The 143,282-nt window shown below is 46.0% G+C and overlaps 3 protein-coding genes and 1 long non-coding RNA gene across 4 annotated transcripts; 3 read left to right on the top strand and 1 right to left on the bottom strand.

Annotated features, from left to right (window-relative positions):
* Nucleotides 1–52,860: 52,860 nt before the first annotated feature.
* On the top strand, nt 52,861–80,576 carry MMP2 (matrix metallopeptidase 2). The gene is made up of 13 exons (XM_047790483.1): nt 52,861–53,358; nt 56,008–56,234; nt 57,071–57,219; nt 58,856–58,984; nt 59,222–59,395; nt 62,555–62,728; nt 63,543–63,716; nt 66,125–66,280; nt 67,687–67,822; nt 70,685–70,821; nt 72,069–72,228; nt 77,710–77,819; nt 79,680–80,576. The coding sequence occupies exons 1-13, from the start codon at nt 53,203–53,205 to the stop codon at nt 79,781–79,783; spliced, it is 1,986 nt and encodes a 661-aa protein (XP_047646439.1). The 5' UTR covers nt 52,861–53,202; the 3' UTR covers nt 79,784–80,576.
* Nucleotides 80,577–81,079: 503 nt separating this feature from the next.
* Nucleotides 81,080–138,169, top strand: LPCAT2 (lysophosphatidylcholine acyltransferase 2). Its single transcript, XM_047790076.1, has 14 exons — nt 81,080–83,278; nt 89,687–89,826; nt 91,448–91,665; nt 93,502–93,614; nt 94,648–94,708; nt 95,854–95,912; nt 97,524–97,558; nt 100,939–100,993; nt 106,741–106,823; nt 110,594–110,719; nt 112,986–113,139; nt 130,790–130,888; nt 134,681–134,816; nt 137,845–138,169. Exons 1-14 carry the CDS (start codon nt 83,108–83,110, stop codon nt 138,027–138,029), a joined length of 1,635 nt encoding a protein of 544 aa, XP_047646032.1. The 5' UTR covers nt 81,080–83,107; the 3' UTR covers nt 138,030–138,169.
* On the top strand, nt 123,052–124,178 carry CAPNS2 (calpain small subunit 2). Its single transcript, XM_047790077.1, has one exon. It carries the CDS (start codon nt 123,261–123,263, stop codon nt 123,999–124,001), a length of 741 nt encoding a protein of 246 aa, XP_047646033.1. The 5' UTR covers nt 123,052–123,260; the 3' UTR covers nt 124,002–124,178.
* On the bottom strand, nt 135,124–142,247 carry LOC125132602 (uncharacterized). Its single transcript, XR_007136281.1, has 3 exons — nt 142,033–142,247; nt 141,621–141,815; nt 135,124–135,577 (listed from the first exon to the last, which is right to left on the bottom strand). It is a non-coding gene; the product is annotated as an uncharacterized LOC125132602 (long non-coding RNA).
* Between the last annotated feature and the right edge of the window lie 1,035 nt (nt 142,248–143,282).

Below are 143,282 nucleotides of genomic sequence, written 5' to 3'. Positions count from 1 at the left end.
ACCCAATGAATGTTCACCTTTCCCTGACAATAAAAGCAAATGAAAATGTAATAATCCAGAAAATGACCGCTATTAAGAAAAGTTCATCAGTGTGACTTTGAAATGTCTGTGTCCATTGATACCTTTCTTTTTCACCTGGTTGTGTGACTAGAAGCCCCACGAGGGTAGGAACTTGGTTCTGGTCGTTGTTGTGTTTCCAGTGCCTAAAACAACACCTAGCACTCTGTAGGCATTGACCAAATTTGTTGGGCAAATGAACAGTAGTACTAATTGAGACCCAGGTTGAAGGTAGCAAGTCCTGGGTTCAAATCCTGAAACTGCCTCTTTTTGTTTTTGAATCTTGATTCCTCCACTGGTTGGCTGATTGGAGGCTGATCGCTTGCAGCCCCTGAGACTCACCACAGCAGCGACTGCTCTGATGGTCCCCAGGGCAGGGATGTCTCCAGGACAGGGAGCCAGGAGAGGCAGGCAGAGGAGAGGAGAGGCTGAGGCGCCTGGCCTCGAATTCATTAGTGGTGTGAAGGGTATTGTCATTCCCTGCTCCAGGTTCTGCTGAAGTACAGAAGCCTCTCAATCAGGCAGTGCGGTGGGAGGGTGCTTGCAGGCGGATTTGCGTTTGAGTGTTTTAAACAAAGAGCCCTCTCCCCAGACTTGCACAGGGGCCATAATTGGGGAAACACAGCAATGGTTTCAAGTTGGCTGATATATTCCATTCTTACCGTCCCCTTTCAAGGGTGTCTTTGAGGCGTCTCTTTCTGGATTGTTCTGGGGAAGTCTTGTGTGAATAGATAATCATGGTCCCTGCACAGCGCTGCCCAGCGCAACTCTTTCGCATGCTTTGCAGCCCCTGCAAACCCGGCAAAGCATCCTCCCTAATCAGTCTTAGGTGGAAAGGCCAGTTTTATTATTATTATGTGAGAGCCATACTCTAGGAAACTGATCCATTCAAGGGAAGGAGGCAGCTACTGGCCATTAAAGGGAAAGAAATAATTGCTTTTTAATACATTATTTATCGCCAGCTCAATGTTAACATCTTTCTTGTGGCACTCAGAACCTCAGCCACACTGAAGGGGGCTCTTATTTACTCGCCACTGTATAAAGGTAGATAAGAAAAGTACATTGGAGTTCCCATCGTGGAGCAGCAGAAACCAATCCGACTAGGAACCATGAGGTTGCGGGTTCGATTCCTGGCCTAGCTCAGTGGGTTAAGGATCTGGCATTGCCATGAGCTGTGGTGTAGGTTGCAGCTGAGGCTTGGATCCCGCGTTGCTGTGGCTGTGAGGTAGGCTGGCAGCTGCAGCTCCGATTCAACCCCTAGCCTGGGAACCTCCATATGCTGTGAGTGCGGCCCTAAAAAGCAAAAAAAAAAAAAAAAAAAAAAAAAAAAAAGAGAGAGAGAGAAAGAAAAAAGGAAAGAAAGAAAGAAAAGAAAAGTGTATTACTATAAGGGCCAAAACAGGGATTACTTGAGACATTTTTACTCTGTCATAGACATTTTCTGTACTGCTCTGATTGGAACATTTTTCACTCCTGGGTCCAGTCATCTCGCCGGTAGTAGGAAATAACCTCTTTCTGTGCTCAAAGGTAAGTTCTCACGAAACAGCATTTCCATTCTAATATGTTCAGAGGGTGTGGTTTTGAACACCAGCCTGCATGTTTATCCATTGAGGGTTGGTGACTTCTTGGCTTGGGGTTGGGGTCTGGAAGGGTGTGACACTGGCTTCACTGACCTTCTTCAATGGGACTGAAAACTCTCCACGCCTTCCTTGGGAGAAGGAAGAAAAGTGAGTGGGAGGCCTGATGCTGGCTGCTCAGGCTTTGTGTCCTTGAAGTAATATCATACCCCTGCCGTGCTGTTTTCAAAACCCCTTTGTGTTGGACCATTCATATGATCCTTACAACCACAGGCAGGGCAAGATGGTGATTGTCCCACTTCACAGATGAGGAGACAGAGGCCCCCTCTGACCAAGAATCCCACGCTTACAAAAGACCAGGGCTTTTTCCATTTACCGTGGCAGCTGGTGGGCAACACTGTGCCCCACTGGCCAGGGACATTACTCACAGAGTTACCTGAAAAGGACACTTGTTTGTTTGTTTTTGTTTTTTGCTTTTTTAGGGCTGCACCCAAGGCATATGGAAGTTCTCAGGCTAGGGGTCAAATTGGAGCTACAGCAGGGGGCCACAGCCACAACAACGCCAGATCGAGCCTCAGCTGCGACCTACACCACAGCTCACGGCAACACCGGATCCTCAACCCACTGAGCGAGGCAGGAACTCCAAAAGAATCGTCTTGTCCATGCAAATATTTATACGGTAGTTGCAGGTGTCCTGGGCAGAGGATGGTTAAAACTGAAAGGAAAATTAAAAAGCATCTAATACAGCAGCCACCATCTTCATGCAGGAACCAACACTGGCCCCAAACTTTTTGGACCTGTAGCGTTTTGTTTTGCTTACGAAACCTTTTTTTGGCTACACCCATGGCATATGGAGTTCCCAGGCCTGGGATCGAATCCAAGCCTCAGCTGCGACCCACTTCACAGCTGCTACACCACCAGATCCTTCACCCACTGCGCAAAGGATCAAACCTGTGCCTCAGCAATAACCCAAGCCACTGCAGAGACAATGCTGATCCTTAACCCACTGCGCCACAGAGGAAACTCCTATTTATAACAATTTTAACCAGTTGCCAACACTTAAGCATCAAAAGAATTCACATTAAAATGTAAATTTCTCTTTCTCTTGGGAAGTCAGTCTGGCTATACTGGTCCCCTGCCCCATGGCCACAGTTGAGAGGGGCTGAGTGACAGGTGTCCCTTTGGGTGGACCTGAGAACTCCAAGTCACCAATCTCCCCACTGGTCCCTGTAGTTTCACACTCAGCCCATTTCAGTCACTAAGATTACCTACCTGGGTTCTACAAACATTTAAAATTTTTTTAATTTTTTTAAATTTAATTCATTTATTTAATCATGCATGTGGAAAATACTTCAAATCACACCAAGAGCATTTGGAAGTGAAAAGGAACCCTCCATCCCACTCTGCCCTGCTGGCTTCCATGACAACCACAGTTACCAGTCCCTTCTCTTTCTAGGGATACAATATGCCAGGCAAGCTTATTTCATCATCACCTTTCAAAAAACACAATTGTGCTAACATTTTGTTGCTTGACATAATGATCTATTTCAGGCACCATACGTTACCTATATAAAGAGAACTGTCGCCTTCTTTTCAAAGGCTGCATAACATTGCTTTGTACAGATGCACCACAGTTTATATAACCAGTTCCCTAAGGATGGACATTTAGGTTGTTCCCGATTCTTTGCATCACAAACAGTGCTAATAGGAATATCCTTGTGCATGCTTATCTGACCAAATGTGTGGGCACATCTGGAAGAAAGATTCTTAATGGTGGAACTGCTGGAGCAGAGAGGAAGTGCCTTTAAAATTGTAATATTGTCAGAGTTCCTGCTGCGGCACAATGCGATTGGCAGCATCTTGGGAGCGCTAGGATGCAGGTTCAATCCCTGGCCGGGCACAGTGGGGTAAGGATCTGGCGTTGCTGTAGCTGTGACTTTCATCGAAACTGCGACTGGGATCTAATCCCAGGCCCAGGAACTCTATGTGCTGCAGGGCAGCCAAAAAGGAAAATAAATAAATAAATAAATAAATAAATTTTAAAAAAGGAATTAAAAATGATGATATTGTCAAAATGACCCTGCAAGAAGATGTACCAGTTGGTAGCCCCAATAATGGTAAATAAGAAGGCCTTCTAGGGTCCTTGATTTCACCTAATCCATTTGATAGGTGAGGAAACTGAGGCCCAGAGAGAGAAAGTGATGTGGTTTGTAAATCTAAGCACCCAGACCTGAATTGATCCTGGACGTGGGATGCTGTTCGCAGCCCCTCCACAGGCCTCAGCTGTTCTGCTATCCGTCTCCAGCCTCCCCGTTGTAGGAAACTAAACTAAGGGGCCCTGGGATTAGCTCTGGGGTTTGGCAACTAGACCCGGGCCAACTCTGGGGGAGCAGATGTTCTGCTAACAAATAATTCCATCATGACTGGCACATGCTGTCACCTTGGTGGGCTGGCTCAGCAGCAAAGGCCAAAGAGTAAATGGACCATGGAAGCTGAATTACCAGCCCAGCCCTTGGTGGTTTTTAAATTATAGATTTTTAAACAAAGCTAAATATAGAGCAATTAAGAAATGGCTCCACGTTCTACCCCGAAGAACAAAACAGCTGAGCTGGAGCTAACACAGCACATGCATATGCATGTGAAATGGGAGATGAACAGAGGGAGCTGCCTAGAGTAAAATCCAAACTCTTTCCCTCGGTGTCTCCAGCGTAGCCCACACATTCCTGCCCCAGGGCCTTTGTACACACTGTTCTCACCACATGATATGGTCCCCTCCCTTTCCATTCTTTGTTAACTCTTTCTCTTTCTTATGAGGAGACCTCCTTAGATTCTCCCCCCAGTTCCCATCTCAGCCTCATTTTGTCTCTCCTCATGGCTTTTATGATAAATGGCTGGAGTCTTTTTCTTTTTTCTTTTTTTTCTTTTCAGGGCTGCAGCTGCAGCATATGGAAGTGCCCAGGCTAGGGGTCAAGTTGGAACTGCAGCTGCCGGCCTACACCACAGCCACAGCAACACTGGATCCAAGCTGCATCTGCAGACTACGCCACAGCTCATGGCAATCAATACTGGATCCTTAAACCACTGGTTGAGGCCAGGAATTGAACCTGCATCCTCATGGATACTAGTTGGGTTCTTAACACACTGAGCTATAGTGAGAACTCCCTTTTTTATCATTTATTTATTTTGAGCAGTCTGATTTCCCTACTAGAGCCCGAAGGCTTGTTTTCTTCATCTGCACCATTATGATAATATTTCCACCCCGCCTGTTGCTATGGCAACTGAGACACTAAAGTCCAATCACCCTCACGGGTGTCCCCTCCATCAGCTCCATAGGCTGGATGGCTAGTCTGTGGCACAAAATTTACATCTGCATATTTAATAGAGCAGTTCCCTAAGGAGGGTACATGGACTACAAGAGCATTTAAGATAATGCTAGGTGGGCCATGGAGAAACTTTTAAAATATCTTTTTATTATAACTGCCCCCTTACTGTCACCCTGGTCCAAAGTGCCTTCATTTCTGGGATTTTTGCATAATTTCTGTCTCCTCATTGGTATCCCTACCTACCTATCCTGGTTTCTTATGGTCATTTTTTTTTTTTTTTTGCACTGGGATTTATTTATTTATTTGTTTCAATAAAATTTTATTTTTTTATTGTTATTTCCCCAACACAATTTTTTTTCACTGTACACCATGGAGACCCAGTTACACATACATGCGTACAAACTTTTTTCTCCTACTTTCATGCTACAGTCAATTCTTACATCTTTACAAGTATAAATAACGTATGTATGAGGTTACTCGCTAGGATATATTTTGTTACGGTAAAATATTGACAACAACTGAAATGCCCATCCACAGAAGACTGGTTGAATAAATTATTGTATATCCATGCAACGGAATACTATGCAACCACAAAAAAGAATGCGAGAGATCTCTTTTAACTAATATGGAGTGACTTCCAGTAAATATTAAGCAACAAAGCAAGGGACTAACACAAGTATAAATAACCTTGAGAACATTATGCTAAGTGAAATAAGCCAGCCATAAAAAGAGAAATACTGCATGATTCCACTCATGTGAGGTACATAAAGTAGGAAAATTCATGGAAGAATACGTATGTTGGCTGCCAAAGGCTGGAGGGAGAGGGAAATGAATGGATATGGGATTTTAGTTTGTAAGATGAAAAAGTTCTAAAGCTCTGTTTCACATAAATGTGAATATATTTAATACTTAAGGCAGTTAAGATCAGAAGTTTTGCACTATGTATTCTTACCACAATTTAAAAAAAAATATTAATATAGGAGTTCCCATCGTGGCTCAGTGGAAACGAATCTGACTAGGAACCATGAGGTTGCAGGTTCGATCCCTGGCCTTGCTCAGTGGGTTAAAGATCTGGCATTGCTGGGAGCTGTGGTGTAGGTCACAGACGCATCTTGGATCCTGTGTTACTGTGGCTGTGGTATAGGCCAGCCGCTACAGCTCTGATTGGACCCCTAGCCTGGGAATCTCTATAGGCCATGTGTGCAGCTCTAAAAAGCAATAATAATAATAATAATAATAATAATGTATATAGTATGTTATCTTTTGTGTATGAAACATGAGCAAATAACATATATAGTACTTGCTCGATTTTATAAAATGAAATTCAGAAAAGATAAACCAGAAATAAATGAAAATGATTCCCTTTGTCGTGGGCTGGAATAGGGCAAAAGAGAGGGAGACTTCACTGAATATATCCTTTTAAATAAAGCTCTGATGTTTGAACCTTGTGTATTTTTTTATTTTTTTATTTTTTTGCTTTTTAGGGCTTCACTGTGGCATATGGAGGTTCCCAGACTAGGGGTCTAATCAGAGCTACAGCTGCCAGCCTTCGACACAGCCTCAGCAGTGCAGGATCCAAGCTACATCTGTGACCTACACCACAGCTCATGGCAACGCCGGATCCTTGACCCACTGAGCAAGGCCAGGGATTGAACCCGCAACCTCATGGTTCCTAGTCGGATTCATTTCTGCTGCACCATCATGGGAACTCTGTAAACCTTGTGAATATTTTTTAAAGAAAAAAATTAAATTGAAAAGAGTCTAGAAAGCAAACCCTAACACTGAAATCAAAGAGAAATGAATGAACTGAACTATATATCAGAATGATAACATACCCACACATGCACAAAAAAATTCTTCTAGCAACTTTTGAACATAATATTCTGACTGTTCACATGTAGTAGGATATAGTCTAAGAACAAAAAAAAAAGTATAAAGAAATCTTGAGATTTACTTAAAGCATCTTTTTTTTTTTTCCAACAGGAATATCTATGTAGTAAATCTAAAACTATTTTGTGTGTGTATCATGTGATAAGGCACATGAGTAAATATATCAGTATTGTGGGGACCCAGTGTTCCCACTGTGAGAAAGGGCAAATGTATATAAGGAATGAGGGAGATTGAAGAAGGGATTTGAGGAATTGAATTGAAGGTATCACATTAATCTAAGAGAGATGAAATTGGAGAGAAATCACATGAGGTCAAAATTATTTGGAACTCTCCTCCCTAAATATGGTTTCCAGCAGACACATTCCATGCACACCTGATACTTGGACTTTAGAAGAGTCCTTGATTCTTTTGAGTGTGACTTTTCCTTTACCCTTAGAACTATTCCACACCCTTCTCTGATGGTCAGTTTTAGGTATCAACGTGGCTAAGCTATAGTCTCCAGTTATTTAATCAAAAACTAATCTCAGTGCTACTATGAAGGAATTTTGCAAATGTGATTAAGGTCCCTAATCAGTTGACTTTTGGTAGGGAGATTATACTAGATAATCTAGGTGAGCCTGATTCAACAAATCAAATGAAAGACCTTAAGTGCAGGATGGAGGCTTTCTAGAAGAGAAGAAATTCTGCCTGTGGATAACAGCTTCAGTCAATGCTTGAGAGTTCCAACCTGCCCTTCCTGACAGCCTAGGTTACAAATTCAGGACTTGCCTAGCCAGGCAATTCCTTGCAATAAACCTGTTTAGACATAGCCATAGACATGACATAGCTATGGATATGGATATATAATTTCTACGGGTTCTGGTTCCTTGATTGAATGCTGACTGATACACTTTCTAATGGACTTCTTTTGTTTCTCCTTTAATTTGGTTTCTGTTACTTATCGTCAAGTAATAGAGCCCCACGTACACTATAGTGCTGAGAATTTTCCCACCATTCCTCCCCTATAAACTTCTCAGCATGGAGAAGGTCACCCACCACCCTACCCTTCATCAGACATGGGTTCTGTGTTGACCAAGGCCTCTTCCTTTCAGATTTGGGGAGCCCCACAAGATTTGATGAATAAATAACTATTAGCAACAGCCTGAAAGGACTGCCAGTTCTGGGGGTTCCTCCCTCAGTGCTCTGCTAATCAGACTCAGGATTTGTCAGAGGCCCTGAAATATTCATGAACAACTGCTTCCGTGATTGTAACAGCTGCACAAATAGAGATGAGGCCCACAGGGGAAGCAGGAAGGCAGGGGTCCTGGGGTTTTCATGTCATCTTCTCACTTATTCTCAATCCCATCCGACAAAGAAAGAATTGGAGAAATCCCAAGGAACTCTGATAGCCAGACAGTGCCAGGCTTCAGTTAGGAAGCTGCAGGAGCCCAAGGGCCAGAGCATCAGTAGCCCATGGACGCTCTCTTAAAATGCAGGTTGCTGGGCCCCACTGCAGATACCTGATTCAGTAGGTCTGGGGTGGGGCCCTGGCTTGTTGCCAAATTCCCAGGGGGTGCTGATGCTATAGGTCTAGTGACCTTATTACTCTACCATATTAAAGCAATGAATCAAAAAGAGAAAAATGTGGACATTTGATGCTTACCTATCTAATGAAAGGCAGCCTGAGTCTCGTTTTTATCTGGGTCTCTTTGAATTGCAGGGTTTGCACTGAACTGCTAGAGCTGCCAGGCCATTCTGGGATGTGGTCAGAGGCCCCTAGTCATCAGCTTGAGTGCTGTTCTGAGAGAGATCCATCTCACTGTCCCTAGACAGCAGTCACCCCTCCAGGACTCATTTCCACTCTTTTCTACCTGAACATCTTAGTAAATGATTTAAAATCTCTGTCCCCAGTTTCCTCATCTATGAAATGGGGAAAACAATAGTCACCACTTTGTTGCCTGTTGTAAGGACATCGTGAACTAATGAGGACAAAGGGGTGGCTCAGAGCCAGCAGTTATATCAGTCAGGTTCCTGGCAGGAAGAGAATTCACCTTGGAGAGTTTCAAATGAGTAAGCTGCCATGAAGGAACCACTCACAAATGTGTGGGCAGGTGTGGGAACCAAGGGGGGCTCTTGAGGCACTTAAAGAGTGGCAATAAAGAAAAACCTCCGTCCCCTAGAGCGGAAAGACAAGGAGAGGAAGTTATGCTCCTGGAGGCCAGAGAGGGCTGGGCTTGGAGGAGGTGCACCCTGGCAGATGTCGAAGCCGTGGAAGGGGGAAGCCATGGCCAGAGATGCTGCACCAGTGCAGGGAGGGAGCAAGGAAGAAAGATTTCTGTCTCCTCCTGCCCTGAGATCTCCTGCTAAGCTTCCAATTGGCTGGAGGCAGCAGTCAATAAAACCTAAAGATGCAGTGCACGAAAGTCCACCTCCTGGATCAGAGAGCAGGGAGAGAAGGACAGAAAAAGGATGGAACACGGCAGTACCAAATGGAGTCTCAAGAACACGGTGATCAAAAAAAAAAAAAAATGTTCCCATTGGCTCAGTGGAAACAAATCCAACTAGTATCCATGAGGATGAGGGTTCAATTCCTGGCCTCGCTTAGGGGATCAGTGATCCTTCACTGTAGTGAGCTGTGGTGTAGGTTGCAGACGCAGCCTGGCTCCGAAGTTACTGTGGCTGTGGCTGGCAGCTGTAGCTCTGATTTGACTTCTAGCCTGGGAACTTCCATATGCCACAGGTGCGGCCCTAAATGCAAAAAGAAAAAAACCCCAAACAAACAAACAAAAAAACCACAGTGCTCGATAAATGTGTACAGGAACACACATCCTAGCTTCCAATGTCAATTTATGCCCATAGTACATTTTTTATTCCCCAAATTTTCCCAGTTGGGGAGAAAATTGTATGGTCACCCTAGTTATTAGCCATTATCAGAGTATGTGAGAATCTGATCTTCAGTGGAAGAGAGTTCCTAAGAAATAATTTTGGCCCTTTGGACAGAATATGCCCAAACTAATGTTCACTGATACAAGTGAGGTATTACATAGGTGTATTCAACTGGTGAACAAATATATAGAGAAAGATGTGCATTTGTGATTTACAGAAAGTACTTTTCTGCATTTTTATTACACATCAATAAATAAGTTTTTAAAATATCTAAGCCACACCACTTTTGGAGCCAAGAGCACAGAAAATGGCTATTTCACTAGAGCATTCTGGAATGCTCTGTAGAAAAACCCATGGAGTTCCCATTGTGGCTCAGTGGTAATGATCCTGACTAGTAACCATGAGGATTCAGGTTCCATCCCTGGCCTTGCTCAGAGGGTTAAGGATCCAGCATTGCCGTGAACTCTGGTGTAGGTTGCAGATGTGGCTCAGATGCAGTGTTGCTGTGGCTGTGGCGTAGGTCGGCAGCTGTAGCTCCAATTCCACCTCTAGTCTGGGAACCTCCATATGCCACGGGTGCGGCCCTAAAAAGCCAAAAAAGAAAAGAAATAAAGGAAGGAAAGTAGGGAGGAAGAGAGAGAAAGAGAGAGAGAAAGAAAGAAAGAGAGAGAGAGAAAGAGAGAAAGGAAGAAAGAAAGGCTCTAACCAAGGAAGTGGGACAGCAAGTCCACCAGGCTCAAGTACAAGAAATATCACAAGGATCGGGTGAGGGGCCGGGACAGAGGTAAGTCTCTTCTGTCTCCAAAGAATCGACTACACACTCCTACCCCCTTGCTTTATCTGTTTAGCAAACTCACCCCGCATCTTGCCTCCTCTTTGCGCCTGACACCTAGCAGGATCTTTGAAATTTATTTTCTCCTTTTAGCCTGCTGTATTTTTAATGTCTGAGTGAAAGAACAAAGGAAGGCGAACACCAGACAAGATCGTTTCATTCCTCCAACGAGCTGTTGTGTAGCCCGGCTCAAGCTCAGCCAACATAAATGTTTTAAAATTCCGCCTTTGCACGGAACAAGTGCCGGTCTAGTCATCAACTCCAAAGTCAGGCCCCTGTTTCTGCCTTTCATTTGGTGACATAAAAGGCCCCCGCATCAATCATTAACAACCTATTAACACAAGCCGCCCAGAGAAGTTTTCCTGGTCCGGTCAGCCGCAATGGAAGAAATTCCTATCGCCCAGTAGCTGGCCATCCGCGTGATGCAGGCTGTTTTCAACTTTGAAAAGGGCCTGCTGATTCCTCTTTCATCTCTCTCCGAGTAACAGATACCTGGTAGGCCTGCTTTCCTTCTCCCCCACTGCAAAATTATCCACCTGCCTCCTCGGCTTGTGGCGTTAAGAGATGCTTGCACCAACACTGACAACAATGATTATGTGCAAGGGGCGAGCCGGGCTGTTTGGCCGTCCGCTCAGCATGCGGGCCAGAATCGGGTCCATTGCATCCATGTGTGTCAGGGCGAGGAGGGTCTTGAAGGGTCCTGAGAAAGCCGTCATCTGCCTGGTGTTTCTGACTCTTAGATTGTTTCTGACTTTTAGGTTTTGATTTGAAGCAAAACCAATCAACATGAACCTGGTTTTTTAAAAAACCCGTGTGGCTTGGACAAGACACATCCTAGAATCTTGCAGACCCAGAGAATTAAAGTCTAGTCTTGATTGTGACACTGACTCCCCAACACCTCCCTGGCACTGAGAAAGTCTCTCTTCTGTGCCGTGCTGATTTCTTTGCCTAGAAACGAGGGGGCTGATCTCCTCTGACTCTAGAAAGCCTGCCCCAAAAGTCCTCACCTCAGCTCAGATGCTGACCTGAATATCTTGCTCCTTCCATGCTTCTGCTTCCCGATCTTGCAAAAAAAGAGAACACGACTTGCCTTTCCTCCTTCCGAAAGGATGGTCAAGGATGCAGCAGCAATTTAAAGGATTTTGGAGGAGGAAGGGAACCTTAGTGCTGTGTTACTTCATGCAGGTGCTGGGTAGGGTCCCTCTCAGCATCTTGGGCCTGGGCGTAACAGCACTTACCTTGGGCCTTTCTTTCTGTGCAACTCTGAGTTTCTTAAGAGAAAGATCACACTGTCCCCCCCTGCTACCTATCCCAGGAGCTGACACCAAGTATTTGTGGACTCATCGTATTTGTGGACTAAACAGCAGGAGGAATCTGTGAATACTTAAGAACAATGGGAAGCAGATGAATTAGCCCATTTAAATTAAGCCATGAGGTGGATGGACCTGGAGAATATTTTGCTTAGTGAAATAAGGCAGACAAAGGCAAATATTGTATGATATCACTTATACGTGGAATCTAAAAAAGAAAGCAAACGAATGTGTGTGCAAAACAGAAACAGACTCACAGATATAGAAAACAAACTCACGGTTGCCAGTGGGGAGAAGGGAGGGGAGGGGCAAGGTAGAGATATGAAATTAAGAGATACTAACTACCATGTATACAATGGATAGGCCACAAGGATGTATGGTCCAGCACAGGGAATCATAGCCATTATCTTACAATAACTTTTTTTGGCCAAACCCATGGCATATGGGAGTTCCCAGCCTCACACCATAGCAGTAACCAGAGCCACAGAAGTGATACACCAGATCCTTAACCCACTGAGCCACCAGGGAACTCCTTGTAATAACTTTTAACAGAGAGTAATCTGTAAAAATACAGACTCGCTATGCTATACACAGAAACTAATATAATATTATAAATCAACTATACTTCATTCTAAAAATAATTAACTGAATTCTAAAAATTAAGCCATGAGAAGGAAGAAATGGGAAACTTGGGGGAGGGAACAGGGAGTGGATTACTATATACACCACCAGCTGATTCGTCAGTCTCATTTTATCTCAGCAGTCAAGTATTCATTCTTTTTTCTGCTTTAAAAAAAAAAAAGTTTAACTACCAAGGTACTGCTAAAGTCACTATCATAAGAGTGATACTTTAAACTCTAAGCCAAGGAGACAGGATTGGACAGGTGCCAGCATTCCAGTTTGAGAACTAGACTGTCTACTTCTGCACCCAACCCACCTTCAACATGATCTCTATTCCCACCCTCAGCCCTTTCCTTCTCAGTCGACTCACATGATAACCGCTCCTTTGGAAGGTAAGGACTCTGTCTTCATTCATTTATTCATTTGGCAAGTATTGAGGGCCCATAATATCTCAGGTACTTTTCTGGATCCAGGAGCTAGAAAAGTAAATAAGTTAGGAATATCAGTCAGGAGAGGCTGGATCACGTTGCAAAAACAAGCAAGCTGGCCACTTGGAACCGGAAAACTGTGAATTGACTTCTCTTTCCAGCAACATGTTCCTTACCAGTCAGCAGGGGGCACTGGTCTCCCGATTCCTCCAAGACCCAGGCTGGACAGGAGCATCTGCATTTCTGTAGGAAAGGGGAAGAGATGTAGCAAATAAGAAACGCTCATGAGAGCACTCGCTCTTTAAGCTTTTATCTGGAAGTAGCATGTGTCACTTCTGCTCACGTGTCATTGTCATGCCTGGCTTTAAGGGGGGCCTAGCAATGCAATCCTACTATGTGTTGGAAAAAGAAAGAACTTGAGCGTTTGTAATCAACACTAATAACTACCCCAACACAGTTTCTGCCCTCCTGCTCATGAGAGGCTCTGTGGCTTAACCTATAAATACTGGAGTCTGACAAGCGCTGGGTCCGGCAGGAGGCCACCCAGAGTCATGGGATGATGGGGAAGAGTCTGGCCACGTCTCTGTAGCTACAGCAGAGACGTAATCTTTACTTTCCCTGCTGTTTTAACAGAGATCTTTAAAAGCAACTGGGATAAAATCTGTAAAAGTGGGTGAAAGTGAAAGGGAGTATTATTTTGATAATGCAAGCAAAATCTTTAAATATTTTCTCTGTCTACTTTATTTTCCAGCATATTTTCCCTGTTAACTCAAGGAAGCAAAGCTAAGTTTTCTATTCTAAGATCGAAGCAATTAGAAATTCTGAAAACCCACCTGGGCTATCTACTCTTTGTTTAAGGACGATCTCATGAGCGTTTCTTATTTGCTAGGCACCTTGCTAGGACAACGCAGTGAGCTCAGCCAACTGTTCCATGATTTGCTCCTTGAGGACGAAGAGAAGACACAGACCTTAATCAAACATACATGCCCATAGCTCTATGATGATGCACCATGACAAGTGCCATGCAGGCGAAGAATAGTTTCCTGTAAACTCTATCAAGGAAATAGAAGACAATCTCGCCAATGTACAAGTTCCTGGGAAGATGATTTTCATCTACCAGGGCAGGTTCTGGAAGTCCAAGGAAAGGGACAAGAATGCAGAGGCATTCAGACTGTGTCGTGTTGGATAATGTCCTTCCAAAATCCACGTCCATCCACAACCTCAGAAAGGTAAACTTAATGGGAAAATAAGGGCTGTGCAGATGCCATTAGTTAAGGACCGCAAGATGAAATCAGCTGGTGCCCTTTATAAGAAGAAGAGACCCAAAGAGACCCACAGAGAAGGTCATGTGAAGACGGAGGCAGAGACAGCAGAGATGCTGCCATAAGCCAAGGAACATCTGGGGCCATCCAAAATTGGCAGCAGCAAGGAAGAACCCTCTCCTAAAGCCTGCAGAGGGATGGGAGTTCCCATTGTGGTTCAGCAGGTTAGAGACCTGAATAGTATCCATGAGGATGAGGGTTCGATTCCTGGCCTCCCTCAGAGGGTTAAGGATCCAGCATTCCATAAGCTGCATCGCAGGTTGCAGATATGGCTCAGATCCTGCGTTACTGTCACTGTGGCACAGACCGGCAGCTGCAGCTCCGATTGGACCCCTAGCCTGGGAACCTCCATATGCCACGAGGGCAGCCCTAAAAAGCAAAATAATAGTAATAATTAATTAATTGTAAAAAAGAAAAGACTGCAGAGGGAGCATGACCCCACTGACACCTTGATTTTGTACTTCTAGCCTCCAGAGCAGGGAGAGCATACATTTCTGTTGGGTTAAGCCACCCAGTCTGTGGCTATTTGTTATAGCAGCTCTAGGAAGCCAATAAATAAACAGTATTTCAACATTTAACACTTTATATCAGCCTCAATCCAGTCCAGACTCCTCCTGTCCCTGATACTGAATACTGAATAACTGGGAAACTGGAGCCCAGGATTAATAACGGGATGCAGATAAAATTGGACCTCAAAGTCAGTCCCACTTTCCTTCCCTGACACTCCCTGTCTGAGGGCAAATGAGAAGGAAGTGGAGGGCTGGGCGGGGAGGGGGGGGGTCCCTTCTCTGTCCCCTGCTGTGCCCACCCCTCTGGTCTCTCTGTGCTTGCCAGGCACCCCAGGCCACCCTGCCTCGTTCCACTGCCGGAACCTTTGCCAAAACCCATATTTAGCTGTTGAAAGTTCCTTGCCTGGGTGCCTCTGAAGTTAATGATGGAATCTTTGAAAATGACATTAGAAGCAAAACATAAACAGCAGAAGACATGAAACCACCTTGAGTCCATCTGTTCAAGCCCGATCCACCTCAGAGCTCCCGTTTCCCATGTAAAACAGAAGATATGATTTATAATTTATATCTCGCCGGTACAGCCCTGATTGAAGCAAACCACTTTGATGAAATGTTGGTTTCATGCTAGTGGAACACCATTCCAAATCAGAGAATATTTAGAACTCTAACTCCTCTGCTGCCACTTTGAAGTGGAAAGATTTGTATTTTATATGCTTTTCTAAAAAAAAAAAAAAAGAAAGAAAGAAAGAAAGAGAAAAAAGAAAAATATATACATTTCAACATGCATGTGGTGGAAATATGAAAACATTTACGTGTGAAGCAGCACCAAAATGTAATTACTGCTTTAAGCATTGAAAATATTTATAGGCTCATATCTTGTTTTGAAGACCTGGTTCCAATAATTCTCAGAAAACTGCAAAATTCATACTTTGTTTTCTTGGCACTAACTTATTTATTTGAAATCTACAACACGTGAAGAACGAAATCAAAGAGCGTCAACTTTCCATCACCTCCACTAATGACCTAATAAAGTTTTTCTGAGCAGACGTATGTGTGTACATGTATATGACTTTACTTGAGAAAGGGAGAGACAGAATCAGAAAGAGAGACAGAAGTGGAAAGGAAAATAGATTGAAACTGGGAAGACAACTCCTACTATTCTTACGGGAACGACTAGAAAATACCTGTGACGCTATAACCAAAATATCAATCAATCAAGCTAAACCTCTTAATTATTTTCCCCCAGTGACAAAACTAGCCAGTTAGTTGACACTGTAAGTAATAATCATGTATTGGTTCACTGGTGTTGATTGATGCCCTCTGTGCCAAGTACCACTCCAGGGGCTGAAGATGAGCTAAGCAATGGCTCCTACCCTCATAGGCTTCCTTCCAATGAAGGGTCAGAAAATAAATAACTATATAACCTGTCCTTATAAAATGAACATTTAGAAAGCAGAGAACAAGTTCAAAATAGGGAGAGGAATGGGTAAGCCATTTTTGATTGGGAAGACTCTTCCAGAGAGACATGAGCATTTGAGTAGTTACCTGAATTAACTGAGGGAGACAGTCGTGCAAAGACCAGGGGCTAAAGCATTCCTTAGAGAAGGATGAATGGGGTGAAGAGGAGGTGACGAGGATGAGGTCGGGGAGAGGGGCAGAGCAGAGCCAGAGCCCATGGGGTAGGACCGAGACATCGTATAGACTTCATTCTGCATCAAACCCAGAAAGGGTGAGGTTAGCTACTTCGGGTCCATTTAACAACCACAGGCTAAGTGTCTATGATGGACAAGGCTCTGAAGAGGCTGGAGACCACGGGAGAAGGAAAGACAAATTCATAATGATTGTTGACTAAGGGAGCTTAAGATAAACATCATAAGGATGGTACACAAAGAGGTCTGTCTTTGACATGAACTGGATATATGGGCAGCTAGAAATGGGAGAAAAACCTGGGTAAATTCATCCATTCAATCCATCAGTATTAACAGAGTGCCAAGACTATGCGCTTAGTGAGAATATATGAACAACACCAATGACCTCATGGATCTCAGAGTCCATGAGTTGTACATAAATACAGTCCTGGCTGCAGGGAGGATTGAGCAAGGGAGGCTCATGGTGGGCTTGCCAAGTGTTATCAGAGAGATACCGCTGGAAAAGGCATACCTGACTAGGAGCTGGAGGATGATTAGGTGTTACTTGGGGGAGGGGGATGGTGATGAGGAGCTCTCCAGCTGGAGAGAAAGGCAAGCACAAAGACCCTGTGGTTCAAGGACTTGGAAGGAGAGTTTTAGAAGGAGTCATGGGAAGCTTGGCCTGAGATGAGGCTAGAAGAGGGTGGTGCCGGGGTCCAGCCATGGTGAATGCTGCAGCCCACAGGAAAGACGTGGGTCTGTGTGTGGTTGTTTTTTGTTGTGGTGGTTTTTTTTAGGGACACACCTACAGCACATGGAGATTCCCAAGCTAGGGAGTCAAACCGGAGCTGCAGCTGCTGCCTATGCCACAGTCATAGCAACCCGGGACCTGAGACACGTCTGCGACCTACACCACAGCTCATGGCATCGCTGGATCATTAACCCACTGAGTGAGGCCAGGGATGGAGCCTGTGTCCTCATGGCTGCTTGTCAGATTTGGTTCCAATGAGCCACAATGGGAACTCTCTGGTCTGTGTTTTAAGAGCAATAGTAACTCTTGAGGTGATGGCAAGGCTAAATAGGATTTGCATAATGAAAAATTCACTCTGATTGGAGTATGGAGTATTGATCAGAGGAGAGAAATGAGTGAGTTTAGGGGAGTTTTCATCATGGCACAGCAGAAACAAATCCAACTAGGAAACATAAGGTTGAGGGTTTGATCCCTGGCTTCGCTCAGCAGTCAAGGATCCAGCATTGCCATGAGCTGTGGTGTGGGTCAAAGATGCTGCTCAGATCTGGCATTGCTGTGGCTGTGGTGTAGGCCAGCAGCTACAGCTCCAATTAAACCCCTAGCCTGGGAACATCCATATGCCACGGTGGGGCCTTAAAAAAAGACCAAAAATAAAAAAGTGAGTTTAGGGAGATCAGATAGGGGTTCCTGCAGAAGTCTAGGCAAGGAGAGAAGCTGGTGGTGGTGGTGGTGACAGTAGATACAGAGAGGAAGGAAAGTGAGCAGGTTCAAGAGAGAAATTGAGGGGGTTATGCATGACAGGTCTCAGGTTTATGACGGATATGGCCACATGGTTGGCCTGCCAATGAATTGTGACGAGAGGTGACATGTGAAAAGTGGCAAATCCAGGTAGAAGCTTTAAGAGCCAGTTAATATGTGGTTGCCCACACTCTCTCTTTTCCTTTGAATGACATTTGTCATTAGTGGAAATGGTGGCCTCTTATACATCCTGGGTGCCTTGTCCAGAGGAACAAAGGCGCAGAGCCCCAAGTGACCCACTGGACATGTAACATGAGTCAGAAATAAACTTCTGACATCCTAAGCCTCTGCAATCAGGGGATTGTTTGTTATTGCAGTTTAATCTACCCTATCTCGCCCCAAAACCAAAATGGCATGACTGGGATGCAATCGAGAGGAACTGGGATGGAAATGACAACTATCCTGACATCTCTCCAGAGCTTATTTTCAGGCTGTTTAAAAGCACAACTCAGCACTCCAAGGAAGTCCCCTGCCCCTCGTCCCCTCCAAATTCAATCGGATGTGATTCCATGTGACACAAAGGAAAGCGAATCTATCTTTAGCAAATGTGGCCTTTAATGGTAGCAGAGGGCTTTGATGATGAAAAGTTATCTTGCAAGTGCTAAACATTATTATTCTGCATCAGATGTGAGTATGCACTTTAAAAGGGGGGGGTTCAATTAAACTGCCTTGCTATTGTTTTATGATATGACCATCAAACATTTTCAAAGGGTCAAGTCATGACAGGAATATTTAACTCCTAGTGAGAGCAGAGAGGAATTGGGAGGAACCAGAGGATGATTCCAGAACTGAAAGATCCGGTAGTAGTTTAGCAGTGGGATTCGTGGGCAAGTGTGTCCACATAAGCGAATGATGGAGTCACTGTACTCATTTAAAGAGGCCAAGAGTACAGATAAGAGTTTCCTGGTGGCTCAGTGGGTTGGGATCCAGTGTTGTCACTGCTGTGGCTCGGGTCATTACCATGGCACAGGTTCAGTCCCTGGCCCCAGAGCTTTTGCATGCCACAGGCACAGCCAAAAAAAGAGTATAGAGCCTGCAAGGAGATTGGTCGGATGGAGCCAAAGCCTCGGCAATCATACATGGACGAGTGAGCCTGAGCGAGCCCATCTCAGACTTATGGATAGAAGGATGGATGGATGTAGACACACACACCCACAGCCACTGGTGTTTCAGTGTCTCAGATAAAAGAGTCCAGGGGCTAGGAAGCTGAGCTGGAAGGCTAGGAAACTGTCCAGCTTGGCTCCATGACCCCTACTTCATGTTGGCTTTTGGATTATTATAATTATTCAGTGTTGGGCATCTTCATTGCAAAAGGAATGGAAAAGAATGAAGAGGCAAAGACAACATGGAGAAGAAGAAAGCATGCTTGCAATTGTTGGGTGGTTGGGATGGTGGCAGCAGGGAAACATCTTCTGGTGTAACACTGAGTCCTGACCTAAGGTTCTGCTGTTACAAGGGGTGCAGGCCAAGTGTCAGGGGCAGAGTGGAAGGAGGTCACTGTTTCTATCATTAAAGGTACAAAGAAGGAGTTCCCATCATGGCTCAGTGGAAACGAATCTGACTAGCATCCACTAGGATGCAAGTTCAACCCCTGGCCTCGCTCAGTGGGTTAAGGATCTGGCATTGCTGTGAGCTGTAGTGTAGGTCGCAGACATGGCTCGGATCTGACATTGCTGTGGCTGTGGTATAGGCCAGCTGCTACAGCTCCGATTTGATCCCTAGCCTGGGAACCTCCATATGCCACAGGTACGGCCCTAAAGGACAAAACAAACAAACAAAAAGACCACACAGGTTCAGGAAGGCTGGCTGGCTCCAGACAGCAGCAGGTCAAAGGTTAAAGCATACACCAGACTGTTCCTGGGATTGCCTCCTGGTACTTACCCATCCCCCACCACAACCACCACCCTGCCTCCCCCCCCCACCCCGGGATAAACCGTTCTACCAATTCAGAGAAAGAGATAATTTTACTAGAATAATAATCAGCACTATTACCCGCAGTGCACACAGCTCAAGCCTCTGCAGATGCAAGGCCAAGACCGCTGAGCAGATGAATGTCCTCAGGGGCCGACGGAGGGCGCACCCAGGGAGGGAGCACATAAAAGGCTTTGCCAGTTCCTCGAAGCCCACTGCTTGCCTTTTCGAATGACAGGTAGGGACAAGCCGGTCCCTCCAGAGACTGACAGCCTCCATTGGCCCATTACCTGAAACTGGGGACCCATTACCCTGGGGATGGAACAAGACATTATAAAGGCAACGAAATGCTCACCTCCATAGCCCAATGCCAACGTGTAAGCCTTTGTGCATGGATAACTTAGCTCTTTGAGCTGGGGTCAAAATCTTCAGTCATATTTTCTCCAGAGGCTATGGGTTACTCAGTAAGTCAGCTTTGCTGATTCACATACAAAGGCTAAGATGTACGGTGGGGGCCCCAACCTGGGGTGGGGAGAGGACAATGACACACAAAGCGCATTCCTGGAGACAGGCAGCCATTGAATTTGATCTTAATATTCTAGTCCATGAGCCAGCAGTTTCACTAGAGCCTGTGTTTTTTTTTTTTTTTTTTTTAAGACAGGAAAACCCCATACGCATTCTTTCAATTTCTAAAGGGAAATTTGACTCGCACTGTAGAACAAAGGATGAAGAAATAGAAGTAAAAGAAAATCAAAGAAAAAGTGATTTGGATTCAAGGGGATCAGATGTTTCATTTATTGCAGGTTGGAGACCTTCAATCAGTCAAATGAAAGGAACATTTGTATTAAAATACCTATGAGGCAGAGAGAAAGCCTTGATCGGGCACAGGAGAGTTAAGTTACAGCAATCTTGCTGAGAGATATGAACCCACCTTCGAGGCTATCTGTTCCCAATATTGAAGGTTTTCTGTGTTACAAACCTGAGATGAAAGGTACTTGTTTTGACGTCTGGGTCTGGAAGCCAGACGCTGAAATTAGCCGCCTTCTCCAAGTGTGTGTTGCAGGGACGGGGAGCCCAGGATGGGGCGAGAATGTAGCTGCTTTATTAAAATGAAAAGCTGCTGAATGCAACGCTGAGGGCCCAAGTGACCCGTGCAGGCAGGGTGTGGATGAGATTTATTAAAACACCTTCTACCCGATGGGAAGGGGCAGGGAGGGGGTGCCAGGCCTGGAATCAGGGAACCTGGGACAGAGGCTCTCCTCTGCCCTGAGGATGGTCACTCCATGGTGACTGTGATTTGGCCTCTTTTGTTCTCAGTGGCAGGCATCTAGAAGGTGTTCCGTTGATAGATGTCAAACAGATGCATGCATGAATAAATGCATGTGACGTGGGTTAAACCCTTCTCCTTTTTGAGTGTAAGTCTTGTAAAACGAGAAGGTTGCACTAGCTGAGGATTTCTCCAGGGGGAGGGGTACGATGAGGCTTGGGTACCACATGGATGATGCTTGGGTACCACATGCCTGGGTACCACATGCCTGGGTACCACATGGATGACAAGCATGAACATGGCAGTAAATCATACTGAGGCACAGAGGGGAGAAGGTGTAACTTTGGAGCTCTCTTTCAAGCTTTCTGATTCCCTCCAAGAGAAACTCCCCAGTCCAAAGCTAATATGTTTTTAGCACCTGCCGGATGTCCCTAGACCGCCCTTCATAATAAGACAGGAGGACTCAGACTCCCAGACCTCCACAGGCAATAGTATCCAGCTCAATCTAATAATGTGATTGCTTTCTTCTGTCCCTAGTTTTACAGTCACCTGTTTGTGGCAAGTGATGGTAGCTTTTCCTTTACAAGAACTGATTTTTTTTTAAGGTTTCTCTGTCAGACAAATGTAGCTAAGTAAACCTGGGTTAATGTAAAGAAGTGATCATTCAGGAGGGAGGCGGGTGAGGCACACATCTTGATAGTTTGAGAAATACTGTCCCAACTGACCTCCAAGGTTCCTTGTAGAAACACTGACCATCTGAACTACGCCCTCTGGTTTGTAGAGAACAATGCAGCCGTGTCCAGCCCAGAGCAGCTGTAGCCTGAGCTTTAGGATGATGGGTCCATTCATTCATCTCTTCTTTCAATAAATATTTATTGAGAGCATACTGTGTGTGTTCATTGCTTTTCTAGGTACTGGGGAGAGAGCAAGGGAAAAATAGACCAAAAAATCCCCCCACCCCCAAAAACAAAAACAAAGCCCTGCCCTCATGGAGTTTCTGTTCTAGAGGTTTGAGGCAGGGCAGGGATCAGGTGAAGCAAATGAGGCACTGGGATACAAAATTTAAGGAAGGACCCACTGCCCCCTGTCAGGGTCCTGTACACCCTGGCCCTGGCTTGAGAATAGCGCCCCCTCCTGACCATAGCTTGACATCGTTGTCATCATTATGGCTCAAGGATTCTGCCTCCAGCGTCTCTGCTGTTTGGTCTTGGGGTGGGGGCCCTGAATCAGTATTTTGCCCGTTCTCCAGATGAGTCCATGCACAGCATCACTGAGAATCACTGAGTAATGGACCCAGAGCAAGAAACCTTTAAAATGTACAGTCCTGCAGGAAGAACAGACTTGGGGTTGCCAAGGGAGACGGGGGAGGGAGTGGGATGGATGGGGAGTTTGGGGTTAGTTGATGCAAACTATTACCTTTAGAATGGATGAGCAATGAGGTCCTACTGGAGAGCACAGGGAATTACATCCAGTCTCCTGGGATAGACAAACGTGGAAGATAATATAAGAAAGGGAGTGTGTGTTGTGTGTGTGTGTGTGTGTGTGTGTGTGTGTGTGAATGACTGGGTCACTTTGCTCCACAGCAGACATCGGCACAACATTGTAAATCAACTATACTTTAATTAAACATTTTTGAAATAAAATATAATGTATGGTCTGGCATCTTTCAAAGGCCTCTCCTGATAAACAAACCAGTAAATGAATGTCAACATGTTGGCACTTACCATAGTGACAAAAATAGCTCCTTTTGGATAAGCAATGAGGTCCTGCTGTATAGCACAGGGAACTGTATCCAATCACTTGTGCTGGAACATGATGGAAGATAATGTGAGAAAAAAGAATGTATACATATGCATAACTGGGTCAATCTGCTGTACAGTGGAAATTCACAGACATTGTAAATCAACTATAATAAATAAAGTTTTTAATAGCTCCTTTCCTCCGTGTACTTGCTAGGAATCAGGGGCTCTTCTGACCTCTTTACACTTCTTGCCTCATTCAATCTTCACCACCACCTACAGAAGGAATGACTAGCATCATCGCCCCATTTTGCAGATGAAAAAGCAAAGGCAGAGAGCATTGAAGGAACTTGCCCAAGGTCTTCCGGAAAGCCATGTTCCTAAACCACTGTGTCCTGCTACCTCCATGGGAGGGGCCTTGATGCCAGGCTCCTTGGGCATAGGCGTCATGGTGAAAGCAAGGGAAGCGAGAGTTCCTGTCGTGGCTCAGTGGAAATGAATCTGACTAGAATCCATGAGGACCCAGGTTCGATCCCTGGCCTCACTCAGTGTGTTAAGGATCTGGCATTGCCGTGAGCTGTGGTGTAGGTCCCAGACACAGCTCGGATCCTGCGTTGCTGTGGCTGTGGTGTAGGCCGGCAGCTATAGCTCCGATTCAACCCCTACCCTGGGAACCTCCATATGCCATGTGTGCAGCCCTAAAATGTTTGAAAGAAAGAAAGAGAGAGAGAGAGAAAAGAAAGCAAGAAAGAAAGCAAGAAAGAAAGCAAGAAAGAAAGCAAGAAAGAAAGCAAGAAAGAAAGCAAGAAAGAAAGCAAGAAAGAAAGCAAGAAAGAAAGCAAAGAAAGAAAGAAAGAAAGAAAGAAAGAAAGAAAGAAAGAAAGAAAGAAAGAAAGAAAGGCGGACGAAAGAAAGGGAGGGAAGCAGGGGGTCACTTGCATATTAGGGATAGCGCATAGGAACAGTCACTACTTCCACCAAAAAATACGTTCTCATGCTCTCCAAACACAAGGCCCACTTGAGCTTCATTGTGCATCCACATTTGTTAATGCCATGACTATATAGCAATGTTCCTCTCTGCAGGAGAAAATGACATCGCAAACACTACTATGTGGCCACTAGCTTCCCACCCTAGTGTTGGGAGAATCTTGGGGAATGGTGAGGAGTGTGGAAAATTGGAAAGAGGAGCCTGTCCAACATCTCTGATCTTCTGACTTATCAAAAGAAACAAAAAATTCAGGCTTAGTTCGAAATCTGCCAATTTCTACTTCTCTATAACTGCATGGGGCAGGTGGGTGTTTTGTAAGCTATGAAAATGAAGTCACCTGGAAAAGGTCAAAGCTGGAGAAAAGTCCCTGGGGATCCAGCCTGAGATCACTGTGTGATCTGGGACAAGTGCCTGGGTTTCTCTGTGCTTTGCATCTGAAGCTATAAGCAGGATATAAAAAAGATCACGTATTCAACTTTTGGTGACAATTTCTAAACACTGTGCCAGATGGCGGATTTAAAGATTAAATCAATGTGCTCATGATTGAGAGAGAGATGGGGATGGTGAATTCTAGGTCCATGGGATGAGGACTGCAGTGCAATCAGAACCTGAGAGTTCTGCCTGGAAGAGACACTGTTTTCGCCAGGCCTGGAAGGCTAAGTGAGGCTCCTAAACAGCAAGGGCAGAAAGCAAAGGACTTTCCCTGATACCAAAGTGCCCTGTCTGCCAACACAGCATGAATCTTTCATGAGTGCAAACATCACACATGCGCACCCATAAGTAGTTTGGAGATGGTGCAAACTGTTACTGCAACCCCCAAAGTGCATCTCTGTTTTATGCAGGAATTACTTACCAAACTGTAAAACCAGACTCGTCCCAGTTTTCCTCTGAGCTGCACCCCCTCTTTGGTCTCACTGGAGTCCAGGAGCCCAGGTTGGGCATGTTGGGGTCACTTTCAACTCTCTCCTCTACCTCCATCCTGAGATGTACCCTCCCATCATGGGGGGCTGGTCCTCACTCGCTACCCGTGGTCAGGCCGCCTCCATTCAGTTCAGCCGCTGTCTCCCATGTGGCCACGCGTGCTATTGCTTTCTCTCTGCTTTTCTGGTCTCTCTTTTGGTCAGGCCACTGCTCTTTCCAAAACCCAGATCTGACCGCATCATTCTGTGGCTTTAAATCTCCAGTGACTGCACTGGCCTCAGGACCAAGTATAGAATGGCATCCACAGCCCATGCATCCTCTTCCTTTCTCACCATCTCTTGGTTCACAAGCCCCTAAAACAGAGGCCCACATGGGACCTTATATTCCTGCCCCCCAAACACTCCCTTCCCAGAACTCGCACTTTGCGACCTCAGGGCCTGCCGCAGGCTCTTCTCTTTCCTCCAGTGACTTACCTGAGTGTTTAGCAGCAGAGTGACAGCCATGCCCTCCTCCAAGCACTCCCTCTTCTAGAAGCTGTCTCTGGGTATCACCCCCATACTCTCCTCCAGCCCCCCTGCCCCAACCCCCTGCCCCAGGGCACAGCCAGCTGGAGACAGAGCTGGAGAGTTAAGACAGGCAAAGTAGGAGGGGTCTTGAAAGTCAGGGAGGGAAAAGCCTTTCCGAAAAGTCAGTTTTACAAAAGCCTCAACCCAGAAAGTCATCTGTGCCAAAGCCTCAATTCTCAAAAAACCCTTTCAGTCAGCAATGGAGACACACCCGCAGGAAAAAAAAAAAAAAGAGAGAGAGAGAGCAAGAGAGACGAAGAGAAAGCAATTTCACACATTGGAAAAAGGCCGGGGGCAGAAGACATGAAAGCCACGAGTTGGCAGTAGGTGCTGCAAGGTTGAGCAGGAAACCCAGATCAAATGGGAGGTTGGGACGTTTCTGGGAAGCATGTGGGCTCCAGCTCCACGTGGCTGAAGCTTGCTTCTGAGGAGCGGGGCGGCCAGTCTTCCAAAGGGCTCAGCCACGTGTCCCCAGGCCTCGTTCACAGCCACAAAGGGAGAGGGGACTGGGCAAAGCCAGCTGTGGGCTGAGGCAGGGAGGCCTGCTGGGTTAAGATGGAGCCTGCTCATGGCCGTGCCCTGGTTAGTCACCAGGGAAGAGAGTAACTTCCAGCTCAGGTGTCTCCATTCCTGCCTTCAACATCCACTCTCCTTATAAAGCAAAGTCTCAAACTCTAACGGCTAGGCCAGGCAGGGGACAAGAGAGAATAATGTCACCCAGTAGGGACCAGGAGAAGCAGTCCGAGACAGGCAGGCTGAATTCCAGCCAATTGTTGCCACATCTGCTGATTTTCCTGGAGATGTCAGATATTGGGATTTCCATGGGAAAACTTGTTATTAAAATGTTGACTCTGTTTTGCTAAATGCTGTACGATGCTGCAAAAGAAAGAAGGCCTCTGGGGTCTAAACGCTGATGTCCGGGTTCAGATGAAGTTCATTAATTCAGGGAAGAAGAAGAAGAAAAAAAAATATATATATATGTTTTAAATCTTAAGTCTACAAGGCTCCCTCTCTTTGGCTGATAATTGAGATATTGAGTTAATCCCGTCCTGGTACTTGGCCCTTCAGAGATGGGGCTTCGGTACAAAACAACATTCAGGAGTCTTTCTCTGTGCATTCCTTGAGTATCTGTATTTTTACCTGAAAGCAGTGTCCATACGGACATTATTTTGTTTTAATTTTAAGAACAGGAGTTTCCATCGTGGCGCAGCGCAAACGAATCCAACTAGGAACCACGAGGTTGCGGGTTCTATCCCTGGCCTCCCTCAGTGGGTTAAGGATCCATTGTTGCTGTGAGCTGTGGTATAGGTCGCAGATGCAGCTCGGTCCCGTGTTGCTGCGGCTGTGGTATAGGCCAGCCACTGTATCTCTAATTGGACCCCTAGCCTGGGAACCTCCACGTGCCATGGGTGCGGCCCTAAAAAGACAAAAAAAAAAAAAAAAAAAAAAATCTTAAGAACAAGAAGAGTTCTTGGACATCAGCTAGCCTCATCAGCCCGTCACGAAATTACCGTGCAGGGAACAGAGGCCCTGGGAAGGGGACCAGCTTACACTACCGCGCAGAGCAATTTAGAAGAGCCCACCCCAGGCTTGGCGAACCTCGGCCGTATTTATGCAGCGCGCACACCCGCGCGCCTGTGTTTGTGTTTTCTGTGATCCTGAGAAAAAGCCCACCAGGTTGCCAGATGTGCGGAGCTCCAGGAAGCCAGAGGAAGTGGTTTGCTGGCGATGAGAGGCAGACTGAGTCTGGGACATAATCGGGCCTCCGCATCAGCCTCGCCTTTCAGCCCGCTGGAGATAAGAGGCTGGAGCCGAGGAAACTGACGCACAGGCACTGGCGCCCCAGGGATGCGTTCCTCGGCCCTCTTTCAAGCCAAGGGCTTTAACCACCCCACCTCGTCCTGGGTCCGAGCGAAGCCAGAGGACCCCTGAGTCCGCAGGTGAGGGAGGGGCACCCCCTTGGGTGGGTCCTGTCCTTTGCCCCTTCCCTCCGTGCCTCAGGGCCCCATCGTTCCTGAGGTCTCTTGAAAGAAGGCACCTGACATACCCGCTTCTGTTTTATGTGTGGCTCTTGCATTTCTCTAGGGAAGCCGCGGCAGCCAGGCCAGGGCCGAACCGGAAGGCGCAGAGCTCTACTGGGGGATTTACAGGTTGTTGGGCCATGAGGGACTTCCTGGTCCGCGTCAGATGATACTTCTCCAGGGAGCCCTTCCTCCGCCTTCAGCAAGGTTGCCCTGAAACTCAAGGGGCTCTATCTGCCCGTGTCTTTCTGGTCCCACCTGTCACATTTATCCTCATGTCAGCACAAGCCTTGGCTCCAAACTCCCTATTTTCACTTAAAACAATATACACCTCTATGTGCGAGTTTGTGTGTACGTATGAGAGACAGGAAAGAGGAGAGGAGGGGGAGGGGAGGGAGGAGGGAGAGGGAAGCACCTACTATGTGCTGGGATCCTCCTGATGATCATCTCTCTATGAAGTAGGCTGATTATCCCCATTTTCCAGGTGAGGACCTGAGGCTTCTCACCTCCTCTCCATCCCCTGCCTTCATCTCCCCCCCCCCATTGTCAATGCCTCCCTCCTGCATCAATGTCATCCTTATCTGCTAAGTCTGAATAGGCCCAGCACTGCGCATGCACATTGCTGTCAGGTGCACACAGAGCTACAGGCCTGGAGTCTGTCTCATCATGGGGCTGCGTACAGTGGCGTTTGTGCCTGGATGGACACCTGGCCTCGGAGCTCCTGAGGATTCACAGATGCTCTTTTCCTGGGCAGAGGCAGCCAGGGAACAGAACACCACTGTGATCGGGCAGCCTGGGGGAGAGGAACCTCAACTGTGGAGTCAAAGAGAGCAGAGGTGCCCCTGCTGGCTGTGCCACCTCAGGCTAACTGAGCAGCCTCTCTGTGCCTAGCAAGTGGGGTAGTACTAACTAGTGCTAGTACTAACAGCATAGGGTTGTTTCAAGGAGGAAATGAGATAACAGGGTCTTTGGAGATGTACAGAGACCACGTGAGACCCAAAATGATATGGCATTTTTTAAAATTACTCAGTGAATTTATTACATTTACAGTTGTACAATGATCATCACAATCCAGTTTTATAGGATTTCCATCCCACACCCCCAGCGCATCTCCCCACCCCCCAAACTATCTCCTTTGGAAACCATAAGTTTTTCAAAGTCTGTGAGTCAGTATCTGTTCTACAAAGTTCATTCTGTCCTTTTTTCAGATTGATTCACACCATTAGGAGATCCCATCCTATTAAACTCTCTTTAGACCCTCCTAATTACATCAAGAAAGTCTTCATCTGATGCTCATGTGTCTTTAACACCTAACAAGTGATTTGTGTGTGTGTGTTTGAACAAAGACAGAAGACTTCAGGCACAATCTATTCTAGGCACCAATACCATGGTAGAATTTAAGAAACTTTCTTTTGATTGAAGTAGTTTGTACGGTTATTGGTTTTCTATTTGCACTGGTGATATAAAATTTGTTTTGTAAGTAAACGGATTTAAGTTTTAATAAAAGCAGGTCCATTTAAGGGGGGTGGGAGCACTAAGTAGATAAGAGTCAACGACACTCCAATATGGGCAAAGTTATAAAGGGAGCCACATGTGACGGAAGTTTGGAATCAATGAGAAAATCCACAGGAGGGGCCTAGCACAGTGATTATGGCCATGGTTTTGGGGTCAACCCAAGAGGTGACATAGGTTCTGAGAAGCCGGACGTGATCCAAATCCAGACCCTCCTTCCCATTTCCTCCATCACCAGGACTCCGAATGAACAAGAAATGGTAGTTTTTACAACACAGGAGGGGCTGGAAACCTGGACCAGTCTGCGAGCTGGCGCCAGGGCACCAGGGGTCAGATAGCACGGCCTCAGCTCTTCTGCTTCCCCTCCCTGGCCTCGGTGTCCACATCTAAAACAGGTAGGACAAACTAGCTGGTCCTTCCTACTCTGCGGATCTGACAGTGCTTGCCTGTTTAGTCCATCATTTTTCTCTGTCAGGTTCAAAGCCAGATTCTCTGATGAGAAGTGATCTTGGAGTTCCTGTTGTGGCTCAACGGTAATGAACCCAACTAGTATCCATAAGGATGTGGGTTCAATCCCTGGCCCCACTCACTGGTGAAGGATCCGGTGTTGCTGTGCGCTGTGGTGTAGGTTGCAGGCACGGCTCAGATCCCACATTTTTGTGGCTGTGGTGTAGGCTGGCAGCTGCAGCTCCAGTTCTACCCCCAGCCTGGGAACTTCCATATGCCGTGGGTGTAGCCCTAAAAAAAAAAAAGAAAAGAAAAAGATCTTTATCTGACACAGTCCTGGGCTCCTCCTAAGGAACATGACTACACAAAGATGTCCAATGCAAAAAAAATTTTTCAGGCATTGCTGCGGCTCTGGCATAGGCCGGAAGCAACAGCTCCGATTGGACTCCTAGCCTGGGACCCTCCATATGCCATGGGTGAGGCCCTAAAAAGACAAAAGACAAAAAAATGTTTTTTTTCAGGAGTCAGACAAGTTCACCTTTCTGGAGTCTTAGTTCCTCATCTGTAAAATATGGTTCTATCAGAAGCACAAACTTCCTAGGAACTTAGAATCACTAAGATTGGGTAATGTCTCACAAAATGTGGAAAGTTACCCTGAGATGTATATGGATGGTGTGTGGACAGAGCCTAAAGTAATATTGACTCATATAGCAAGTTTCTTGATCACACGCAGGAGGAAGTCTCTCTCTGGTACCAAGAGAGCTTGAGCGCTTCTCTGACACTGGCTGAATAACCCCTAACTGAAGCAGAGAGCAAAGGCAGCAGAGTCCAGCAGGGATGCTGGAGGGATACCGAGAGGGATGATAAAGAACTTAGCTCCAGGTGAGCCCTGGGGACCGAACAGGAGCCGCAGGGCCAGCAGCATTTGAGCTGAGCCCTGAGAAGGGAGGAAGATTCCTCCAGGTAGAGCAGACTTACAAAGATACACAGGGATGAGGAAGGGCCATTCCGCCAGAGTCAGGGAGTTTTAGCCTGGTTTGTGCCTTGGACTCCTCCAGTGAGGCCCATGAACCCCTTTACAGAACAATGTCTTCTTTTGTTTTTGTTTTAGTTTTTTTTGGTTTTTTTGTTTGTTTTTTTTTAGGGCCACACCTGTGGCATATGGAGGTTCCCAGGCTAGGAGTCTAATCGAGCTATAGCTGCCAGCCTACACCACGGCCACAGCAACACAGAATCCGAGCCATGTCTGCAACCTATACCACAGCTCACAGCAACGCTGGATCCTTAACCCACTGAGCAAGGCCAGGGATCGAACCTGCAACTTCATGGTTCCTAGTCAGATTCGTTTCCACTGCACCATGACGGGAACTCCCAATGTCTTCTTTTGATTGGGATTTGAAAATATCTGTATTGTTCTCATGGCCTTTTAAAAATGGTGATAAACTAGTCATAACATAAAATTTGCCATTCTAACCTGTTTTAAGCGTACAGTTCAGTGGCATTAAGTACACATTATTGTGCAACCATCACCGCCATCCATCTCTATGACTTTTTCTCATCTTCCCAAAGTGAAAATCTGTACCCATCAAACACTAACTCCCCACTCCCCCTCTCCCCAGCCCCTGGGAACCACCATTCTACTTTCTGTCTCTAGGAGTTTGAGTCCTCTAGAGCCTCAGGTAAGAGGAATCACCCAGTATTTGTCCTTCTGTGACTGGCTTATTTCACTTAGCATAAAGTCTTCAAGGTTTGTTATAGATAATGTTTTTACAGGCATAAAATTCAAAAATAGGATTACAAAAAAAACAAGGAATCGCCAGTGATAGACATCCAAACAATTTTAAAAAGATATAGGAATGCGTGTTCTTCTATTAACCTTTAAATAACAAGATATAAAGGTGGATCTAATAGTTGTTATAAATTTCAAGATAGTAATGAGTCTATTTTAAGATACTCTAGAGCAACTATAATGTGATATTAAATGTCTGTGACTTCTATTAGTGACAAAAACCACATGTAATACACACTGCTATATATGAAATAGGTAACTAACAAGGACCTACTATAGAGCTGGCAAAGGGAGATCTGTTCAAAGTTCTATAATAACTTATATGGGAAAAAAGAGTGGAAATATATATATATATATATACACATATGTATATACATATATATGTGTGTGTGTGTGTGTGTGTATATATACACACACACACATACGCCTTTGTATTGTTCTCATGGTTTATTAAAAATGGTGATAAATATAGGTAACCTAAAATCTACCATTCTAATCATGGTATATACACATGATTCACTTTGCTGTAAACCTGAAGCTGATACAACAGTGTAAATCAACTATACCCCAGTAATTTTTTTTAAAAGACACACAGTGCCAATACAGTTATGGTTTGTTACCTATATTCAGAATTGGAGACAATGCTAAATTTCAGTTAGGAATTGGGGGGGGAAGTGTGTGTGTGTGTGTGTGTGTGTGTGTGTGTGTGTGTGTGTGTACATTTTTCCCATCTGATTCACAGCCTCCCTGACTTCTGTCCCATGGATCCTTTAGGGACTTTGGCTCCATGCAACCCAAGTTAAGGAAGCTCACCCAGAGGAAGCAGTGTCTTTATTCTCTAGCAGCTTATGTCAGTCTTGGTTCAGAAGGGAGGCGAAGGCCAGATTCTCCCAGCCTCCACCTAACCCCAGAAACCCGCCCCCTGTGCATGCCAGTGAGTCATTTCTGATCCACCAGGCACTCAGTGGGCCAGTGTCTGGATCCCAAACTACCTTCACTAGCCCCAACCCAAGCCACACCCCAAGCCCCACCCCAAGCCACACCCCAGGCATTGTGTTTGTGCTGCAGCCCAAGGAAGGGAACAATTAAAAAGGAAGACAAGCTAATTCCTGCTCTGCAAGCTGCTCCCTTCAGGCTTGTGACTCATTTCTGTCTGTTGTGCACAGAGCATCCACTGACGATGAGGGGATGGCCTGAAAGAGGGGAGAGCCTCCAGTGTGGATGGGGGTTCTAACCCATAGGGGAGACCCACGGCCCCATTCGTAGCAGTTGTTTAATTTTTCTCATCTGCAAACAGGCTTTGGATGGCCAACCTTTAATTAAGATGCAGTTTTCTTTTCAAAAGCAACGTGTTCTAATAAATACCATCTGAGCTGGGGCAGGGGGATGCTATAGAAATTATAACTGCAGCTGAAAAACCATGTGACTGGCAGCAGACAAACCATGAAGACCTTCTGAAAGGGAATAGTTTCCATGTGCTTTGGAGAAGAGGACACGCCTCGTGGACCACGTTCCCAATCTTCAAAGCCAAGTCACCGCACCGAGGGCTCCACCTTCTCATGTGGATGGAGCCGAGGATGCAGTGTGTTAGCTTAGATGACCTTTGCTCTGGCGTTTTGACTTCAGGATCAAGAAGGTACAAGGGGTGAGGTTAGAGAAGGATTCCTAATGCCCGAAGATCTATTGACTTTAGAGAAGGGAGGTTTGTTTGTTTGTTTGTTTTTCGTCTTTTTGTCTTTTTTTAGGGCCACACCCGCAGCATATGGAGGTTCCCAGGCTAGGGGTCCAATCGGAGCTGTAGCAATGCCGGATCCTTAACCCACTGAATGAGGCCATGGATCAAACCCGCAACCTCATGGTTCCTAGTCGGATTCGTTTCCACTGCGCCACGTCGGGAACTCCAAGGAGGGAGTTTCTTGAAAAGAAATGTTTCTGCATTGAAATGTCTTGGCCTGCCTTTGATTTGTTCCCACATCCCCGACTTAGATTTGCCAGATAAAATACAAGATGTCCAGCTAACTTTGAATTTTGGATAAATAATAAATAATTTTTTAGCATAACTATGTACCGTGCAATATGCTAAAATATGCAAAAACATGATGGTTGTTCATCTGAAATTCAAATGCAGCTGAGTGTCCTGTATTTTTACTTGCTAAATCTGGCAGCTCTACCCTGACTCTAACTGGATTCCAGAACATCTCTTTGGGATCTTGGAAAAGAAATGCTGGCCAGCCTGGGACCTCCTGAGCTTATAGACATCTCTACAGTCAGCACGAGGGTTAAGAATGTGAATTTTGGAAACTTAAAGACTTAAAGTGGCTTCCAGCTCAGGCTTGTCACTGCCGGGTGGGCTGTCCTTGGGAAGGTTACTTGGCCTCCCAGGGTCCCATCTTTGTCTTCTGTGAAATTTGCAGGAAATCAGGGCTAATGTTCAACCGTATGCAGATACAGTGAGTCATCCATATCTGTCCTGGTTTTTTAAAAATGAAAGCCCGGAGTTCCTGCTATGGCTCACCAGTAGCAAACTTGACTAGTGACCATGAGGATATGGGTTCAATCCCTGGCCTCGCTCAGTGGGTTAAGGATCTGGTGTTGCCGTGAGCTGTGGTGTAGGTCGCAGACATGGCTGGGATCCCAAGTTGCTATGCCTGTGGCTGTGGCGTAGGCCCGCAGCTGTAGCTCCAATTCTCCCCCTAGCCTGGAAACTTCCATAGGCCGCGGTTTCTGCCCTGAAAAGCAAAAAAGGAAAAAAGAGAAAAAAAATGAAAGCCCTTCCCAGGCCAGTTGTTAAATAGCCTCCCACACCCCACCCCCATCTTGCCAGCCAAACCTCCCCCAAACCTAAGCCTCTTGCAATGACTAGCTGGCATGGACAAGGGCTTCTGATTGGTGTCCTTTCTAGTTGGCCTGTATTGTGGAGGGAGGATAGTTAAATAGACTGACCATCTCTCGTGCTAGGATGGTTGTTGTGAGGATTAAATGCAATGACGTAGCAGAACTGTGGGGTGCGGACCTGGTCCATGGGTGACAGACACACGTGGATGAAGGAATGCATAAATGAATGAATCCATATGCTACCTTTAAGGAAAAGCCCTGATTTTGTTGGGACATAGCAATGTTATTTTGTTTGTACATATATATGTGTTGACATGCATATGTAATTTATACACCTATATATTTATATTTCTATGTATATACACACATGTACGTGTGTGCACGCACGCTAGAATCACTAACTCAACCAGGCTTAACAAATCTTAAAGCTCATTCTTGTTCCAATTCAATTCTTTCTACCTTATTCAGAGGAAAACTAAGATCTGGTATAATTTACTGACGTCTGAACAAAGCCACCTCTATGCATTGGAGAATTGTTTTGAGAAATCCTCGGAAAGATATTTTTTGTCGTTCAAAAATACCTCTTATCCAGTTGCCACAAAGCCTAAGATTTCCCCCATTAGCATTTTTGCCACCTTTTGACACTGAGCTGAGGCTTATCGTGGTAGTTCTCAAAGCCCACTCTTCTTTAAGCTGCAAATGACCCAGGGTCATCCTGAGAGACTTAAGCACGGGGCTGGGGGTTGAGGAGTAGAAAGGAGATTCTAAGTGAAGCCGAAAGGCGGCCTAGGACTTGCCGAAGACACATGTGGCCAACGTGACAACTTTGTGACTGGCTGGCTATGCATCGAATTGTCCCCCTGTGGCAGTTGTACATTTGTGCTGTTGCATAATACAGAAGGACAAAATGCATAAATACCAACTGATTGTTTCTTTCAAAAGAACGGCAACAAGAAAGCTGGACCCCTCGATGCAGGCTTATGCTAAACAAAGCTAAAAGTCTTTCTCACAGTGTTGGTCCAGGATGTTTCAACTGGATGGATGGAATGTTTTTCACAGATCTACAAAGCATGGATGGTGAAACAAAGCCTCAAAATATCCAGGGGCAAAAATAGAGCTGGGACCGGCTCTGTTCACATACACAAATTGGCTCCACCACTTGGATTAATGTTAGCTGTCGGAGGTCAACATCCCTTGTGTTTTGGATGTGTCTTTATCTGCTGTCAGTTAAATTCCACCCATGTGCTATTTTGGGGACAGACTGTTTTCTCCAAAACATAATAAATGCCACCTCCAATCATTTGATTGGCTTCGTTGGAAGATCAGAGTCTTAGGGAAATGATGAGGGAAACTTTTGGATACACAAGGTTTCAAATTCTGACCTTTTGGAGTTCCCACTGTGGTGCAGCAGAAACAAATCCACCTAGGAAACATGAGGTCGCAGGTTCGATCCCTGGCCTCACTCAGCGGGTCAAGGATCTGATGCTGCTGTGAGCTGTGGTATAAGCTGCCAGCGTGGCTCAGATCCTGTATTGCTGTGGCTGTGGTGTAGGCTGGCAGCTGTAGCTCTGATTCGACCCCTAGCCTGGGAACCTCTATATGCTGCGGGAGGGGCCCTAAAAAGCAAAAAAAAAAAAAAAATGACCTTTTCTTCCAGTATCCATATTGGTAATTTATTTCCAATAGATTATCACAAAAACAAGGAAGGATTTTTTTTTTTCCATCCAAGAGTCTAGTTTCCTTGTCTTTGCTCTGAATTCTATTGTATTCCACTCTACCCATTGGCTGCCTGTTTTAATTAATTTGGCCCTCGCGTTCAAAGGTTTTGCTTTTGTGCCTCTCTGTTTGATTTAAATTCCTTTTTGCAAACAAATAAATAAATAAATATCAAAGCTAATGAGGCTCTGAAGATTTGAGATGTGAATATCATATGCAGATTCTTTTTGGGGTCCCAGCTCAGCGGAAGACCAAAAATAACACTTGGAAGTCTGATGAATAAATCTCAGGCTCCCCCTTCCCTGTCTCCCTCCAGACAATCTTTCTGCTGGCAAATCTCCGTTATTTGACCAAAAAAAAAAAAAAAAATCATGCCCCCCTCCCACAAAACCCCAGAAGCAAGTTTCTTTCAAGAATGCTTCAGCCGGGTGCAAGATGAGGCTGAGCTATTTAACATGCATCTCCCATGGCTGGATTCATGGCTATGAGAGAGCGGTTTCCTTATGTACACTTCACACGCTTGTACAAATTCACACACACACACACACACACACACACACGTACACACACACACACATTCTCTCTCACACCCAATGCATGTATCACACTCTGGCCAGTCCAGCTTTCCCATCTCAGTTCTATGCCATATAGGTTTGAGCTGTGTCTCCAACACTTTCCCCCAAAGACATTTCTGGGAGGCATCCGGCCCCCCCCCCCCCCCCCCCCGCCTTTCAGATGTACCTAGGACAACCCCCCTCCAGATGCGCCTAGGGGCTGGCAGGGCAGTTATTAAACTGTATCTGAAGAGTCCTTACATTGTGCAATCAGACAATTTGTATCCTTTACCGAGAAAGACTGATTCATTTCCCAGAAATTTTCATCTGCTATTAATCTTTCAGGATATAGTTAGTGTTGTGATATTTTCAGATATTGTTTTCGGGGAACAGGGGGAGGGGAGGGCGGATTTCACGTGGCTGTCCCCTGGCAGTTTCTGAGATTACTCAGTGCTTTAAGCAGCTCAGAATTGTGTGACAGCATTTCCATGCAAGGGACTTACAATCATGTTTCATTAATTCGACGTGAATGAAGCCTCATTTCTGGCCTTGAGGAGCTTAAGATTTATGTGAAATTAATAACAGAACAGATGTCTTCACAATTTGGTTCCTCTGGAAAAAAAAAAAAAAAGGAACCTGATTACTTTGAAAACTTCAATGCTTAAAAATGCAGACCCAGGGAGCTTTTACTCCAGGGTAAAGAGTCACGCCTCGATATCGTCCACATCCCAGAACTAAGTGGAATTTAAATGTCAGCTTTATATTAAATAGTCATATTCCCCATTATGACATATATAAACAACAGCTTATGACTTTCATTAATAAGACGTGTTGGACATTTAAACGAAAGCTTCCAAGATAAAGCTAGCACCTTGTAAGCAGGAGACATGGGGGAATATGCAAGCAGCCTCGTTTTGAGCTTGGTTTCTGATAATTTAATCATTGATTCCTCCTAGGAAAACAAAACACATCTGTGCTCACACAAAACTCACCACTTTATAAAGGCGTCATCTCCCGCCGATGGTTGTGGGGGGAGGCCAGCGCGCTCCATTTCACAGGACGTTTTAAGTCTTGTCTCTTTATTTTATTTTTCCCTCTTGCCTGAAATCTCGTTCCTTTTTTTTTTTTTTTTTTTTTTTTAAATCTAGACTTCTGTCGCAGGAGGCACCGCTCCGGCTGAATGTTAATGGTCCTCCGAGCTGCCTACCAGTAGCGCGGGGGCTGGGGGTTTACATCTCAAAGTCCAAAGAAGGAACGTGTCAGGGAAAGATGACCCGCAGGCACGTGCAGGAGGAGCCGGTGAAAGAACAGAGTCCGCAGGCACAGATGGGTGGATGGACTGCTGGACAGACGGGAGTCCCCTCCGTGGGGCTAAGCGAGTTCACGGGGCTGCGGGAGCAGGGGCACAAGAAATAGGAACGCCCAGAGTTACGGCAGTAGCTCCCAGCCTCAAGTCCCCACGACCAGGGTCATGATCCTTTTCTCTATTCCAAACCCGCTGTGTGTCCTTGAAACTGCCGCCTTCCCCGTCCCTCCCGTCCCCCCGCGCCCCGGAGAGAGCGAGAGCCTTGAACCAAACAGCTGGGAGACTCCTCACAGTCACGACCCCCCTTTACGCACGCCGGGCTTTCCCGACGCTTCTTCTCTTACTGCTTCCCCCCACCTCCCTCCTTTCAAACCTGGACCAGGTCAGGCCCCCCCCCCCCCCCGCCCCGGATCCTGTCACCTCTGCTGAGTGATGCATAAACCAGGAGCAAGGGAAGCGCTCAGGTCGGGCCCCAGCCCTTCCTAAGGATGTGGCCTTGGAGGGGACACAGAGGATGTTGCACCCTCTGTCTCCTCATCTGAAAGTGGACAGAGTAAGCCAAGGCTGTGGTGACCATGGTACCAGCTGATGCGTGGAGACCGGGTCCGAATGCAGAGGGCAGGCCCCTTCCCAGGGGGCGGGGCCACTCAGCATCCAACAGTTGCCACCCCAGGGGTGCGGGCTAGTGGCGCTGTGGGGCCAGGCCGGCCCTTCCACCTCTTCAAGGAGGCCAGATATACGGAATTTTATGTGACAGCTTTCTGGTTTGGAGCAGAGGTCACTTGAAGGTCATTTCTTGGTTTTGAGCAGAGGTCACCACAAACCCTTATCAGAAACTATTGGAGCCAGATGTATTTTGGCATCCAGAAATTTTCAGACTTAAGAAGATTATCCAAAGTACCTGACACTCCCAAGTGGGGTCTGGGGCAGCACAGCTAGCAGGGGCAGACATGCAAAAGACAATCCCCCACCCCCACCCCTGTGTCTTCTGGTGAAGTGGGGCGGCCATGACTGAGGCCTGTGACCCAGTTGCCTTCATCAGCCCCTCTCACTACAGGAAGGTAAATAGGAGCCACAACGCTTTGGGATTCCTGACCTGAAAGCCCTATAATGGTCACTGTGTAACCATTATACACAGGACACTGATGATGCAACCAACAAGGGCTTAATCCCCAAAATATACAAACAACTCAACTGCATAAAAACAAACAATCCAATGGAAAAATGGGCAGAAGACCTAAAGAGACATTTCTCCAAAGGAGACATAGGGGTGGCCAACTGGCACATGAAAAGATGCTCAACATCACTAATTATTAGAGAAATGCAAATCAAACTACAATGAGGTACCACCTCCCATCTGTCAGATGGCCATCATTAATAAGTCTACAAATAACAAATGCTGGAGAGCGTGTAGAGAAAAGGGAACTCTCCTTCACTATTGGTGGGAGTGTAAATTGGTACAACCACTATGGAAAACAGTATGGAGGTGCCTCAGAAAACTAAACACAGAACTACCATATGATCCAGCTATCCCACTCTAGGGCATATATCAGGACCAAATTTTCCTTGAAAAAGACACATGCACCCCTATGTTCACTGCAACACTATTCACAATAGCCAAGACATGGAAACAACCTAAATGTCCACTGACAGATAATGGATTAAGAAAATGTGGCATACATACACAATGAAATACTACTCAACCATAAAAAGAACAAAATAATGCCCTTTGCAGCAACATGGATGCAACTAGAGATTCTCATACTAAGTGCAGTAAGTCAGAAAGAGAAAGACAAATACTATATGACATCACTTATGTGTAGAATCTAAAATATAGCACAAATGAACCTACCTACAGAACAGAAACAAACTCATGGACATAGAGAACAGACCTGTGGTTGCCAAGGGGCAGAGGGAGGATGTGGGAGGGACAGTGAGTTTGGGGATAGTAGGTGCAAACTATTGCATTTGGAGTGGATAAGCAATGAGGTCCTTCTGTATAGCACAGGGAACTATATCCAATCACTTGTGATGGAATGTGATGGAAGATATTATGAGAAAAACAATGTGTGTGTGTGTGTGTGTGTGTGTGTGTGTGTGTGTGTGTGTATAACTGGGTTATTTCGCTATGCACCAGAAATCAACAGAAATTTGTAAATCAACTATAATTTTAAAAAATAAAATAATTTAAAAAATTATTTGTGCGTTCTCTTGTGGCACAATGGGTTAAGGATCTAGTGTTGTCACTGATGTGGCTTGGGCCACTGTTGTGTTTCAGGTTTGATCCCTGGTCCAGGGACTTCCCCATAGCCACGATTGTGGCCAAAAAAAAAAAAAAAATCTTTGTAGATAAATTGATGAATATTTTCTTTTATGGATCCTGGCATTTCAGTCCTATTTTGAAAACCTCTACCATTCTTAGATGATTTTAAAATTTCCCCGCATTTTCTTCTAAGTCCTTTAGGTTTTATGGACCGTATAAAAACATTGATTCATCTGGAATTTATTTTGGTGTAAGTTGTGAAGTAGGGATCCACTTGACATTTTTTTCCAAGTGAGGACCCAGTTATTCCAAAGACCCTTATTAAAGAAACCATCCCCCCCCCACACACCCAAGTGTTTCAAATTCCCCAGACTTGGGAGCAGCTTCTATTTCAGCTTTCTTCTTTTATTTCATTGTTTGGAGGCTAGGTCATTCTTTCAGATACAGACTATCACTCACAATGCTTGCGGGAGTCATTTTGCACAAAATTTAGGTGATAGAGATAAAATGATGCTGGTTTGCAAGGAGGGCCGGAAGCATACCCCCATCCGAGAGTGACATCGCACTGATGCTGTGACGTACAGCCGGTGCAAATCTTTCCAACCGTGAACGTCCGATTGTGCTTGGGCTCCAGCCACCAAGAGAAAAGGACTTGACACCAAAAGGGGACATAAAAGTACATAGTTGTTTTATTTCGTTTTGGTTTTTTCTTTGTACTGCCACACCTGCGGCATATGGACGTTCCCAGGCTAGGGGTGGCATCAGAGCTGCAGCTGCTGGCCTACCCCACAGCCACGGGGATGCAGGATCCGAGGTGCATCTGCAACCCACTCAGCAGCTTGCAATGCCGGATGCTGAACCCACTGAGCAAGGCCAAGGATTGAACCCGCATCCTCACAGAGATAACATTAGGTCCTTAACCCGTAGAGCCGCAAAACACATAGTTTGGTAAGCAAAAATGGCTCCCCAGAGGGTTGAGAAGGTTCTCGTAGGAGGACAGCTCCAAGAACATGCTCTGAAGTTCAGGCTGTGATCACAATCGTGCCACTGCCTCCCCCCGACCCCCAGAGCCCACCTCATCCTTTACAGCAACAATTGTAATTCCTATGGCCTGCCCTGAGCTTGAGGTGAACCTGGGACCTCCTTTCCACCCGGGAAGGCCTGGGTGCCCTTTAATCTTCTTAGAGCAAAATCCACTGAGCAAAATTCTAATTTGATATGGCTGCACTTAGCCAATAGAAACTCATAAACCGTCTTAGCATCATAATGCATTGTGAGAAGGAATCGCTAAGTACCATGAAACATATGAGAACCCCAGGCTTCCATTCATCTCCAGCTTTATACTAGGGCAGCATGTTAAAGTGATTTCAGCTTCAGAGCAGAGCTCCCCAAAGAGTGCTCCAGTCTTAATTAAAATGTCAATGAAATACAAAAGTGCAGAGGGGACATTTGCAGAAATCAGTCCCTTTCTGCTTCCGGATGTTCCTTCCTTCAAGCCTCCCTGTTCGTCCACTCAGTGCAGATACTCTGCCCACGCTGGGCACGGTGGAGCCCTGGTCCTGACCCTTTACCGTCGCCTTGGAGACTGGAGGGAGGTGGGTTGCAAGTGCCTGCATAAGGCTTCTCTGTATCTCAAACTGCCTGAGTTAGAAGGCACGGGTTAGCATCACTCAGCTGCAGCACGAGGGATGGGGTGGAAAACGGGGAGAAGGAAGAAGGGAAAACACTAGCCTCAGATTGTCTGGGGCAGCATCAGTGAAATGAAGGAATGAGGAGTGACACAGGAAGGTTTTTAACTCAGGATTGCGGCTAGACAAGTGATATAACTGGGGGTGTGGGGGAGGTGCAAGGCAGTAGGGAGTGGTGGGGATTGCGGTGAACCCCAAATCATTCTCCCCTCAAAAGAGGCAGCTGCTACTCAGCTCCAAGATTGTTTACCTGCGGAATGCTAGCCAGGTGTCACTATGTCTTCTGATTTTTTTCAAGAAAATCCTGAAATCTGTATTGCCTAAGAGTGAAATCTCTTGATTTTGTATTGGCTGCTTGGTATTTAAATATTTTAAGTGTTTAAATATTTAAAACCCTTGTGTGAAGAGTTCCCACTGTGGCTCAGTGGCAACAAACCCAACTAGTATCCATGAAGATGCTGGTTTGATCCCTGGCCTCTCTCAGTGGATTAAGGATCCGGCCATGAGCTGTGGTATAGGTCACAGATACAGCTCAGAGCCCGCGTTGCTGTCACTCTGGCTGTGGCCAGCAGCTGTAGCTCTGATTTGACACTTTGTTAGCCTGGGAACTTCCATATGCCATGGGAGCAGCCCTAAGCAGCAAAAACAAAACAAAAAAACCCAAAAAATCCTGTGTGGTTCAACTCTCTGACCAAAATAAAATATATATGTAGATGAACTTTGGTCTTCAGTCCTGGGAGGTGACTACTAAGCTTCAGGTTTGTCTCTTCTTTAACTGCAATATCCATCCATTCATCTGTCTGTCCATTCATCCCTGTATTCAATTATCTATTCCTCTGTTATTCATCTATCCAACCATATCCATTTACCCATCCATCCATTTATTCATTCATCTGTTCATCTGTGCATCCATCCATCCACTGAATATTCATTCATGCCTCTAGGTATAAGGGAATGTGAAATTTCCCTTATACACAAATGAGTCTAGGCGTTCCCACTATGGCACAATAGGATCTGTGGAGTCTCTGGAGTACTAGGACACAGGTTCAATTCCCAGCCCAACACAGTAGGTTAAGGATCCGGCATTGCTGCAACTATGGCATAGGCTGTAACTGGGACTTGGGTCAGATCCCTGGCCAGGGACCTCTATATGCCATGGGATGGCCAAAAAAAGTTCTAACCTCCCGTCCAATGCTATCTCCCGCTCCATTCTACTCCTATCTTAACTTGAGGGAGGGAGGCAGCCAGATATAGTTTTTAAGTAATGGTGTGTGTGTGTATTTTAAGCACAGACCAGGGATCAAAAGTCAAGGTCTTCAGACCTACTTTGGCTTTGAAGTTGCATGTGACCTTGAGCTCATGCCTTCCTTCTTTAGGCTTCTTCTTTCCTGTAGCACATGCTGGAGAACCTTCTTCAAGACTTGAAGTTGTCACCTGTGGCCATTTCTGGCCTGGTTCTTAACCTCATTTCAGGCCCAAGGTCAAGGCTAACCCCTGCTGACATCACCTGGGTTTGGTGGGCTGGTCTTCATAGGCTCACCTGCCTGCATCTGTGGCAGCTTCTTCCCTAGACCCTAAACACAGGAAATGCCTGCATAATTGCTGGAACCGCTGCATTTTATGTCAGCCAAGGGATAGCATAGGGGAGCTGCCAGCCCACACCACAGCCACAGCAAAATCCAGATCGGAGCTGCGCCTACAACCTACACCACCGTTCACGGCAACGCCAGATCCCTAACCCACTGAGCGAGGCCAGGGATCGAACCTGCATCCCGACATACTATGTTGGATTCTTAACAGTCTGAGCCACAACGGGAACGCCCTACCTGCTCTATTGTGTCATTTAGGATCTCTGCTGCCTTATCGATTTTCTCTCTAGAAGATCTGTCCGTTAATATTAGGCTCTCCTTTATTAAAAGCTCAAGGTGGTGCAATTATACCACGAATGCCTGCTTGCTCTGTGCCTGCTTCTCTGAGTTCAAGGTTCCCGCTTTCCTCATCTGCTCATCTTTTCCTTTGTGTCTTAGCTGGTGGGTCTGTCTTTGCCTCCTGCCTGGGTTCCCTGATTTGGGGCCATTTCGAGTCTGTTTTCTGATCATCCAGCCTGGAGCTTTTTTTCAACTGCCTTTTAACGTGTATGGGTCTGCAGGTCTCCAGCAGATAATTCGGCCATAATTTACCATTTGCGTTTTTTCAACTCTTTCAAACATTCTTCTTTTATGGGGTTAAGTAGCCCTTTTAGGGAGACAAGGATGGAGAGACAGGCCTGGGTTTGCTCTGCCTTTGTTTGAGCCTGTTGCTGAGAAATAGTATATATTTTGCTCATCCTCGTATCTTTCTAGTTTTGATCAATAGCAGAGGGCGCTTTTTTATATAAGAACTAACCGAATGTATTCAACAGATTATACATTCATTTTACCATTATGACATCGTCCGAACAAATAATCCGCAGGCACAAAAAAAGCTTTGGATTTCTTAAAAGTGAATTTAATTATAAGTAGTCATGTGTGCTGGAGAATTATAATTATGAAAAGTCATGTTCTGTACGTCTGAAATGACAGATTATATTTCAAAGGCTTATTGCAGAGGAATTAAAGGACCCAATTTATTAGTTGTAAATGTATGATTATTGCAGCTTTGCTTTAAAAAAAAAAAAACCCGCACGATCACAGTATATTCTAGCCGGATTTACGACGTCTAATCCTTTCGACGAGACTCGTATTTGGCACCCAAAGCTGCCACTTGGTTAATTTGTTTGTGAGACAGAAACAGGCAACGAATCTTCGTCTTCTGATCCCTGAATGGCAATCATTTCAAGGACTTTGTGGGCGTGTTTGGCCTCCCTCGCCCCCATCCTCGCAAAGGGATTAAGAAGTTGACGTGGATCAAAGGACAGAAACACTGTGTCAGAGAAGAAATGAAGCCGCTCTGGTGGCTGCTGGTGGGAAGGGCGGTGCAGGGGGTGCAGAGGCTTCAAAGAGCCCGAGACTGGGCTAAACTCCTTCATGCAGCAAATATTTCCAGGGCGTCTACTCTTGTTGCAGGCACCGTACCAGGTGTGCGCTGTGTGTTATCTCAGTAAAGGCCCTCAGAGCCACCCCGGGGTGGCTAAATGGCAAGCTCATCTTATAGGTGGGGAAGCTGAGGCTTGGCGAGACCACCACGTGCCCTGCCCAGGTAACTGAGTCCCCGGGTGGCGGAGCCAGGACTTGACCACGCATCTTGCCCCCGTGCCTCTGTTGTCACCACAGTCTCTCCATTTCTCTTCCACGTGGGCCTCATTGGCAAGAAGAGGACTGGTGGGCAGCAGGTGGGTCTGGGGAAGGGGGGCTGGGGTGAGAAGACTGTGTTTAAAGCCCAATCAAAGAGACAGGAAGGGGCGTTCTTGTCCTGGCGCAGCAGAAATGAAGCCAACCATTTGGTTGCGGGTTTGATTTCTGGCCTCGCTCAGTGGGTTAAGGATCCGGCTTTGCCGTAAGCTGCGGTCTAAGTCGAAAACCAGTGGTTAGGAGAAGCTAGAAGTGCCAACAACTCACAGGCCCCGCTTCAGGTGAGTCCCCAGCTCCTCCCATTGTGTGCTGGTGCCGATTTCCCACCCACTGAACCTGCCATGACCCAGGGAGTGTGACGGAGTGAACGTGTCCATTCTGAGCCTGGGCCCCAGCAGCCTTGGGGACAAGCCTGGACCAGCCTGCGGAGGATGGAGACCATACGTGCAGTGGGGCCATGTCTTCCCAGCCTGGCCCACCTAGAACAGCCCAGCCCAGCCCCAGCCCCAGCCAAGCCACTGGCACTGCAGGACAAAGAGAGAGCCAGCCCAAGCAGCAGAACCACCACCACCAACCCCTCAGCTTATAGACTTAGGAGGAGTGATCAGCTTCTTTAAGCTACTGAGTTTTGGAATCATTTGTTAGGCAGCCATAGCTAACTGATACAGTAGCATGTATTTTTTTAAAACTCTATTCCAATGTCTCCCCTACCCAACCCCAAAATGGAAGGATCAGAAGGGGTTCTCTGAAATCTGAATTAAGAGGAAACTAGAGGGAGTTCCCATTGTGGCTCAGTGGAACCAAATCTCACTAGCATCCATGAGGACGTGGGTTCAATCCCTGGCCTCGCTCAGTGGGTTAAGGATCCGGTGTTGCTGTGAGCTTCGGTATAGGTCTCAGATGCGGCTCAGATGTGGCGTTGCTGTGGCTGTGGCGTAGGCCAGCAGCTGCAGCCCTGATCTGACCCCTAGCCTGGGAAACTCCATATGCCGTGGGTGCGACCCTAAAAAGACAAAAGACCAAAAAAAAAAAAAATAAAATAAAAGGAAGCTAGAGGCTCAGGAAGGGAGCCGGCCCCCCTCACCCTTACTCTGCACAGCTGGGGCTGATGTGCCTGGATGGGAGCCACCCCCAGGAGGCCAGGCACTGCCCACAGGGGCACCTGGGAGCCCCCATCCTTTTCTCAGGCTTTCGCCCACCCCCTCTTAGCTACCTGCCTGCAATTCCCATAACTGTGACCTTGATCCAGGGAGGGGGCAGGGGCCTCCGTGTGACCCCTGAGTGCTGGTCACTGAGGTGGGGGGACAGGACCAGTGGAGTTACATTAGTGGGGACCAGACTTGGAGAAACTTCCAGAGCAGAGACTGACCTGGACACCACAGCCCAGACTCCCGGTGACTCCATGGGCCATGAGAGTTTGTGGGTCTCTACGCTACAGCTGGGAGGGCACCTGATTTTCCTATTTGAAGGGTGTCACAGACCTGAGGGGGAAGGATGGGGTGGTACTTATGGAAAAGGGGATTGACTGGATTCTTAGAAAAACACTAGCCAGAGCTTATGGCTGTGGCAGAAGGATTGGGGTCACCAGCTGGCTGTGTGACACAGCAACTGGTTCCTGATGCCTTGGCATTCAAGGGCAGGAGGCACTTTGCCCACCCTTACTCCAACAAGGATGAAGAACAGACAAGCAAGAGAGAGTATAATCACACAGACAAGCAAAGACAAAAACAAACAAAAAAATCCCTGCTGTATCATATGAACAGATACCAAAAGATGCTGCCACAAGGTGGCAGCAGAGATGCTGCCAGCTCACCTTAGAAGAGCCCTTCATTTGCAGAGCACAGGTAACAGATTCCAGGTGGGATCCTGAGGCAAACATGCTTCCCTCCTGCTCTCCCAAACGCCCTAGAGCTGGGAAGGAAGATGCCAGCTGGCTGGCTCTGTGGCTGTGAGTGAGTGACTGCCACCTTCTAGCCCTCACTTTCCTCCTTTTACAGTGGAAATGAGAATCTCAGGTGTCAAATGGGTTGAGGATTTTATTATTGAACAGGTGGGAAACAGGTACAAACACATTGGTAGAAGTCCTTTAAAGGTCCTGCTTCTCAAACTTAAACTTTCCTTGTGTTAAGAATCACCTAGGAATCTTGCCTAAAATGCAGGTTCTTAGACTGCCCCCCGACTCCCAAATCTGACTCATTATTTCTAAAGCGGTGTCCTTGAATGTTTAATGACCCTCCTTCGGTGATTCCGAAATTGAAGCCCACAGAGTGTGATTGCACTTTAATACCACTAGATGGAGCCACGAGCCCAGCTAATGGTCTGACCCAGCGGGCTCCGAGCCCTGAGGCTGCTTCACCAAGAGTGGCCACCAGATGGCGTATCCTGTTTGAAGAGAGCGCCGCTCCCCTTGCACATAGGGCTAGGTAGAGGATAGCCCCGAGGCGGCTTTACCAAGAGTGGCCACCAGATGGCGCAGCCTGTCTGCAGAAGGAGCTGCTCCTCCAGGTTGTGGGGTTGGGACAAAGACAGCCCCTTCTTACTGAATCATTGGTTTGGGGGGTCTATATCCTTCCCTGCCGAGCTGGGGTCTAGCCTCGAGATGGAGCTCTGAAGCCTGAGGAGACCTCTTTCTATTTCAGGGTGATGAGACCTCTTTCTCTTTCAGGGTGATGAGCATACAACCCCCTGTTCCATCAGAACCCCGTCTGCCAGTGGTCTCAACACTTGCCCCCAAGGTAAAGGCCTTGCATTCAGTAGGTGCTCAACAAAGGCTTTTGATCACTCAAACAGACACAGACACAGACACACAACACACACACATGCGCACGCACGCGTGCAGCTTGATGAGCCCTTGCAGGCAACACAATTATTATAGATAGTTATGAATTATTAAGCGCCTACTGCATGCATGCCAAACACCGTATTAAGGGCTTCATATACACTAACATGTTCTGCCTTGGTGATATAGTGGTGAGCATATCTGCCTTACACAGACACTGACATATTCTCAACGCAGTCCTGAGAGATGATAACTGTGAGTATTGGACAGAGAGATGAGAGAGTGCAAGTCCATGAGGCAGAGGCACCTGGAGTCACGCAATGAGTAAGTCATGATCAGCACTTGACCATGGTTGCCGAACAAGGGCTCTAGATCAAGGAGGGCTCCCTGGAGGTGAGTTTTGAGCTGATTTTACAAGTAGGGTAGAGTTAGGGAGGGAGGGCATTGAAGCAAAGAAACCAGTGAGCTGAGGGCTGCAGAGGACAGGGTGGGGAGGTTTGTCTGCAGGGGTGCTGAAGGGAGTGGAAGACAGTGGGGTTGGGGTGCTGCGCTGGCAGAGGATCCAGCAGCTGGGAGAGTAGCAGCTTCTACAGGGGAAAGAGTTAATAGACACAGATTCCAGCATGACACTTCCATGCTGTGTGTCCTTGGGCAAGCTACTTACCTTCTCTGGGCTCACTTCCCCTCTTATTTGTAGCCTGGTCACAAGTTCATTGGGAAGACTGAGGGCAGTGACCTGGGCGAAGGTGCCTGCCGCAGTCCTTGGACCAAAGTGAGCCCCTGGGTGTGGTTGGCTTTCTCTCTCTTGTGTGGCCCTTGGGGAATCATCCTGTGTGCTCCAGTTGCCCTGTCTCTCCAGGGTGTCTACGTGGCGTGGTGGTTGGGTGCAGAGGCTCTGCTGTCATAGAGCCCTGAGGCGTATCTGGGTGCTGATGCCGTGCTCGATGACCTTAGCAAGTCCTCTCTCTGACCCATTTCCTCAACTATAAATCAGAGATGCTAACCCCGCGGCCTGCATCAAAGGATCGCCAAGGAAATTCAACCACCACAGGAGACCCAGCCCCATCCCTGATGTGCAGTCAGCACTCAGGCTCCCCTCCGGGGGTGACTTCAGTTAAGCTGACAGGTGTAATGGGACCCTGTCTAGGATCCATCCAGATCTGACACACTGAACCTCGGGCCATGCCCTGATCTGGGCCCCTCCTCCCTGCACCACATGTGGCCTCTCATCCCACAGGAAGGCCCGCCTGCAAGGCTGCTGATGACAAACGAATGGACTTTCAAATATCTGGGCATCATGGTACTCACAGCGGAGGAGTCCTCTCTGCAGCCTCCCTGACTGGGGTGGGGTGGGGCAGCCTGTTTGAACACGTCCAAGCAGAGGGAGCTCACTGCCTGGTGTCCATCTACCTCCCCATAACCCGGGCTTCTTGGGCGGCTCAAGCAGTGGCAGGAACGCGGGCCTTCCTTCAGGATGCCCGGGAGCCCACAGGACAGAGCTGCACTCTGCCCTCTCTCCCACTGTGTGGTGCCCTCACAGGAAGACCTGACCCTGCCAGGGAAGGGGGGTTTTCTGCCTGGCTTAGTGACATGCAGACAGGCAGACAGACTGACACACCGTCACAGTCTCATCCACTGAACACGCTTACCCGTGGGGCTGCATCTCGCCAGCAGAAGCGCCTCAGTGGTGAGCCCTTCCCCGGTTATCACATGAACTACCCCGCAGATGTTTAGGTACAAAGAGTAGAAATGCTACCCTAATCGGATTAAGTCGAAAAGGGCTCCTCAAACTGAGAAATTCAAGGTGATATGGTTTCAGGTTAAGCTGGATCTAGGGTCTCAAATAGCCTCTGCCAGTCTTTGTCTTCTGCTTCCGCCTCCACTGTGAAGTCGGCTTTACCCCCCACCTAGAAACCAGCAAGTGGCTCCTGTGGCCAAAGCGCTGGATGGCCGACTGGCCAGGGCTGGGCCACGGGGGAGGGAGGTGTGGTTTCGCAAAGGGGACCCCGTGTACTGTGAACAAGAATGGAGAACGGGGGCTGAGCAGCCACAAACGCCAGCTGCCCCAACACCACACTCTGGCCTGATGATCGTGGCCAGAAGCCACACTTCTGGACAAAAACAAAAGCAGAGTGAGAGCAAAGAGGTGGACAGAGGCAGGGGCCTGGGGGAGGCAGATCCCAGAGACCCCACGTGGGCGTGGTGGAGAGAGAATGAAGGGCTGATGGGCAAGGTGGGCCGGCTCATGTTTGGGATCTCACAGCCTTGTTTTCTTTCTTCATCAATCCAAACTTTATCTTCATGCTGCTGGACCCCAGCACCTGGAGCAGCACTCACTGAAGTTATTCTGAAGGAATGAATGAGTGAACGAGCAAAGGAATGAGTGAATGAATGGCAAAAATTGATGCCATATCCTGGTGTCACCTAATCCTGGCTTGTATTAATTTCCTGGGACTGCTTTAACCAAGTAGCACAAACTGGGTGATTTAAAACTTCAGCAATGGAGAATTCCCATCGTGGCTCAGTAGGTTAAGAACCTGACTAGCATCCATGAGGATGCAGGTTTGATCCCTGGCCTCACTCATTGGGTTAAGGATCTAGCGTTGCTGCAGGCTGCAGGGTAGCCCTTCAGCTCAGATTCCATTGCCATGACTGTGGCGTAGGCCGGCAGCTGCAGCTCCAATTTGACTCCTAGCCTGGGAACCTCCATATGCCGCAGATGCTGCCGTAAGGAAAAAACAAAAAACAAAACCAAAACTCAGCAGTGGATTTGCTCACAGTTCTGGAAGCTGGAAGCCCCAAATTAAGATGTTGCCAGAGCCACGCTCTCTCCAAAGACCCTAGAGAAAAATGCTTCCTCGCCTCTCCCAACCTCTGGGGACTCCTGACCATCCTTGGGATTCCTTGTCTTAACAGCTGCTTCCATGCAAACCCTGCCTCCATCATCCATCACACGGAGTTCTCACTGTGCACAAATTTCTTCTGTTAGAAGGACAGTGGTCCTCGCATTAAGCCCTCCTCCCCCATCCCATGTGACCTCACCTTAACGTGGGGGTGTCTGTGGGGACTCTATTTCCCGATGAGGGCTCATGTACGGGTACCGGAAGTTAGGGCTTGAACACAGCTTTTGAGGGGACGCGAGTAATATCTGCATTAGGATTGGCTAAAAAATGCGGCAGTAGAAGCCATCTCCCTGAATCTCAGCGGTTTGAACATCAAAGTGTGTTTTTCTCCTTACAGAGTCTACAGAGGGACGGGCTGCTTTCATTTTGTCGTTCTGCCACATCCACAGAGGTGGTGCTCCCAGGGTGACCACAGCTCCCAGGGTGACCGTGGCAAGCTGTCATGACAGAGAGGGCTAGAAGGGTACACAGGGGGCCCGGGAGTGGTTTCTCATTGCCACCAGATCCTCGTCCCTTGGGCCTTCGTCACTGCTCAGCATGGCCACTGCTCTGCCAGGCACCTGCTTCTGCTGCTGTCACCATCTCTAAACAGGCACTAGGCACCTGAACTGGCCATCAATGCCCTGGGAATGTCGAAACTACACAAGTTGTGAAAGAGGCGCCGCCAAAGAGGCCCTGTGCCAGAAGAGCCCCAAAGCCACGTTGTTTAGTCCCTAATGTCTTATAAAGATCACGGGGATGAGGTTAAACTTCAAATGGGGCGAGCGACGTCAGTAAGCAAGACTGAGTCAACGCGTGATGCAATAGAGAGCGGTGGGGACTGTGGCAAACCACAGTACACGCCTCACCTAAAGGAGGCAGCTGCTCTTTAGCTCCAGCTAATTGCTGCCATGTGGAAATTGGCACCCGGGATGGCCAGATTTGGGGGGAATTTTTGAAAGAAGACCAGAAAGTCAGATTTTTACGTGAAGTTTCCCAAGTTTCAAAATGCTCTTCAGGCAGGATTCAGCCCACAGGCCATGAGTTTGTAAGCCCGGCTTTAGTGAGACAACTTTTTCCATTTTCACTCCCAGCTCTCTGCTCTCCAACTTGGCTCTGGTTACCCGGAGGCCATGGACCTGAGCCAAGTGGGGCTGAGCCAGGAGGCAACCCCCTCCCCCGCTGACCTTAGACTCACCCTCACGCACACAGCCAGGCTTCTCCCCAGGTCAGGCTGAGGGGCCTGGGCCCCTTCTGTGGGGTGACGTCCCTCCCAAGGGGCGCCTTTCGGAGGGACCTCTGGCTAGCCAGCAACATATGCGTGCCAGGCAAGCCTGTGTTTGTCTGAAACCCACTGAGACCCAAGCTGCAGAGGCTTTTCTGGTTCTTACATTAAAGACCAGATACATCGCCCTGACTTCCAAGGCCCTCACAGGCAGACGGTTGCTGTGACCCTTTCAGGCCATGGTTTTGCTCCTCAAATTGGTCTCTGCTAACTCCCAGTCCCATCTCCTCCCCCTGTCCCCCCATCTTCAGATAGAGGACACTTCCTTCTCCAGTGCACCTCGCTGGCCTGCCTCTCTGGACCTTCCTAAATGCTGTTGCTTAGACAGTGCCTTCAGCATCCCTCCCGCTCCCACCCCCACCCCCACGCCACCCCACCCCACCCCACCCCCCTCTCCAACGCTCCTGTCTTAGACCTCTTCAGGTTTCAGCCCAGTAATGACTTCTTCCAGGATCACCTGTACTAGTTTAGGGGCTGCGGTCAGGTGTTCTCCCAGGCTGCTGGGGTTCCCTTCTCACAGCTTAGCACCTAATGAATTCTCTGCCCTGTAAGGAGACATTACTCTGGGACAGGGACCGGGATGGGGACTGCTGTGTGTTTGCGAGTGAATATCTAGTACCTAGTAGCATTATGCCTGAGGCCAAGTAAATGCGTAAACATTTGCAGGAGGAAGAAAGGAGAGGAAGAAGGAAGGAAGAAAGGGAGGGAGGAAGGGAGGGACTCTCCGCTTTGTTTCCATATCTGTGTCTTTCCATTTCTGTCCACCTCATCTCTCACGTTCATCTCTAATTGTCTCAAAATCTCGTTCTCTGACAATCCGTCGGTGCAGCTGGTCATCTATTTCTGACCCTTCCTCCCCATCTCGGACCCACGCCCCCAGGAGTGGAGGCCGTCCTGCCCCGGCGCGTCCCTCCCAGTCCCGCTGCTCTCCAGCCTCCGGACATCCAGAGTCTAGAGTAGTCGCGCCAGATGTTTCCCCACAAGGGGTCCTTAGGTTTTGCGCCGGGATTGGGGGACAGAGGTTGGGAGGTCGCGCATTGATGCATTGATGGTGCTCGCAAAGGGACAAAGCAGCTGGCCGAGGAGAAAAAAAAAAAAAAAAGCAGAGAAAGAAAAGGAGGAGAAGAGAGGAGGAGGGCGAGAGGGGGAAAGGGGCGGAGCGGGGCGGGCCTGAGCCCCCCATCCCCCGCCCGCCCGCCCGCCCAGCCGCACTGCCAGCGCCCTCCCAGCCCGGCCGGCCACATCTGGCGGCTGCCCTCCCTGTTTCCGCTGCATCCAGACTTCCTCCGGCGGTGGCTGGAGGCTGCGCATCTGGGGCTTTAAACATACAAAGGCTTTGCCAGGAGCGGCGAGAGCAGGCGGCGGCGGCGCGGGCTGGGGGGCCGGACCATGCGCTGCTGAGCCGGGCAGAGCCGGGCAGAGCCGAGGCGACCGAGGCGAATATCGCTCGGAGCGCTGCGCGGCGCTGGGGGAGCAGGCGCCAGTCAGGCGGCGACGCGGCCACACGCAGCGAGCCAGCCACCCCCGGGCGACGCGCGGGGCCCGGGAGCGCAATGACCGAGGCGCGAGGGGCCCGGGGCGCGCTCGCCGGCCCCCTGCGGGCGCTCTGCGTCCTGGGCTGCCTGTTGGGCCGCGCCGCCGCCGCGCCGTCGCCCATCATCAAGTTTCCCGGAGATGTCGCCCCCAAAACGGACAAAGAGTTGGCTGTGGTGAGTTGTGACGCCGGCCTCACCCAGCCGAGTTTAGACGGACTTCGGAGGTGGAGGATGGGGGACTCCCGGCCACACCCCCACCCCCACCCAGGGTCGGCACTCGGCGTGGGGGAGGGGTTTCAGTAACCAGTCTGGGGTGGTCTTGGCTCGCGGGAGGAGGGGTGGGGGAGCCGTGGTAAGAGGAGGAGGCCTTGGATAAACAACTTGGCCACTTTCAGGACACCACAGGGGGGCCAGCCACCGAAGGAGGGGCAGAGACGGAGGGGGGGGGTGCTTTGGCAAACCGCTGGAAAGGGCCCCTTTTGCAAATAACAAGGACATGGTTTAGGGTCTGGGATTTGGCAAAGGGGGCGGCTTTGTAAACAACTTTTGGACACATCTGGGGGGTTGGCTAACAGGGCGGCTGGCCGGCGTCCTGATAGGCTTTTGGCAAAGAGCCTCAAGGGGTCTCTTGCAAAAGGTGCGGGAGCCTTTAAACAAACCCTAGTGGAATGTAGGAAAGAGGGATCTTTGGCACACGAGTTGGATCCGTATTTGCACATGGGAGGGTGGGCGCTCTGGGCACAGCGGAACTTTGGAAAACGTCTGGGAAACTTTGGCACACATCTGGAGAGGGGCCGTGAGCACCCCGTTCGAGGGGACCTTTTGGCAAATGTTTGGGGCAGGAGGGAAGCGGACGGCGCATCTTTTTCGAAGGGCTCGCTGAACAAGTTGGTCAAGGAGGATCAAGGGTTGCACCTCGGAAAGTTTCCTCGAACTTCTCCAAAGACGTCGGAGGACCGGAGGGGAGAACTGGTGGGCAAGGCCGAGGGAGGGGCCGCACGGGGCCGCCGGCGCGTGAGGCGTGGGCGGACTGAGCCCGGCTTGGGTGGGAGAGCGGCCAAGGAGCCCTCCCTCCTGGCGGGGCTCCGAGCTGCGGCTCAGATGTTGTTTTGCGAGCGCGCGCCTGGCCTGAGGGGCATCCTGGCCACAGAGCCTGCACAGGCAGGGGTGGGGGCAGCCGAAGGGCACCCTCTTCCACCCTGTAAGCGCTGGGGCTGGGGACCAGTCAAGACGTTCCTTCCAGCCTTCAAGACATCTGCCCCCTGTATTGATTCAGCCACCTTAGAAAGGCCCTGTTCTCCAGCCTGGTCCCCACGCTGCCTGGACCAGAACCGTCATGGCCTCTGGTCACCTGGGGAACCCCTTCTCATTATGTGACACCACTTCTGCCACTTTTCCAGCATCTAGGTCTGAGCCTTCGCTGGACAAATGAGTTACGAGACCTTACTTTTGGCTTGCTTTGTTTTTTTGCGGTGCTGGAAGTATGTGGAAGTTCCTGAGCCAGGGATCGAACCTGCCTCGCAGCTGTGCCCGAGCCGCAACAGTGACAAAACCAGATCCTTAAACTGCTAGGCCATCAGGGACCTCCAGAGACCTAATGTTTGTAGGCGGCTCCTTTTCTCAAGGTCTAGAGCTGGTCTGCATCGTGATGGGACTGTAGGGGTGAGGCTGGAGCTTTGGAGCCTGGACAAAGCCCCCTGGGTTCCCACACCTTCTGCAGCAGATCAGCCCTCCTGTCGCCCGAGGCAGGGCAGTAAGCAGTTTGAGAGGCTAGGTTTTGAACTTAGACTGCCTGGCTTTAACTCAGGGGTTGCACTAACCAACTAGGCTAGTACATCTTGGGCAAGTGTCTTAACTTCTCACTCTCAGCTTCTTCGGCAAACTGAGGGTAATAAAGGTACCTGACCTGGGGGTCCAGGGGAGGTAATCCTAGCCACTTTGCAGGTACCTGGTGTTCTTATTATCATTATCATCATGCCCTCTATTTCCCCTTTTCTAACTACCTGGTAATGAGGTCTCCTGGCTCCCTCCAGTCACATATTTAATTTTCAGTTATTTGTGGTCTTCAGCCTCCCCACACTAGGATTTGAACCCCAGAGACCAGAAATATCTATCTTGTTCCCCACTTGACCCCCAGCACTGGCACCAGAACTGGGCACCTGGTAAGTGTCCAAAAGTATTTTTCGAACAAATAAATGAGCTGATTGGTCCCTGACCGTCAGGGCCTGTTTGTGTTTTGGCCTCCGTCTGGACAGACTGGAGGATAGGTCCGTTTTCTTTTGGGAAGTGGCAGATCCAGGATTTGAACTCAGGCCTGGCTGCTGCTGGAGCCCAGGCACATAGCCTTTGACTCTATGAGAAAAATAATTGCTGTGTCATCAGCAGTTTGGGGGGTCAAAAGAGATGATGGAGGTATAGGGAGGTGGTAGAAAGAGGTTCAGCTCCAAGCCTGGCCCCTGGAGCCAGAGTGCTTGGGTCTGAAGTCATTTCTGCCACTTGTGAGCTGTGTGATCTTAGGCAGGTTTCTCAGCCTCTCCGTGCTGTAGCTTCCGCCTCTGGATGATGGAGAGAGTCTTAATGTCAACCTGGGAAGTTGCTGTGAGTTAATACCTGACGAGGTCAGTGCCTGGGCATATAGTGAGCACCCAACATGTGCTCCCAGGCCATGCTCTCTACAGCTCTTCTGTGACCGGGCTAGTGGGTGAGACAGCAACTGGTTTAGGAACCCAGGCCTCCATCCAGTGTCCCTGGGCCCCTGACTCCTCCTGTCATCGTATGCCATCCTAACGTGGCTGCTTGCCTCTGGACGCCCATTTCTTCCAGCAATACCTGAACACCTTCTACGGCTGCCCCAAAGAGAGTTGTAACCTGTTCGTGCTGAAGGACACACTAAAGAAGATGCAGAAGTTCTTCGGGCTCCCCCAGACAGGCGAACTCGACCAGAGCACCATCGAGACCATGAGGAAGCCGCGCTGCGGCAACCCCGACGTGGCCAATTACAACTTCTTCCCCCGCAAGCCCAAGTGGGACAAGACCCAGATCACCTACAGGTGCCATGGCGGGGCGGTGGGAGCCGGGGCCGGGGGCCCAGGCATGCTGCGTCTCATTGGGCGGTGCCGTCCCTCCACTCTGGGGACCCAGGAGGTTTCTTGGGAGGGCTTGGCAGCTTAAGGAGTCTGAATACAAAGCTCTTGGGAACTGGCATCAAACAGACCAGGACTTGAATCTCACACTTACTAGCCCTGGGCCACTGGGCTCCTTCCTTTTCTGTGCTCTGAGCCTCGGCTTTCCCGTCTTCAAAATGGGGTGAAAGTGAAACCTTGCCTGTGGGTTGGTTGGGAACCAGGTCACGTATATTCAGGGCTTTCACATATAGTAAGAGTGTAATAAATGCTGGTCACTGCTGGTGTTAGGTGGGATCATTGAGGCAGGTAAGGGGAACTTGATGATTGGTCGTGAATTGGGTTTTACATTATAGAGTTGTTACAATGGGCTGTTAATTGGGCTGAGAGCGCTGGTCTGAACCGCGTGTGCGGGGTTCCAAGGATGAGGCTATGGTGCCATGTCCCATGATGCGCTGTTTCCACCCCCACTCTCCTCCTGCTGCCAGAAGGAGGGAGAGCCTCCTGAGACAGGGCCTGAAGATAGGGGTCGACTGAAGATTCTGGGATCTCAAGGCATTCTGGGTGGGGGAGCTCTGCTCACCGTGTACCCACCTGTACCTGCACATGCAGCCACACTCACATGCACACGCTCATGAACACACCCCCCACAGGTGTATGCACACACTTGCACACGCGTGCACACATGCCCACTAGCCGGCATAGGCACACTCCAATTCCTCAGCACCCCCGTACCCCCTCACATGCACTTCTGTCCCTTCCAGGATCATTGGCTACACGCCGGATCTGGACCCCGAGACGGTGGATGATGCCTTCGCTCGGGCCTTCCGCGTCTGGAGTGACGTGACCCCATTACGGTTTTCCCGGATCCATGACGGAGAGGCTGACATCATGATCAACTTCGGTCGCTGGGGTAGGCAGAAAGGGCCAGCAGGGGGGTCAGTGGAGAGACGAGGGGGCGATCTGGACGTTAGAGAGGCCCAAGGGGCTCCTTTCCAGCTTAGCTAGGAAGACAGAAGATGCAGACACTGCGGTGACATAGATGGGAGCAGACCCCAAAGAGCTGCGTTGATGGGAAGGTGATGGCCTGACACAGGGTGTTCCCCGGAGGCTGTGTGAACCTGAAAGCCTGGGGTGTCCCTGCACCGTCCGATATGGTAGCCCCTGGATCCATAGGGCTACTTACTTTTATTTTATCTTGTTGTAATTTATTTATTTATTTATTTATTTTTGCTTTTTAGGGCCGCACCCACAGCATATGGAGGTTCCCAGGCTAGGGGTCAAATCGGAGCTACAGCTGCTGGCCTACACCACAGCCACAACAACCTGGGATCTGAGCCGCCTCTGCAACTTACACCACAGCCCATGGCAATGCTAGATCCTTAACCCACTGAGCAAGGCCAGGGATTGAACCCGAAACCTCATGATTCCTAGTCGGATTTGTTTCTGCTGCGCCATGACGGGAACTTTGGGCTACTTTTTTTTTTTTTTTGGTCTTTTCTAGGGCCACAGCTGCAGCATGTGGAGGTTCCCAGGCTAGGGGTTGAATCGGAGCTGTAGTGGCTGGCCTATGCCAGAGCCACCGCAACACGGGATCCTAGCCGCGTCTGTGACCTACACCACAGCCCGCGGCAACACCGGATCCTTACCCCACTGGGCGAGGCCGGGGATCGAACCTACAACCTCATGGTTCCTAGTGAAATTTGCTGACCACTGTGCCACGACAGGAACTCCATTTTTTTTTTTCTTTCTTGGAGGCTACTTACTTTTAAATGAATTAAAATTAAGTAAAATGTAAAATTCGGCTTCTCAGTCACACTAGCCAGATTTCAAGTGCTCGGTAGCCATCACCGCAGGCTGACCTGCACAGACACTAAGGGACTGTGGATGTGAGAGTGGGTCAGATACTACGAAGCAGTGTAGACATGAGAGTCAGTGGCCTAGACCCTGGGGATCAAGGGCGCCATGTGGGTTGGTGGTGGGAACACAGCAGTGGTGTAGATGTGAAGGTAGGCAGTGGAGACGTTGTGAGTGGTATGTGATGTGGGTAAGTGGCACAGGCACGGGAGACAAGGTAGGCATGTGGGTAGGTGGTAGGGCCCTGGGTGGCACAGCGGTTATGAAGGTCCGTGTGTGGCTGTTGGTGTGACATGACACACACATGACGTGTGACATGAAGGTGGGTGATACAGCTAAGAGGGGGGTGGACGTGAGGGTAGTTGTTACAGACACTGGGGACAGTGAGGGTGGGTGGTGAGGAGATGGTGGCAGTGTAGGTTTGTGGTTAGGTGCAGTGTTGTCAGCTAAAGTATAGACGATGAAGGTTGGTGGTAGAGATTTGGGGTCTCGAGGGGGTAGTGTAGTCCATAGGATGGTGACAGTCGAGTTGGCCACACTTTACCGATTCTCTGTGTCCCCAGTCCTTTATAACCCAACGGGACAGGGGACGGGGACAGATGCCAGGTGGGCTAAAGGGCCCCAGCCATGGATGAGATGTGGCTGGGTTTCACTGCCCAGGCAGCTAGAAGCTGAGACCCGGTGTGTTTCAGAGCACGGAGATGGATACCCCTTTGATGGCAAGGACGGGCTCCTGGCTCACGCCTTCGCCCCGGGCCCTGGCGTCGGGGGAGACTCCCACTTTGATGACGATGAGCTGTGGACCCTGGGAGAAGGACAAGGTAAGAAAGTGACTGTCCGCTTGCCCTGCCCAAGCCTCCTCACTGGTCCTCTGCGTGCCTCCCGTCACCTAGCAATGAGGACTCTGGCTTCTCTGGCAACCTCGGGCCCCTCCATCGGCTCTGATGGGACCGGAGAGATAGAAGGGGGATGGAGATCACAGGCTGGGGGAATGCGACTCCTGGTCTCCAAGAAAGGCCTGGAGAGGTTCACCTCCTACTCTGTGTGTGGCCCCTCAGTGGTGCGTGTGAAGTATGGGAACGCCGACGGGGAGTATTGCAAGTTCCCCTTCTCCTTCAACGGCAAGGAGTATAACAGCTGCACCGACACGGGCCGCAGCGATGGCTTCCTCTGGTGTTCCACCACCTACAACTTCGACAAGGACGGCAAGTACGGCTTCTGCCCCCACGAAGGTGAGCGCGCACTTGGCCCCAGGCTCTGCTCCTCAGTCCTCCACCTTCCCGGCCTCCATGCTCCCCAGGCCTGGCATTGCCAGGCTGCCAGTGTCCCTCTAACTTCCTTCGGGCCCTGCATTCTGATTTGAGCCATCACTGTGGTCCTTTCATCTGTACAGTTATTTACTTAATACTTTCATTTAATTGGTTCTTTTTGCTTTTTAGGGCAGCACCTGCAGCGTATGGAAGGCCCCAGGCTGGGGGTCGAATCGGAGGTGCACCTTTGGCCTACGCCACAGCCACAGCCATGCAGATCCGAGCCACATGTGCAACCTCCACCACAGCTCACTGCAATGCTGGATCCTTAAACCACGGAACAAGGCCAGGGGTCGTACCCACATCCTCATGGATCCTAGCTGGGTTCATTATCACTGAGCCATGACGGGAACTCCATAATGGGCTCCTTTTTTAAAGTTTCACCATCAGCAGTGACATAATTGAAACCACCAGTGTGATATGCTAATTACTTTTTTTTCTAGCATAGACATGAATTTGGAATGAACTTGGAATGTTTCAAATGCCCAGTGGTTCTACCCTCCAGCAGGATTGGGGTTTCAAGGGCATGAGGAGAGGCTTGGGATGGATCAGAAGCCTAGCAAGTGGGATTGGGAGACTAGACTCAGACTCTGAGGCTGGTAACCAACCTGGCGTTGGAACATGGACTCCAAGAATTTCAGTCATTGCTCCTGGTTTGTTTGTTTGTTTGTTTGTTTGTTTTTGTCTTCTAGGGCCCCACCTGCAGCATATGGAGGTTCCCAGGCTAGGGATCCAATCTGAGCTGTAGCCACCAGCCTACACCACAGCCACAGCAACTCGGGATCTGAGCCACGTCTGCCACCTATACCACAGCTCACGGCAATGCAGATCCTTAACCCACTGAGCGAGGCCAGGGATCGAACCTGCGCCCTCGTGGATGCTAGTTGCTTTCCTTAACTGCTGAGCCATGATGGGAACTCCTGCTCATTCTGATGCTGGTTCTGTGTGTGTGTGTGTGTGTGTGTGTGTGTGTGTGTGTGTGTGTGTTGGGGGGGCACGGGGACTGATTCATCGGCCTCTCTTGGTCTCCATCCATATTTGCTTGTGGCTGCATCTCTGTGTCTTGGCAGAGGGAGGCAATAGGTTTGACTCATTATCTGTGTGTGTTTGTCAATGTTTGAGACATAAAATTTTCAGATATTTTGAAGCCGCAGAGAGGGGAAAGTTTTTGAAAGGCTATTGATCCTTCAATACATCTTTGGTGCTTCAGAAGTCATAAAAAGACATCATATATAACTTCATACCTGATCACGTCATCATATCTAATGATTCTAGAGATGGAAAGCCCAGGAAATTGGGGGGAAATGAGAGAAAATCCACAACTTTTGAAAATACTTTTTTCTTCCCCACCCCAGAGGGACTGCGTGATCCACAGGTGCCTCGGTCTTCTTGGCTGTAGTTGTATGTGTTTGTGAGTCTCTCTGACTCTATTGCAGTTGAAACCTCAGCACCAGCCATGGTTGATAGGAAAACCAAGGAACTAGTTAACTGTGTTCCTGTTTACGCTTTTAGTACCCGGGCTCACGCAATACTTTGTATTAAGTAAGAGTTCAAAACATTGACCGTTAGTAAGTCAGAATATTTAAAACCAAAAACATGTATTGTGTCTTGCATTTCCCAGTAGGGTTTCCGATGGCGATGGCGTTAACCCTCCCATGTGTCAGCCCCCGTGATTAGAACAGAATGTCTTGATAATAGATGTGGAAACAACTGTAATTCCTAAGTTGGGGAAGGGTTTTTTCCCTGCCCTGGACGCTAGCCATTGACGAGGTCTTGAGCCAGATGCAAGTATGCACGACACGCACGTGTTTGGGTCTCTGGGCAGAGGTTCTGGTTACTCAGCCCCTCCTGACTGCTGAGTCAGCGTCTGTTTCTCTGCATCCCTTTGGGGGCAGGCTCTGAGAGGAGGTGGGGGCTTCCTGGGTGGTAGAAAGGCGGCCGATGGGAGGCCAGAGGCGGAGGCTGGCCTCCACGGAGGTTAACGCTTAGCCTCCCCCACTTTTCGAGGCCACCAAGGCATCTGGCTTCTGTGTTGCCTCCTCCCTACGTCCCGTCGTTTCTGGCCCGACAGAAGGTCTCTTGGTTGGGAAGAGGGGAGCGGTGAGGGTCCGGGGCCCCAGACCTGTTGTGGGGGGCCAGGGACCAGGCTCTGTTCTGGCCGTGGTGGAGTTAATAGGGGCTGGTGAGGTCACCTCTGGCGTTCTTGTGCACAGATGGTCCTTGTTATACACTTGTGGTTTTGCTAGCTGGCAAATCCAGAGACACACCATTTTGTAGCTTTGGGGTGGATGAAGGTACATGTCTTAAGGGGGGAGGACTCAGCATAGACAAGCCAGGCTCCTGACTCCAGTCTCTCCCCTGAATGCGCCAGGCGTGGCCCATGCCTTTGGGAGATCAGAGTGGGACCCTGGGGTGTATGTGAAAAGGTTCCCGAAGATCACCGCCCCTACCCCCCCCCTCCCCGCCCCCGCGAGGGACCACAGCATCAGGGAAAGTGCCTGGGGCTGAGAGGAGGTGAAGCTTGCTCTGCGCGTGCGCTTGCGTGACCAAGAAGAAGATGAGCAAGGAAGAGACTGGGATTAGTGTGTTTTGTAGTTTTCGGTTACAAACCTTATCCGGTTTTTTCACTTACGTGACCCTGAGCAGTTCCTGCACCAGCTTACTCCAAACCTCAAGTTTCCCGATCTAGCCAGTGGAGAGACTCTTGCCCGCGGGGGATGTGGGCATCAACCAGGCAGAGGGGACAGGGTTCTGGAGCCGTCCTGCTCTGTGCCACATGATAGCTCTTTTATGGCTGGTGGTGGCGGGGGGTAGTTCATAAGGTCCCAGGGGAAGGATGGGGTTGGCCAGGGGGAGGCAAGGGTAGTTATTCCAGCAGCTCAGAGAAGCAGCAATTTACCAACCAGTACAGACTTTTAAAATATTTCACCAGTGCTGCAACGTCCCTGGTGTGAGCCAGCAGGTGGGCCACCAGCCGGCTCCCATCTGTGCCCATGCTGATGCCCAGCGGGTGTTCCGGGGTGGGGGGGCAGGTGGGCGTCTCCCTCACACTCACGCCCCCTCCTCTCTCCTGCACCTCAGCCCTGTTCACCATGGGTGGCAACGCCGACGGACAGCCCTGCAAGTTCCCGTTCCGCTTCCAGGGCACATCCTACAACAGCTGCACCACGGAGGGCCGTACAGACGGCTACCGATGGTGCGGCACCACCGAGGACTATGACCGCGACAAGAAGTACGGCTTCTGCCCTGAGACCGGTGGGTGTCACGCCTCTTGCTCCCTCTGATAGCAAACCCACGAGAGAGAGCCTCCCCCCACTCTCTTTCCCTGGGACGGGGGAATTCGTAGCAGATGGTCCAGCGCAGACACTGAAATCAGGGCAGATGTGGGCACCGACAGCCAACTCAGCCAACTGGTGATGCCCAGCTTCACGCCTGCCCAGGGGCCCTCTCTGAATGACCCGCGCTCTCAGGCTCTCCGGCAACTGTCTTTTTTCTTGAAGTCTCTCTTCCCTGCCTTTCTTTGTCCTGGTCTCCATCTCTTCTGGTCTGTTTTTCAGTAGGGATTCCCTCTCTCCCTCCCTCCCTCCCTCGCTTCCTTCCCTCCCTCCTTCCTCCCTCCCTCCCTCCCTCCAACAGGTGTTTACTGAGCACCTGCTTTCTGCAGGAGACACAGGTAGGTCTTCCGCTAGACCGTTTGTGATGGAGCTCCCGGTCTAGAGAAGTGTGTTGGCTCCCTCAGCTCTGCCCACCCCCCTTGCCTGGGCATCTGGCTGCCTGGGTTTGAATCCCAGCCCTGACACTTCCTAGCAGCATCTGCTCAGGCAAGGTGCTTAATCTCTCAGAGCTCCAGTCTCCCCATCCACGAAATGGGGAGTAACATAGAGTCCCTGCTGCCCGGGGTTGTTGCAGGGCCCTGGAGGGGGTGAGCCGTGTAGAGAGCCCTTGATCCAGTGTCCCAGACTGAGCGAGGACCCAGCCTGGTTTCTTCATGTCCACGTCATGTCGTTGGTCCCTGGCGGTGGCCTCCGACCCCTGGCTGCCCCCCTGACCCATATCCCTAACCCCACAGCCATGTCCACTGTGGGCGGGAACTCGGAAGGTGCCCCCTGCGTCTTCCCCTTCACCTTCCTGGGCAACAAGCACGAGAGCTGCACCAGCGCCGGCCGCAGTGATGGCAAGTTGTGGTGCGCGACCACCGCCAACTACGATGATGACCGCAAGTGGGGCTTCTGCCCCGATCAAGGTACGGGCCCTGGCCGTTGGGTGGACACCCCATCCCACCCATGTCTGGGCTGGAAGTCTTTCGGAGTCCCCACCCACCTCAGGCATAAACAGCACCCCCCAGACGCCCACCTGTCCTGGCAGAGACACTGCCTGGTTCCCAGCCCGGCTCCCAGCCTAGGCCTCACTTCTCTAGGCAGAGACGTGGCCTCCAAAATAACACCCCGTCCACCCCAGTCCTTACTTTCCCAGTGGGGACCAGCTTTCCCAAGGAGATGCTGCTCTTCATCCCCCGCCCCACGCCCCTCCAGGTGGGCTGTCACTACCAGAATGTCTCAGCGCCAGGCTCAGGGAACCCTGCCCCGAAAGATGCCCTCCTGCGAGGCATTTCCACTCCAGTGGAGAGTTGCCTTCAGGAGAGAGGAAAATGGGAGGAGCCTCGTCCTTGCTCCTCCCCCACCCTTTGCGTGGCAAGGGGAGCCCCCGCAGCCCTCCCTACCCTGTTGGCACCATCCTTTCCCATGTTGTGAGGGGAGGGGTCCTTGTCTTCACGGGGTGCTGAGAACACAGCTGCCTGGAACAGCTCCTTGCCAGCCGGGACTCATGGGCTGGAGACAAGCTGTGACCTTACTGTGTGGTCAGCACACTGAACAGGGTCCTTGGAGGCACGGTGCCCACACTAGCCTGCAGGGCCCGGTGTTACTGGGCTCAAGTTCTTTGGTGGCCCCAGAAGGCCAGGTGAGAGTGCTGGTCGCAGGCTGGCCAGAATTAGGTCAGCCTCTCTTTAAGTTACTTTTCTTTTTTTCCTTTATATAACTATCCTATTCAAGCCCCTAAGTAGTAGTATTTTGCTTATCCTTCTGTTTTTTGGTTTTTTGGGTTTTTTTGCCTTTTTGCCTTTTCTAGGGCCGCTCCTGCGGCATATGGAGGTTCCCAGGCTAGAGGTCGAATCAGAGCTGTAGCCGCCGGCCTATGCCAGAGCCGCAGCAACGCGGGATCCGAGCTGCCTCTGCGACCCACACCACAGCTCACAGCAACGCCAGATCCTTAACCCCCTGAGCAAGGCCAGGGATTGAACCTGAAACTTCATGGTTCCCAGTCGGATTCATTAACCACTACGCCATGATAGGAACTCCACTTATCCTTCTGCAACTAGTTTTTTACCCAGCATTATTTGAGACATATTCATACTGATATCTACAGTTATATTTTAGGGCCACACCCATGGCATATGGAGGTTCCCAGGCTAGGGGATGAATCGGAGCTACGGCTGCTGGCCACAGCCACAGCCACAGCCACAGCAACACAGGATCCCAGCCACATCTGTGACCTACACCACAGCTCACAGCAACACCGGATCCTTAACCCACTGAGCGAGGCTAGGGATTGAACCCACAACCTCATGGTTCCTAGTCAGTTTCATTTCTGCTGCGCCACAGTGGGGACTCCTAAGCTAATTTTCTTTTTTCCTCTTAATGAAGTGGAACTTGGAGGATACCAGCTGGCAGAGGCTGGGCAAAGAAGTCTTTCTTATCCTTCACCAAATGCTGTGCTAGGATATGGCCTGATTTTACCTGCTTTGCTCCAGCCTCTACCTAAGGGGAGGGATTCTCCACTTGCAGGAGGAGTGAGTTAGGGCTCCAGGGCTGGTGTGGGCACCTGGGGGATAATTTAGTGTCCCAGGACTTCCATAACCGTACCATAGACCAGATGGCCTAAATGCCAAATTTAGGGAGTTCCCACTGTGATGCTGGGGTTTAAGAATCTATCTGCAGTGGCTTGGGTCACTGCAGAGGTGTGGGTTCCATCCCCAGCTTGGTACAGTGGGTTAGGAATCTGGTGTTGCTGCAGCTGTGGCATAGGTCGCAGCTATGGCTCAGATTCAATCCCTGGCCTGGGAACTTCCATATGCCGCTGGTGTGGCAAAAAAAAAACCCCAAAACAAATAGTTATTCTCATGCATTTCTGGAGTTGTCTAAAATCAAGGGTCAGTAAGGCCATGTTCCCTCTGAAGGCTGTATATCCCCAACTCTGCCCCTGTTGCTCTTTGGCCAGATATGTTCATCCTTATGTGTCTTCTCTTCTTATAAAGACGTGGGTTGAGTTCCCATTGTGGTTCAGTGGTAACAAACCCAGGTTCGATCACTGGCCTCACTCGGTGGGTAAAGGATCTGGAGTTGCCGTGAGCTGTGGTGTAGGTCGCAGACGAGGCTTGGATCCCATGTGGCTGTGGCTGTGGTGTAGGCTGGCAGCTGCAGTTCTGATTGGACCCCTAGCCTAGGAACCTCCATATGCCTCATGTGTGGCCCTAAAAACTAAAGAAAAAAAAAACCCGTGGGTCACACTGGATGAAGAGTCACCCCTGCTCCAATATGGCTTCAATTTAACTCTCTCCGTCTTCTGCCCTGCCTCCCTGCCTGTGGCCTTTAGGGTACAGCCTGTTCCTGGTGGCAGCCCATGAGTTTGGCCATGCCATGGGGCTGGAGCACTCAGAGGACCCTGGAGCCCTGATGGCCCCCATCTACACCTATACCAAGAACTTCCGCCTGTCCCACGACGATGTCAAGGGCATCCAGGAGCTCTACGGTAAGCCTCAGCTTGGGTCCCCAGGCGGGGGTCTGGGAAGGTCATGCTGCTGGGGGTGGAGGATGGGGGTGGGGGGGTTGACCATCCAGGTCCCATCCGTTCCGGACTACAGGAGGCAAGGGCAGGAGGCAGGGGTGTAGACCTGGTCTGGGGGTGTCAGAGCAACACTCCAAGGGGGCCCTCGGACAGCCCTTTATTTCCCCAAATAACACCAGGGTCTGGGCCCCTCTTGGCTCCCCAGAGCCACGCTGTGAGGCTGGCAGGGCAGAAATGACCTCTCGCTAGACTGGTCAACTGAGGTTTAGGAAAAGTAACTTTCTGGCCCAAGGGCCGTGAAGTTTAAGCATACAAATGAGGCTTAGAATCCAGAAGGATTAGCTAAATACAGGGTAGAATTTCCCAGCACTTGGAATGACCTTAATGACATAGGGGTGTGTTTCTAGTTTTCCTAATGATTATTTTATTTTAACGTGTAAGAGGATCGATACAACTAGTGCCTGGAACTCTTGATTAATTTATATTGATGCTTTCAAGGAGGCCAGAGTTTACAAAGGGACTCCATTATTAAAATAAGTAAATATGTGATAGCACTGGTGGTGCCTCATAAAGCCAAAACTGAACATGATTCTGGACTGATGAAGTGTGGGGAACACAGGACCTGGGAAAGAACTGCGGTAGCTTGAGAGGCTCTGGGTTCGAGTGCTGCCTCTGCCACTCACCAGCTGCACGGGATAGAGCCAGTCTTTGCCTCTCTGGACTGTTTCCACATCTCTAAAATGAGGCTAGGGAGTTCCCGTTGCAGCTCAGTGGCAATGATCCTGACTAGTATCCATGAGATTGGAGGTTTGATCCCTGGCCTCGCTCAGTGGGTTAAGGATCCGGCGTTGCTGTGGCTGTGGTGTAGGCCAGCAGCTGCAGCTCCAGTTCGACCCCTAGCTTTGGAACTTCCATGTGCAGCCCTAAAAAGATTAAACAAACAAACAAACAAACTAAGGCTGGTTATCCCAAAGGAGTGAATGGACACAGAGGGTCCCTTCAGGCTGCCCTGACTCTCTTGTGGCCTCAGGAACCTGAGCTTTGGGTTTGAATCCTTGGGCAAGTCATATAAACCTTTTCTGGGCCTCAGTTTCCTCATCTGTAGGATGGGGGTAAGAATGCTGCCTACCTCTTAGGGATTGAGAGAGGACTGATTCGGGGCATGTGGAGGAAGAGCATTTATAGAAGGCGAAGGGCCGCAGGCTTTGGGTGTCTGTCCGGTCTCTTGTCTCCAAGCCCAGGCCTCGTCTCCCTGTCTTCCGGGCTGACACCGAGGCCAGAACACTCTTTTTCCTGACCTTTGGGGGCTCAGCTGGGCGGGGAGACCCCGCAGCTGGGGCGAGTCTGAGGTCGGGTGTGTCCTCCCACAGGGGCCTCCCCTGACATTGACACGGGCACCGGCCCCACCCCCACGCTGGGTCCTGTCACTCCCGAGATCTGCAAACAGGACATCGTCTTCGATGGCATCTCTCAGATCCGTGGTGAGATCTTCTTCTTCAAGGACCGGTGAGTGCCCGCTCTTGCTTCTTGTCCTCCTGGCCCTCCGCCCCTGCCCTGTCCCTCTCATGACCCCACCGCTTGCTCAGCGACCCCCCCTGGGGGCTTCACAGAGTGGCCTGCGTGTCAGACCTCAGTGCTCCCACAGCAGGTATTGTTGGTGCTCTCTCCTGGTCTCTGGATCTACTAGGGGTCTTGGCTTTGGGTGGCAGTTTGGGTGCAGGTTTGCTCTGCAGGTCACTCACTCTCCTGGGATTAGCGGCTACTCCTGGCAGGCGGCAGGAGCACAAGAGGCCCAGTCAGACCTCACAAGCACATTTCAAGCCTCCACTCTCAGCACGTTTGAGTATAGTCTATTGGCAGAAGCGAATCACACGGCCAAGCCCAGCACTTCACTCTGGCAAGTGGTGCTGCAGAGTCACGTGACAACACACATAGGTGTATATTTCTAAAATAAGGATGAAAGGGGAGTTCCCGTTGTGGCTGAGTGGGTTAAGAACCCAACATAGTGTCCATGAGGATGCGGTGTAGGTTGAAGATGCGGATGCCATGTTGCTGTGACTGTGGTGTAGGCTGGCAGCTGCAGCTCTAATCCAACCCCCAGCCTGGGAACTGTAAGGGAGGTCCCGTTGTGGCTCAGCACATCAAGAACCTAGTGTCTTTGAAGATGTGGGTTCAATCCCTGGCCTTGCTTAGTGGGTTAAGGATCCATTGTTGCCGCAAGCTGTGGCATAGGTCACAGGTGCAGCCCAGATCCAGTGTTGCTGTGGCTGTGGTTTAGACTGCAGTTGCAGCTCTGATTCTACCCCTAGCCTGCGAACTTACATATGCTGTAGGTACAGCCTTAAAAAAGAAAAAAAAAAGAACGCAGAGAGAAGTGAGACTCAAAATGCAATAAGAAGTCAGGTCCAGGAGTTCCTGTTGTGGCACAGTGGAAACGAATCCTACTAGGAACCATGAGGTTGCGGATTCGATCCCTGGCCTCGCTCAGTGGGTTAAGGATCTGGCGTTGCCGTGAGCTGTGGTGTAGGTCGCAGATGCGGCTCCGATCTGGCATGGCTGTGGCTGTGGTGTAAGCTGGCATCTACAGCTCCGATTGGACCCCTAACCTGGGAACCTCCATATGCCGCAAGTGCGGCCCTAAAAAGCCAAAAAAAAAAAAAAAAAGGTCAGGTGTATTGGGCCACGAATGCCCCAACTAGGCCGCGTAACAAATCAGGACATATAACAACGAATGTCAGTGCTTGTCCTGCAGCCTCTGTTCTAGGGATGGGAAGAGGTGCAGCTGGGGGCCCCACTCCCCAGCACCACCCTTGGTCTGGGGCACTTCCCCCTCAAGAAGCCCTGACCAAACGCGTGGATCTGAGTGTAAAGCTAGAAAAGGGTGCAGAGCCCAGGCCCAGGTCGAAGCCATCCCCAGCCTGACATTTCTTTCAAAAGGAAGTCAATGAGTGTTTAATGGGCTCCTTGAATTAATCAGTAAATATTTAAGCACTGACCATGCTCAAAAATTGGCACTAGGCATTTTGGGGGACAAGAAAGGCAGTATTGCAGGATAATTAAACTCAGACTTTGGAGTCAGCGCTGGAGTTGAATCCTGGTTGTGTTGTTATCTCTCTTATATGCCAGATAAGGATCGTGATACTTTCCTGTTTGAGGATGTTTTGGCTGCAGGTAACAGAGGACCCCAACTCAAACCAGCTTAAACAGTGGAGAGATTTTACTCCCACGTGGTACAAGGTTCAGGGGTAGGGCTGCCTCCAGGCGCAGAACGAGGGTCATTGACTCAAGGATGTCTTTGTCCACCGCCATCCTTGGCACTGACCGCATCCTGAGGCTGGGTCCCTCGGGGTCACACAGTGGCTGCCAGGGGCACCTGGGCTGTCACCTTCATTGCCCACATCCAGCAGAAAAGAGGGAGAGCGATCTCCAGGTGTGAAATACAAGTCTATCTCTTCAGTCTTATTGTGCCAGCAGAGGTCATATGGCGACTGCTGAACCAATAACAGTCGCCAGGGAATCCTAAGCTCTGATAGGCTTGGATCAGTGGTTCTCAAACTTTGGCATGTGGTAGAATCATCTAAAGGCTTGTTAAAACACGGATTATTGGGCCCCAACCCCAGAAGGTCTCATTCATAGGTCTGAGTGGGACTCAATAATTTGCATTTCTGATGCGTTCCAGGTATTGGTCTGGAGACCCCACTTTGAGAACCTGAGAACTGGTAGCTTAAATGCATCCAGATAGGAATTGAGTCCGTGTGGGGGGCAGGAGGATCATAAATACGGAGTTTCGCTGAGGGAGGCTGAGAGGGAAATGGATCGTAAGTGGTGGATAGACCATCAGGAGCACGTATTAGCTTCTAATGTTGTGAGGCTTATATTTTACGAGCCACATAAAGTGCTTGGCACTTAGTAGGCCTTCAGTAAGTGATGGCTCTTACTACTGTTGCCAGAGTATGTCATTTCAGCTCAGGAAAGACTTCGAGTAACATCAGCCCCTGCCTCGGTTGGCTTTGAATCTGGCCGAAAAGTTAAGACACTTAAAAAAACAATCAAACTACTGTTGTGGGCACTCAGAGTTAATGGTTTTGAGAGGCTCAGAGGAGGGAAAACACAGTAAGGGGCAGAGGTAGCTAGGGAAGGCTTCCTGGAGGAGGGAGCCGGAGGGGCAGCAAGGAGGTCGCTTCACAGCTCTGGCATCTTGCAGAGGGGCCGCTGCCCATTTTCCAGTCCTTCTGCAGGCTCCCTTTGATCTTGCTTCCCCTCCCAGGGAATCATCGTGGGATTTTCTGAGTGGGCTTCGGGTGACATGTGTGGTTACAGCCGCAGAGGGGCTGAAGGTGTGGTTTCCTGTGTCCCCTTTCCCCCCAGGTTCATCTGGCGGACAGTGACACCACGTGACAAGCCCATGGGGCCCCTGCTGGTGGCCACATTCTGGCCTGAGCTCCCGGAAAAGATCGATGCTGTGTACGAGGCCCCACAGGAGGAGAAGGCTGTGTTCTTTGCAGGTGTGTGGGAGGGGCGCTGCCTGGCCCTTGGCTCCAGGGGGCGCTGCACCTCCTTTCCTGGGCACCTGTGGGTGCTTCCTCTCCTTTAGGGGTCCACTCTTTCAACCATCATCTCCAAAAGCATGGGATTCATCTGGGAGATTGGTTCCGACACCCAGCATCACTAGCACTGGCTCACCGAGCAAACATTTCATTAACCCCTTCATTCTTTTTCAATCCCCGATTCCTTTTCTAGAGGGAAAATGACAGTTTAGTGCTGGTGTCTTTAGTAACTTTCTAATACTAGAGCCTTTGGCAGATGATAATTTTAATTAGGATTTTTTTAAAACTGATTCATTTTCATCTTTAATGTTTCAGTTGATTTCTGTAGACTTCCAAATGAATTCTTTGAAAGCAAAATGTTGAGTTAAGTAATGGTACGAGGGGTCTCTACAAGTAGCAAAAAAAATCAAGGTAGGGTCATATGGGTAACATTTGGAAAACCCTGCTCATTTAATCTTTATTGGAGCACCTATCATGTGCCAGGGAGTCAGCCCCTGCATTCAGGGAGCCCCTAAACTAACGGGGGAGACAGAAAACTGGGCTGTCACAAGGGAGCGCGGGAGGGGCTTTGATGGGGGAGGGAGTCTTGGGTGTGGGCACAGGGACAGCTTTCTGGAGGCACTTCCTGGAGATAACACTGTGGGTGCAGGTTCCACCAGCCAGCACCCCGACTCCTCCATCCCAGAGTGATCAGGGCAGCTGCTGGTCCACAGGGCACCCTTGTGCAAATCCAGCTAGTATCCATGAGGATGCAGGTTTGATCCCTGGCCTCACTCGGTGGGTTAAGGATCTGGAGTTGCTGTCGCTGTGGTGTAGGCCGGCAGCTGCAGCTCCGATTTGACCCCTAGACTGGGAACTTCCATATGCTGTAGGTGCAGCCCTAAAAAGCAAAACAAAGGAAAGAAAGAGAGAAAGAAAGAGCAAGAAAGAAAGAGATGCCTCTTCACAGCAAGTGTGGCACCTGGACTCTGGCTTGCTATGTGGCACCAGGGAGGGACATCCCTCACCTTCTTGGTCAGGGACTTTCCATAACCAATTGGGACACCCTTATTTATGTGTGAGCTCTGATTCTGGGCACTGAACCCAGAAGTGAGCAGAACTCCTGTCCCCATTGAGAAAGGCCACAGTGGTGTCCCTGGCAGATAGATGGCAGGAGGGACAGGCTCCAGCACTTGCCACCAACTCTCCCTTTGCTTCCACCCCAGGGAATGAGTACTGGGTCTATTCAGCCAGCACCCTGGAGAGAGGGTACCCCAAGCCGCTGACCAGCCTGGGGCTTCCGCCTGATGTCCAGAAAGTGGATGCTGCCTTTAACTGGAGCAAGAACAAGAAGACATACATCTTTGCTGGAGACAAGTTCTGGAGGTAAGAGAGGGCGCTGAGAAGGACAGCTGCGTGATCACAGAGAAGACACTGTGGCTTTGAGCCTCCTGGGTCAAGTTCAGAGCTTTGTGGGCCATGGATGCCCCCTCTCTGGTCTCTAATCTGCCAGGGCTTTGGGCCCTCTGAGAAGTCACCAAAGGGTGAGCCTTGGGCTCATGACTGGTACAATTCTGGTTAGGCTTTCCCTTCTCAGAAGTCTTCTTTTTTTTTTTGGTCTTCTTAGGGCCACACCCACAGCACATAGAGGCTCCCAGACTAGAGGTCAGATCAGAGCTGTAGCCACCAGCCTACACCACAGCCAGAGCAACACCAGATCCTTAACCCACTGATCGAGATCAGGGATTGAACCCGCATCCTCATGGATACTAGTTGGGTTCGTTAACCACTGAGCCAGGACGGGACCTCCCTCAGAAGTCTTCTGATTGGCCCCGTGTCAGCAGACCAGACCTGGAGCCTCAGATTTTAGAGTGACTCACTGAAAAAGGGTTTTTTTTTTTTTTTTAAAAGATAATAGCTCTATTCTGACACTATGTGCCAGCCACTATTCCAAAAGGCATTATGAGGTGGGTATTATTATTGCTATGAATATTCCCATTTTACAGGTGAGGAATCAGTTTCAGAGAGGTTAAGTATCTAGCTTAAAGTCACACAGCCAGCAAGCGGCAGGCCAGGATTTGAATTCTGGTTCCCAAAGAACCTGCTGTTCCTCACTATTCTACACTGTGGCTGAGATAGTGGGGTCCCAAGACATGGAGGTGGTAGAAGCAGGGGTGGCCGAGGGCAAATATAGGATGAAAACTGAGATCAGTGTGCCAACTGCCCACAGGAGCCAGCGCTCAAATCTGACCCCATTGGAAACAGTGGTACCCACTGGACCACCTGCCACAGGCTCCGTGGCAGTGGGTGCCAGCTGGCAGTGGGCCAGTTTGCAAGCAGGGAGCTCTCTGCTCCAGCTCATCCAAGGGGAAGAGTTTGGTTCTGAGGTCAGGGCTGAGGGTCAGGGAGCCGGACATCCAGGGAAGATTAGTGAGAGGCAGCCCGGACCTCAGAAGGTTAATTATAAATCTTCACATTTCCTAGATGAGGAAACAAGGTCCAAAGAAATTAAAGAACTTGCTTAAGTTATTTATAGGCAAGTGTGTTGGCCGCAGAGCTAGGATTACTGCTGCTGCTTCTGTCTTCTGACCCTGGCCCCTGGCACTGTGCCCTCGTGGTCATTTAGTCATCGGGGAAGGGGTGGTCTTCCTCTTTGCCTCCCAGGGTCCCCACGTTTCCTCCTGTGGCTGCATCTGGACCTTTATCTGCCATCCCTGGAACAATCCTGCCTCCCTCCCCGGGCCTCCCTTCCCTTCCCCCACCTGTCCGGCTGCCCTGCATTCAGAAGCTGTTTACGTCCCAGGCTGCCATGTCAGGGCGGAATTCCAGGCCTATTGCTAAGATACTTAGCCACTTAAGCTGATTGATATCTCAGGCTTCAAGAAAGAAAACAGTCAGCCAGGAAACCACGGAGTGGACGCTCTGCCCACAGGCTCCGGAACATTTGCATCACGAAGTGCAAAGAACATGATAGGCCCTTCCCGAGTCTCCAAATCTTAGAACCAGGCACAGTGAGAGGCCCAGCCTCACAGAGACTGGAGAATCGGAGGTTGGTGAGCCCTGGATACCCCCTCTCTGGTCAGTGAATCTTAGAATCGTAGCATCCTAGTGTGTTTTGAATCATGATGTTGGGAGGACATTGATAAGTAGCCTGCAGCACACACTGAATGTAAACCTATGGAAGAGGAACAGACGTGTCCGTGTGTGATCGTGAGACCCTCATGCCAGGGTCTGGGATGGACAGCCTGCTCTACAGAGGAGGCTCTGGGAATCTTCCCTCAAAGCAGTAGAACTGAGGAAGTTCCCATTGTGGCCCAGTGGAAATGAATCTAACTAGTATCCATGAAGATGCATGTTCGATCACCAGCCTTGTTCAGTGGGTCAAGGATCCGGCATTGCCGTGAGCTATGGTGGAGGTCACAGATGCAGCTCCGATTCTGTGTTGCTGTGGCTGTGATGTAGGCTGGCAGCTGCAGCTCCGATTTGATTCCTAGCCTGGGATCTTCCATATGCCACAGGTGTGGCCCTAAAATGCAAAAAAAAAAAAAAAAAAAAAGGCAGCAAAACGGAAACATCTATTGAAGGCTCTGGGTGGGTTTCCAGAGGAGACAGATCTTTTCCCCAGGGGAGGTGGTGAATGAGCTGAAGCCATTGGTCCTACTGTAGAGTCAGCAAAGGCCCAGGCCTCCTTGCTGGAGAAGGAAAGCCCCAGAACAATGCAGGATAAGCAGCTGCTTCCAGCATAAGCAACCCCTAGCTCATGCCAGGTTGTGCTCAGCCTTTGCTTCTGGAAGCTTCCATTAAGCCCACAAAAATACATGCAATACCTCTTGTGTGCCAGGCACTTATCTAGGTGCTGCAAGACAATGGTAAAAACACAGTCACTCTCAAGAGTTTCCACTGTGTCACACTGGATTAAGAATCTGATTGCAGCACCAAGGGTCGCTATGGAGGTGCAGGTTCAATCCCTAGCCCAGCGCAGTGAGTTCAGGGATTCAGCTTTGCTGTATCGGCAGTGTAGGTTGCAGCTGTGGCTCCGATTCTGTCCCTGGCCTGGGAACTTCCATATGCCATGGCTGTGCCCCCCCCCCAAAAAAGAAAGAAAAATAGTCACTCTCTTGGAGTTCCTGGATGGCTCCGCAGGTTGCTGCTGTGGTACAGGTTTCAGCCCTGGCTTGGAAGGTTTTGCATGCCCCAGGCATGGCAAAAAAAGGAAAAGAACAGAAGTGGTTCCTCTCTGCCTTGTGGAGCTTACGGTGTCTTGAGGGAAAGAGATATAAGCACAAATAAAATAGTGATGACTCCCATGACGGGCCCTGCACTGTGTCCCAGGCCTGAGGCTGCACATTTCACCTGTAGTTCTCATTTAAGGTAGATGCCATTATTAGTCCCATTTTCTAGGTGCAAAAACTGAGGCCGAAGTGCCTCAAGGATACACCTGCGGCAAAGCTCAGACACAGATGCCTGTGTTCTTAACACCCACCCTACACTGCAGTTCTGCAGTCAGAAAGGAGAAGTTCAGAGGGTCACAGAGAAACCTAGAAACATACCAGTGAGTGGGAAACACTGGAGGGGGCTCTGGGGACAGAGAGGAATATGAAGAGATGTGGTCCCCTTCAGAGCCAAGGTCTTCTGACGCCACCACTTTGTATTCTTCCTGGAAGAAAATAACTTGGCTGCCAATGAGTTCAGTTCTCTGAGCTTCAGTTTCCTTATCCATCAAATGGGCTGATTCCTGCCCTCCCTTCTGTGGGTAGAGTGGAAAAGAAATGAGGGCAAGTTCAGGGACCCATCACTCTGAGCCATCATCACTCTAGAGAATGTAGTTTGAGGACTCAGCAGAGGTGATGTGGAATTTTGAGCTGGGAAGCTTGGTTTTCCCAGGTCCTGAGGACGTATGTTAGGTTTTGTAAGAAGTCTTGGGAGTTCCTGTCATGGCTCAGTGGTTGACATATCTGACTAGGAACCATGAGGTTGCGGGTTTGATCCCTGGCGTTGCCGTGAGCTGTGGTGTGGGTCGCAGAGGCAGCTCGGATCCCAAGTTGTTGTGGCTCTGGTGTAGGCCGGTGGCTACAGCTCCAATTAGACTCCTAGCCTGGGAACCTCCATATGCCGCGGGAGCAGCCCAAATGGCAAATAGACACACACACACACACACACACACACACAAAGAAGAAGTCTTGTGATGGAGCTGGGATTAAGGAAGGTTTTTCTGGCAATTCTGGGGATGATGGGCAGAGGCGGAGACCCCTATAGAAGGGGGCTCTCGAAGCTGTTGGCGTCTAGGGTGGAGGCGGTCGGGCTGGCTGTGGAGAAGTCAGCTACGGGAGGAGTGCGGGGCTGCCACCAGGATGGCCTTCAAACACAGTTCTGTCTAGAAAACTAGCACCATGAAGGCGAGACTTTTATCTTGTTTACTCTGATATCTGCAGCCTCATTGTGGGAGCTCATTCAATATTTACACAATAACAAAGAAGTTGAATGTAAGTGGAGGAGCAATGGAATCAAAATGATCCCAGCCTTTAAAAAGCCCCCCCCGCCCCGCCAAATTAAAAGGACAGAGGTGTTGCTAGCCAGGAGGAAGAATATGCCAACTAATACCCAAAGTATTTACACAAATTGAGGGCAGGGCCCAGGATAATGACCCGCCCTGAGAGCTGCCGCTGGCACTGCAGTGGCAGCAAGTCCGCCCTGTGAGGAACCGGGCCTGGGCTCCCGCACCACCTTGTACTGTAACCTCGCTGCCCCGGCTGAGATCATCGCCCAGATGTGGACCGTCAGCTCATTTAACAGATGAAGAAGCAGCATTTGTCCAAGCTGCCCGGTGAAGGGCACTGACGGGGCAGGACCCTGACTCTGGGTTCGTGGTCAATGCTCTCAGTATTGCAGCAGGGAGCAAAGTTTATAAGGGAACTAACATTTCACAGGCAGCTACCCAGTACCAGACACGAGGATAGGCACTTTGCATGTGTTATTTCATTTACATATATGGCAATTAAATTCATTAAATGAATGATAACTCATTTTATAATTGAGGCTCAACTTGCAGCCCTGGAGCCAGATAGGTGTGGGTTGGACTCCCACTTAGAAACTAAATGCCCATAGAGTTCCCCTCATGGTGCAGTGGAAATGCATCCAACTAGGAACCATGAGGTTGCGGGTTCAATCCCTGCCCTTGCTCAGTGAGTTAGGGTTTCGGGGTTGCCGTGAGCTGTGGTGTAGGTCGCAGACATGGCTCGGATCTGGCGTGGCTGTGGCTGTGGTGTAGGCCGGCAGCTGTAGCTCCGATTTGACCCCTAGCCTGGGAACCTCCATATGCCACGTGTGCGGCCCTGAAAGCAAAAAAAAAAAAAAAGAAAGAAAGAAAGAAAAAAGAAAAAGAAATTAGATGCCCTTTTCAAGTTTCTGGTCTGTAAAATGGGCGTTATGGTAGCAACTGTGTCGCGGCCCTGAAAGCAAAAAAAAAAAAAAAAAAGAAAGAAAAAAGAAAAAGAAATTAGATGCCCTTTTCAAGTTTCTGGCCTGTAAAATGGGCGTTATGGTAGCAACTGTGTCACAGAATTGTTGAGCCAGTATAATTGGCTGAGAGTAAATGGACGGTGTGTTAACCCAATGCTTAAACGTTAGCAGTGATCACAAGATTGTTTTTAGGGGACAGTCCAAAGTCACCTAACAGGTGAGTCGTGGAGTTAGGCTTTACCCAGGTCTGACCCCCTGTCCCTTGGCTCCAGAGGGTGGCCTCCCTGAAGGGCTAGGTCTGGCTTCCCAGGCTCACCCAGGAGCCCTCAGCTGGGCCCTTCCATCCAGGGTCGGGGAGGGCTGGCCCTGAGGGAGGCCCGCTGGTCCACGATGGCCGTGGCTTTGCAGGTACAATGAAGTGAAGAAGAAGATGGATCCTGGCTTCCCCAAGCTCATCGCAGATGCCTGGAATGCCATCCCGGATAACCTGGACGCCGTGGTGGACCTGCAGGGCGGGGGTGAGTGGCCCCGGCCTCTGTCCGCTTTCTAGGAGTCCCCGCCCCCGGCCAGGGCCCGCTGCCCCTCCTCGCAGGCACACACTCCCTCATTGTGCTGGGAAGCAGCGGCTCCAGGGGAAAACAAACCAGCCCCTTCAGCCCAGTGCTGGGAAGGCATCCAGACCCCTGACCTCTGCTCACTCAGCCGGCTCCAGGCAGTAAGACCCAGAAAGGCCCCTCACAGCTGCAGGGCCTGGAGCCAGGGAGCGAGGAGGGCGGGAGGCCTGCAGGGCGAGAAACATGGGCTCAGTGCCCTGGATTCATTCTGAGGTTTGATCCCGGCCCTTTCAGGTCCCACAGGAGGCCTTGTGACCGCCTCCCACTAGCAGAAGGATGGCTCCATCTGATGAGACAGGACAAACCTTGTTATGCTCTGCTTGCTGATGTGGCAGAGATCTCCCGCCAGCTCGATTTGTCCCCAGCCCCCTGCTGAATAAAACCACCAGTCCCAGCAAAGGATAGAATTTGGAGTTTGGAAACCATATTCCTGAGGAGGCTTCTGAGAGGTCTCTAGGGCCCTGGAGATGAGTCCAGTTTGGCTTTTTTAGAGGCGATTTCAATTAAATTCCACAAAGATGCTTTTTGAGCTCCTAGCATACCATATGCTAAGCACATGGCCCTGATCCCCAGGAGCCGAAGGTCTCACATGTCCAAGAAAAAGCAGGGTACAATCAGATGTTAGGTTAAGGGTTATCTTTGGAAATAAACATCTGTTGAGCACCTACCGTATGCTAGGGTTTTAAACAAAGTGAATGAGATCATATATGTCAGGAGTAAGAAATTCCAAAGCCCATGGGGCAAAGCTGGTAGCATTAATGAGCGAAACAGGCAAGGCAGACAGTAGGGAATGGTGGGGTCTGTGGAGAACCAGAGAGCCCATGACTCGTTATCAGGGGATAATTGCTTCTCTGCTTTTGATAATTGCTGCCCTGTAAGAACAGGGGAACAGTGTTATTAGATATTCTAGGTCTTTTAAAAGGAAGTGAAAAAATCTGTATTTCCATATGAAATTTCCAGATGTTTACATGTTGGCAAATTATTCAGAATTCCTAACAAAACAACAACTTGTGTGAGCTTAATAAAACCTATCTATGGGCCGGATGAAGGTAGCACTCCTGATTTGCCACTCTAGGAATGGAAAGATCCCAGTTGGATGCTTGAGCTCGGTAGACTACTGGTATCTATATTAACAATAGCATATATATCATCTCATTTAATCCTCACAAGCCCTAAGGGATGAATTTATTTATTTATTTTTAGGGCCGCACCTGTAGCATATGGAAGTTCCCAGACCAGAGGTCAAATCGGAGCTGCAGCTGCCAGCCTACACCATAGCTACATCAATGCAGGATCCAAGCTGCATGTGCAACCTACACCACAGCTCATGGCAATGCCAGATCCTCAACCCACTGAGTGAGGCCAAGGATCAAACCCACATCCTCATGGGTACTAGTCAGGTTCTAAACCTGTTGAGCCACAGTGGGAACTCCATCTTTTATTCACATCTTAAAGATCAAGAAACAGGACTCGTAGAGCATAATTCACAGCTGTTTCCCATCCTCTAGCCTCAGAGGGTCTTCTGTGATTTAAACGCTTCTTCCCTGTACACCTATAAATGCAATAAAACTCATTAATTAAAAAAAATTTTAAAAACCCCAAATAACCCAAAAATGGGCAAAAATAAATAAATAAGTAAGTAAGTTAAGAAAAAAAAAAAAAGCTTGCCTGCAGCAGGCAGACTTGTAAAGCCCTCGGGAACCTTCCATGTGCCATAATGTCTGAAGCTGGGTTGGTCACCGCCTCTTCTCTTTCTCATCCCAGGTCACAGCTACTTCTTCAAGGGCGCATATTACCTGAAGTTGGAGAACCAAAGTCTGAAGAGCGTAAAGTTCGGAAGCATCAAATCCGACTGGCTGGGCTGCTGAGCTGGCTCCACCTCCCCCAGGGCCTGCCTCTCCATCGCCTTCTGCACACTGGGCCCTGGGTGCCAGGGGAGGACCCGGCTGGGCCTGGCAGCCCTCAGCTCTGTAGTTAATCAGCCTTCTCACCCCCACCTGGTAATTTAAGAAACCGCAGAGTGGCTCTGCCCTATGCTCACGGAAAGGTGCTGATCGTACCCCGCCCAGGTGCCCCTCCCCCCTCTGTACCTCACCAGCCCTCCAGAGCACCCCCAAAGTGATGCTTTGATATTCCCTATGCAGCTCTGCCTTGGGCTGCCCTGGTGCTGCCACACTTTAGGCTCTTCTCCTTCCACAACCTTCTGTGGCTTACAGCACCCTTGGAGCCAAAAGAGACTGTCTCGGGAGGGCACTGGTGGCCCGACAGCCTGACATGGCCTAGGGTAGGCGGAGAGGGGCACGGCTGGGTGGCCGCCCCAGACACCTGGCCTTCTCACTGCTGGCCGCCTTAGAACCGTCCCTGCATTAGCAGTTTGCTTCCTATGCACTTTGTTCTTGTCTTTTGATCTTTTTAAATTTTTCTACATTGAAATTCCATTTCCCGACAGAAGGACTCAGGTTGTCTGAAGTCACTGCACAATGCCTCTCAGCCCACGTGGTGATGGCCCCCTTGCCCACTCTTATTTAGTATGTCCCTACTCTGTCACTTCCTCCACTGGATGGAGGAAAACCAAGCCATGGCTCCCTGCCCAGCCCTCCCCTCCCTTCAACGGTTCCCCATGGGAAACATCAACCAGTATGAATAAAGACACCAATTGAGTGCCCTGTTTGCCGGCTGTTTGAGCAGCTCCTAGAGTGGGGCCCCAGCCTCAGCCGGAAGAGGAAACTTCAGTCTAAATCTCTGCTCGCTACAGGGCAAAGATGACATCTGCTGGAAAGGTCAGAGCTGCCAAAATAAGCAACAAGAGACTCTGGGGAGCCAGGGGTGAGCTGGAGCCCCTCTATCCTATGGAGAGAACCCTGGAATTGCAGCATTTCTGTTACTTTAATTGCAGGGCTTTGTTCAAGGTTTCCTTCCTTTTTTTGTTGTTGTTGTTGTTTTTGTTTTTTGCTTTTTGAGGCTGCACCTGTGGCATATGGAAGTTCCCAGGCTAGTGGTTGAATCAAAGCTGCAGCTGAGGCCACAGCCACAGCCATGCCAGATCCGAGCCACATCTGCGACCTACACCGCAGCTCGTGGCCAGGCCAGATCTTTAACCCACTGAACGGGCCAGGGATCAAACCTGCATCCTCATGGATACTAGTCGAGTTTGTTACCATGGAGCCACAATGGGAACTCCAAGGTTTCCTTCCTTCTTGAGTCTCAGTTTCTTGATTGATAATAATACCAATTCTAATACTATTAGTAATAACAGTGAACCGCGTTAATACTCCCTGTATTAATAGAGTGCTTACCATGTGTCAGGCACTTCACATGTGTCAGTCAGTTCATTTAACCTTTACAACAACCTAAAGAAGGGAGGCTGTTATTCGTCAAATTTTATTAATAAGGAGAGTAAGGCTTGGAGAAAAGTGATTTTCCCCAGGGTACCATAGATACTGGGTAACATCCCAAGTCAAGGCCAGAGATGACCTAGAGAAGGAGCTTTAGCTGGAAGCTGAGTCTCCATCATTAGCATTGCCCTCCACCTCCCCCAAACCCCTCTAAGTAAACATAGGGGAGAAATGTGTGTTCTCTTCTAAACACAGCTTCTATTGATGGGTAAGCTCCTTACCCCTCCTTCCTAGCAGATTGCCCATCCTTAATCCCCTCCTATATAGAAATCCTGGAGCTGCTGCAAAACAGAAATTTAAAGCCTGGGATTATTTCAAAGGCCCTTCCTAGCTCGGATAGACTATTGGTTCAGGCCCCTTGTGGTGGGGCTGGTGGGGAAGGGGATGAGGAGTGGACAGGTCTGTCTGGAGGTCGCCTTGGGGTCCTCTTTTCTCCTGTGGCTGCCCAATGGGTCAAGTCCTGAGGGCTCTGGAGAGACTCTTCTGTGCTAAAGAACCACAAGGGTCTGCCAGCCTCTACCTGAAGACTCTAAGGCTAGAGAAGCTTATATCGTGGCTGTGATACATCATTATTAACGTTCTCTATTACCCTGAGAAAATTCATTGACTCCACAACATAATACCTAAAAGGTGCCATTTCTTGAGTTCTTTCTATGAACACTGTGCATTATTTTACCTGTTACTACAACCCTACAGGGTAGGGATTAAATCTCTTCTCATTCTAAGATGCATATTCAAGCTCAGCTTAGGTGACCAGCTGAAGGCTACATCTCTCTGGTAGGGTTGGAAGATTCTGCGATTCTACAGTGGATTCCTTGAAAGCAGTTGTCCCAGGGCCCAGAGTCAGATTCTACTTGTGCGCCCAGCAGGCTGTGAGCACTCGGTAAAGACAAGTCATTCACCATCTACATCTGATTCTCAGCCACTCAGGGCTTGACCAACTGGTCTCAGGTCCTAGGAAAATCCTCTCCCTTGCCCCCACTGGCCAGAGGTCCAGATGGGCCCTTGCACTTCCTCAGGGTGAAGTGGAGCCACAGCCCACATCACTTCCCTTTTTGAGGCCAGGTTCCTCATCTAGTGGGAAGGGCAGTAGTGGTTTTATCTTTTTTAAGTCATCACAGCTCAGTTTTCCTGCAGAGAACGGTCTCCCCACTGTCAGTCCATGTTTTGAGTGGAAGAGATTCCACTGCTGGTACCAAGATTTCTCTAGTAGGACTCTGAGCTGTGCCTGATGAACACCCCACTCAAACAGGTTTAAGCAAATACAAAATATACACCAGAAATCAAACCCATCCTTGATAATTAACCTACTTAATGGAACAGCCCAGGGGTTTGTCCTCCAATTGTTGGATTCAGGTTCTATGTATCTGTTTACCCCCATTTTACAGAAGGGGACAACGGGGACTCATGGCGACAGTGATTTGGCCAATTGTCAAGGAGCCAGTAAAAGCGAAAGGAAACCTAAGCCTGACCCTAAAACAGAAACTCAGCCTAAGCTGTCATAGGGGGTGCCTCACTCCGAAGGCAAAACGTTCACCTCCAAAGGGGTGGAGCTGTTAATCCCCAAAGGAAGAGCCGGGCACCTAAAAGGGTGGGGCGGCGCTACGGGGGTGGGCTCAGAGCCTGGGCGTGTTCTGAGCCGGAGCAAGCGGGGCGATGCCGGATGGCATCTAGGTAACTTTGGCGCCTGCGCAGAGGTCCCCAGCTCCCCTGCGGGTTCCACTTAGTCTTGGCGGCAGCGCTGGCTGGCGCGCTCGGAGCAGGTCGCTTGGATTTGGTCGGACGCCCGGCTCCGCCATGAACAGGTGCGCGGAGGCGGCGGCGGTGGCGGCCTCGGTGCCCGGCGCGGGCGTCGGGAACGCGGGGCTGCGGCCGCCCATGGTGCCCCGCCAGGCGTCCTTCTTCCCACCGCCAGTGCCCAACCCCTTCGTGCAGCAGACGCGACTGGGGGCTGCGAGGCGCCTCCAGGTGAGGAGTGATCCAGAGAGGGGTGAGGGTGTTACAGGCGAGTCAGATTCAGGTGAGGGGAGTGGGCCCGAGGGAGAGGGCCCATCCAGGGGAAGGGACCTGGATCTAAAGGAGGAAGAAGAACCAAGGGAGGGACGTGAATCTGACAAGAGAGGCAGATCAAAGGAGGGAAGTCTGAAAGGGTAGGCAGATCCAGGGCGGGGGCGCGGGTCTGAGGGAGAAGGCGCGTCCGAGTGAGGGATGTGGGTCTGAGGGAGGAGGCGGTTTGAGGGTGCCATGAGTCCCTCAGGGGTGGTTGTTAGAAGAGGGTGTGGGTGTGACACCGAAGTGGCTGAGGGGGGCGTGAGTGTGGGAAGCAAGGCTTCGAGGAAGAGATAACAGACCTGAGAGGGGAGGGCTTGTGAAGGGGCCATGAAGGGCGGAAATGTGGGGCTGAGGACTGAGGGTTTTTGGCGGATCATCTGGGGATGTGTGTGAGAACAGATGCAAAGAACATGTGGGTTTGCAAGGAAGGCGCTTAACAGGAGGATGCTGAGCAGGTCTGTGGCAGAGGAAACATTCCACGCTGGCTGGCGGTGGGCAGTGATGCTGTGAGAACTGCAACTTGAGTGTGTAAGAGCGTCCTGGGAGACCAACCTGTCCTCCAGGAGAGTGGGTTTGGGGAAGTTTTTGTTTGGTTTTCTTTTTTGCCTTAAGGAAGGAGAGGAATCAGGTGGGAATGGGAAAAGTGAAGAAGGCAGATAAACCCTAGGCTGGAATTAGAACCAGATGAAAAGCTGGGATGGTCTAGCTGAGCAGGGACATCAAGGGGGGGAATCAGAATCTCAGAAAAGGGATGATGTGGGTCAGCTTGAGGTGTTCAGGAGTTTTTGGTGTTGAATCAGTTTTCACCCAGACCCTTCTCAATCATCATTGAGATTCAACGAGGAGAGGTAGCTCAGACTTTCATTGTTAAAAATGGCTATCTACAAAAAGGAAGTTTCCTGCCCTTTCCTCTCTTTTTCTTGTAAAGTGCTGCATTTACCATTAGCAGTTACACTCATTCTTTGGACTTCCTCTTCAGTGAAGTTAGTGATCAGAGAACAAGATAGACTATGCAAGCTGCATTTGTCCTCTGTGTTCTGCAAGAAAAAAAAAAAAAAGGTTATAATGCTTTCCTATCCATCTCACACATTTCTTTACTTTGGATTTGAAAGAGTGTAATTTTTGCACAGCCTCCTTATATGCCGTGAGACCCTTGTCCTCTACAATTGAGGCAGGTTGAGTGCTGAGCTGAGCAGCATGGGCTGGTGGTTAGAATAATGGCCAATGGGGGTCCGGCTGAAGAAGGGTGTGAGAGAGGAAGAGGAAGATGGTGAATGTAGTAATACCTCTTTGTAAAGAAGCTAAAGGTTTAAAATTTTGGTCTTCATGTCTTTAAATGATCGATGTCCCCTTTATAGCTTAAAACTTCTGAAAACATTAAATACATTGACTGTCATTCAATATCCATTTTAGTCTGATTTAGTCAAATCTGTCACACTTAAAATTAAAGTATGTCCGTCTATTTGGCTTCATATTTTCTCTTTTTTTTTTTTGCCTTTTCTAGGGCTGCTCCCGCGGCATATGGAGGTTCCCAGGCTAGGGGTCGAATCGGAGCAATAGCTGCCAGCCTACGCCAGAGCCACAGAAATGCAGGATCCGAGCCGCGTCTGTGACCTACACCACAGCTCATGGCAACGCCGGATCCTTAACCCACTGAGCAAGGCCAGGGATCGAACCCACAACCTCATGGTTCCTAGTCGGATTCGTTAACCACTGAGCCACGATGGGAACTCCCTGTCTTCATATTTTGGAGAGAGAATTAAAGTGGCATATTTATAACTGTTTATATTATACCTAAAGTAAATTATTAAGTTTTGTTAAAGTAACATGTCTGTTACTGTTTAGAGAGCATTTCCAAATAACTCTATAAGAGCTACGGTATGGTGAAAAGATCACCAGTCTTAGGAACCTGCTCAGGCCCTGCCATTTATTAGTTGTGTGATCTTGGCCAAGTCACTTAACCTCTCTGAACTTCACTTTCCTCATCTATTAAATTGGCATAATAATACATCAAAGGAGGGTTGCAATTGAAATAATGTGTGAAAGAATCCGGTATTGTTTGCTGATTTTAATATTAATAGCTATCTTATGCTATTTGTTGTCTACAAATTATATACCATACTTAAATTTTACTGCTTAGACTGGATATGATTGAATATAGTCTCAGTATTTTTTTTTTAATTAAAATTCCATCTAGACCAGAGATACCAGAGTGGTCTCAATGGCTTGAACAATCTGGGCAAAAGGAAGATTTAAATAGACATGATTGAGGGGAGTTCCCTTCGTGGCACAGCAGAAACGAATTTGACTAGGATCCATGAGGTTGCAGGTTCAATCCCTGGCCCCGCTCAGTGGGTTAAGGATCCGGCGTTGCCACCAGCTGTGGTGTAGGTCACAGATGTGGCTTGGATCTGGCATTGCTGTGATGTGGCGTAGGCCGGCAGCCATAGCTCCAATTAGACCCCCAGCCTGGGAACCTCCATGTGCCACAGGTGTGGCCCTAATAAATAAATAAATAAATAAGTAAATAAATAGACATGATTGAAATACAATGTTGTCTATATTATACAATTTAAAAGATTGCTATACTGGCATTTAAGTGTGACTCAATATGATCAATTTAAACTAAATTTAATCTTAAATGATTGTCAATGTCTGGCTTAAGCACTGTTGTCACTTTTGCCTCTCATTACAGGGCTTAGCTTTACTATTCCCCCCCTCTTTTTGACTATGTAAGGGTCTGCCACAGAGTGGCATTGGAAAAAATTAGCCTAGCTTTTATTTCCTCAAAAGAATATGGAATTTAAATGAGTGTTTTGTTGTAATTGTAGGGTCATTTACAATATCAAAAATACTTGTTGAATGCCTACTTTGTGCCAGGCACAATGTTAATCACTACAGATCCAGCAGTGAACAAGAGAAAGAAGGACCTGCCTATTTAAGGTTTATATTTCACTGAAAGAGCTAAACAAGCAAGTATACAAATATATAATTCCATGTTTTAGTAAGTGCTGTAAAGAAAATCTAGAAAGGAAAATAATCCCAGTGGAGTGTTGAAAGAAGGCCTTCCTACAGCGGTGACATATTACCAAGTGGAATATGATGGGTGAACATCTTGATTTGACAGAGTTATTCAAAGTTGATTTACAGTTAAGTACTATTATTTGTTGCAAACCTGGAAATAACTGAAAAAAAGTTGCCCAATGTTTGACAACTTAATTAAAATCCATTGCTGCTCATTGTGAATGTAAGTCTTATATGAATATGCTATAACCTCATTCCAACTCTATCATCAGGATCTAAGCTATGGTCTTTTCTTGCAGTCAATTATTTCTCAGTCATTTGCAAGACTGTCTTTAATTGACCTACCATAGAGCTGACCCACCGCAAACAGTCTTCTCCAGGAGTGTTTGTTAAAAAAAAATCAGAGGTGATTGCTTAAAAATCACAAATACCTGAGACAGTATTGGAACAAACAATAGGCTAGCCAAAAAAGCTTACGAGAAAAAGCTAGGGAATGAGATGGTCCTTAGAGGACTTTGAAAATTGTTTTAATATTCCTGGGCATCTAGCAAACCATCCATTTACATAGGTCTTTTTACTTGCCCAAGGCTATGCACATGCTCTGAAAAGGCCTGAGAACACCCCAAGCTGTCATCTCTGGCCAACCTTCTAACTCTGTACAAACAGGAAGTAAAAGCTAAGGCAGAGTTATGAACTCCCACCTGACTATGTATTGAAAGTTTGCCTCAACGTGACACAGGGACCCTTTACAAATAGTGGGAAACTTAATCTCTACTGAATCATTAGCTGATTACTAAGCTAACCAATCAGAGACTTCAGCCCCCACACACGGCAAAGAATACATACTTACAGAATTGGTTCATAAAAGTCACTAAAAACAAATAACAGCAGCAACAACAAACCCCAGTGGTGAAGGAGAATCTGATTTTCAGATTTATTATGTTATGGATTTAAAATGTTCAGTTTTCAACAACAAAAAATGTAAGATAAGCAAAGAACAATAAAGCACGTCCCATAAAGTGGAAAAAAAAAAATCAGTCAATACAAACTATCCCTGAGGAAGCCCAGATGTTGAAGTTGATGAAGAAAAATAAACAGAGCCTCAAAAAGCTGTAGTACACTATTAAGTGTACCCCCAGGAGCATAATGGGAGAAAGAGAAAGAGGCAGAAAGAATATTTGAAGAAATAATGGCTAACATCTTGCCAAACTTGCTGAAAAACATTAATCTACGCGTTCAAGAAGCTTAATGAACTCCAAGTAGAATAAACCTAAAGATACCTGCACCTAGATACATCATAATCAAACTGTTGAAAGCCAAAGGAAAAAAAGACTTTTGAAAGCAGAAAGAAAGAAACGACTTACTATGTACAAGCGATCCTCAATAATGTTAATGTCTGATTGTTCATCAGGAATCATGGAGGCTAGAAGCCAGAAGAATGACATTCTCAAAATGCTGACAGCAGAAGATTATCAACCAAGAATTGTGTAGCCAGAAAATCTATCTTTCAAAAATGGGGAAATTAACGAAAACTGAGGAAATTTGTCACTAGTCCATGTGCCCTGAAAGATACCAAAGGGGGGGTCCTTCAGAACAAAATGAAAGGATACTAGAAAGTAACTCAAATCCACTGGAAGAAATCCAGGAATTTCTGTTCTGGCCCAGTGGAAACAAACTCACTAGTACCCAAGAGGATGCAGGTTTGATCCCCGGTCTTGCTCAGTTAGTTAAGGATCTGGCGTTGCTGCAAGCTGTGGTGTAGGCTGGCAGCTGCAGCTCTGATTCAACCCCTGGCCTGGGACCTCCCGTAGGCCACAAGTGCGGCCCTAAAAAGCAAAAAAAAAAAAAAAAAAAAAGAAAGAAAAGAAAAGAAATAAAGAGATCTGGTAAAGATTGCTACGTGTGTAAATATAAAAGACAGTGTAGGAGGTGCAGCAGGTTAAGGTTAAGGATCTGGCGTTGCCACAGATGCCACTGCAATCTGTGCTGCTGTGGCACAGATTCGATCCCCAGCCTGAGAACTTCCAGATGCCAGAGGCACAGCAACCCCCCCCAAAAAAGACAGTGTAAATATAATTTTTACTTGTAAATCTTTATCTGATTTAAAAGACAATTATACAAAGCAATATTTATAATTCTGTGTTGATGTACATACAGTATGTATAAATAGGTAATTTACATGACAGTAATAGCAAATAGGATGAACGAAGGAGGGAATGGAGTTATAGGAGCATATTTATCAGAACTCATTGAATTATGCACATATATGAATTATATATATGTATATATAGAGATTTGTACATTTCCTTGTCTGTAACTTTTACTTCAAACCCATACAAGTAATTGATACACAAATAATTTGATAGAGATCTGATAACTAGAATATTTTTGGCATTTCTTCTAAATTTTTTGATGATGCTCAGATTCACATTAAAAGCCAATAGAGACAAGAAGGGCAGCACTATTTGGATAGTGTAATTGGCTAAAAAAAGAAAAAAAAAGTTTTTTTTATATAAGGAAAGTTTATTTCGCTTAAAAGGCATTGTGGAATAGGACTAAGAGCAAGAACTTCGTCACCAAATTGGGTTTAATCCTGGTTCTGCCACTGTGTGATCTTAAGCACACACAGTGTTTAAGATTAAATGCTTAACTTAATTCCCTCTGTGCCACTCCTTTCTTGTATGTAAAACAATTTAAGGTTGTAGGATTCAGGTAAGTTACTACATGCCTAGTACTTAGAGTGCCTGGTACATAGCAAGCATTCACATATTATTTGCTATTCTTATTTTTTAGTTTTTACTTTTATTTATTTTTTGTTATTTTTACATTTCCTCCCTCATCGCCTATTCAAGGTATAAAGGGCTGGCAGGTATATAAAAGGATACACTTAGTTCTTCACATTCTAATGCCTTTATTAAGATTCATCCTACTTATTGCTCTCAAAGCAAGATGCTTCAGTTTCAACTCCTCCAGGAAGCATTTCCTGACTGCGAGGTCAGATATCTCTTTTCTTTGGTCCTCCAGCAGCCTCTATTCACATCCATTGATATGCAGGTCAGGTAATCTCATTGTGCTCGGTTTTCTTCCTGGTTTCTTTTGCTTCATAGTAGGCTTTGGGAGGTCAGATATAATGCCTTATTTTCTTTGTGCTTAGATCCTTGTCTGGGGCAGGGTCCCGCTCAATTCATCCTTGAGTGATTGCAGGACTAGCATAAAAGTTTCCTCCTACATATCTGTTTTTGTTTGATAACTACAGCATTCAAATAATGTTCTCCACTGTTTATCAACTTTGACTTTCAGATTTTCTTTTTTGGAATTATCCTGCTTCCAATTCGTGTCCTGTTGGTTGCATTCATTTTATTACTGGCATGGCCATTTGCTGCAATTTCAACAGCATGCTGTCCTGAAAAGCTGACCCACCCAATGACTGGATGGAGGAGGTAAGAAATTACTCTTAAATATTAGCAATAACTCTCTAAATAACTCTCTAAAGAAGAATTTATCACAGTTAAGTCAGTGATCAGAGATTATGGCTCTGAATAGAGGATATTTTGAAACGGTGTTGTTAGAGGATGTATCATTATAAATCAAAAATAGGAGCTAATGGAAATTCTGTGGACGGGTGAGCTCCTTATCTTTACCTAGAGATCTCATCCCTAAACTACAGGGCCAGCAGAAATCAGTCACTTCCCAGTGCGCTCTGGAAAAGTGCTTTGGCTTTCTTTGTCTCACTTCTCTTTACTGTGAAATAAGAGAGAAACTTCCTCAGGAGTTAGTTGCTTAATAACTCCTCACTATATATATTATAAAGATGTTGAGAGAATTCAAGAGGAAGCCCATTTTTTAAAGCTCCCATTAGATGTTCTATGGGAGAAGCATACGGTTTTCATGAAAACGATAGGCTTATTCATGGATTGTGATGTCTATCATGTATCTGCATTTCTAGGACTATGCTTTTGTTTCTCTACTTGATTGAGTTTATCAAGGACAAAGATTGGATCTTGTGTATCCAACACAGTTCCTGGTACAATTTGATGAACTCATCTTTAATGACAAATTCTTTTTAAGAGTAAATAATTAGGAGTTCCCTGGTGGCTTACTGGGTTAAGAACCCAGCGTTGTCCCTGCAAAAAAAAAAAAAAAATTAAAAAGAGTAAGCAATTAGATTTCTGGAATTAAATACATCTCTGTCCCAGGGAAGCGAGATGGTAAATTTACTTCTTAAGATTCTTGATGATGGCTCAGTGATTAACGAACCCAACTACTATCCATGAGGACACAGGTTCGATCCCTGGCCTTGCTCAGTGGGTTAAGGACCTGGCGTTGCCTTGAGCTGTGGTGTAGGTTGCAGACGTGGCTTGGATCTGGCGTTGCTGTGGCTGTGGCTGTGGCATAGGCCAGCAGCTACAGCTCCGATTGGACCCCTAGCCTGGGAACCTCCATATGCTGTGGGTGTGGCCCTAAAAAGTGAAAAAAAAAAAAAAAGAAGATTCATGATGATGGCTAAGGGCTACAATAAGCTAGGTAACAAGGCTTGCTTTTAAAATTTCATTCCTAAATTAATTGTGAGGAGTCTCAGTGCCCGGGTTCCAAAAGTGTTTTAGGAGATAGTAGTATCTTTGTTTCCTAAATGTAGATTTCCAAAGTGACTCCTTTGAAGGACAATACTGATTTGGGTTTCTCAGTGGGGATGTGTATTGAAAATTCATTCTAATTACTTTATAGTCACAGAATCACGGAGCCATTTATTAGCCACATGGCCTTGGGAAAATTACTTCTCTGGGCCTCAGTTTTCTCCTCTGCAAAATGGGGGTAATAATAATGCTGTCTAGTTTGTAATATTGGACTAAGAATTAAAGAAACTGATATCTGTACAGTACTTAGAAACCTAGAACAGTACGTGTCAGAAGGAGCTCCAAGGACGTGTTGGCTATTCTTCCATATTTTAAAATGAGGCACTCAGATATGTTTTGGGTTTTGCTCTGTGCTCTAGAGTAAAACCCTGCTTTTAGCTGCAGTGGGCAAAACTAATTATATTTTTTAAAATAATTATTTCCAAAGGAAAACTACTCATCCAGTCCTGAAGTTTCTAGGCCGAGCCCTGTTCTTTTCAATGGGATTTATTGTTACCGTGAAAGGAAAGATCGCAAGTCCCGTGGAAGCACCAATTTTTGTCGTTGCCCCTCATTCAACATTCTTTGATGGAATTGCCTGCGTCATAGCTGGGTTGCCTTCTATAGTATCTCGAAATGAGAATGTGCAGGTGCCTCTGATTGGCAGTAAGTACTTTGTAAGATAACAGAGCTCAAATATTTTCATGCTCATGCTTTAAATTTAGAAAATCATATATGGTTTATTGGTAGACATTAAAAAACTTAAAGAAATAAAACATATTTCTTTGCTTTTAATGAGATAATGTATCAAAAGAATTAACTTATGAAAACAGCTTAAAGACTTTCTCATCTGTACCCTTGTCATTCTTTTTAAAATCTTATCTGTCACTGCACCATCATCTCTTTCTGCTATTTTATTTATTTATATATTTATTTATGTCATTTTAGGGCCACACTGGTGGCATATGGAGGTTCCCAAGCTAGGGGTTCAATCGGAGCCGTAGCTGCCGGCCTATACCACAGGGACAGCAACACCAGATCCAAGCCACATCTGTTACCTACCCCACAGATCACGTCAATGCCGGGTCCTTAACCCACCAAGCAAGGCCAGGGATCGAACCTACGTCCTCATGGATGCTAGTCACATTTGATTCTGCTGAGCCATGACAGGAACTCCTTTTTGTGCTCTTTTAAATAGCCAGAAGGAGTAGTTTTTAAGTACCAAACATGGTAGATATTTTTGAGACAGAATTTAATTGAAGTATTGGTGGAAGCACCTGTTACATGCTGTTTCAATGAATTTCTCTTCAGGGTATTAGACTGAGAAATGTACTATGTCCTTTCTCCCAACTCTGTTTTCTTCATTATTGCTCCCAAATCTCCATGAGGGACCAAGGTGTAATTCTTCGGAAATTGTGATATGGAACAATAAATGCTTCCTGCCGTAAAAAACAATGAAGCAAGTGAAATGTTTTTCCCACCAGATGCTTTGCTTTCTCTCCCAGGGGGTTGGTCTCCAAGTAACTGTTCCCAGTTGTCCCAAGGTTATTGTCAAGCATCAGGTGGTAAGAAAGTGGATATAAAAACTCCCTGATGTTGCCTTGGTATTTTGGAGAAATTTAGTAGTTCTTACAGCTTTGTCATTCAGCTAAGGAAGACTCTCCCTCTCCCCCACCCCCTTAAGGTAAACATCTTGCTTTGTGTAATATGACATTTTCCCAGAAAGTTGTTAGCAATAGTCTTTTGGTAAATTGAAGTGTCTTTTGCATATGCTGGGAAGCTACCTACTTAGAAGACTATTGCACTGAAAATTCTAGTAATATGAGTAATAATTGCACCCTAACCACATGGACTATGACTTCATATAATCAGTTTGCAGGATATTCCCAAAATAAAACAAGATATATTCCACATGTTTAATGTCATTTGAGGAAGAAGTCTTTCAGGAGGATATTACATTTGCTTCTTTTCATGTTCTTGCTGCTAACTTCTGTTAAATCGATGAACTATTTTTAGGTATAAATATCCACCTGTCCTTTTAAAACTGGAAGCTAAGTTCTGATAAACTTTAGGTTTTTTTGGATGTGATCCTTCTACTTATTTATTTTATTTTTTTAACTTTTATTGGAGTATAGTCGATTTACGGTGTTATGTTGGTTTCACGTGTACAGCAAAGTGATTCAGCTGTACACAAACATATATCCATTCTTTTTCAGATTCTTGTCCCATGTAGGTTATTAGAGAATATTGAGTAGAATTCCCTGTGCTATACAGTAGGTCCTTCTTGGTTATCTATTTTATATATAGTATACCTATTTGTGTATATGTTAATCCCAAATTCCTAATTTATTTCTGTAATAAACTTTGAATTAGAGGTTTTTTAAGTTGTTCTCTTTGATTGGATGTCATTTTAGTTTTCCATACAATTTTATTTTATGACTTATCCGGTATTAGCTCTAGCCAAAAAGATAACTTGGCTATGACTTCTCCTTTGTTTTAAAGGAATATTGCTGGCTGTGCAACCAGTGTTGGTGTCTCGGGTAGATCCGGATTCTCGGAAGAACACAATAAGTGAAATAATACGGCGGGCCTCATCAGGAGGGGAATGGCCCCAGGTAAAACACAGTAGATGTATATTTAAATATATCGAGAGTTCATTTATCGTACACTTGTATACAAACTCGTTTGGATCCACAGAGAAGTATGGGGGGACACTTGATGCTAGATGTTTTTAGCATGGTAGAAGCAGAGTAAATGAATGAGGATTAAGAAGTTCTCTTCCCCATGAGTTACGCCACAGAATCCATTCCTTTTTATCCTTCAAATTATTTGAACCAGTTTTTACCTTGTGTCGTAAAACGCAGTTCTCTACCTCTGAATTTATTTACCATTTCAAAGGTCAGCTCAATTAACTCACCAATATGGTGCGTTCATTTTGAAAGTGATTAAGCTCTTTAGATTATCTGGAATATATGTAGCTAATGCTTAGAAGACTCTTGCCCTGAAAAGTTCAGGAGGGGTGTCAGAATCACCTGTAGGACTTTTTCTACACTTCATCATATCACCACCTCTTTCCCCCAGAATGCTTTTTGATGGGACGGAAGGACAGCAATTGTTGCCATGAGCTGTGGTGTGGGTCGCAGACGCGACTTGGATCTGGCATTGCTGTGGCTCTGGCCTAGGCTGGTGGCAACAGCTCCAATTAGACTCCTAGCCTGGAAACCTCCATGTGCTGCCAGTGTGGCCCTAAAAAGGACAAAAGACAAAAGACAAAAAAAAAAAAAAGTGAAACAAAGAAGTAGGAAACAATTTAATTAAGGGTGTATAGCAATAGAAGAAAGAACTTAATATTGCCTAAAATGTATACTTTGACCATAATCAAGGGTCTGTGTCTTATTTAAGCCTATTCAGATCATTAGCATCAAGAAACATTTACTGTGTGTATTCTGTCTTCAAAGCTTTAATTCATTTTCTAGTCATCTTAATGGTCAGGCTACACTTCTTTTAGAGGAAGAGTAACCCAGTTCTAGCTTTGAAGAGAATCAAGTGTTAGCCTGTTTTATTTTTGCTTTGTAAAAACTGGCAACTGTGACGTCGTAAGAAAGCATGTAAAGACTGAAATATTAAATCTATTCCTTTTCTCCCAAGATATTAGTTTTCCCAGAAGGAACTTGTACTAATCGCTCCTGTTTGATTACTTTTAAACCAGGTGAGATCAATTAAATTATGTATTGTAACAAAATAGAATGGAAGATTTCTCAAATAATTGGTAATAAATATATAAAATAACTTGTTAGTTTCCTCTGAGCATTTCCTCTTTTCCTATAAAACGTTTTTAATGTTGTGAATCCACAGAACTCCTTTACTTTCCCTTTTGTTATCATATCCCTTTCTTCGTTTTGTGTGTGTGTGTGTGTATGTCTGTCTGTCTGTCTGAGCAGACACCACTGGCACATTTTTCTGTTCCTCCAGTGGTGACCCTCTCAGAGACTTGGGGTTCCAGTGTCATCAAGTTAGAAAACCTATTTCAACTATCGTTATAAAGCTTTCAATTCCTTCTAAGGTTCACTCCTGTTAAAAATATTATGAAGGAGTTCCCAGAATTCCCGTCATGGCACAGCGGAAACGAATCCAACTAGGAGCCATGAGGTTTCGGGTTCGATCTCTGACCTCGCTCAGTGGGTTAAGGATCTGGCGTTGCCGTGAGCTGTGGTGTAGGTCACAGACGCAGCTCAGATCCCATGTTGCTGTGGCTGTGGTGTAGGCCTGTGGCTAGAGCTCTGATCTGACCCCTAGCCTGGGAACTTCCATATGCCATGGGTGTGGGTCTAAAAAGAAAAACAAACAAACAAACAAAAAAATATATATATATAAAATGAAGTGGTCAATTTTATAGTATTTGTAATTTCATAAATCATTTTATACTAATTAGTAATGCTTTAAAATGTTTTTGTATTGGCTGGTAGAATGATCCAAGCCAAACTTAGAACTCACTTCTAGCAAGTGTGGTAGTTCGTGGTTTAAGCATTTGGTTTCATCTAGATTTTCCTCTCTTTATTTTTGCTTTTTTTAATTTTAATCCTGTCGAATACTAGGTATTTGGAAAATGAAGACAAATGGAGATATAAGTAATACTTTAAGTGACTTAGGCATAACATTTGATATTTTGCTTATATAATTATGAATTTAAAAAATCTCTCTCTTTGATCAATGCTAGAGATTTATCAACAGCAAATAGTTTATGTGTAGTCTTAAAATATTTAGTACATTTATAACATTTGTTATTAGTTTTTAACTTAAAAACTTGTATTCATATAAAGATCCTGTTGTTAATATTTCAATATGTGGTTATAGGAGCCTTCATTCCAGGAGTTCCAGTGCAACCAATTCTCCTCAGATACCCAAACAAGCTGGTAAGCATATTTTACTGTGGGAAGAACCTCAACATCCCAAAGAGCACAAATTCTCTAGAATCTCTTTTGATTGAATAAATAAATAAATGGTGGAAGCATGTGGGTAGACTCATTCTCCTGCCACATTTAGTTTTTAAAAATTTGCAAGATAGGCACATACTGGGTGATACCAAGTTTTCATATTACTTTTGCCATTACTGAGCTGCAGGAAGATATATTAATCAATTTATTAATTTATTTATTGGCCACATTCATGGCATATGGATGTTCCCATGCCAGGGATCGAATCCAAGCCACAGCTGTGGCAATGTCAGATCTGCAGGAAGATATTTTAGCTTCTACTCTGTTGTCACTGTGATGATACAATTAAGCCTCTGGTTCAGGGTCTCTTAGAGTGGACATGAGAAAACTCATAAATTTGTGATTTTCATTAAGCCTTGAAGGAAACGTCTCTTGATTTCAGTGGTCATTACTAGTGGAGAAGGATGGAAGTAGTAGGATAAATTTGTCAGAGGCTTGCTTGGTGTTTAATTACTGACTTAGTACTTAGTAGCTGTGTGATGCTTGGCTAGTAACTTAAATGAGAAAACATCTGAAAAGAACCTAACATCCTATATAAAGTCCGTGTGGGCTCAGGAAATAGTCTTCTGCTCCAATGAGGTGTATTAATACCATTGGGGTTTGATTTTTGTCATCATTTTCCTAAAGGAAGTGGAGTTTTTTGGCAAAGGGAGGGATGTTTTGTTTCTGAGAGAAGCATTCTTTACTGGAGAATTTACATAAAATGACAGGATGTCATTTTTTTTTTTCTTTTGGCTTTTCTAGGGCCGCTCCCTCGGCATATGGAGGTTCCCAGGCTAGGGGTCAAATCGGAGCTGTAGCTGCCAGCCTACGTCAGAGCCACAGCAATGTGGGATCCGAGCCGCGTCTGTGACCTTCACCACAGCTGACGGCAACGCTGGATCCTTAACCCAATGAGCAAGACCAGGGATCGAACCCGCAACCTCATGGTTCTTAGTTGGATTCGTTAACCACTGGGCCATGATGGGAACTCCAAGATTAAGAATTCTTGATCAACTTTCTGTCAGTGGCTGCTTTTTCAGCTTTGGGCCATTATAGTTTTAAAACATTAAAATCTCTCAAACATACTCATTGTGCTTCTGCATATGGGTTTGCACTTGTCATTTATTCAGACTCTCACTTTACACTAATTCACTAATTTAATCTTTTTCCCCAAATACCTCCCCCCACCTTTTTAAGAACTGATGTATTCTGGCTTTTGTAAGCCAATTAATTTTCCAAATATGTTCATATTAGGAGAAAAATAGTAGGCATGGACAATAGCTTTTTAAAAAACTCAGAACAACTTAATTCCATAAAAAGATAGGTGGTTACATATGGGAGATAGGTCTTTGCTATGTAGATATATAATCCAAGACTTTATAGATCAGTTGACTGTTGGGTAATGATATTAATATGGTTGTTTTACTTTTCAACATAGTGCTTTTATTTCAGAAAGAGAGTATATGAATACTAATTTCAAAATAAGATTTTCTGTTTAATTTGATATTTTTTCTCGAACTAACAGTTTCAATTCTGCTGTTATTATAGGATACTGTGACTTGGACATGGCAAGGATATACATTGTGAGTCCGTTATGTTGTTAATAGTTTATATAAATTTTATTCTAGTGAAGAAAAGGAATGCATTCTGTTTTTTGTTTGTTTGTTTTGCTTTTTAGGGTCGCACTTTCAGCATATGGATGTTCCCAGGTTAGGGGTCGTATCAGAGCTATAGCTGCCAGCCTACGCCACAGCCACAGCCACAGCCACTTGAGATCTGAGCCATGTCTGCAAACTACACCACAGCTCGCGGCAATGCCGGATCCTTAACCCACTGAGTGAGGCCAGGGTTCAACCCGCGACCTTATGGATACTAGTCAGATTCATTTCCACTGTGCCATGACAGGAACTCCCTATTCTATTTTTCTGGCTTTTTTTATACCTTATTTTTGTAGAAGTAAGGCTTTCTAGTCAGATCCTTAAATATTACAGTTGTTATGTCTCTGTAGAGAGATTGTTGTCTTGCCCATTAACCCCCAGTGTTTCCCATGTGCAGAATTCTAGGTGTCTGTCTTGTTCTAATAGGTCTCTAATACTTATCTACTAATCCCTAAGAAACATTCCGGTGATCTCATTTGCATCCTACTTAGCTTGAATTTTGTAGCTTCGTTTCCATTGCAGATTTAGCATTATCTAGTGTCTTCATTGTTATTTTACAGAGCCATAGTCTTATGGCCTAAAATAGCTGCGATGTGTCTGGTTCGAGCTGAGGAAATAGTTTACCAACTTTCGGTTCCATTCTTGGACTTTAAAAGTCTAGGGATCAGCAATTTCTATAAACATTTAAGAGAGGAGAGGAATACAACTTCACTCTTAAGCTAGCTGAAGTGAAATAGGTCTTTTGAAAAGAGCAGAGTCTTCCTTTCTCTCAAGAAGCTCTTTTGTTTAGTTCCCCTCTGTAAGCCAGAGCCTGGGAGTTCCCTTGCGGTGCAGTAGATTAAGGATCCAGAGTTGTCACTGCAGCAGCATGGGGTGCTGCTGTGGTACGCATTCGATCCCTGGCCCAGCAACTTCCATATGCTGCGAGCACAGCCAAAAAAAAAAAAACTGCATAAGTGCCTCATTTGGGCTGCTGTCCCCTGTGTAGAGTACTGGCATCCCTCGATGCTGGCCTCAAGGAAGCCAGCTGGCTTTGGGCTGCAGAAGAGGAAAAAAAAAGCAATAAACCTTCCCCAAATTTTCAAAAAAAAAAAAAAAAAAAAGACAGCCTGTTTACATTTTGGATTTGAGGACTTTCCCAGGGCTTAGGCAGTAATGCCTTTTGCTGCTGTTACACACAGAGCTCAGATGTCATTGCTGACGGATAGGTGACAGCCACTTGGAAATATTTAAATGAAATCCTTTGCCTTCAAACAAACAACTTCTGAAGCTTAGATACTTTTTTTTTGTCTTTTTTTTTTTTGGCTATTTCTTGGGCTGCTACCTCGGCATATGGAGGTTCCCAGGCTAGGGGTTGAATTAGAGCTGTAGCCACCAGCCTACGCCACAGGCACGGCAATGCGGGATCCGAGCCGCGTCTGCAACCTACACCACAGCTCACGGCAACGCCGGATCGTTAACCCACTGAGCAAGGGCAGGGACCGAACCCGCAACCTCATGGTTCCTAGTCGGATTCGTTAACCACTGCACCACGACGGGAACTCCCGAGATACTTTTTTTTTTTTTTTTTGCTGCAACATACTTATTTTCTCCATTTATTTGTGTATATAAATTGCTTTGAAGTAATACATTTAAATTAGAATAGGTAACTGATGGACCAATTATATGTGTTAATAAACACTGACACGTGTGAGATGTTTGTATTCCAGTCATGCTAATCCTTGGTGGTAAAGTTAAGTAAGCAACACCAAAAACGAGGAACATGAATCGTAAAGGATAGCGAGACATTATGTTATCATCAACTCTCCAGGAAATCCGTTCATTCCCTTGACTAGAATACATTTTTCCTGACACTTTTGATTCGGAACTCTTGGTTTTCAGCTTTTATGCACGGGAAAATTAGGAGAAATGAGTAGTATAAGAGCATCTTAAAAAAAAAAAAGTGCCTGTGGAAGTTCCCATATGTCACAGTGGGTTAAGGATCACATCGTTGCAGCTGTGGCACAGGTCATGACTGCAACGTGGGTTCAGTCCCTGGCCTGGGAACTTCCACGTGCCTTGGGTACAGCCAAAAACAAAGTGCCTAAAAGCACTTATTTATAACATATCATATTTCCTGAGGTATGTCATCCTTGGGGCCTTTACAAGTTAAGCCCTCCTAGAGTAGTGACTTTGGGTTCACTGTGACTTTTTTTGGTTTTGCAGCGGGCCAGGTGGATATGAAGGTCCGTAGGAGGCATTTCTGGATAGGAGATCAGGGTAAATAGAGTGGTTGAGTTAATCTAGGTTTCTAGGCCAGGGATCAAACCTGAGCCATTGCTGTAATCAGAGCCCCAGCAGTGACAACCCACTGAGCCACAATGGAACTCCATAAAATTTCTGCTTTTAAGAAAAGGCCCTCTGATTTTTTTAAATTTTTTAAAAATTTATTTACTTATTTTTTAATTTTATGGCCGAACCCACAGCACATGAAGTTCCCAGGCCAGGGACTAAATCCAAGCCACAGCTGCAACCTATGCCTGAAGCAACACCAGACCCTTTATCCCACTGTGCCAGGCCAGGGATCAAACCCACACCTCTGCAATGACCCAAGCCACTGCAGTCAAGTTCCTAACCCACTGCACCACAGCAGGAACTCTGATTTTTTTTTTTTTAATATTAGAAAAGAAGTTAGTAATATAATGTTCTACTTGGGAGCTTTTCTATAAACATACCAATGTACCTTAAGATGTGGAGTTCCTGTTGCTGCTCAGCGGGTTGCAAACCCACTAGTATCCATGAGGATGCCAGTTTGGTCCCTGGCCTTGCCCAGTGGGTTGGGGGTCCAGCATTGCAGTGAGCTGTGGTGTAGGTTGCAGACGAGACTCGGATCCCACGTTGCTGTGGCTGTGGCATACGCTGGCACCTGTAGCTCCAATTTGAGCCCTGGGCTGGGAACTTCCATATGCCGTGGGTGCAGCCCTAAAAAAAAAAAAAAAAAAAGTGACCTTGAGTACTTTCTCTAGGGACAAAAGGCCTATGAGTCTGAGTTGTCCAGGAGACTTCAAATTTGGGGTTTTGCCTGCCGAGCTGCAGCTCTGACTCACACATACATACGTGGTATTGTGGTTGGCAATTTAACTTTTGAATGTCTAGAATAGTTCTCTAGGCCCAAGAAGCGTTATAGCTGCAGGTGGCATTTATAAATGCAAAATACATACGAAATGCGACCCAGGGTTGCTTGTGTGTAAAGAAAGGATTGTTGAGTAATGTTAAGTGGTACTAGTCTTACCCCATAAAGCCAGCCTTCTCTTTTTTCTCTTCAGCATTCAGCTTTGTGTGCTGACTTGGTGCCAGCCTTTCACAAAGGTGGAAGTTGAGGTAAGTAGTTCAAAATATAGCCTGGGAACCTAACAGCTGACCTTTCCTTTCATGGTGAACTTTCAGTCTAGAGAGCCTAGACGTGGGAAAGTTGGGAGCGAAGCCAGCCACCTTGAAAATAAGCCCCACTCCTTTGCAAATTGTGTATTTAAACCCAGTGTGTCCGAGCAAGCCCTTAGAATTGTGTTAGGAAACACGCATTACCTCCCTTCCGAGACTTTCCAACCTGTCACCACCCTGGCCGGCCAGATTTGCATCACCTGTTCTTATCCTTTTTTTCCTTTAAATGCTGACGCTGCCAAGTGCCAGCACATCCTGACCTACAGAGCTCCCGCCGCTGGTGGAGCCCCCAGCTTCTTGCAGTCTGTTCTCTGAAAGCTGAGGGGGGCTGCCCTGGGTTGTGGAAGAGGCACAGGGTCAGAAACCCTCACCTTTGGAAGAGTCCGGACATGGAAAGCCTGAGGAATCCATATCCTAAGAACCCAGGAGGCAACTCCTAGCGTTGATCATGAAACAAGATTTTCCGTTTGAGTTACAGTGGCAGGCGGAGGGAGCGGGGGAGTCTTTAGAAATGTTCTGAAAATTCTGCCCAGATGTAAGTAAGACTCCAAAGGCTGAGTATTCTGCTTAGTTCTAAGAATGACATGGAATAATGGACCCCTGCATTCAGAGCCTCGCTGGCTTCGGTGATAGACCCGAGGGTAGCCTCTGAAGAGAGAGGGTCAGAATAGTGGTTCTCCAGACTCTTGCCTGGATTTTCCAATGGCTTCCATGGGTTTGGTCATGAAAACCTTAAGTTTGCATATGTATGCAAATCCTGAGTCAGGGCCAGGGCTCCAAGTAACAGGACTGACGAATCCTGTTTTACTTATTCGATGGCTTGGTTGTTCAGCCATTTAGACATTGTCAGCAATACCAAATGATGTAGGAGGGGAAATTATATTTCAAATTAAGTTTAACTTCAGTGAATTTTTTCTTAAAACTTGCAGGTTGTCTGCCTGCCTTGAAAATTCCTGTTTGTTAATTATATGCCCTACTTCCCTACTTTTAAAACCAGCTCAGTCTCTCTCAGTGTGACCTGAAAACACTAAATCTTGGAACATACTTAAGTGTTTCTAAAGAAAAAAGACTAATCTGTATCCTAATAAGTTTAGGAAGTACCAGGGTGAACAAAACGATCAGATTTCTTTTCTCAAGGCTTCTCTGTGCCTTTGAAATGTTTGAGCACTGAACCCCTTTTTCTCTAGATACCTCCTAGAACCAGTGTTCCATAGACTATGTTTTGGGGAACCCTGTTGGAAAGAAATATCTTATTATTTCTAAGTACTCTGACTGAGCACTGCTCTCCCTTCTTCTTTTTTTTCTTCTTTTAAGGCCATACCTGTGGCATATGGAAGTTCCCAGGCTAGGGGTCGATTTGGAGCTGCAGCTGCCAGCCACAGCCACAGCAACGCCAGATCCAAGCCGCATCTGCAACCTACACCACAACTCATGGCCATGCCAGATCCCTGACCCACCAATCGAGGTTAGGGATTGAACGTGCATCTTCATGGATCCTAGTCGGGTTCATTAACCACTGAGCCACAAAGGGAACTCCTGCTCTTCCTTCTTGAATAGCTGCTCATATAGCTAGCTCTGTTTTCTTTCTCTAAACAAACAAAAGAACAAGAAAATCCACACTGAAAACAGCCGTACTATCTCCTCTGCAAATTCAGAAGATATTATTTATGCATATATGCTGTTCCTTCCTCTAAATTTCCCTCTTCAGCTAAGACAAGATCTGGCAAAAGATGTAGAAATGCAGTAGAACTATACATTTTTTTGTCTAGCACACGTGTCCGTGGTCAAACTGAGTTACAACAGAGGTATGCAAATGCCTCATGTTTTTGCCCTGACCACTGTTACCACATTTCCTTTCCCTGTCATGGCTTGCTTTCTCTCTTTTCAGTTGCAATATCTGCATTATCCAACCAGTTTTCAGACTGGTTTGGATATTTTCTGGCAAAGAAAAGAATATACCTTTAGTTCAATAACTTCACAAACAAAAATGGCTTTCAAAGCAGAGCCTCCTTGCCTGCCCGCTTGCATCTCTCACAAGCATCCTCTCTCTTTTGTCTTTTTTTTTTTGTCTTTTTGCCATTTCTTGGACCGCTTCCATGGCTTATGGAGGTTCCCAGGCTAGGGGTCGAATCGGAGCTGTAGCCAAAGGGCCTACGCCAGAGACACAGCACTGCAGGATCCAAGCCGCATCTGCAACCTGCACCACAGCTCACAGCACCACCAGATCCTTAACCCACGGAGCAAGGCCAGGGATCGAACCTGCAACCTCATGGTTCCTAGTCGGATTCGTTAACCACTGAGCCACGACGGGAACTCTCACAAGCATCCTCTCTTAATAACTCTATTTCTTGCCTATCACTTGGTCTCTCTCCGAATTCCTTCTGTACGGAGGCATGAGAACCTGAACCTCCGTAAGTCCAGAGACCAGGTACTATTCCAGCCAATAACCTAGAAGACCCCCACCAGGATCATGGCAAGATCTCCTGATTCCAGCTTCAATGATTAAGATTCCCCCAAAGAAGTGTTCGCCCCAATCCTGATCCTTATCTGGAACCCTGTTTTTCTCCTTTTAAACTATAAAACTCTCTGCAATTCTTCCCCAAAGAGGGGGCACAGTCTTTAAGGCATTAGTCTGCTGTGTCCTCCTTTGCCCGGTAAAGCAATAAAAGCTATTTTTTTTTCTCCTTCACCCCCCTCCCCCAAAAAAGATGGGGATTTGTTCCTTGCCCATCACATAGACATTCAAGGAGTAGACTCAGCATTAGGATCACATATTTTGGCGCACCTGCACAGATTAGAAAAATAAAGGAAAACCTTCTGCAAAACACACACAGAAAGTATTTTTATATTTGGAGGCAGCAAGGTCACCTTGGGTCACCTTGGGACATCATGTGGGGATAATGAGAAGAGATAGACATGGAAAGGAAAACTCGTGGCCCCGGGGTCGCTGGGGTATTTAGAGGTCAGTAATAGATCATGGCAATCGTGTTCCTCTTTCTCTGGCTGATCTTCCTTCCCAAATACAAGATGTGTTTGTGCGGTGAGCCTTGAATGACTTGGTGCAAACTAGAAATGTGCTGCAGAGGGCAAGGTCCTATCCAAGGAGGGGTGACTTTTTATTAGAATTTCCACGGAATGGCTTCTCAGGAGGCATGGGGGCCCCCAAGACCTGTTAAGTGTCAAATCCAGGCTTTTAATTATTTCAAACTCTCAGTGGAATTTTTCTCCTCAAGAATAAAATGCCATGCCAGTATGAGAGTTATTAAAAATCTTTTTATGGAAAATATTTCCTGTACTACAAAGAACCAAACCGCATAGTTCATTGTATTGTGTTTGGTTAACAGTGTAATGGCGATTTATTTTTAGGGTTTTCAGTATGTACTTTTATGACTCACGCATCAAGTGTACTTTAAGTGATCATTTGTTCTTTTTTTAATGAAAAATTATATGACAATGTAAAACTTTAATTGATTGTATTATTTTGTTAGCGATTCTGTGAATATTGACTTTAACATACTGTTTCCTTCTTTGGGTTTCACCCTAAGCAACTGTTAAGAGATTTTACTACAAACCGATTGCAGGGAACTTTGAGAAATATTTATTTGCAAAGACTGTTGCTCTGGATATATAAGTGGCATGGGGACCTCTGGTGGCTGAGTTTATTTTTCCATCTTAAAGAATGACTGGATACTAAGTGAAAAGCTAGACTTAGAAGCCTGGTGGGAAAGGCGCCTAGAGATCACTTTTTTCATTTGCGGCCCTAAAAAGATAAGGAAGGAAGGAAGGAGGGAAGGAAGGGAAGGAAGGGAAGAAAGAAAGAAAGAAAGAAAGAGGGAGAGAGAGAGAAAGAAAGAAAATATGAGAAGGAAAATAACATATAGCACATTATCCTATGATTTCTGTCCATTTTATCCTAAAAATGCCACTTGGGTCTGTGCTGGCCTCTACATCTTCCCTTCCTCTGTTTCTTTTCTTTTCTTTTCTTTTTTTGCTTTTTAGGGATGCACCTGTGGCATGTGGAAGTTCCCAGGCTAGGGGTTGAGTCAGAGCTACAGCTGCCGGCCTACACCACAGCCACAGCAACACAAAATCTGAGCCTCATCTTCTATGCACACAGCTCATGGCAACACCGGATCACTGACCCACTGAGCGAGGCCAGGGATCGAACCCGAATCCCCATGGATAACAGGCAGATTCATTTCCACTCTGCCAAAATGGGAACTTCCCCCACCTCTGTTACTGGTCATTCTGTCACTCACAGGGGATTCAGTAGCCTCCTGGCTTCTCCCTCAGGGCTTCTCTGAGCCTCTTCCTCTTTGGTTTCTCCACTCTCTGCCACTGAAGTGACTGCTCAAAAACTTGGGAGTTCCCTGGTGGCTCAGTGGGTTAAGGATCTAGCATTGCCACATCTGTGGCTCAGGTCATTGCTGGTCCCTGCTCAGGTCCTGGTCCAGAAACTTCCTCATGCCATTGGCGCAGCCAAAAAACCAAAGCCAAAACCAAAAACAATAACAGAAACAAACCAAAAAAAAAAAAAAAAACACACACGTGAACCTGGTCTTTTCACTCCCTTGCTTAAACTTCATCTTTGAGTCACCATTGCCCACAGGTTTCTTAAACAGGATTAACAAGACTTGAAAAGATGTGAGTCCAAAAGTAGTGTTATTTATACAGATCTTTGATTTTCTTTCAAATCGTGTCCCTGCCACTTGTGTGTGACCTTAGCTATATTGTTTAACCTCTTGGAGCAACTTTCTTTACCTGTCAAAAGAAAGGGTAAAATTTGCCTCAAGGAATTGTGGAAGAGTTTATCGCTTAGAGCCCCTTACAGACGGTACCCAGCACACAGTAGGTGTGGTGGATGGTACCCTTATCTGTGGACTTAGCTCCGAGTCACACATTTCTACCCCACTGCATGGAGGGCTCCTCTGGGACAGGACTTCATTGTCATTAGATGTTTTACAGGAGAGCTAATGCTTGATCTTGACTTTCTGAGGATAAACACAATCTTTCCGGTAGATACTGTTTACAGAATTAAAACTATGAGCTAGGCAGCATGCTAGGTGCTTTATAGGCATTATTTCAGTAATCCTTCCAATTCTAGTCATAGGAATCAGGGTTCACAAAGATTAAATGACTGAGCCAAGATCTCATGGCCCATTTCCACGCAACCATCATTGCTTAAATAAATATTTATTTATTTATTTAGTCTTTTTAGGGCCGCACTCACAGCATATGGAGGTTCCCAGGCTAGGGGTCGAATCGGAGCTGTAGCTGCGGGCCTACACCACAGCCACAGCAACGCAGGATCCAAGCCAAGTCTGTGACCTACACCACAGCTCACAGCAACACTGGATCCTTAACCCACTGACCGAGGCCAGGGATTGAACCTGCGTCCTCATGGATGCTAGTCATATTCGTTACTGCTGAGTCACGACGGGAACTCCCATAGCCCTCTTTTTAGAATTGAAGGGACAATTAGAAAAATTAAAGTTCATACTAGTTAACACGCAGAGAGGCCCAGAGCTTGGATTCAGATCTCCTGAGTCCACACACAGTGTTCTTTTCATTCTGTCATCTAACCTGTGCCCTAGAAGAGCAGGGGATTTCATATAATGACAGATAGCTTATAAATTACTTTATCTTAGGATTAACGATTGTAATGGAAAGGTACATTTGTCTTCCAGTTTATGCCTGTTCAAGTACCAAATGATGAAGAGAGAAGTGACCCCGTCCTTTTTGCCAGTCGAGTCCGGAATTTAATGGCAGAGTAAGTATCTATATGTGACTATAATCAGCAAACAACTTTTAAATTATTGGCATTTAACATCTTTGTGAAGGTTTTTTTTTTGTTTGTTTGTTTCTTTCTGAGAATTTCATTCCCCAACTCATTTTGGTAAGGAAAAATAATGTACCCAGGAACGTGGTAAGTAAAACAATCTATAAATATTTTCCCAGATGTAGCCCCAAACTAATGGAGATGTGCCTTTGCCAGAAGGGGAGCGGGGAGGGCACAGAACCAGAAGAAACCAGCCAGTGGCTTCCAAAGGGTGGATTCTCCCAAGCTGGCCTGTCCCAGCAGACAAAGCAAAAGCTAGTCTCAGTGGTTCCTGCAGTGACCCAGCTTCTATCCCCTCAGCTTCCGTGTAGCCACCAAGACCAAGTGTTTCAAAGGCATTAAGTGATTATAGCACCAAAGTCTGCTAGGAAATGCAATAAACACACAGAAAAGGGGGAAAGTCACCCTCATTAAGGGATGGCAATGAATTTAAGATTTAGCAACTGCAAAAGACAGAAGGCAGGTATTTTCCTGCACTTATGGGAGTTTTAACTGGCCACTATTCTGATTAGATAAATCACCTCTCCTCCTGTAATGAAAGAGCGTGGTATCCTCTCCCACCTTGGGTGACTTCAGAGCCCTCAAGCTGTGCACCACCTCCCTCAGTCATTCCCAGCCGTAGGTTTAGCGCTAACAAGCCAGCAGTGGTCATTTGCTTAGTAAAAATGCAATGAGAGGGAGTTCCCATCATGGCTTAGCAGTTAACAAACCTAACTGGTATCCATGGGGATGCATGTTCAATCCCTGGCCTCTTTCAGTGGGATCCGGTGTTGCTGTGAGCTGTGGTGTAGGTCGCAGAGCTCAGAAACCGTGTTGCTGTGAGCTGTGGTGTAGGTCGCAGAGCTTGGAAACCGTGTTGCTGTGGCTGTGGTGTAGGCCGGCTGCTGCAGCTCTGTTCAACCCCTAGCCTGGGAACTTCCATGTGCTGTGGGTGCGGCCCTAAAAAAACAAACAAACAACAAAAAAAATGCAATGAGAACTTTTAATTTAGTGTCATAGCTGACTTTAGCATCATAAGCAAGATTATATATATTAATATGTATAACATGTATATTATATACTAATATATATAGTAATATTTCCTGGGAGAATAATTTTATTTTCAAAAAAGAATAAATGTTTAAATGTTTAGCCAAGAAAGTTTTTTAACTAGGTGTCCCTACAGGGACTTGATTTATCAGGTTTCTAGACCAGCTACAAAATTTGCTCTGATACTGTTTTCTTCCCCCTTTCCCTTATGTTTTCATATCAATCTATGTTCAAAAGTCAGGATGGAGGAGTCCCCGTTGTAGCTCAGTGGTTAACCAATCTGACTAGCATCCATGAGGATGCAGGTTTGATCCCTGGCCTCGCTCAGTGGGTTAAGGATTTGGCATTGCCATGAGCTGTGATGGAGGTCGCAGGCATGGCTGGATCCCATGATGCTGCAGCTGTGGCCTAGGCCGGCAGCTACAGCTCCCATTCAACCCCTAGCTTGGGAACCCCCATATGCCATGGTTGTGGCCCTAAAAAGACAAAAAAAAAAGTTAGAATGAAGGTAAGTACTAGGAAATGAAAGAACTTATATCAGATATTTTGACTTTCCAAAATGAGCCTTAAAACAGAGGAGGATTTGTTTAGCCAGCCTTTTTTCAGATTTGGAGCCATGGGGGAGAAAGGCCTTGGATAAGAAGTAAGAAAAACCTCAGTTAATCATACAATCTTGGACAAGCCCCTTCTAAAGTCTCCTTTCCTCATGTGTAAAGTGAGACGTCTAATCCTTTCCTAGCATTTCTCATGGCTTTGGTTATTACAAGAGTCAAGTAGGAAAGTATAGATAAAAGCATTTGAAAAGGGTAAAGAGGAGTTCCCAGTGTGTTTAGCCAAAAAAGTTTTTAAACTAGGGCTCCCTGCATGTGCTTGATTTATTGGGTTTCTAGACCAGCTACAAAATTTGCTTTGAACCCTGACCTTAGAACCTGACATTGTGTCTGTGAGGACGTGGGTTCAATCCTCGGTAAGTGGGTTAAGGATCTGGCGTTGCCACAAGCTCTGGTGTAGGTCACAGATGTGACTCAGATCCCGTGTTGCTGTGGCTGTGATGTAGGCCGGCAGCCACAGCTCCGATGTGACCCTTAGCCCAAGACCTTCCATGTGCCACAGGTGCAGCTGTAAAAAGAAAAAAGAAAGAAAGAAAAATGGTAAAGAACAAAGTCAGTGTAAGTTAGTGGTGCTACCAAGTACTACACTTCTTTATATCCTCTAATGTCATCACAGCAGCTCTGAGGCAGGTGGGGAAGCTGAGGCTCCGAAGGCAAGGTTGGTTTGTTCGAGATCATGGCAGGTAGTGAGGGTCTCTGGGCTGGGACTCAAATCCACATTTCCTGTTCCCAAAGCCCAAGCTCCTAACTATTACATGCTACTATTTGCTGTTATGATTCCTAAAATGTTTTTCATTTTTATTTTCATTCTATGTTCTTATACCAAAATGGCTATTAATCAAAAACAACCTAGTTGGAGGTAGGAAAAAAATTTTTCTTCATATTACATTCATTGAAAATGTAATGTTCTGGAGTTCCCATCGTGGCTCCATGGTTAATGAATCTGACTAGGAACCATGAGGTTTCGGGTTCGATCCCTGGCCTTGCTCAGTGGGTTAAGGATCCAGCGTTGCCGTGAGCTGTTGTAGGTCACAGGTGCGGCTCAGATCCTGTGTTGCTGTGGCTCTGGCGTAGGCTGGTGGCTACAGCTCTGATTGGACCCCTAGCCTGGGATTGGACCCCTAGCCTGGGAACCTCCAGATGCCACGGGAGCGGCCCTAGAAAAGGCAAAAAGGCCAAAAAAAGAAGAAAAAAAAAGAAAATGTAATGTTCTTAGCCATGATTCCGCAAAAGCAAATAACGGTTGATGACATCCTTTTGTGATTGTCACTGAAAGTGTGTGAATGAAAATTTCGGAAAGAAGGATCTGCAGGAAATTATTTTATGTACCGCACAGCCTTTCTTCTTGTCACTCAGTGTCTTTTCACATTTTTGTTAATATATATGTTTTCCAAATCTGGCTCACTATTGCTCAATCATGGAGCAGGCGGGAGGTAGTGGGAGTTGTGCTCTTTGAGGATGGAAGGTGGTTAGTCTTTGGAGGAAATAGGAGCTTATTACCAGTTTCCTTCAGTATTTTTTGAGGGTTGCTTTGTAGGGAGAAGGCGATCTTCAATCGTAAAAGAGGAAAGAGCACAGACGGCTAGCTATTTGGGTAGACTGTTCACTTATAATGTGCACAGCTGGCATTTATCTGTTTATAAGAAGCACCTCCACAGGCGTTCTTAGTTGGCCCTTATAGTAGCTGAGTGGAGGAAGTACTTACTCTGTGCAGATGGGAAGAGTGAGGCTTAGATTACACGCCCGAAGTCCACAGCTGGTAAAAGACTCCTTACGACTTGAGCCTGAGTCTTCTCAGCATTTTCCATGAACTGAAGTCAACTGGTACTGTCACTGTAGTTAAAACGCAGAACAATAATGACCAGCTAACAGAAGCACATAGACATAAGGAAATTAACTCAGGCCACGTAGACATAAGGAGATTAACTTGCGCAACAGAGAAACATGTCTACTGATTGGAAAAGCAGTAAATACTTTCCCATTTGCTGACCATCTCAGGCCTAATGAAAAATCATTACTTTTTTTAAACTTTTGGATTTGTTTGCTTTTTAATACTTTCAGAGCTCTGGGAATTCCAGTGACAGATCACACATATGAAGACTGCAGATTAATGATTTCAGCGGGACAGCTAACATTGCCTATGGAAGCTGGGTTGGTGGAATTTACCAAAATCAGCCGGAAACTGAAGTAAGCGTATTTTAAAATCACTATACTTTCATACAGGTGTCCAAAAGAGATCCTGAATGTTTATTTTTTCTGGTTTCATTAATGCTCAGCTCTGGAACCTACTTGGCGTTTATTAAGAAAGCCAGGGGTGTGAATGTATCTCCCATGTAGTTGATCTAATTTTGTTTTTTCAAGAATAGTCCACTCAGAAATATGTGTGTTGGTCACAGGAGGAAAATGGGAGATAGCGAATGTGGGTCAGCACAGACCTGCCCCCGCCCGCACCCCCACCCCACCCCCGGCTCAGAATTGGCTCGGATAGGAGGTCAGGCCTGCTACCTTCTTACAAGAAGCATGGCCTAATTAGATGGTGCTGCCATGAGGTGGTCAGACTTCTCAGGTGAAGCAGGAATTGACCTGTAGAGCAGTGATTCTGACCATCCCTGAATGTGATTTTATGATCTAGTTTAAACTGACTAGAACATTCCCTTCGAACTTTCTGGTAGGAAGTGTAACTCCCACATCCCTCACTGATTACAGTTCATTTCTGTCGGGGATCTGCAGAACTGATTAGGTCAATAGGCCTTGGCCTCCTTCCTAAGAGGGAGCTGCAGAACTGGTTCCTGTATTAAAGTTCAATACTAAAAAATACGATTTTGATAACTGATATAGAAAATATTATTTATATCTTCTAGATAACAATATTTGGATCTTATAATTTTAAATATTCTTACAGATTTGAACATTTTAATTAGAAACTGGATATGTGTGTTGTCACCTCTTTAATTCTATAAGACAGAGATAGGATATGGTATAAACTACAGTATATTTTCCAGTTTGTTTTTTTTTTGGTCTTTTGTTGTTGTTATTGTTGTTGTTCCAGTTTTTTTTTTTTAAGAGTCACACCTGCAGCATACAGAGCTTCCCAGGCTAGGGGTCAAATCAGAGATGTGGCTACCGGCCTACACCACAGCCACAGCAACGAGGGATCTGAGCCACATCTGCAACCTACACCACAGCTCACAGAAATGTGGGATCCCTAACCCACTGATCAAGGCCAGGGATTGAACCTTCATTCTCATGTATACTAGTCAGATTCATTTCCACTGAGCCATGACGGGAACTCCTATTTTCCAGTGTTTTAAAACTAATATTGGAGGAAGTATATATAGTCTAAGAATCCCCCATCACAATATTTTGTGAACTATGAGTTCAGTTTCAGCTGGAAAACTCCTTGAGAGCAAGGATTGGGTTTGTTTTTTTGTTTGTGGCTGCACACACTGCATATGTAAGTTCTCAGGCCAGGGATTGAATCCGAGTCACACCTACACCATAGCTGCATCGGCTCCGTATCCCTCAACCCACTGCACCGGGCCAGGGATTGAACCCAAACCTCCACAGCAACCCAAGCCACTGCAGTTGGATTCTTGACTCACAATGCCAGCAGGAACTCCAAACACTGTATTTTTTTTAAACAACTCAATAAACACTATTGACTTACTAAGTAGTATTTACAGTAAAATGTGATTTCTTATTTTTTTCTCATGAGTCACTTATTAGTCTACCACATTCCTCTTCTCAGTTGCTTTTCTTTTCCTTAGATATTGAGGATAATTACAGTTATGCTAATATCATTTAAGAAATTATAAGCCTGTATCCATGTTCGATATGTGCTTTAAAATAGTCATTGTAAGGAGTTTCCGACACCACAAGTATTGTTTCTATGGTGGTTTGGGTTGCTGTTAAGGTGCAAGTTTGATCCCCAGCCTGGCACAGTAGGTTAAGGATCTGGCATGGCTGCAGCTGTGGTATCAGTCATAGCTACGGCTCAAATTCAATCCTGGCCAGAGAACTTCCATATGCTGCAGGTGGAGCCAAAAAAAAAAATTCATTGTATTCTCCTTTTCAAAGGTAACATTTAAAATATTTTTCCCCAGAGTCCCCATTATGGTGCAGCAGAAACGAATCAGACTAGTAACCATGAGGTTTAGGGTTCGATCCTTGGCCTCGCTCAGTGGGTTAAGGATCCGGTGTTGCCATGAGCTGTGGTATAGGTTGCAGACATGGCTCGGATCCCACATTGCTGTGGCTGTGGTGTAGGCTGGCGGCGGCTATAGCTCCCATTAGATCCCCAGCCTGGGAACTTCCATGTGCCGTGAGTGCAGCCCTAAAGAGCAAAAAATATATATATATATTTTTTCCCTCAGACAAGTGAATAAAACGGTGCTCACAAATGTCCGTGTGATTGTAAAGAGCTAATCATGGGTCTTTATAACTCTGTGTTTAGGTTAGATTGGGATGGGATTCGTAAGCATTTGGATGAATACGCTGCTATTGCAAGTTCCTCCAAGGGAGGAAGAATTGGAATTGAAGAATTTGCAGAGTATTTGAAGTTGCCTGTTTCAGATGTCTTGAGACAACTTTTTGCACTCTTTGACAGGGTAAGTTTAATCTTTAACATGCCAATATTTTTATTTTACGAGTCCCCACAGAGTATAAACCAGTATGGCAGGCATTAGAACAACTTGCTAGGTAACTTGCTTAGAAGAAGCAAGACTGAGCCCATGCTTCATTTGCATGATTTTGTTTTTTCCCCTTACTAGTAATAGCAGTAGCAGTGACTTAATAACTGTGTATTTGTGTGGCAACAGCTATGACAGTGTCTATTTATTTTAAACACCAAGTCAGAAATAAATATCGCTAAATGGTTATCGTCCATATAATCATGTTTGTAATAGGGCATTAAAAATGTCTATATAGGGAGTTCCCGTCATGGCGCAGTGGTTAACGAATCCGACTAGGAACCATGAGGTTGCGGGTTCAGTCCCTGCCCTTGCTCAGTGGGTTAATGATCCGGCGTTGCCGTGAGCTGTGGTGTAGGTTGCAGACGTGGCTCGGATCCCAAGTTGCTGTGGCTCTGGCGTAGGCTGGTGGCTACAGCTCCAATTCGACCCCTAGCCTGGGAACCTCCATATGCTGCGGGAGCAGCCCAAAGAAATAGCAAAAAAAAAGACAAAAAATTAAAAAAGAAAAAAATGTCTATATAGGAGTTCCTGTCATGGCTCAGCAGTTAAAGAATCTGACTAGTATCCATGAGGATGCAGGTTTGACCCTTGGCCTTGCTCACGGGGTTAAGGATCCCGCATTGCTGGGAGCTGTGGTGTAGGTCAAAGATGCGGCTCGGCTCCCACATCTATTCTGAAACTATTCTATTCTGAAAGTTTTTGGACTACACCCAAAACATCTGAAAACCAAATAGATTTTATTTATAATGAAGTTTTCCAAAAAAAAAAAAACAAAAAACAAAACCAAAAACCCCCAAAGTTTTCAGTTAAAGCTTGACTGTTTGTCCTTATATTGGAGATTCAGTTTTCTGCTTACAGATATGTAAGTACAGGGAGTTGGGTAATTGAATTGTCGAAAAGTTTCCCTAGGAAAACTGCATCAAGATTTCAAGTTCTCCCTTTTTCATTTTGTTTTTTAATATATAAAATTGACAGTAAAGTTCACTTTTGTGATTACAGTTTTATGAGTTCTAACAAATGCATGGAGGCATGTAACTACCACCACATTCAAGATATACAACAATTGCAAAAAAAATGGCTTGTCGATCTCCTTTTATAGTCAAGCCCTTCCCTCACCCATAACCCTTGGTGATCACGCGATCCCCATAGCTTTCATTTTTCCAGATACCATATAAAGGGAATCATACAGTATATCCTTTTGAACCCGACTCCTTTCATACAGCATAATGCATCTGAAATGCCATGTGGTTGCATGTATCAATAATTTGTTGCCTTTTATTGCTGACTGGTATTTCTTTGTGTGGATGTTCCATTCTTTGGTGTGTCCATTCCCCAGTTGAAGAACATTTGGTTTGTTTCTGACTTGGGGAAATTATGAATATAACTGTTCTAAGCAGTCATGTATAGGTTTTGTGTAAATGTAGGTTTTCCTTTCATTTGGGATTTCACTTGATTGTGACTTTTTTTTTTTTTTTTTGGCCATGACTATGGCTTGTGGAAGTTCCCAGTCCAGGGATAGCATCCATGCCATAGCAACAACCAAGCCAGTCTTTTTATTTTGCTTTCATTCCTGGGGGATATTTTGGTTGAACGTATAGAGCATAGAATTCTGCATAGAGCTCTTCCCTTTCAACAGTTTAATAATGCTATCCCGCTGCCTTCAGGCCTCTGTGATTGCACTGCCTATCTAGTTGTTTTTCAAGTTCCTCCTGCTGTGGTATTTTGTTCAGAGGTAGTGGTAGTGCTTTTTGTATTTCGATTAGAGTTTCTAATTGCAGTGAGACAGAAAGATAGGCTAAACTGGCTCATTCCATCCTGGCTGGTGCTGGAAGTCCCAATTCTCTATCAACCACTGGGAAAAGATATTTTGCAAAGAAATTATAGCTTGATGACAAAAACCAGAACAAAGCTTTTTTTTCCCTTCTTACCTGGAGCCCACTAATGTTCCTAGTGATTTCTTCTGCGATGTCTTAGAGAAACTATTCTTTCACGTGATTCAGGTTAGCACCCTTCTTCCGTATGGGGTGCCCAAGCCTCTCTTCTGGGCCTGCTGCAGCACACACATCATCTTTCCTTGTCCATGCAGTGATCCTGTGTCACTGCAGTTCTGTGACTGTAAAGGGTAGTGAAGATTTAGGGAAAAGGAGAGGTAAATTATCGGATGTAACAGTGCAGGTTGCATAAGTAGAGGCACTTGTCCCTTGTACTGTTACTGGTATTTCTGTGGGGTGTGTGGCATCTTCCAGTATGGCTCTGGAAACCATGCGCACAATTTTAAATATAGTTTCTATAAATGTGAGTTGGTGACAGGAGGAATATGGCAGGAACATACAAATAAGGACAAGAGATGGGGAAAAGGGGAGGGATCTGAAACGAGGATCAAGAAGAAGATTCAGAGCACATCATGGACTTTATGCTCATCAGGACTTTTAGTCAAGATTAAAAATAATCTCTAGAGGGAGTTCCCATTGTGGCTCAGTGGTAACGAACCAGACTAGTGTCCGTGAAGACCCGGGTTCTATCCCTGGCCTTGCTCCGTGGGTTAAGGATCTGGCGTTGCCGTGAGCTGTGGTGTAGGTTGCAGATGTGGCTTAGTTGCTGTGGCTCTGGTGTAGGCTGGCAGCTGCAGCTCCAATTCGACCCCATGGGTGCGGCCCTAAAAAGACAATAGAATAGAATACAATGAAAATAATAATAATCTCTAGAGAGGTTTCCCTGTGCTCCGAATGTCATAACAGCAGTGACAGAATTGTCTTTTTAGGACCACACCCGCAGCATATGGAGGTTCCCAGGCCAGGGGTCGAATCGGAGCTGGAGCTGCTGGCCTACACCAAAGCCACAGCAAAGCCAGATCTGAGCCACGTCTGCAGCCTACGCCACAGCTCATACCAATGCTGGATCCTTAACCCACTGAGCGAGGCCAGGGATCGAGCCCACGTCCTCATGGATACCAGTTGGGTTCGATAACTGCCAGGCCATGATGGGAACTCAAGAATTGTCTTTCAATGATGGGTGATACCTGCCAAGGGCCCCTTTGTTTCTCTATTACTGGGAAGTATGGGAAGATTTGGGAGCGGGAAAAGGAGTGTGAACCGAGGATTCAAATAACCCCTACTTAGCTAGGCTGACTCTCTGCGAGCTAGAGAACCCAGTGAGGAGACTGGTGTGCCTTTGTGGCCAGTGTGGTCAATCACACTCCTCACGGACTGCTTCCATCAGCTCACATATCAGTTATAACTGTAAGTTTTTGTCACTTCTTTGAATGGTACATAGACTCTGCTTTGGAGAGAGGCTATGAGTTGATCTTTGAAACAGTTTTGTTCTCCAGCATACTGGAAGGTAGAGAAAATAATCTGGAGAATTAATGAGCAATGCATGTGATCTTTCTTTTCTCCTTCCCTTCCTTCTGGCTTTCCTTCTCTGTTTTTATCGTGCCTGCATGTCTGCGCCTGTGAAGATTTGCTTTGTTTTGAGAAGCTGAATTATGCCATGGTTGCCACGCCCTGTGCACTTCGCCACTTCTGTGCTCTCTTTGAGGGACTCAGCTGGGGAAGGTTCTGTGGGAAAGACAAGAGTTCAGTGACATCATAGTTTATTCCTCTCCAAGTAGCTTATCTTGCTCAACTCAAGGCTTAGTGAGAGGGGGAAGAGGAAGAAGGGTGGGAAAGAGAGAGGGTGGGGTGTTTTCTTACTCTTTCGGTAGCTGTAAAGTTTTGCACGGCAGGGGCTCCTCCTCCCATGTGCCTTTCCCCCTTCATCTGCCTTTTCCCCTTCTGCTCTCAACCTCTCCCCAAGTCTGGTTCGGTAGTGGTTGGTGTTTTGGGGAAGGGGAGAGCCCTGAATATCCTCTCCACATTTCCTACTCTTTCTTCCCGCATACGTTCTTGGCTGGTCTACAGAAACTTCATAATGGTTTTAGCCTGCTTTTCCTTAAAAAAAAAACACACACACACACACACTGTCTATTCAGTCTTATCTGACAGTCTGACATGTTCTGTTTGATGTTGAATATTTGATGGCAGATAATTTAAAGGTCCAGTAGAAATGTGGCATTCATGATCCATGGAGCATGGCATCGTTCACTAGTTTGTGATAATTTCCTTGGGATAGATCTGATCTCTTAGAATAAAAGACCTTCTTCATGTCTAGGTTTCATTCAGCTTCTTTTCTTTTTTTTTGTCTTTTTAGGGCTGCACCCACGGCATATGGAAGTTCCTAGGCTAGGGGTCGAATCAGAGCTGTAGCTGCAGCCACAGCCACAGCCATGCAGGATCCGAGCCATGTCTGCAACCTACACCACAGCTCACAGCAACGCCAGATCCTTTAATCCACTGAGCAAAGCCTAGTATTGAACCCACATCCTTATGGATTGGATACTAGTCAGGTTCGTTACCACTGAGCCACAACAGGAACTCCTCATTCAGCTTCATTTTCCTAAATGTACACTGAATTGACTGAGTCAGAGGTTAATTGGGATTCGCCAAAAGCCCAGATGAGTTAGAGCTAAGAGCTGAGACACTAGTTTAAAACAGTGTCTCAACATTTTTCATATTCATAATTCAGTTTTCAATACAAGATTTTTTTGCTAGCACTCTTGAAGGGATTTAAATACACTTAACAGGACTGAAGCTGCACTGGCTAAATAGAAACAGTTATAACACAGTCATTTTTAGTTAAAACAACATCTTGCAATGTCTGTGCAACATCACTTCATTTCATTCTTCAGCGCTGTGTCACCAGGCAGAGCTGCATGCTCCCCTGCCAACAGTATCTTATATAGATTAGAGACAAAGCCTTCATCTTTGTTGCTGGCTTCACAACCTACCATGTTATCTGCTTCTTACCTCTTACAAGTGGCAAGTCATATCTTGTCCTCCCTTCACTTCTTGATACATTTAGCTTGTGTCCTATCTGACGCACATCTCCGTAGCAGTATGTATATTCACTGATGACACAGCTGTCCTACAGGGGTCAGCAGACTTTTTCAGCAAAAAAACAGAGAGTAAATATTTTTGACTTTGTGGGACATTTGGTCCTATACTGTCAGTACAACGGGTACAACTGAATAAAAAAGTCAGTCCATTCCACTCAGAAAGATTTCTCTTTATTTCCAGTCACTTAAGGCACGTAAGTGCCCTGTCGGAATTCTCAGCATGCGCAGAAAATCTACATAATGCAGCATCCTCCCTTCTCTGGCAGGAAAGGGCAAGCAGGGCTGCTTGTTACTATTGGCCTTCATGATTTTACACTTGAACTAATGCCAAGAACAGGGCAGACAGGAAGAACTTGGGATAAAGAAATGCATTCATTCCCCACAATGCGAAACAGTAATAAAAGATCTACAGAAGTTGATAGTAGCCAAAGACGCTGGATTGTCAAAGTGCTGAGGTGTACACACACCCTTCCTGTCTAATATTTAAACAAAGCACATAGAAGAAGAACTAAGTACCAGTTAGAAGGCCAAAATGGGAAAAATCATGACAGTTTTCACATTTTTTTTACAGAATGGAAATAGTAACCCATCTATTTAAATGATTTTAGCCTGTGGTCTGTTGTGTGCATCATGGTTTTGGTAAAAAGAGAGCGTTCCTGCCAGTCTCTCTCCTCTGTGAAGGTGAGCGATATACCACTAGTTAGGACTGGGGAGGATGTCAACAAGAAGTAGATTTGGTGAGAAAAAAGGTTCAGAAGTTCCCATTGTGGCTTAGCAGGTTATGAACCTGACTAGGATCCATGAGGATGCAGGTTCGATCCCTGGCCTCACTCAGTGGGTTAAGGATCTGGTGTTTGCCATGAGCTGCAATGTAGGTTGCAGACGTGGCTCAGATTCTGAATTGCCATGGCTGTGGTGTAGGCTGGCAGCAGCACCTCCGATCTGACCCCTTGCCTGGGAACCTCCATGTGCCACAGGTGCGGCCCTAAAGAAAGAAAGATCTCTTTTAAATTAGATCAAGAACAATGGTCCTTTTAGCCCTCGCTGCAATCCTTCAGTCCTTAAACTTTACCAGCATGCTTTGTTTTCTTCGGCTTAGGACATGTAACAGGTGATGGTCAGCAAACAACAGCTGATGGACCAGAACCAGCTGATACCTGTTTGTACATAAAGCTTTACTGGGACACAGCCATTCCCATTTGTCTACCATACTGTCTGTGGCTTCTCTCACAATACAGTGACAGCGACAGAGTTGCAACAAACAGTGAGGTCTGTTCTGTCCTTTACATTTCCAGTTCAGCTTTGATATGTACTATGGGATTTCAAAGCTCGTGTGGAAAGAACGCCTCTTGATTCCGATCTCAGTTAATCAGGAGTTGGTATATGACATCTACTCCAGAGCTCCTACGACATCCTCGGCAGAAGGCTGTGTAACTTTCTGAGTGGGCTAGATGAGCATTTCTGTTCCGCTGTGCAAGTCACCCTGGAAGTTCTCTGGTCCTCTATCTTTAACCATTTTCCTCTTCAGGTCTCAGGTTGAGTTAACTCCCTCTTGTATTCCATCATAATATTTTCCCTCCCTGAGTGTTGTTATACTAGAGATATCCGCTGAAGCATGAGAATTATATGCTTTCTTTTTGGCTTCTCATTGCTAGTCTACCTCAGCGAAACTTAGAGGAAACAAAAAGGAGACCACATCAATTCAAGCTTAACTTTTTTTATTGGGGCACGTGAGCAATTACTGGCCTCCTGTAAGGGCATAAGGAAGTAAAGAACAGGGCTTTGTAAAGAGCAAATTGTGTCTGACCAATTTAATTTCCTCCTATGACAGAGTGACAGTCCAAGATGATAAAGAGAAAGAGATAGATATTATCTATATGGACTCTGGAAAGGCTTTTGATTCCATCCAACATGACATTCTCATCAATAAATGAGTAAGGTCTGGTCCAGATCACACTGCAGTTAGGTGAAAGCCCCACTTGACAGAGAGGCTTGTGTGTCCTTCTGTGTTATTCTAGGCCTGCTTAAGCCTCCAGCCCCTCTTGGAGGAGCAACATACCTGATAGGTTGCCGGAATACTTTTGAAAACTAGACGGTATGTCAGAGTAAGGATAAGGGTGAGTAAGTGTGTCTTTAAAAGTTGTAGAACAAGACCAAAAAAAAAAAAAAAAGATTACATTAAATTCATATATATCATCAAAATACTTGGGCACAAGAAGGAAACTCAATGCAAGTGAAGAATGAAGCATTCATGTAGAGTATAGAATCCTGGAGAGTGCTGAGTCCTCCTTGTTAAAAACTAGTCCTATACTCCAGACTAGTCCTCTGGTCTAGAATAAAGAGCAGAGACCTTCTGTCCATATAGATTTTCTTTTTTCTTTTCTTTTTTTTTTTGACATATATGATGGAATCATGCAATATATGGTCTCGTGTCTGGTTTGTCTCATTTAGCATAAGTTGCTGAGGTCCATCTATGTCATAGCATGTATCAGTAATGAATACTTTTCCTATTGCCAAATGGTACCCCGTTGTATGAATATATCATGTTTTGTTTATTCATTCACAGGTTAGTGGATCTTTAGGTGGTTCCCGCTTTGCGACTGTGATGTATAGCGTTGGCTAATAGCGTCTGTGTCGCTATTAACTTTTTAAGTTCAGTAGCTCCTCCCACTCAAGTTGGGGTTAAATTTTCCATTGACTGTGGCCACTTCCCGTAATCTTTCTCTCCAGATCTGGACAGTAGAGGTCCCCCAGACAGCAACCAAACTTGCTATTAATGGTCTAATAAATAGCCTTAGGGGGATTAAATACTCCAGAGAAAAAAAGGCTTGTTAATCTAATAACAGCCTTTTATTCTATGATGGCTTATGAGAAACTGTTAGCCAAATGCCCTCCATCCTCACAGAAAATAAATGAGAGGAATTGGATTTAAACTTCAGCAAAAAAACACTTCAGATGGGCCTAAGGAGGCACTTTTATATGGCAATGGATTGCAATATAATTAAAACAAAGCCCATGTCCTTTCCTCAGAGAGTAGCTTGTATGAAAGGATTTAAATCTGTCTGAGGCCAGATGGCCCCTGATGATACCCTAAAAGGAAGACAGTCCTTTCTTTTGTGGTGTGGCTTCTGTGCAGTTAAGGAAGACATTTAGCCTTTGGTGTTTGCAGAGACCATCTCATGGTGCCCAAGAGACCAGTTATTGGAGTTGTTGTGCCAGAAAACCAGTTAATGGGGAGTTTTACACAAACCACTGGGTGTGGCAGAAAAGGAGACATAGCTCCAATGTCCTACACTAAGCACTGTCCCTCAGCTCCTTCTCTGTCTCTAATAATAGAATAACCATTGTTTAGAATTGTACAGTTTACAAAGTAATTTTACATTTAATCTCCTTTTGACTTTATATTTGAGCCATACTGTTCCCACAGTAACCTGTGAGATAGACTCTATTTAAACCGGCAGTTCAAATTTCACTCTAGCCTATTGAGCTAGTGGTCTACAGAGTTAATGCAATCCCTGTCAAAATCCCAACTTTTTTTTTTTTTTTTTAGCAAAAGAAGGAAAATCTATCCTAAAATTCATATGGAATCTCTAGGTTAGATGCTGGATAGCCAAGGCAGTCTTGCAAAGGAACAAAATTGGAAGTCTTATACTTCCTGATTTTTAAAACTTACTGCAAATCTACAGTAATCCAAATAGTGTGATAGGCATAAAGACAGACACATAAACCAAAGGAATAGAATAGAGAGCCCAGAAATAAACCCGTGTGTGTGTGTATACAAATGACTTTCAACATGGGTGCCAAGACCATTCAATGGGGAAAGACCAGTCTTTTCAACAAATTGTGCTGAGAAAAAAAAAAAAAGTGGTAAATTTTATGTTAGATGTATTTAATTTAAACATTTAATTGAAAACATTTAATTGAAAATTTAAAAACAAGATAACCAAAAAAGTATATGCTGTATGATTCCACTTATTTAAGGTTAAAAAAAAAGCAAACCTATGGTGTTAGAGGTCAGGATAATGGTTACCCTCAGGAGAGGAGAGTGATGAGGTGATGCTCTCTTTCTTGTTCTGGGAGTTATGACAGGGATGTAGACAGTTTGTGAAGTTATTTGAGCTATATACCATTGTGGTTTGTACAGTTTTTTATGTGAATGTTATACTTCAAAAAGATTCCAAAAAATATAAATCATGAACCCCATAGCAGACTACAGAATCAGAATCTCTGAGGACAGAACCTATGGACCCTGCATTTAAAAAATCCCCCTTCCAAGTTTTTCTTAAGAACATTGGATGCTGGAAATCTTTGCTAAAGGAAGGGAATTTGGTAAATATTTTTCCAATGCCCAAGAATTCTTCAGTTGTACCCTAATAATAAATATTCCTTGGAAAAGAAATCATGGATATCCTTGAGTCATTTACCTTCTCCTGAACAAAAAACAAAAACTAATGGCACATGAGGAGTTCCTGTTGTGGCTCAGTGGGTTAAGAACCCAAGTAGTATCCATGCAGATGTTCCATCCCTGGCCTTGCTCAGTGGGTTAAAGATCCGACTTGCCACAAGCTGCTTGGATCAGGTGTTGCTGTGGCGCAGGCTGTGGCGTAGGCTCTGATTTGATCCCTAGTCTGGGAACTTCCGTATGCCACAGGTGCACCCTAAAAATAAAAAATAAAAAAAATTAATGGCATATGGGAGTTCCCTTGTGGTGCAGCGGCACCAATCTGGCATTGTCACTGCAGCGGCTCAAGTTGTTGCTGTGGTGTGGGTTCCATCCCTAGCTCAGGAACTTCCTTTAAAAAATTTAATGGCATATAGAAATGTATAGTTTAATATACTACACTTAAAATATTTCTTCTAATTTGTTAGACATACTATAACAGGGATATTTTATTGAGGCCCTCTGAAAAACATCAGGTGCTAGGACCTAGTGGAATTCAGGCGACTTCAGTAGGAGGTGAAACACCACACCCGGGGGTGTGGTACTGTGCAGGCAGGCACAGAAAAGCCAGTTCTTCCACATGTAAACTACTCAGACTTTCATCTCTCTCGTACTACCTCCAAGATTCCAGTAGCATTTACACTCGCTTAGGAAACCAAAAACATGTTTCTTGCAAAGGCTCTCTTGGAAGGGGCAGATCAAGGTCTCGGACAAGCTCTTGGAGGCCTTCTTGGAGGTGGCGGTCAGAGAAGAGGAGGAGGAAATATTGGAGGGATAGTTGGAGGAATTGTGAATTTTATCAGTGAGTCTGCAGCAGCTCAGTACACCCCAGAACCACCACCCACTCAGCAGCATTTCACCAACGTGGAGGCCAATGAAAGTGATGAAGTTAGGCGGTTTCGGCAGCAATTCGCACAGCTGGCTGGACCAGACATGGAGGTGGGTGCCACTGACCTGATGAATATTCTCAACAAAGTCCTTTCTAAGCACAAGGATCTGAAGTCTGACGGCTTTAGTCTTGACACCTGCCGGAGCATCGTGTCCGTTATGGACAGTGACACCACTGGGAAGCTGGGCTTCGAAGAATTTAAGTATCTCTGGAACAACATTAAGAAGTGGCAGTGCATTTATAAGCAATATGACAGGGACCAGTCCGGGTCTCTGGGAAGTTCTCAGGTGCGGGGGGCTCTGCAGGCAGCAGGCTTACAGCTAAATGAACAACTTTACCAAACGATTATCCGCCGATATGCAGAAGAGGATGGAAGAATGGATTTTAACAGCTTCATCAGCTGCCTGGTCCGCCTGGATGCCATGTTTCGTGCCTTCAGATCCCTGGATAGAGATGCCGATGGCCTGATTCAGGTGTATATCCAAGAATGGCTTCAGCTGACCATGTATTCCTGAAGTGGGCACTGAGTCAGGACTCTCCTTAGAGGACAGACCTGTTGGAAGCCTAGCATGCTTTCTGCACAGTTGCAGATACCCTATCCAGAGCTGTCCTTTCCTACCGGGCTCTTTCACAGTCCTACCTATTTCTGAATTTGTGCTGCTCTTTACCGCTTAATTAAAACAGATTTTTCAGACAGAGGTATGTGGAATGACTGGACTGTGGGGACCTGCTGTATAGCACAGAGAACTCTACCCAATATTCTGTGAAAATGCATGTGGGAAAGAATCTGGGAGAATGGATGTGTATACTTGTGTAATTCAATCACCTTGCTGTACAGCAGAAATTATCACAACATTGTAAATCAACTATACTTAAATAAAACGTTAAAGAATGAAAAAAAACCAGATTTTTCAGGGAAAAAATGTTCTGAATGGTTTGCATATCAGCTTTTTGAGATATGGGATTTATATGGACTCATCTATGTGACGTGGGGATGCAGGGCAGGGCTCTAATGGAGTAGAGTTTAATAGGTCATTGATTATTTGGTGAATGAATCCCAAAGAGCAGGGAATGTGTTGTTGTTAAGAATGCAATTTTGAAAAAAATCCTGGAATAAATCAAGAAAGCTCTCAGGAGATACATTTTTTTTTTTTTCCTTTAAAGAGCTGAGGAGGAGGGAAATTCAAAATCTGTTTTTCTCTTTCACATCTGGTCTTTCCATTACATAAAAAAATAAAATAAAAAAAGGAAAGGTGTTTTCCTGGAAACCTATTTAACTCTATAGAAACAGGTTTGGAAATGTGAAATTAAGCAGTTTTATATAAAGGTAGTACTTTTTTTAAATGGTGGAGCAACTGTCTAAAATCTAGGCTTCTTTTGTCCTATTTCTCTAGTAAAATAAGCAAGTAACAGTTTTGTTTTGATATATTTGTAAAGAGGACCAGGGCGTTGGGAATGGAAGGATGTTCTTGTAGTTAAAATGTCTCTGGTTGCCTTAATGAATCAAAATAATCACTCCTACATGCACTTCACACAAAATCAGGCACGCCCAGCCGATGTGAGCCAGCTCTTGTCATGTCTTGCCCTGCCTTGGAGCAAGGACTATGCTTTCATTCGTTTGAAAACTGCAGGCAGGGAAAAAAAAGTAAACAAAAAAGAAAAGAAAACATACAGAAATCATAATCAGTTATTTGCTATCTAAAGCAACAGAGAGATATGTAAATATTGCTGAGTCTATTGCAGTGGTTCTCAGCCCTGACTGCAGTTAAGAATCATCGGGCATACTGATAGCTGAGTCCCACTCCAAATGAGTTAAATAAGAATCTTTAGATGAGTATTTTTTCAAGCTCTTGGGTGATTCTGATGGCAACCAAGGTTGACAGTCACTGCTTTAAGTATTTTCCTTATCAGTCTCAGCTGAAAACTAAGAAGGCCCCGCAGGAGTCAGTGTTGCCAGCATCAGAAAGAAGGAAGATAGGAACATGGAGAAACTGCCACCCCAAAGCCGTGTTAGTTGTGCCTGTCTTGTGAATGGCCCTTGGTTTTTCATTTAGATTTAGGGGGCAATAAGTAGAATCCAGAATCCTGGGCCCAGAGACTCAGCTAGAGAGGCTGCGTTTGGAAGTGCTCCATTCATCTGTCTGTTATTTAATTAGTTTCTACCCTTCCTGATCCTCTGGTTTTTAATGCGTTCCCTCTCTCCCAGTCTACCTTGGAGGAGCACCCTGAGTGTGAAGATAAATCCTTCCTCTTTTGACTCATTTAGAGGCAAGTTGTAACTCTGGAAATGATGTAGCTGTCGTGTTAACAGCCCTCGGCTGCCTGTTAGGACACCCCAGTGAAATGAGGAGAGGCTGGCATTTGGGCCTCGTGCACACCATCATCACCATCATATAATATTTATGAAACACCACATGTGTGTAATTCCGAATTGAGCCAAGCACAGAGGTCACGTTCAAGGGGCTTACAATTTAAGCTTGGTCTTGGGAGCTCATTAAAACAGGTGCTGTTATATAAGAATAAGGCTGCTGCCAGCAACCACACATTAATATCAGGATCTCTGTTTTAGAATAAGGCCACTAATATGGCCTTATTCTTATGGTTAGGAATAGTTGTAGTAATAGAGGCAGGAAAGGGGAAATCTGCCAAGATGCCTCTTAAGGTCTCAGGATATGAAGTTTATAATTTAACCTTTCTTTGTGATGCTTGGGGGAAAATGTAGCCCCACTTTTCTCCTTTCACTTCATTTTAATGTTTTTTGAAAGTTAAGACAGTTCTCTTTCTCTCTTACTAGAAATTAAGTATTTCTCTTGTTCCTTAATTTAAGGGATTGCTGACTTTTATGATTTTCTTCCTCCATACACAGGGCAAGACATCCTAAAGTTCTTTAAGTTTCTCTTTTGTTCTATTCTGAATTTGCAAAAAATTTGTACAAATAACTCTAGGTACTGGAATGGATCCCAGAAAATTTAGTCCAAAGTCTGGATTTTTCCAGGTAACCAAACCATTGGCATTTTGTAGAACCAATAGCCTAACGGGTGATTGAATTTCTTAGTTTCCATCCAATGATTTTCTTTTCTTTCCTTTTCTTTCTTTCTTGCTTTTTAGTTGATGTTTTAAAGGCACATTTTCCATATAAGAGGGAGTATTTACCTGATAATTTTTTTAAAATTTTGCCTTTTCTACATGGAAGACGACTTATAGCCTAAGATGAAGGACTTTAACTCATATAATTCCATCTCATTTTTAAATTTCTAGAAGCAAAACAGTATAGTAAGTTGAAAATAATAACTTTGTTTAAATGTGAAATTATATATCTACATTTTTAAATTTCAAAATATCCCATGTGGTTTTGAAAAACACCTCAATCATGATATGACCCATTGAATTCTATCAGCTGAAAACAGCAGGAAAAAGAACTATCTAGTCTGTACCTAAAAAATGGCAAAAGTCCAAAAAATATTCAAAAATTTTATATCATCTTAAAGGTCACTTTAAAAGTATTTTTTGAGTAATAGTGCATGTGTTTTTAAAAACTGTTTTATATATCAACCTCAGTCAGAAATTTCATTGGTAATATTGTACAAGTAACCGATAGTAGGGCCTTAAAATGTATTTGCAGAGACACTTCTGCAGGGCACTGATATTTAATGTACCTATTGATCGTGAAGTGCTTTCAGAATTACTTTTTTTAAATGTCTATTTTTAATGCTAAGTGGATTAAAACAATTTAATTCCTAGAAAATTGATAATGCAATTATATAGGTAGGTAGAAAGATGCTCTTATTAAAAATATTGAGGAAGGAGAATACTTTATCCCTGACTCTCCCTGGATAACTGAGAATTTACTGAATTTGAATAATAGTAATATTCTTCCTGAGGAGTTCAGTTGGTTTTTAAAGGAAAGAACCACAGATTTGAAGTATAATTTTTTTGACCATGGAATGGATTTGAATTTGAAAAATTAAATGAGTGCACTTTGCTGTACAGCAGAAATTGACAGAACATTGTGTATCAACTATAATAAAAAATTAAATAAATGAGTGCATTTTGCTGTATACCTTTTTATTACCTATTTTTGAATATGTTTTATCAACTTACCTGCTTTAATTTGAATAATTGGGAGTGAAATTACCTAAATGTTAATTGTCGTTATGGCAATAGCTAGCGAGTTTTGTGACCTGAAGTAAAACTTACATCTCAATTTTTTTCATTTGCAAAAATGAAGATGTTGAAAGGATAACTTTTAAGATTCTTTCTAGTTCTAAATTTTATTATTCTGAATTTAGGACTTAATGTATTGTTTTATTAGTCTAATAAGAAAATCTCTCAAAATAATTTCCATGCCGCCTTTTTTCCTTTTCATTACTAAGATGAAAACTTACAAATAATTTCTCATGTGATTGATTATCAAGAGTTTGCTTTTAATTCTTTTGTCAGTCAAAACCACTAATTTAAAACTGTTAATGAAAATCAGGGGTCCAGAATATTGCCTTATTCTGTGATTAGCAATAATATTAAGGGTCTTTTACTTTTCTATTTCTCCATGTGAAAAATAAGTTAACATACTTGACCTGTATTGTACCCAGGATTCAGTAGCATAGACAAAAATTGGATGCCTTACAATAAATTAAAAGGAGGATTTCCAGTCATAGTACCTATGACTGTATCTTCAGTGTCCATAGATCATTTTTTTGGCCACACCCATGGCATATGAAAGTGCCTGGGCCAGGGATTGAACCCACACCACAGCAGTGACCCGAGCCACAGCAGCAACAATGCTGGATTCTTAACTTGCTTTGCCACAAGGGAACTCCCCTAGATAATTCTCTTTTTTTGTCTTTTTTGTAGAGCCACACCAGGGGCAGATAGAAGTTCCCAGGGGTCAAATCAGAGCTGTAGCTGCCAGCTGCAGCCACAGCAATGTAGAATCCAAGCCGCAACTTCGACCTACACCACAGCCTATGGCAACATGAATCCCCAACCCACTGAGTGAGGCCAGGGATCGAACCCACATCCTCATGGATACTAGTTGGGTTTGATACCCAGGAGCCATAACTGGAGCTTCTAGATCATTCTTATCGATTCTTCGGAACTTCTATTCAAGATTTTTATATTGTTTAGTGGAGAAAATCAATGGCAGAAGGAATGTACGTTTATTGAACATATATCCACAAGTCAATAAACTAACTGTTCAACCTCTAAGTCCTAATGGACCACAGCTGTCCATAGCACATAAGAAAATTGAATGGTGGCGGAACAAGAGAGGAAACGATATCCCTTAAAACTCTACCTTCTCTGAAGACTTCTGGGGTGACGAAAATGTTGTATATATTGGTGGTGATGCAGGTTACCCTGGTGTATACATTCTTTCAAAGAACATCTAAGTGTACCCTTAAAATGGATGCTTTTTATTAACCGTAGTTGATACCTCGATAAAATCGATTAAAGGAAAGGAAGATAACAGCCCTCACAGAGGCTGGTAACCAGACAAAAAATGGAAGTCAGATGAGCTGAGCTATTAATCTCAGGAAGAAACCCTGTTACTTTAGGGAAATCTTGAAACTTCTGTTTCTACCTTTTCTGGTGGGAAGTTGAAGGTAAATTATTCCTTTTTAGTTCCCACCCTGTGGCAAGATAAAGTAATATAGGACGATGGTCCCTGACCTTTTGAGTCTTGGTTGCTTTGAGAAGGTGGCAGAAGCTTAAAAATTTTCTTCCTGGAAAAATGTACATACAGGAGTTCCCGTTGTAGCACAGCGGAAACAAATATGACTAGTAAGTAACCATGAGGTCGCAGGTTCAATCCCTGGCCTCACTCCATGGGTTAAGGATCCGGCGTTGCCAGTGAGCTGTGTTGTACCTCGAAGGCGTGGCTCAGATCTGGCATTGCTGTGGCTGTGGCATCGGCCGGCAGCTGCAGCTCTGATTGGACTCCTAGCCTGAGAATGTCCATATGCTGCAGGCGCAGTCCTAAAAAGCAAAAACTAAAATAAAAATTCAAAAAAAGAAAAATGTACATACAAAGAGGGCATACCGTCTCAGGGGTTTCACGGCCTTCCTTTCAAGCGCATCTGGAAAACCCCAATGAGGAACACTCCCTGTGTGTCTGAAGGTGAACCCAATGTCGTAGGTAACGAAAAGATAGCATCGTTTTTAGCACCTACCTGTGTGTTGCTAGGCAGTGGGAATACACTGTACACAAGGAAGGCAGTCCTGGTCTAGAGGAGCTCTTGATGGTTGAAGCGTAGACACTTAGTCACAGTTGAAAATTACCCTCTTATCAGTGCCAAACATCTGCAAACCTATTAAGGGCCAGACTAGCTTTGTTTATACTAGTTCCTAGTTTTATCAGGAACTCATCACCCGAGGGTCTTGCTGCCAAAATAATTCCACACCTGGAATTAAAATCATCGCACTTGTTGTTCTTTTCCTTTCTCCTCCTCCTCGCTCTCCTCCTCCGCTCTCCGTCTCACTTTTCCTTTCTCCTCGTCCCCTGTCCATCGCGTCCGTTCTCTCTTCTGTCTCCCTTCTGTCCTCCATCCCTCTCTGCCTCGCCGCTCTCTCCCTATCTTCCTCTTCCTTAAGCTGGCTCTTCTTTCTCCCCAGTTCATCCTCTCGGTGTTCCCGTCTAGGTGAGGTGCCATGTGTAAGAAGAACTCTGCATTCAGTCAGTTTGGATGAGAAATATAAACCCTTCTTTTCTGTTGCCATCATGAAACACCTGCTGAGGGGTATAGCTATTAACATCGTATGAATTAGGTTTAGTTTCCGGAGGCTTACATGTTCAGGATCTTCCAGAGCCTGGTATCACCCAGGGGGCTTGAAGCTGCTCAGGTTTGCTCAGTTGTGATTATTGCCTCAATTTCCCTTTTCCTTTCCCTTCTATTTCCTACCAGCAGAGGGCCTCTAGGGACCCATCAATGTTGGCCACCATGGCAAGGCCACCATCCATGGGGGACGAAGCCTTTGGTCCCACCTAGGATGAAATCAGCCTGCTCCCCCAGGAGGCTCCCATCAGGGTTGAGCTCCAGAACCCACACTGAGTGGCCAAGAGCCACTCTCAGTGCGCCTCTGTGAGAAAGTGTTTATTGCTGCACAGAAATACATTTTTCTTCCTTCCGAATTGGAAGTGGGTGGGCTGCTCGCTCGCTGTTCCACCGCAGCACGAACTTGTTTCCAAACAGGCTCAGTACTCGATAGTGTTGTGCAGCATGGCGTGTCTGAATTTCACCCTGTGGGCCGTGATTAATAGTCATTCAACCAGTGGCCCTGCTAATTGATTTCTCCCATCCTTTCACAGAACCACGATGGCAGTATCGACTTCCGAGAGTACGTAATTGGCCTGGCTGTCTTGTGCAACCCTGCCAACACAGAGGAGATCATCCAGGTGGCATTTAAGGTACCGTCAGCCCCAGTGAAAGCATCTTGGCCCGTGTCATAAACAAGTGTTGACTCTAAGTGTATTATTTGAAAATCAATGCATCTATTACAAGTGTTTATAGATCGGCTGTGACATGTACATGAGGGTAATGTGATTAAGACAATTGCTACTGAGAATAAAGAAAACACAAGCATCTGTTTAAGCAGAAAAAGTCTTTGGAAGCAGCCTCGTTAACAGCATCAAGATTGAAGAGCAGGTGATTTAATAAATGAGCTCAAAAATTGTTTCTTTTCAGCCTCCCCATTTTGAGGCCCCAAAGTAAGGTTTATAAATGAATTCCATCTGTCACTAGGCATCGTCATTCACCATGCAGAAAGTTCTGATCCATCCTTATTTCCTCACTCTGTGTGTCGGAGCTGTTTTAGGTGGTCTTTAACCTTTCTAAAAAAATTATATTGACGTCCAGTTCATTTACAGTATTTTGTTAATTTCTGCAGTGTAGCAAAGTGTTTCAGTTATACATATGCACCTGTTCATTCTTTTTCAGATTCTTTTTCCATATAGGTTATTACAGAATGTTGAGTAGAGTTCCCTGTGCTACAGAGCAGGTCCCCGTTGACCCTCCGTTCCACGTACAGTGGAGTGCGTGTGAGGTGGTCTTTTCCCGATGGTTTCTTTTGTTGTGGTGATGTCGAGTGAACACAATCAGAAACGTCCCAAGTTTCCACCCTCTAATATCTTCCTGAATCACATATATGATGGCAGCAGTTTGCGGGGGCTGGAGGGCCGATGAATAAAATCCATGTCCCCAGTCCCCAGCAGAATGTAATAGAGGTTTGAATGATGAAAACTCAGATTCCGTTTATCACTTCCGTGTGCACAAAGAGAGGGAAGAATACATTCCCAAAGTGTGTTTTGGTTCTTCTGAGATGAAAGTGCTTCATCTAATTAGTACTGGAGTGGGATGTTGCCTTCAGGATTCACATCTTACATGGTCAGCTCTCAAGTAGAATAAAAACCCCATCTCCCTACGTGTCTTACCAAGCTTTTGACTCTTATCATTTAGCCCCTTGAGTCTCTGCTTCATCCGCCGTGACAGCTGAGGACCTTCCCTATGCCTCTTTCCTACTCGTATTTCTTCCTGGTTTTCTCTGAGAAGAATATCCCACTGTGTCCTCAACAAGTGTTTGCCCCTCTATCATCTAGAAAAACTCTTTTCCTCCCTTTCTCACTTAGAGGGGTCTCAGAGGCCACCGCAGATAGCCTCGGGAAGTTCCATACGTCCTGTCATTGACAGAGGAGTCCCCAGGTTGACTTCTTTATTTCAGATTGGTTTAAATGGAGTTAACTGCTCAGCTTATAAAGGACCTAAGAGGTTGATGCTTAGCAGATGGTCACAAGGCAAGGGCCAGAACTCTGTCCCAGCTGAAAATTTTTGGCTTTTACAGACTTATTCATCTTCGAACCTAAAATTATACAGATAGCTAACTTATTCCGATCCAGACATTGCTGTTTCTGTTCCGGGATTCTCTCGTGTGATTATAAGTTCAGCTGGGCAAGTGGTCACTTTGGGTTTACCAATGAAAGGCCTGATAGAAATGTTGGCCCTTAATCATGGTAATTACTGTTTTTAGAGAAGTCCTGAGATTTTTTTCTCTAGCCTAGACTTTGGTTTGGGCAGGGGAGTAGGGAGAGGAAAAGAGAACCTAAAACTGTAATTAGCTCTATTTTCAGGAAGGCAAGTGTCATGCTTTACATTGGTTATTTCTTTCATCTTCTCGGGGTGTTTGGTGTTTTTGAAAATTATTTTGGCATGCTTCTGTTTTTCACTTAGTAGTATCCTTGTGGATCTATACAGGATCCGTTCACATCCTTTTATCTGGGTAACACTTCACTGTCCACTTCCCATCCTTACTCGTGTTCCATCACCATGGTGACCTTTAGAGGCAGAATATTAGTCCTTGTTCTTCAGTTGAAGCAACAGGCCGAGACTCTGGCTGAGGAATCAGTTGTGAGGACAGCAGGCGGGCTCCCAGCTGTAGGGACTGCTCTGTACCTCCCTCGGGCACTGCAGGTAGAGTGAGCAAACCCCAACTGTGTTCATCCTTCAGATTCCAGGCAGGTTCCGAATGGCCTTGGACTACGGGCCTGCTAGGAGAGACAGGATGTCTGGATTGCGAGGCCCACAGCATTCTGTGCCCTGGGCAGATGTCAGTTCCTATTCTCAGAGGAAAGAGCATGGGATTTACCTTCCCTCTGGGAACTTTGTAGCAGGGAGACTACCGGGAGCCATGAGGAATTGAAAGACATGGAGGGATTTTTGTGAGGACAGCAAGCGGGGCAGCTGTGCCGAAGGACAGCTGGAGAGGAAGTAAAAGTGCCCGGATGGAGGCGTGACGAGAACATAGACAAGAGAGCCACCAAAGCACCAAGTGAGGCAGGCTTCTAGACTGTTAGGTGAGTTGGTGAGAACTGTTGTAAGAATGGAAGACTTTTAAAGAAAACTTAGAAGGAGGTTGGGACTGAATCCTGGCGGTTACTATCCAAGACCCATAAAGAACCCTGGGGCTACTGTTGATGGAAACAAATGGTAATTCGCTTTACATTTTCCAGGTATCTGAGCGTTCATTTAGGGGCTGAGTGCTAGAAAATGGACTAGAAGTCCCTGCCTTCTCATCTGGGGCATCTGTTTTTCTCCTCCCTCCCTAGACAACAGTATTCAGTATTTGCTTGCTGTTCTTATGATTATCGCACCTTATCCTCTGCCTGGGTTTTTGTTTTTGTTTTTTTTTTTTTTTTGCTTTTTAGAGCTGCGCCCGAGGCATATGGAGGTTCCCAGGCTAGGGGTCCAATTGGAGCTACAGCTGCCAGCTCACAGCAACACCGGATCCTTAACCCACTGAGCAAGGCTGGGGATTGAACCTGCAACCTCATGGTTCCTAGTCGGATTTGTTTCCCCTGAGCCACGAAGGGAACTCCCCCTCTGCCTGGCTTTGATTGTGTATTTGATCAAAAGCGGATACCTTAACAGCAGGGATTTGGGATATCATCTGCCTGGATATGGGTGTCAGCTGGACTACTTACTGACACTCTGTGTGACCTCGGGAAAGTTACCTGACTTCCTTGTCCTCAGCTTTCTCATCTATGAGATAGGGCTAAAAACCCTACCTCCCTTACATAGGACTATTGGTAGGGTTAAGTGAGTTAATACACATAAAGTGATTTGAACACGTTATCAGCGCCTGCAAAGAATCAGTGCTTGTATCATTAAAAAATGTTGATAGGTGTTCCCATCATGGGTCAGCGGTCACGAACCTGACTAGGATCCATGAGGATGCGAATTCGATTCCTGGCCTTGCTCGGGGGGGTTAAGGATCTGGCGTTGCCGTGAGCTGTGATGTAGGTCGCAGATGCTGCTCCGCTCCTTCCTTGTGGGTGCAGCTCTAAAAAAAAAAGGAAAGAAAGAAAGAAAGAAAAATGTTGATATCCTGGAGAGGGTTTTGTTGTTGTTGTTGTTTTGTTTTTTTAGGGCTGCACCAACAGCGTTTGGAAGTTCCCAGCCTAGGGGTCAAATCGGAGCTGCAGCTGCCAGCCAGTAAACAGCCACAGCAACTTGGGACCCAAGCCATATCTGTGACCTCCACCACAGCGCACTGCAATGCCGGATCCTTAACTCACCGAGCGAGATCAGGGTTCAAACCCACATCTTCATGGAGACTAGTCGGGTGCATTACGGGACTAATGCCACAGTGGGAACTCCCTAGAGGAGCTCATTCTTACGTGTTATTTGTTATTTTCTTTTTCCTTCAGCTCTTTGATGTGGATGAAGATGGCTTCATAACAGAGGAGGAGTTCTCCACCATTCTGCAGGCTTCCCTTGGGGTGCCCGACCTGGAAGTTTCCGGTCTCTTCAAGGAAATAGCCCGGGGGGATTCTATTTCTTATGGTGAGCTGGCAGTTGGGCTCCTGAAGTGTAAGGAGAACATCTAAACTGTGCCTGACCCTCATACGAGAATGTTGTTTCCCTCCACTATTAACCGTAGAGATAACGGTAGCGATGATGGTGATGGTAGCATCAGGAGCCGTGGTGTAATGCTAGAAACTAATCATTGAGGACTTATCATATGCTCAGCACTCTTCAAACATTTTATATATACTCACTCATTTCATCTTTACAGCAAGCCTATTTAACCAGTGTCCTTCATTACTCTTATGTTACTGAGATAGAGCGAATTTAAGTGACTTACCTAAGATCATCCGGCGAGAGAATATCAGAGTTGTCACCACGGTAGAGGGATGTGCACTATCTACTGACGGGGCCTGCCAGTGGCCTAGACGAGCTTTCACGTTCACTCTCTCCTGTCTGGGTGATGAACCTGTGTGAGGGCGAGTCTCAGAGGCAGACCTGGCAGCCAAGGGGCCAATCCGTCCGCCAGCGGCCAGCCTTTGTCCTGCTGGCTGGAGTCCACACATCAAAAGAAGTCCTCAAGGGCTGCAGGGATGGTCCGTCCGTCTCCACATGTTTCACAGTGTCCTTGGGAAGCAACTTCAGCCTCGAGGCCTGGGCAGGGGTGTCCCTGCCTTAGCTTTGATGTGGTCGAGGGCGTCGGGGTGCCTTATCGTCCCCAATCTTCTCCCACGGGCTGGAGGGGCGTTCCTCTTGAATGCCCTCTTCCTTCTGGTGTTCAAAGAGCTCCAGCCTGATAACTTTCATGGGATAAGGGAATTAGATCACATACTTCTGTTATGCTCTGTTTTTAATTACTGTCATCTTGGTTGCCCTTTATTCTATTTTAGGTAATGAAGTGCCTTGGGCCCTCTCTATTGAGTTCATTAAAAAAGAAAAAGGAAAGAAAGGATAAAATGGAAAGTAAATACTGATATAAAACTTAGGAGCCATAAACCTCATGCATACTAATTCTCTGACCATTTCCCTTACATAATTAAGACTGTCTAGGAGTTCCCGTCGTGGCACAGTGGTTAACGAATCCGACTAAGAATCATGAGGTTGCGGGTTCAATCCCTGGCCTTGCTCAGTGGGTTAAGGATCTGGCGTGGCCGTGAGCTGTGGTGTACGTTGCAGACTCAGCTCGAATCCCGAGTTGCTGTGGCTCTGGTGTAGGCTGGTGGCTACAGCTCCGATTCGACCCCTAGCCTGGGAACCTCCATATGCTGTGGGAGTGACCCAAGAAATGGCAAAAAGACAAAAAAAAAAAAAAAGACTGTCTATTACTCTAGACTACCAAGTTCTGAAAAATTATTTGGAATAACTATTTCTTTCTTTTTTCTTTTTCTTTTTGTCTTTTTAGGGCCGCACCTGCAGCATATGGAGGTTCCCAGGCTAAGGGCTGAATGAGAGCTATAGCTGGTGGCCTACACCATAGTCACAGCAACAATGGATCCTTAAGTCACTGAACAAGGCCAGGGATTGAACCTGTGTCCTCATAGATACTAGTCAGATTTGTTTCCACTGAGCCACGATGGGAACACCAGATTTTTTTTTTTTTTTAATGAATGGATAGAAATAGGATATTGAGTTAAAAGCCTTTTATTATAGAGAAATAGCAAGCTGATTCAAAGGCCAGGCTCCTTTTGTTATATAAGCTCAATAAAATTTTCTTCATCCAAACAGAAGAGAGAGAAATGAGCATTATATTTCAGAAACTCCAGATTATTGGAGTGTTGAGGTTCCAATGCTGAAGGTTAATTCAGTAATACTCTGCCTCAGTTTGCACATCTAAAGCACCTCAGATAAAAGAGGCCCACTACTCAGGGGTCTTGTGATATGATTATTATATATTATACACTCTACTTGCCCTTGTTAATCATAAGTCAGGGCTCAGCATTTCAAGACGGTTTGACGGTTTCTTTCTTTCTTTTTTGTCTTTTGCTTTTATCTTTTTAGGGCTGCACCCATGGCATATGGAGGTTCCCAGGCTAGGTGTCAAATCAGAGCTGTAGTCGCCGGCCTACGCCACAGCCACAGCCACAGCAACACCAGATTCCAGCTGCGTCTGCGGCCAACATCATAGCTCATGATAATGCTGGATCCTTAACCCACTGAGCAAGGCCAGGGATCGAACCTGTGTCCTCATGGATACTAGTCGGGTTCATTACTGCTGAGCCACAATGGGAACTCCAAGACGGTCTATTTCCAAACAAGAGTTAAAGGTTGAAATAGTTTTTAAAGTCAGTCCTAGAAAGTCTTAGGTAATAAAAATGCTTTAACATGTTTTATTACAAAAATAATAAAAATACATAAAACCGAATAAAACATAAACCCAGAGCTTAATAAAATTTTATAAATGAACACTTGTGTATCTACCACCCAGGTCAAGAAATAGAGCTTTTCAAGAACTCTCCCGCTTTGGTTCCCTTCCAATACAAGCGCTTCCTCTGTCTTCAAGGAGGGACCTGACCAAAAAGGGGAAAAAAAAAGTACACATCCTCCAATATATTTTAGTTTTGCCTAAGTTTTTGAACTTTATGTAATGGACCCATACAACACGTGTTCTTTTGTATCTGGCCTTTTTTTCATTCAACGTTATGGTTTTAGGATTCACCCACACTGTTCCAACGCAGCTGTTCATTCATTTTTATTGCTGTGTAGCGTTCTGGTCCATGGATATGCCATGATTTATTTATCCATTTCAAAGATTGACAAACATTTGAGTTGTTTCCATTTTTCACCTGTTACAAATGACATTGCTGTGCACATGCTCATCCTGTCTTGCAGAGCACAGTATGTCCAGGTTTCTCTAGCTTACATACCTTGCAATAGAGTATGCATGTCTTCAGTGTGACCAGGTCATGGAAAAAAACATTGTCTTCCAAAGCAGTTGTAAAATTTATGAGGGTTGAGTAATGGAATTCTTAATAATAATTGTAGTATTCAGATCATATGTTAATCTGCATCATGCCAAATGAAGATTCACCTCAATTTATGGGATTTTTGTGTTTTTCTTCTCTTTTAGAGGAATTTAAAAGTTTTGCCCTAAAGCATCCAGAATATGCTAAGATATTTACAACCTACTTAGACCTCCAGACATGCCATGTGTTTTCATTACCAAAAGAAGCCCAAGCAACGCCCTCGGTCATGAGTAATAAAGTCAGTCCTGAAAGTCATGAAGAGAGTCCCTCAGACAAAAAAGACGACTGAAAGCACATGATCCTAATAAGGAAAATGCAGTGGCTTTTACATGAAATTGTGCAGTTATGGATTGATAGTATTTTATTTGTGATTACTGAGGAAAGATGATGTTTAAAATGGAAAGCTTTTTTATAAAAGTGGTGGTCTTATTAAAGTGCTTTTATTCACGTGTGTGTATCAAATAATATTCCTTTTCTTTTACACTGTATTTTGCTGTATGGATTGACTTACTGGAGATAAACATGTTTTCTGGGTTTTCTGGGTTAATTTGCATATACAAATGAATAAAATGGTCTCCCGAATTGACCGATTAGTCAACACTGTAAAAAGTTTCAAAAGCATAGACACTTTTTAATCTACTCTCCTCTAAAGAAATAAAGTTGGAGTCTGTTAGCACGAATCCCTTCCCATTCTGGAGATAAGAATGAAGAATCCGAGGAATGGTGCAGAATTTTATACCTTTAACACCACAGATTTTTCTTCGGATTGCGTCTCAGTTTCTTGGATCACTGAATATGAGGTAATTGGAAGGAGAGCTCCGCTAATTAGATGAGACTTCGTAAAAACTCATCTTCTCTGGAGCATGCATTCCTTTTGCAGATTCCCTTAACCACTTGTTAAGGAAATCATACCCTTTCACATGATCTACAGATTTAGTAAAGACAACAACTATGGCCAAAGGCTATGTGGGAATTGCCTTATTGAAGGTAACATTAATTGCCTAATGAGAAAATAAATTGTTTGCCACAGACTTTAGTTTAATTTGAGTTGGGTAGTTGAGAATGTAGCACTTGGCCAGTAAATGTATCAGATTTGCTTGCTTTATATAATATTAGAATTAATCTATTCTACCATAGATTAGAGTTTTATTTTATTAATCGTCCTCTCAAATTTTAGCGCTTGCCTGAAATATCTACAGGGAAAATACAAAAGATTCCAAAGTATCACCCAGCTAGGGAATCCAAAAATCTGCTTTATTAATGCAAGACAACAATTTAACCCCCAGGCAGGAATTTAACAGTGATCTTTTTTCCTTTGGGTTAAGCAATAATTTCCTTCAAGCGCCATTTTATTAGACATCATGCATGCTTACTAAAAAGTTTCATCCTTAAGTATATACGTATAATTGTTTACTTTTTACATGTCTTAAAGCTATTTAGACAAAACATTGAATGAGCTGAAAACAACTGCTTCAGTAATTAGGAAAGTACGTCTTTATAATGTTGTCTGTCATATGCAATTGAATGTAATACACAGGTACCATGATTTTTTTTACCATAGAAAAGCCATATTAATCCCATTAATCATGACAAGTAGCATTTTAAATTAAAAGCTTTCTATGAGGCTCTTGAGAGTGATCCCATTGTTTTCCTATTTTAAAATAATATTTTATGCTCTTTAATTCCACTTCTGCCAATGTAATGTTTCCATTTTGTTACTGAATAAATAAACTTGGTACATAAAATTCTTGGCAATTAAGAATTCTGGTTTTTCCATTTTGCCTCAAATGTAATACACCTTTTTTAATATCATAGTTTGAATGTAAGTTTGCATATTTATGAATGTGATTTACGATTAATCATTTTTGTTTGCATTTAAGCCTTATGAAATGTCAGATATAATTTTACTCTAATGAAGGACTCAAGTTTTGTAGCCAAAGCAGCAATAGTTAGTATTCCTAAAGAAGTTGACTTTTGGAATTCCCGCTGTGGCACAGTGGGTTAAGGATCTGGCCTTGTCTCTGCAGCAGCATGGGTTCAATCCCCAGCCCAGTGCAGTGGGCTAAGGATCCAACATTGCTGCAGCTGTGGCATAGGTCACAGCTGCAGTTCGGATTCCATCCCTGGCCCAGGAACTTTGATATGCTGCAAGTGTGGCAAAAAAAAAAAAAAAAGAAGAAGAAGTTGATTTTTGACTGGTGGTGTATATGTAATAATGTAAGTCTACTATTACCAACAGGCCTCTACTTCTATGCGATCTAAAAGATTTCCTTCAAAGAGGCTTTCCTCCTCTTAGAATGTAAAGACTGATTTCAAAGAGTAACATCATTTTTTCAAATTATTATATGAAACCATAGTGCATTTATCTGATTTAATTAAATTTAATTCCTTACTTTAAACTCAGATAAAAGCCTCTTTGAAGGAAATTTTTGTTTAGATGTGCCCGTGGCATGTGGAAATTCCTGGACCACGGATCAAACCCATGTCACAGCAGCAATCTGAGCTACTGCAGTGACAATGCCAGATCCTTAACCCACTCACTGTAAGGAAACTCCCATTTAATATCACTTGTTTCTAGGTCATCATTCTCTTAAACCAAATTTCTCAGGTGTCTTTGTAATGTCCAGCATGTTCTAATTTATTAATTGTCTCCATTATGTTTTGGCCCAGCTTGCTATTTTCTCTAACATGTTAACTTTTATCATTTTCTCATGGTTCTTATAAAAGAATCAATGAATATTAGAAAAGAAAAAAAGTAAATAAACAGAAAACAATCATATAAGTAAACCACCACCCTAAGTCAACTGTTTTTAATTTTTAACCTATTTTATTTCACCCTTTTTTCTAGATATTCTAAGATAGTCTCAAGATAACAATATGTGGTGTTTACAGCCTTCTTTTTCTTTTCTTTCTTTCTTTTTTTTTTTTTTTTTTTTTTTGTCTTTTTAGAGCTGCATCCAAGGGCATATGGAGGTTCCCAGGCTAGGGCTCAAATCAGAGCTGTAAGCTGCTAGCCTACACCACAGCCACAGCAACTTGGGATCTGAGCCACATCTGCAATTTTGAGTTAAGTTGTTCTGCTAGACTTTTTTTTTTTTTTGTCTTTTTAGGGCCACACCCGAAGCATATGGAAGTTCCCAGGCTAGGGTTCTAATCGAAGCTATAGCTACTGGCCTACACCACAGCCACAGCAACACCAGATCCAAGCCGAGTCTGAGACCTACACCACAGCTCACAGCAACGCCAGGTCCTTAACCCACTCAGTAAGGCCAGGGATCGAACCCACAACCTCATGGCTCCTAGTCGGATTCGTTTCCACTGCGCCAGGGTGGGAACTCCAGCAAATTTTCTTTTTCTTTCTTTTTTTTTTTTTTTTAGGGGCACACCCACAGTTTATGGATGTTCCCAGGCTAGGGGTCCAATCAGAGTTGTAGCTGCCAGCCTACGCCACAGCCACAGCCAAGGCAACACAGGATTTGAGCCGCTTCTGTGACCTACATACACCACAGCTCCCAGCAATGCCAGATCCTTAATGCATTGAGTGAGGCCAGGGATCAAACCTTTGTCTTCATAGATACTAGTTGGGTTAGTTACCACTGAGCAACGATGCCAGTTTCGAGAGATCTGAAGTCAGCTTATTTGTACTTTAGGTTTCTAGTTACATATAATTTAAACAAAGAGCTGAAGTGTCACTGAGAAAAGTGAAAGTGCTTTTTTTTCAGGATTTCTATGTTTTGTTCCTTCGCCAAGAAAAAATTTTTAAATAAATAAAAAGAAATCGTCATCATGGCTTTGGAGAAAGCTGATGAGACACGGGATGGGAAAAGGCTTAGGATGCTAGTGGGGTCCATCTAAGGGTAGAAGTGGTACTACAGCCTACCTTGAATGAGGACTCCCTTGGCTCCGATTCCTCACGTGGCAGCCCTTGAGCCACATCAAAGGCCCATACTTCCTCAGCTACTGTCCGTGCATTTACAGATGAGTTCTTGCAGAGGTTCCCCCGGCCCCAGCACATTGACAGCCATGATGTCTGGGACCCTGGGATGAAGTCAGCACGCAGAGGGGAGACCGTGGTCTGCAGGTGAGAGGAAAAGCCTTGCTTATTCCCAGAGATCTTGATCAGGCTTGGGGCCAGGGCTTCCACACACATCTGAACAGCATGGGGGACGTGGGCACTTCCACATGTTGCAGAAAAGGCTACAGAGGACGGCCACTTGGGAAAGAATCCAGGAGGGTCCCGTCCTAGAGCTCAAGGCTCCCACATCTCACTTTCCATTTTTGCCTCAACTCACCTTCCTCTCAGCAGGCCCATAAGGCAGGGGGAAGTGGCACGGCGAGGATACTTAGGTTCTGACCCGCTGTATTCATCCTCTGACTTCCTGTTACATGCCTTATCCATGGTGGGACTCAGTTTCCTCATCTGCAAAATGGGGATATTCCTTCATATACATAATGTCATTGAGACTTTGTGAGTCAGTTCAGACCAAACGTGTGTGTGTGTGTGTGTGTGTGTGTGTGTGTGTGTGTGTGAGAGAGAGAGAGAGAGAGAGTTCGCATGTGAGAGAGACAGAGACAAAGGCAGAATGAGAGCAAGAGAAAAGCCTACAAGGTGTAACATCTGGTGCAAATATTTCCTTGAAAGCTGACATTATTGCCTGAGCTTTGGGAAATCTGGAGTGTCAGGTGGATATAATCTGATATTTTTCTCTCGGGGATCTCAGAGCTCAGCAGAGATCTCTTTTTTTTTTTGTCTTTTTGCTATTTCTTTGGGTCGCTCCTACGGCATATGGAGGTTCCCAGGCTAGGGATCGAATCGGAGCCGCAGCCACTGGCCTACGCCAGAGCCACAGCAACTCGGGATCCGAGCTGAGTCTGCGACCTACACCACAGTTCACGGCAACGCCGGATCGTTAACCCACTGAGTAAGGGCAGGGACCAAACCCGCAACCTCATGGTTCCTAGTCGGATTCGTTAACTACTGCGCCACGACGGGAACTCCTTTTTTTTTTTTTTTTTTTTTTTCCAGCAGAGATCTTGCCTAGGTTGTCCTCATGCCCTGGGAACCCATTTTGCAGATGAATGGAGAGAGACAGAGGTCAGACCAGGAACAGATGGGTGCACATTCTCCATCCAAACAGCAGCCAAGGAGAAGTAGAAAGAAGAGACGCTCTTTGATCTCACGTTAAGAGACAGTTCTTAATACAGGTTGGATGGATGGTGGGGATACTGAGTGCTTGCTCCCTGCCGGGTACTCAACATCCTATTAACAACTTCCAATGAGTATAAATTCCTCTCCTTAGAACAAGCTTGCTTTTCAGTCTTGTCAGGAGTTCTCTTGTGGTACATACAGCTTGTTAAGGATCCGGCATTGTAACTGCAGCGGCCTGAGTCACTGTTATGGTTGTGCGTTCGATCCCTGACCTGGGAACTTCCACATGACACAAGTGTAGCCAACCACACACACACACAGACCAACAATAACAAAAAATGACAAAAAAACAAAGGGATATTTCAGTGACGTGAACCAGAATTCCACACAGTC

Source organism: Phacochoerus africanus, chromosome 8 (assembly GCF_016906955.1).
Source record: "Phacochoerus africanus isolate WHEZ1 chromosome 8, ROS_Pafr_v1, whole genome shotgun sequence".
NCBI lineage: Eukaryota > Metazoa > Chordata > Mammalia > Artiodactyla > Suidae > Phacochoerus > Phacochoerus africanus.
The sequence above is the reverse complement of the archived record's forward strand: the minus strand, read 5'-3'. Positions and strand labels throughout refer to the sequence as shown.

Excerpts from the sequence above, each read along its gene's own strand:
- MMP2 (XM_047790483.1), top strand. The coding sequence starts at position 53,203 with ATGACCGAGGCGCGAGGGGCCCGGGGCGCGCTCGCCGGCCCCCTGCGG. Across the intron at positions 58,985-59,221 it reads GACCCTGGGAGAAGGACAAG|TGGTGCGTGTGAAGTATGGG; the intron begins GTAAGAAAGTGA and ends GTGGCCCCTCAG. Across the intron at positions 67,823-70,684 it reads ATCTTCTTCTTCAAGGACCG|GTTCATCTGGCGGACAGTGA; the intron begins GTGAGTGCCCGC and ends CTTTCCCCCCAG.
- LPCAT2 (XM_047790076.1), top strand. The coding sequence starts at position 83,108 with ATGAACAGGTGCGCGGAGGCGGCGGCGGTGGCGGCCTCGGTGCCCGGC. Across the intron at positions 91,666-93,501 it reads GCAGGTGCCTCTGATTGGCA|GAATATTGCTGGCTGTGCAA; the intron begins GTAAGTACTTTG and ends TTTGTTTTAAAG. Across the intron at positions 100,994-106,740 it reads TCACAAAGGTGGAAGTTGAG|TTTATGCCTGTTCAAGTACC; the intron begins GTAAGTAGTTCA and ends TTTGTCTTCCAG.
- CAPNS2 (XM_047790077.1), top strand. The coding sequence starts at position 123,261 with ATGTTTCTTGCAAAGGCTCTCTTGGAAGGGGCAGATCAAGGTCTCGGA.